The following is a 144,179-nucleotide window of genomic DNA, read 5'->3' as shown; positions in this document are numbered from 1 at the left end:
CAAACATGGTAAAGTTGGAATATCAATTTGATTTGCCTGGGTATATAAAAGAAAAATCCCTACCAAACAGCCCCTTAATGTTATCTAATGATATTATCAATAAAAATTTGGGTTTTTTTCCTGCGGTTGCGGTTGCTGCAAAAAGTAAAATTTTGCATCAGATGCAGAAAAATAAGATTCATTGGTTTTTTTATAATAAAAAGGAGAAAAAAAAGTATCTAATGTTACTTTAGACAATTTTGTCTAATGTTCATTGAAATGGTGTCATTTTGGGTTGAAAAATTAAAAAATTAGAATGATAAAGATTATTATAACCCTTAAATAAATTAAAATTACAAATACACCATGATTTTTGCCCCAAAACGATATTATTTCAGCGAACATTAGACAAAGATTTAAAAAGTAACTTTAGAAAAAATAAACCTAAAAAAAATGTCAGGATCCAATGTCGTATTCTAGTAAATATGTGTCTGCTGCATAAAAACTTCTTTTGCAGCAACATGAGAAGTATAATTGCCTAAAAATTATCTAATGCTATTTCATATTTAGTGACGACATGAAATTTAAAAAAGTAAATAAATAAATCATTTGATAGTTTAATGTTAAGTAATAAGATTGTTTAGTGCGTGTTTGAGAGATTTTTTTTTAGCTTCTCTTCTATAAGTATAAGTTAGGTCAAACAGGTTTCTACAAAAACTCTTATAACAAAAAGAGTTTTTTTGGATAAACCATGAGAGACAATCCTGTTCGGGACTGATCCAGGATTAAGGCTTTAAAGATACCAAAAATAGTACTAGGGAAGATCGAACATATGATCTAGGACAAGCTTTTTTAAGTTGTATGAACTTATTTTTAATTTGAGCTTTTAAGTAACTTTTAAGCAAAAAAAGTTTATATAATCATGAAACAGTTTTTAGCTTTATTTTTAAAGCTCTTTTTTTTAGTTTTAGATTAAAAGTAGCTTTTTAATTAAAAAAAATTGTGTCAAACATACTCTTAATACGTATAATGACAAGCTTATTAACATGACCCTTTTTTATGAAAATGAGGGGCCCAACAAACACAAGACAACAACACAAACAGAAATCAAATACCAATTCTACGGACAAAATTTACAGAAGCCAAATCAGCCAATCTAGAAGACTCAGACCAAGTGGGGGAACATGAAATCGAATAAATGTGTCCTAATGTTGATTGTCCAGTGACAAGTTCACTAGCCAGTCAACGCACTGATTAACTTCCATATAGATGTGTTGAAAACGAACCCTCCAATCCTTCACCAACCATGCTCGTATTCGAGTCACCAGGTGGGACTCATGAGCAACATAACCAACTTTGGTGAGCACCATTATTGCATTACTTGAGTCATTGTCATTGATCACCCTTTTCCATCCATCTGCTTAAGCCATCTCGAATCCCTTAAAGGATTCCCCATAGCTCTGCCACCAGAGTCGAACAGTAGCCAATCTTATATGAGAAACCACCTAACCATTGCCCATCATGATTCCTAATTAATCCACCACGTGCAGGAGGGCCTGTGTTCCCTTATCTTAACCCACTTAAACTTGAGGGGTCCTAGGAAACATGGATCTACAATGTAACTACTCCTAGAGAGTGTTTGATATGAGTATTTGGTATGGAATGATGGGGAAGTGAAGTGGGGAATATTTAATTACCATGTTTAGTATGGATATTCTGAAAAAAATCCCAGCAAATATTTTTCCATGTTACTTCCTTTTTCAACTGCACAGAGGTATATAAATATACCACTGATCCTTTGTTATTTTTTTCTATGATTATGGATTCTGATTATATTATGTTAAGTCAAAAACACCCTCACATGTTCAATAGATTTATCATAGAAGTACGCCATCATCACTTTCGTGTTGCTGATCTTCGTCTGCGACAATAGTATCAATATTCAAAAGTAATTATAAAGAACGTTGGGATACCTACCCCAAAAGCTAGCTCAAAGGGTGGGAGTGCCCAAGACCTTATAAATTCCACATTAGCTGCACATACAACCAATGTGGGACTATATATCTCAACACGCCCCTCACACGAGAGCCCATTGGGCTTGAAGAGTGGACAATGCAACAGGCCCAGTCTACCTGTGCTAAGAAACGCCACAAGAGAAAGTGGGGGGCGGCGAGGCTCTGATACCATGTAAAGAACCTTGTGATACACCACCCCAAAAGTTAGCTCAAAGGGTGGGAGTGCCCAAGACCTTATAAACTCCACATTAGTTACACATACAACCAATGTGGGACTATATATCTCAACAAAAGATATGAGTTATGTTCAAAAGTAAATAAATTCTGAGCTGGTATTTTGGTATTCAAAAGTAATCACTTTCCATATTCAAAAAATTAAAGGGTATTTTGGTATTTTCGATTCATATTTCCATCAATATTTTATCATCAACCAAACATAGTATCAGTAAAATGAACCCAACTTTTCCGACAAAATTTTGACCAACCAAACGTTTTTTCATAACTTATCCGGGATAAAAAAATTCTTACCAAATCCCCAAGCATCTTTTTTTCTCGGTAAAAAAAATATCTTTCATACCAAACGCCCACCGCGGGCAAACTAATGCTTTTGTCAGTAAGCCTCACTAACATGGGATGTTCGCATTAGAATAAGTGAAGCACTATAGGCTCTACCAATAATATTTTGTCCATGCACATGTGTATTATGCCAATTCTAAACTTAAGAACAAGCCATGAAAAATATCGTCAACCAAGGGATCTCCTCCACTTGGATATCATCTTGCGTCATATTCTTTTGAAGCCATAAGCTTATATCATCTCGAAAAATATCCCCCACTATATTCATAGGTAGTAGCTCAACCCACATGCATCTTACATATTCACAATCTTTAAGCACGTGAATATTGATTCATTTGACTCATGGCAGAGCGGACATCTGGGGCTTGTTGATCCCCATTGGTTGGAAAATGATTAGGCACGACTTTCATCATGAAAAGTTTCACCCGTTGCAGCTCCTTCCATCTCTGTAGGATCTCATATTCTCCCATTTGCTGGACGAGGGAGCGGGTTATTGTTGAGATATTCAAGTGTGATGAGTCACACATTGGTTGGTAATGGGCTAAGTGAAGAGTATATAAGTGGAAGGGACCCATGAACCCAATGTCTTAAGGTTTTGGGTTGAGACGTGATGTCAGACCCACTTGATGTACTCGGTGTAGCTTAGCTCATTGGTGGTGGCCCCCGCCACGGGCTTCCCTCTGGACCCGCCTGACATTGATATCAGAGTCGGGTTGTGCTCGAGCTAGCCTGATGATTGGCTAGGAGGCGGGTTGAGTACTTGGGCCAGGAGTACTCGGTTGAGGGGGAGCATATCAAATGTTGGGTTTCACACTTGAGGGGGAGATTGTTGGGATATTCAAGTGTGATGAGTCCTTCATTGGTTGGTAATGAGCTAAGTGAAGAGTATATAAGTGGAAGGGACCCATGAACCCAATGCCTTAAGGTTTTGGGTTGAGATGTCCACTTGGTGTACTTAGAGTAGATTAGCTCATTAGTGGTGGTCCCTCGCCACGGGTGTCAGACCCACTTGGTGTACTTGGAGTAGCTTAGCTCATTGGTGGTGGTCCTTGCCACGAGCTTCCCTCTGGACCCGCCTGACATTGGTATCAGAGCCGGGTTGTGCTCGAGCTAGCCTGATGATTGGCTAGGAGGCGGGTTGAGTACTTGGGCCAGAAGTACTCAGTTGAGGGGGAGCATATCAATGTTGAGTTTCACACTTGAGGGGAAGATTGTTGAGATATTCAAGTGTGATGAGTCCCACATTGGTTGGTAATGGGCTAAGTGAAGAGTATATAAGTGGAAGGGACCCATGAACCCAATGCCTTAAGGTTTTGGGTTGAGACGTGGTGTCAGACCCACTTGATGTACTCGGTGTAGCTTAGCTCATTGGTGGTGGCCCTCCGCCACGGGCTTCCCTCTGGACCTGCCTGACAATTATTCCAGCCAAACACTCGTAAAGTGCCTTCGTGGTAACCCTTGTGTCACCTTGTAGTGTTCATCGTTTCCTATCACTACCATCTTGAGGATCTGGAGGAAGAAAACTCTGTATACTGAGCACCATTAAGGCTAGAAGCCATTGTCTAAGGGATTTTATGTCCCATTGACCCACGCTGTTAACATACTATGTCTTTCTCTTTTGCAAATCCCTTGCATGGGCGACATGTGTGGCATGCTCAAGGAGGTTTCGATCATCATTTTGCCATGTGTCCTGCCAGAATCTAACTAGATTGCCATCCCTTAATTCCCAAGCGCTGTTACCATCAAAGTACTCCCAAGCTCCCATATTTTACAAATATTCACCCATTCGCGATAATCTCCTTTCCTAGTGGTGAACATTTCATGGCCTTTGTTCACATTGCAATATTTACATCGAACTAATTGCACCCATAGCGATTCCTCATATGTGTAAACTCTCCAATCAAGCTTTGGAAGGAACACATTGTTCATTAGAGACAGCCTCTTAATCCCCAACCCTCCCCCTATCACCTTCGACTGAGTAATGGTGTCCCAGTTGATAAGGTGGAGACATTGCTTATATGAATCATCCCCCCAAATAAAATTCCTTTGCAGTCTATCCACTCGATCACATATAGTTAACAGATTTTTCCCACTCTGCATATGGAACGTGGGTATATATAGACGATAAAATTGTTTGGGATAGGGTGATCTTGCCCGCTTGCGTTAGACTTATACCAAATCACTAGCTGCAGAGATGGCATCAGCTACGACCAGAGACGGATCTAGGTATTAGAGAGGGGGGCAAGTGCCCACCCTTAAAATATGATGTAAAAATAAAAAAATATTCTTATCTTAAAATTTAAATTTTTCCAATTTAATTTTGGGTAAGATATTGTAACAATCAATTAGGGTTACTGCCAATCAATTTCACCGTTAGATCAATTATGTTGATCCAACGGTTATATTTATTTTTATCTTTGTATGATTATGATTCTCCATATTTAATACTTTATATTTATTTTCACCTTTGTATGGTTATAATTTTTATTGTATGATTATGATTCTCCATATTTAATACTTTATATTTATTTTCACCTTTGTATGGTTATAATTTTTCATATTTAATACTTTTACATTAAATATGGGGATCATAACCATACAAAGATGAAAATAAATATAATCTTTGATCAACATAATCGATCTAACGATAAAATTGATTAGTAGTAACATTGGTAGTAACCCTAGTTGGTTGTTACGATACCCACCCCTTTAATTTACCTCATTTTATTTTATTTTCCCGTGAGTTTTTTTTCTCCTCCATCTTCATTATCCAAACCTAACAGCAAATAGCTCTATTCCAGACACATCGTTTGCATCTACATACTGATTCATCTCCTCTCAAATCTCAACCTCCGTTATTAGAAGTTTAAACATTTGCTTCTTCCTCTATCATTGATCCAGTTGAGTCGCAATCTGTCCAGATCTAGATCTAAACCAAACCCGGCCGGCAGCTGCTCGCAAGTCGCGTTCAAGACCAAATCCAAATCTACATGTACTTGAACTTATTGAGTGCCCACCCTTCATTAGTTTTCTAGATCTGCCACGCGCTACGACATTCAGTGTGTTCCTCGAGAAGAAGATGGAAGTTTTTTGTATGCTAACCCTTTGCCCTGAAATCTCAACAAATAACAGGAGACATTGCAACATTATCTGGAGCTATGCTTGGCTAGCCCCTGCGAACAATATGAGATCATCGACAATAATTATACGTGAAATCCTTGGACTACCCTTCCTTGCTTGAATCGGTTTCCATAGAACACTATTAACAACGGTGTTGATGATATATGTCAATATTTTCATTACAAAGAGATATGGGATAAGGGATCCCCTAACATACCCCCGTGTTGACTTGAAATCGCTGGTAACATGACCTCTTTCAAATAAGGGTTTTATAATTCTCATTCAACATGAGAATTCAAATTTTCCTACACACCCTTCGATTTCTGTGCTGACATGGGTCCTACATATAATTTTTTCTAACACATGGGTCCCACATGTTTTTTATCTCTACAACATGAGAATTGAATTCTCATTCAACATGAGAAAATCAAACCCCTTCAAATAAACTTAAAACTTCTTAAAAGATAAGTAATGTTATATACAATTTTATTTTTTAATTTAAGTTCTATATAATCATGGAAGGATGCTATGCAACACAAAATGTATCAAAGTTTTCAATAAAGGCCACACAACATGAAAAATATATAAAAAAAAAATTTAAAAGCAATTTCTTACCAAAGAAAAAAATTGAATATATTATCTTCATATTAAATTTATAAAGGAACTTAGGTTACAAAAATATTTATAGATTAGATTGAGAAAAATAAACAAATTACAAAAAAAAAAAATTACAAGCACACACAGTATTTTACTTATAAATTAACTTATTATTATAAAATATATGAATTTATTTTAAAATAATTATAAATATTGTTGTAAAGGCATTGTGCATTGCCCAATCTAAAAGGCTAATTTTATGATAACTTGTATATTTTATTTTATTTTTCATTCTTAATTGAAACTCTCTTCAATTACCTTCTGATTTGTTTTACATCTATCAACGCCAACGGACTATGGACAAAATATTCATGAGATCATACTTCAAATGTTATTGACAAATCTGATATTTATAAATAGGATTAATGTTTCTCATATTGTATGAGATACAATTATTTCTTATATATATATATATATATATATATATATAAAAATGTGTAGGGCCCATATTTTTTTTGTCTTACTCTTTCTCTTCTGCTCATATGGCCTCACATTGATCTCACATATTTTTAAGTATATGTAACATGAGAAACATTAATCTCTTATAAAAACTATAAAAAATAATTGTTTCCGAAGGTATTGTTTTCTTATAACTTACATAATTATCGTTAAATTTCTTAAACATTTTTTTTAATTTGAAATTTTTTATTTAAAAAAACACATACGTGACCTTATTTTTTATGCATTTTAAAAAATTTCTTTAAAATGACTGTCTTTACTTTTTTTTTTTTGGAGTTACCCAATCCTAATTATCTCTTTGAGACGAGTTGGCTCCCTCCGGTATCCCCACGAGCTTCGACTCTTTGAGCCGGCTATGAAACTAATCCGGAGTGCGGGAGAACAGTGATGGCTAAAAGTTCAGCCCCCTCCCCAAGAATGCATTCAGAATGACTGTCTTTACTTGCATTTCATTTGTTTGGCCTTGCATTTCATTTGTTTGGCTAAAGGATTATTTTAATGCGGTTATTTTATTTTGTTTTATGCAATATTTTAATTTTTTTTTCAAGTAATGTACATTCCAACATATGACCAATGTGATTTAAAGAGTCATGTACCTCATTCATGTGGCACTAGTTGTAAAGAATCTTGAGATACATTACCTCAAAAGCTAGCTCAAAGGGTGAGAGTACCTAAGACCTTATAAAGGCCACATTAGTTGTCCACACAATCAATGTGAGACTATATATCTCAACAACTAGTCCCATATATCTCTGATGTGTTGTATATTTGAAAAAAAATTTACTATGATTTAACCGTCACTAATTTCGTAACAGTTCCGCCTAATCTTAGGAAATTAACCATGTTTAAATTATGATTAATTTCAGTTCAAATAATCCGTTCATCTTACCGCATGCCACATGTGACAGTCTCGCTAGTTTCAATGGACGGATGTGGGATTTAGTGTACTACATTGTTAATATATTTGAAGATTACATTATATAAGGTATTAGTTTTGATTTAGTGGTAAAGATTTGGATAGTTTATATTAAATTACGTGTTCAATTCTTATTCGTATAAAATAAAAATTACATAAAAATTCTTAAATAATTGTTTATCTCTTTACTTGTATTCTTGTAATAACCTGAAATGTTCACGTTTATTCCTTTTCCATTCACAATTCATTAAATATGAGCTCAGATTTATTTATTTTTTGTTCAAAGAAAAATATTAAAACATAACGCGTAAATGAAAGAGAATAAACAAACGATGAAGCCATTAACAATTAGAAGTCAAGTTAATAAAAGGTGGTGTAACCTAGTGCGTCTTTTATACGTCCCGCGAAAAGTCTCCTTGACTTTCTAATTAAAAAACGATGGAGTAATGAGTGATATGTCTTTCCATATTTTTTTTTTTAAATATTCATCTCCTCTTCCATTTTTAACTATAAAGAATCATTTTAATTTTATCAAATTGGCCAAAAAAAAAAAAAAACACCCACAAACACATGAGGTACATGCAAAGACCATAGATGATTTTTTGATAGTTACCATTGCAAAGTTTGAATACAAAATTAACATTTCAACAATATTAGTCATTGTACAATGAAATAAAACTATCTGAATAATATTTCTGTAGTTACTGTGAAAAAGTTATCTGTATTTACTCTCAAAATGATATCGTTTTGTTATTGAAAAATTAAATAATTATAATTATAAATACTATAATAATACTAAAATAAATTAAAATTATAAAATATCATGATTTTTGCCTCAAAACAACATCGTATTAGTCTATTTGCAGATACTCTGCAGTAATTGCAAAAAAAACGAACCCTAAAACTATTTACAACAAATGATCATGATCTCATTTTTTACTATTTTGCTAGTAGATTTCAAATGAGATATTTTTCTTTTCTTTTTTTTTTGCCAATAAATGAGATCAATTCAGCGTCATCATCTTTGCAAATTCTTCATAGCTAACTTGACCATCCCCATCCAAATCTGCCTCTCTAATCATTTGTTCAGCCTCATCATCTGTCAGTCTCTCTCCCAAATTCATCATTACATTTCTCAGCTATAAAACAATAAAAAGTAGCTCTTTTTGTTATGATATATCCCAATACAAGAAAAGTGCAAATTTGCAAATTCATATGCATAGCATGTTTACCTCAGCGGCTGATATGTATCCATCTTGATCTCTATCAAATACTTTGAATGCTTCTTTTAGCTCCTCAGCTAGATTTTCCTGTTAAATTTGACATTAACATCATTAGCCTCGTAAAGCTAATTAACCTTTAATAATTGATTCCCTTTTCTTTCAAAGTATAAACTTTGGGGTCTATGCAATGACTAGTTCTGTATATTACCTTCATTTTTCTGCCCATAATATTCAAGAACTCTTCAAAATCTATACTCCCATCCCCATCAATATCAACTTCGCTAATCATATCTTGTATTTCTTCTTTTGTTGGATTCCCATCTAATGATCTTATTATGGTTGCCAGTTCATCCACAGTAATGACACCTAAAACATCACCAACAATTGCAGCATGTCAAAAACATTTGGAAAAGCTCTTTACACATGCATGAAGATGAAATTGAAGAAACTAAGGAACAAAAAAAAAACACACCATCAGAATCCTTATCAATGAAGCAAAACGCTTCCTGGAATTCAGCAATCTGATCTTCTGTCAGTGCATCAGCCATTTGTTGTTCTGCAGATTCAAATGAAGTAGTTGCTTGTTGCCCAATGGAGTGGTTAGAAAGAAAGAATGAGCAATGTGTTACACTGTTATCTCCTTTGAGCCATTTTGCTTATATAGATGTGTCATGTGCCCATTTTTGTTTTAATAGTCAAAGATGATTGATGGAGAAATTCCAATTCAAAAAACAGGAACTTTTCCAGAAGGGCGTCGAGGCTATTAAATGGTGAATTTCAATTGAGACTTTGTGTGTGGTCCCAATTATTCATTGTCAGAGTCAATGTAAACATGACTCATCAACCTTTTTTTCCCGACACATGCTTATGTACGATGTAAATATATATACTAGGTATGGAATTGCGGACACGCTAGCCTTGTTATTATGAAGTTCAAATCAACCCACTATCATGGAAATTTGAGTGAAAAAGTGGTAAAACAGCTGAAAGATACAAAAAGTATATGTTTATATATAAACTGCATTTTGAACCTTTAAGTTCCATGACGAAGCGTGTTGAATGTTGAATGCATTCATTAAGCTTGACTTGGCTTTGTAATTTTAAGAGAGTAATGCCTTAATACAATAACTAGGTTGTCATTTAATACAATTACTTAAATGTAACCGCGTTGTACTGAAAGTGGCGACTATTGAATATTGACTGTCACTATATTATAAACGAATTTAATTATGATACTGTGTAAAAATATGTTTAGGACTAATACACAATCACAATTATAGTTTATTACATGACTTACATTATATAATAAGATTCACATCTTATATAATTGTTAATATAGCTAAATTCAATAAATAGTGTGTTAACACACAACTAGATGATATTATGAAAAAGTTTCACACTAATAATCTAAAGATTTTTACAATATTATTTAATCAATTAAAAATTATACAAACATTTAACAATACTTAATTACGTGTTGCCGGATCCATAAATAGTGTGATTTTTTTTTTTGTTATTAATAGTGTGAATTTTAAGTTAGTTATTGTATGAGTCAAAAAATAAATTAATAACATATGCATAATTGAGTAATAATATAACATTGACAGAGCGTTAAAGTTAATTTCGTTAAAAAGATATCAAAATTTCAACTTTCAAGCTCTTACGTATGTGTGTGCGCCAGATAAGAAATCAATTGACCGATGTAAGTTGAATTGACTTCTATATCATCAAACAAGGTTTTATTAGACTTTTTTTCCCAAATATATATATATATATATATATATATATATATATATATATATATATATATATATATATACCATTGAATTCAAAGTCCTAATAAACTAAAGTTATAAATTTTCATATTAATATAAAGCTATTTTTCATATATTTAAATCGTTACTTAAAAACTCTACACTATCTTAATCCTTAAGATGTATTATTTTAAACTAAAAAACAATTATATATAAATAGTTTTTTTTTACATCGGTCCTAATTATTTCTTTCACGAGTCGATCCCTAATATTCTTACAAGTTTTAATTCTTTGGACTAAACACATTACAAAAATGAAGAGAATTTATTAGGATTTGTAAAAGAGAACTTGTTTGTCATCGTGTTAGAATTGTCAAACAACACAAGGTTATAGAATTGGAAAGGCAAAGGAAACAAAAATCTTCAAGATGCAGGTGTGGTGCGAAAATGCATATTGCCAAAAGAAAATTTGTTTGTGAGCGTAGTTACATATTTATTGGAGCATATTAATTGGACATTTGGGCCTTCAATTCGAGCATGGGCAAAATGAGAAGAATTCATGCTGGAATCTTAGGGCCGTTTGGTACGAAGTACTTTTTTTGGATTCTTGGAAAATTAAATTTTTAAAAATTTTAAATTTTTAAATATTATCAAAAACTGAATGTAAAAATCATATTTTTGAAAATTAAGATTCTCGGGTAAAAAAAAATTTCTCGTGTATCTAAGGTAATTTTTTCCTTTTTAGGTCATTAAATTTCCTATATTTTCCAACTTAAAAATATTGTATTCAATTTATTATTGGACCTATTGTAGCACGTATAACCGTGTAAAATAACCAAAAAAATTGAACTGAATTATGAACTAGACTGCATTGTATTTAAAATAATTAATTTTTTTTTTGGATACTAAAATAACTAATTTTTAAAGAGCCAATTCAAGAACAAAATTGATTTTTATAAACTAATTCAAGAAAAGAACTGATTTTTAAAAATCAATTCAAGAATTCATTAACTGAATTATGTTTTTCCTTTCTCTCTCTATTTTTATTTATTTATATAGTGATTTCTTTTATATTTATTACTTTATTTTTTTTATTTTTTTTTCAAAATAAATTTGACCCAAACTGATTCTGAACCAAATTGTTTTCAAACCACTGAAACGAACCGATTAGGGTAAAAAAAAATTCGATTCTTAAACCAATTCGATTCAATTATTTAAAGAATTCAGTTTAATACCACCTGTACATGACCCTAATAAGCTAATAGAACTGCCATTGCTTCCATTCAGGTGATTCTGAAAAAAACTGGGTGGATAAGTTAAGCAAGAAAATGATGGGCCTGTCCTTTACATTATTGGGCCACAATTAACCTAAGGATGAGCATTGATGGCCCAAATTCGGTTCGACACAAAGCTAAGGAAGAACCTCCTTTGTTGTTGTTAGGGAGACAGAGCTGTAGCCTCCTCCATTCATGGTGAGTTTCTTTCTCTGCTAGCACCGTTAGAACCATTGTGAAATTTGTAACCCTCAAGATCTGTTGTTAGAGTACCTTCCTCTTCTATGTTCTTTTTTGTTTCCTCTTTCGCTATTTCTGTTATAATTCTTCTGCTCTCTGGTTAGATAGTTACTACCTCCCTTCTAGACGCGAAATGCTGTTTCCGTTTAATATTTCGATTTAGGTTTTTGTAGATTGCATTGCGAGGAACTTAAATCTGTTATAACACATTGAATGGACAGTTAGGGTTTAGGGTTTAGTTGCATTGCATCTGCGAAAATTAGGGTTTAGGTATTGGTAAGCAGCTTCGCTAGTTCCGTGCATTATAATGTCATGATTTTAATCGTTATGTAATTACAATGTTCAAGACTGGTCATTTGGACTATAGTTTCTACTTGGTATACAGACTTATAACTTGTTTTGAACATAACACGTGTGGAATATTTTGACAAAATTTCTGTGTTTGATCCACAACAATGTCTCTCTGTTTTAATAGACTGACATGGCCATGGCATGCTCTATGTAACACACCTGGGACGTTGCTGCTGATTCTTGATTGATTTCTGACTCTAATTTACGTCTGGAGCATCTTCTTAGGGAGGTGATGAGTCTGGACAAGAATCCTCGTGTATTTTTTGATGTCTCGATTGATGGGGACCCTGTGGAAAGAATTGTTATTCAGGTAATAAGAAAAGCGGGGATTTTCTAGTTTACGATCTCTTTGTCATCATGTTCTCTGTTTTGAAAGGATATTTGAAGTTTACCTCAGCTTCCTAGGTTGGTATTTATGTACTCTTTTGAAATGCTGCAGCTTTTTGCCAGTATAGTTCCTAAGACAGCTGAGAATTTCCGGGCGCTTTGTACAGGTATGTTTATATTGTTCAAATAATGTGTCCTACTGTCATCTGTTTTTTTAATAGTTTGGTTGTTGCTTGGAGAGCATACACTTCCTATGAATATTGGGTAATGTTAGTCTGTGGAGCTTCTTGTTGACCAAGGACATTTGATCTAGCATTAAGATAGATGCTAGTTTGATTGGGTTTAGGAAGTTATCTGTTTCCTGGGTCAATGCACCTGCCCTGCTTAACTTAAGGGCAAAATTCCTAAATTCACATTTCCGCACAAATGTTAAAAGACATAATCTTGCTCATTTTAAACTTTATCTTCTGAAAACTTGGGGTGAAAGAACCAAAGCATTTTGAAATTATTTATGTGTAATATCTTCATAGAAGTTGATCTTGTTGCTTCTTTGTCATATTGAATATGAAATTTTATACAGTTTGTGTGTATAAGATATTAAAAGTTAACATGCAGTTGACGTGGATATATCAAACTAAAAGTGATAAAAATGTATATTATTTAAAGAGGATGATTATACTTGCAACCTCCTACAATCATTTTGTTATTAAAAACCACTCCCCGTTAAACCCGACCAACGAGTGTGGGGTGGAGGAAATTCTTGTACGCAGCCTTACCCTTGCATAATTGCAAAGAGGCTGTTTTCTGGATTCGAACCCATGACCTTTCAGTTATGAAGGAACAGTTTCCTCCTACAATCATTTTGTTATTGTTAAATCAAAATTAAATCAATTGTTCTCGGTTGATGTCATTTTGTTACCATTGATTTGATTTTGATCTAATGATAATGGCAATGGTGTGATTATTGAAATGTTGCTATGCTTTTGTATTAATTGGTTCTTTCCACTTCCTACTGTGCTTTTACTGTATTTGTGCTGTTTTTTTTTTTTTTTTTGTAGGTGAAAAGGGCATTGGAGAATCTACTGGAAAACCTTTGCATTATAAAGGGACAACTTTTCATCGTATAATTAAAGGTTTTATGGCTCAAGTGAGTAACCCTTCATGGTTATTGTATACATGATTGTCATAAGCTAATTATGTAGGAGAAAACTTGTTACTTTGCGTATGAGTACTATGTCAACGTGTGAGTTAGCCTGTTGCGCAATTGCAATAGTGAATTCTGTTTGTAAAGTTGTGCAGAAGGGAGGGTGCCAACAGAAGTTTTGGAGTTAGCCATTGCCTTTTGCCTTATTTTTGGCAACTGGCAAACAGATTTAGTATTTTATAGTTCTCTTCTTTCAGTATATGGTATTTCACTAATTTTTGTTCTCATTTCCTGACAGGGTGGTGATTTTTCAAAGGGTAATGGTATGTTTTTTGGTTTCTGTTGTTTACCCAATTTGATCCGTAAATTTCCTCTTTGACTTCTATATCCTTTACCAAGACTTGTAAGGAATGGCCTTTGACTGGTTTACAGGCACTGGTGGAGAAAGTATATATGGAGGAAAGTTTGCAGGTAAATTTACCTTTTATGAGCGGAGGATTCTATATATTATACATTTGAAAAAAAAGAAAAGAAATCTTGCTTATACATGGTTGACTACTTTCATGATTAATCATTTGACTATATGTGCAAGTACTCCTTCTTTGCAGATGAAAATTTCAAACTAACACATGAAGGACCCGGTTTTCTTTCTATGGCAAATAGTGGTCCTAACACAAATGGGTCTCAGTTCTTTATTACATTCAAGCGCCAGCCTCATCTTGATGGGTATACAGGCTTTGCATTTTTTTTTTTTTTTTTGTTGTGTTGCTGCATCAGTTGTTGTCTATGCAGCCTTGTTTTTACATTCTCATTTGCTCCAAAAGTTTGGGCTTGTTATGTTGATAATCTTTTCTTTTTTAAGTGGTGAGGTTTGTTCAGTGAAGTCTTCTGCATGATGTTGCAGGAAGCATGTTGTTTTTGGTAAAGTTGTCAAGGGAATGGACACTCTGAAGAAAATTGAGCAGGCGGGAACATCTGATGGGAAACCTACCCAACCAGTTAAAATTATTGATTGTGGTGAAATGTCTGAAACAAAAATTCAGCTCACAGTCGAGAAGGAGAAAGGTACTTGTGATAAGGATAGACATTGACAAATATATTATAAACCTTGTTGCTTCTATATGCTGCTAAGTGCAATTGTTTTTAATGTATAAACTGTATCTCATTTTAGTGAAAAGGAGAAAATCAGGGAAATCCCTAACTTCTGATGATAGTTCTGACAAAAAATCAAGGGTAAAGAGAAAAAAATCTTCCAAAGACACAAGGAAGAAAAGGAGGAGATACTCAACATCTGATAGTGATAGTGGTAGTGATAGTTATTCCTCAGATTCTGAGTCAGATTCAGCTTCAGATTCTGAATCGGATTCTGATTCAAGTTCCTCTAGTTATGGGAAACACAGGAAGAGGAAGAGAAATAAGCGCAAGCATGGGAAGAAGAGGAGAATTGGACGTAAGCAGAGAAGGAAAAGCCAGCACGGTAGAAGCAGAAGATCAAGACCCAAGTCCAGATGGTCTGATTACAACTGGCCTTTAGCATGGCCCCTTTTCCTATAGTGCTTCTGCCTCAGTAAGAATTTGCCTGATATCTTCTTCAATTGAATTACTTTCCCTTTTTCAGGAGCTCAGATGGTTCAAGTGATAAAGAAAGTGAGAGATCTAGTGCTAGGGGCAGTAGTTCTGGTGATGAGAAAGCTGATCACTCTGGTCGTAAAACACATGCTGACAATAATGCACAAACAAATCTAGGTGTGCTATTTGTATAATTCTTTCGAATATATCCTGCATCCTCCCACCTCACCCTTTTCTCTAATACATACTCAGATGTGGAATAGAGGGGAGTACAAGGATATTTATGAATACTGTTATGTTGACATTGCTGTCTAAGCTAATTACTGCTCATGCTACAGACACAGGAAAGCAACCATCTAGCCCTCCCCCACAAAGTCAAACTATTCCAGAACAAGGAATGGATCCCAAGGTTAAAAGAACTGGGGACAAGCAATCACATGAAGAAGGTGAATTGTCTCCAGAAAATGGTGCATTTCTGAATAACGGGCATGATACTCAAGCTGAATTTAGTAAACCTTCTAAGCAACATGCTTATTCAGATGATTCGAATCACAATAGGTTTTGCCTCTTGGCTTTCTTAGCATCTAATTATGATTCATCTTGTGATGTAATTTTTGCTTCAATTTGAATGTCAACTCCATTCTGGCCTTTGGATACATCTCCAGTTCTGCTAAGTTGGTGTGATGTCATATTTGTCAGAGGTGCAAGTCCTGGAAGAAGTCCTGCTAGGAGTCCTACTAGGAAGTCTGTGGAGCTGAACAAAGGACGTCCTTTATTGGCTAGTACTGGCCAAAAAGCATCTGAACCTGCTGCCTCCAAACATAGTCAGGGCTTTTCGAAAAGCCCTTCACCAAATGGCATGCCTAAGCGTATTAAAAAAGGACGCGGCTTTACCGAGCGCTATGCTTTTGTACGCAGATATCGTACTCCTTCTCCAGAGCGGTCTCCCCGAACATATCGTTATGGTGATAGAAATATAAGGAGGAACTTTGATAGGCATGTTTAATTTTCTATACCATTTTGCTAAACTGGATTTTTTGAAAAATTGTTGGATATTGTTCTGACTTGTTATATGTGTACTTGAAGAAATACAAGCTACAGAAGTTATTCTGAGCGCTCGCCACCAAGACGATTTCGGAGCCCACCAAGGGGCAGGAGCCGTCCAAGGTTCTTCCTCCCTATCATTTGTTTGAATCTGTTGTGTAGTTAGACCTTATTATTTATCCCTCCCGTGCATAAATTGAGCATTTTTTTTAATGATATCCAACTGGATATTTGCTTTAATCTGTTCACATGCTGTGGCATGATAAATATTTCACATGTGCAATAAACTTCCTTCTAATTTCAACTGCATTTTTTTTGTGTTTTTAGTTGCCTTTGTACTTGTTTCTCTTGTTATTCTTCAATTTATTACATTCTAGTACAATTGATTTATATTGGGGAAAGATCATTTGACATTGGTGTAAGTTACACTCAATTTTAATCACTAATTTCACTTGCATCTGACGATTTACGTGACTACTACATTAGAGCATTTAACACTGGTGTAAGTTACACTCAATCTCTAATTTCACTTGCATCTGACGATTCCCGTGACTAATAAATTAGAGCCTTTAAATGCAAGTAGATTAACAGTTAAAATTAAGTGTAAGAGTTATTACTTTTACTGTATAAGTTGATAATTTCTCATTTATATATATTGATGCCAAATCTTATGCATACCGCATTGTGTTTGTTTCTAAGTGAATTCCATTGTATGAAAAAAAGGTAAAGGAAAATACATACGAGCTTAATTTTATATGCTTATCTGTTTAGATACCAAAGCAGAAGAAGTCGGAGTAGGAGCATCTCCCGCAGTCCAGTGCGTGGCCGGTATAGAGACCGAGGCCGCAGCCAGAGTCCAGTACGCAGTCTTAGTCCTGAAGACAGGCGGCCTCCGATAAGTGACAGATTAAAATCCCGACTTGGTCCTCGAAGTGATGAACAATCTCCAGACAGAGGGAGGTCAAAGTCCAATTCTAGGAGCAATGGCTCTTCTCGCTCCAGATCCCCTGATGCTACACCACCAAAGCGTTTTGATAAAAGGACTTCCGTATCTCGTAGCAGGTCTAGATCGAGCTCTTCATCCGGACAAAAGGGTTTAGTTTCTTATGGAGATGGTAGTCCTGATTCTATTGCGAGGTAGGTATTATGCTGACTGCATAGCAACTCTCAGGTCTTAGAAGGAGCTGAAATTGCTGTGTGTTCTATGACAAGTCTCAACAGGAGTTATGTTGGGCACTATGTGGCTACGTATTTATTTCCATGTCCTTAGTGGAATTCTGTTGTCAAGCCTGAAGTCAGAACCTGTTGAAGTATTGTGCATTAGCTCATAAACAGGTATTCTATCATGTTAGTTCAAGAAATGTTATTGGTACCAAAACTTGAATGGATGCGTCTTAATTTGGAACCGATAGCTCTTATGGACTTAAATTGGCGTGTTCGTGTTTATTGTTTTTCATAATAAATATTTTTGTTGACTGTAATTTTTTTCTTTGGAATTCATCCTTCCCACCCTAAGTGAAGAAAAGCTAAGATAGTCTCGGTTTCGAAGTTCAAATCATATTTAATGTTAGATTTTTTTACGCATTAATGGAATTATCAAAACTATAAGCGGAATTCGCTCAGTGTCAAATCTAATGATTTATATTAAATTCTTATTCTTAGTTGACCTTCCCTTTACAAAATTTTCTAGCGAGCATAGAATCGCGTTGAATTTCTCGTTTGTAAGTTGTAGAGGTAGCACTTTGTCTCCAACCTGCCTTAAAATGATTCATCAAGTCCTGTTTATTTTTGAAGGTGAGTTGGAAATTTCAACCCGGCCATCTCTAACCCACCTCATCATGCCAACTTTATTAAAGTGAATTTTTTTCTAAAAGTATATTTTTCATAGATATAAAAGATATCCAATGAAAATAAAAGAGATGTATAAAAAGTCATTAATTAGTATTTAGAAAAAATAAAAATAAAATAAAAATGAACTTGACCCCGTTATAGGTTGAATCCTCTTAATCCCCTCTTTAACGTGGCGGGTTCAAATAGGTTGGTTGGATACGGCGGATTAAACTTGTCAGTCCGACTGGTTGGACCTGTTTTGGGTTGGACGATGATATTATTTTCCTTGTTGGTCAATCCTTGGACAGGATCCTTAGAAGTTTTCATTGTCTTCACAGATTAAAAAACTTCATGACATCTTTGTTATTTGTTTTGTGTGCCTCAAGAATCCCTACCCAGATTGTACTCATGTATCCAGTCTTTGGAACCCTCTAGCTTCTAGAGGCAGGAGATTTCATTCTTCGTTTGTGTCAATGCCTAGCAACAACTAAAATTGTGAAGGCTTTCCGTGAGATAAGGACAAATGGAACAATAGTTAAAAGTCTTGTATCTATTCCGTGTTATAGGGAGTTTAGCAATGAAAAGCCATCAAATTAATGGGAAAAGAGATCAAAATTAACAGAAATAATAAGCATTTGAATGAAAATCCTCTCAGGGAAATCTCCAAATCAAATTACCAACTAGCAAATGATAGTTGAAATGACGATTTTTCAGGTGACGGCGAACATTATAATTTTGGAAAATACACTGTTTTTCACAATTCATCTTTTCAGATGTGTGAGTGGTGAGAACTGAACTCACAATAAAAATTAGTACTTCATTGCACGTTCCTGAAGTGCTAACTCATCCTGGTAATAGAATCTTTTACGTGACAACCTGAAGGGAGACACAAAGACATAAGATTTTACAAATTTAGAGAAAAATTTACCTATTTTGTATTAATCCAATTGTTAACGTGATCTATCATATGAAAATTTCGATTGAGAAAATCAATTCATCTTGTGCTTGGCGGTGCTAGCAACGGGTGGTAGCTCAAATTCTGATTAACCCTTTATATACTCATCATGTCTTCTAAATCAGAGCTTTTGTTAGTAGAATTTTGCCCCTTATACGCTTTCAACACGAGTGATATTTTGGACCTCACCCGCTACGCATCTCAATTTTTATTCGAATTTTATTTGAACAGGCAAAAACATTTTATTAATTATTCATGAGGTGTCCAACTTGAGAGGGTACTAAACATAAACAATATGATGCTCAGGGAACCGAAAGGCACCTTTTCTGATTCTTTGTCTATCTTTTTCTCGAGAGGAAAAAAAAAGAAAGATCTCTTATCAATTATTTCTTTTTAAATTTATTATTATTAACATGATTTTGAACTTTACTTACTAATCACATCTTATCAGCGACCGACTCTGAACTCTGGAAGCAAATGTTTCCCATAGTTATAAAGCTTATACTAGTAAATCCAGTGCCCTGAATACTCTTTCTAAACACAGGATTTTGGTTTTTAGAAAAAAAAAAAAATTTTTTTTTTTTTGTTTTTAAAATTAAATTTAAAAAACACGTCTGATTATTTTTGTTTTATATTTTAATTTTTAACTTTTAAAACAAAAAATACAGAAAACATTTATTTGTATAACTATTTTACAAAACAATTTTAAAGAAAAAAAAACCCACAAGTATTTTTCATTTTCTTTTCCTTCGAACAGTCACAGTACAAATGTTTATGGGTTTTATGTTTATCATGTAACATGATATAACATCACTTTTCTACACATACATTAAAGAGGTGGGGTCCATATATTTTTCTTTCTCTTTCATCATTCTACTTTCTCTCTTCATTTTTGTGTGTGTGTTGAAGACAACACTTAAATCATATAACATAACATTAATAAAACCCAATGTTTATATGTCAAGAAAACTACATGAATCGAAATTTAGATAAGTGAGTCCTTTTTACTTCTCAAAGCACATTTGCTATCGACTCGACTTGAAACGGAAACAAAAATACAATGTGCAAACAATCGCGATCTTATTACACAAAAAGTTGATTTTAACATTAGAAATCTTTTGTAATTTATATTAAGGGTTTCTCACTTCTGTGACAATAACAGATGAGAAATTTTCTAGCAAATATATTTATATTAGGATCCGCATATGAATTTTGGCGTGAATCTTGACTTTTTATATGTTCCAAAAAAGTTTATTTGAATCAAGTACCGACACTTCAAAAACTTTCACGTGTCATGTCCGACACTTCTGACACTTCTACGCGCATTGTAAAAATTAAAAAAAATATTCAAAGGTTGCGTTGCGTTCATTTTTAGTTCTAACTATTATATTCGTTGGATTACTATTATCATTTTATTGAATTTAATATAAATATTTATGATATCTTATATTTTTTTGTAAAATTAATGGGTATTATAAGTGGGTTCACTTTTTCTGTAGTTACTGCAGATAATTATCTACAGTAAGCCCAATACGACGTCGTTTTGGGCGGAAATTTAGGTATTTTTGTAATTTTAATTTATTTCAGGATTATAATAGTTTTTATATTTATAATTTTTTAAGATTTCAATACCAAAACGACATCGTTTTGGAGATAAATGCAAATAACTTATCTGCATTAACTGCAGAAACATTTTTCCCATTATAAATTTAACTTTATTTTTTTTGTTAAAGTATTGAATATTAAATATAATATACGCAATATAAATTAAAAATATTATTTAATATCAAAATGTCTCCTAACATATTAAACCATATGAGTGGTTATATTTACCACTCAAATAGTTTGGCTTTTTGACCCTTTTGCCCCTCATTAATTAATTAATAACCAATTTGCCCCTGATCAAGAACTATCCACCAACCTGCCCCCTTTTAGTCGACTACCTTGCTGTTTTAGTCGAGCAAATGGTCAATCTTCAGAAAGTGGACTACCGCAAATTTAGTCGACTAAAAAATCATCTTAATCGACTACATTTTTGGGATACTTAGTCGACTAAGTAACGATATTGAGTCGACTAAATGTCGACTGAAACCCTATATTTTCCATGTTTTCGGTCTCATTTCGATTGTTGTTGTTGTGTAAACCTAAATAGCTCCCTTTGTTCATGTGTAATCCTCTCAATCCGATTGTATTTCATCCCACCATCTCTACAGACCTAATATTGTGAAATCATTGTCATTGCCCAATTCCAAACCCCAAAATCCGAACCCAAACCCCAAATTTCAGAACCCAAGTCCCAATTTCGTGAGGAAGATGAGCACAAGTCCAAACATGTATGTGACAATGATCTACTATGATGGAAAGCATTATGAAGGCCCCAATGGTGTTCAATTTGAAGGAAAAACGAAAATGTTGGAAATCAAACGGGGCACTACATACAATGAGTTAAAGGAGAGAATTCAGCAAAAATTGGGTCTGCAAGGCAGCCAATGCGTTCAACGGATGATTGCCAGGGTAGAGACAACAGTTGGTAAGGATGCTATTTACTACATTGGTAACGATATATGTGATGATGAAGATGTCGAATGTGTCATAGATGCAATTGTTGACCGAAAATTTCAAAATTTTATTGAGATATATGTTGAATTAGATTGTGGTCAATCTTCATCTGCACCCATGCATACAAGAAGTGAACCGTATTTTGGTCATGAAGAAAGAGTAGTCGATTTATCTGCACCTGCACATGTCATAAGTCAGATAACACTGCGGGAAATAGATGAGGATGAACAGGATGCCGATATGGACAACGATGAGGACGGTGAACCTGAGAGTGTTATTCCGCTAGGTGACACGTCAGATACTGACGTAGAAGGTGATTTCGACGCTGACACAAGCTCACCATCCCCGGGTTCGCAGGTTATGAGACCACTTCGTGTTGACCCTGTTAGCAGTGGTAAGATTTGTTTTTTAAAGATTTAATTTAGCAATTATTTTTTTTGTTATGAATGGTATTGACGGTGGCATTATAATGCATCCGTAGGTTCTGAGGTCGAGCCATTTTGGAATGAAAGCTCACATTATACCTTCATTAATTGAGCCCACCCTAATGATGAGACAGAGATATTGTATGGTGACGATGATGATCACGGTGGCTGGCAATCAGGGGATCCTTTATATTTGTATCAGGAGTTTCGTAGCAAATCTGAAATGCAACATGCAGTCAAATTATATTGTATGAAGGCTCACCGTACTGCCGTTGTGGCAAAAAGTGATGACCATAGATTTGTGATGAAGTGTCGACACCATAATGATGGATGTCCCTGGTATGTGAGGGCATTGTTGCCGAAGAATGGAAATACTTGGGTGGTTAGTAAATGGGTTAAAGAACACACCTGCCTAAACCAAGGTCTTACTCGGGATCATAGACAGTTGGATTCTGATGTGATATGTGCAACCATTATCAGTATGTATTATTCGATATATCTAACTTCCTAAGGTATGTTTACGTTAATCAGTTTGTATTCTGACTGTTGGCCGGTGTTTTTTTTTATATAGGTATGTTAGGGTTACAAAACCTACAACAAACGCTTTGATTAGAGTTCACAAATTTGGACAACAAACAAATACAAAAAATTCCTAAACCTAAAACACAATGCAAGTTAAGAAACCTTACCTATCCTTCAGATTTCACGATTTGGACCAAATTTGGGGGCAATCCACACGCCTAAGGGAAGGGTTTGGGGCGTTCTTCAGCTGCTCCTGCGGATTTGGGGTTTGGGCCGCCTCCTTAGTCGATTAGGTCATCCTACTCCCCCTCTGCCGAATGGGGGGTTTTTAAAAAACAAATCCGTCGATATTTAATCGACTAAATATCGTTACTTAGTCGACTAAATATCCCAAAAATGTAGTCGATTAAGATGATTTTTTAGTCGACTAAATTTGCGGTAGTCCACTTTCTGAAGATTAACCCTTTGCTCGACTAAAACAGCAAGGTAGTCGACTAAAAGAGGCAGGTTGGTGGATAGTTCTTGATCAGGGGCAAATTGGTTATTAATTAATTAATGAGGGGCAAAAGGGTCAAAAAGCCCAAATAGTTTACAAACTCTTACAACTATATCTTAACCGTTAATTTTCGTCAATCAACGATTGTCATTTATTGTGAATTAATAAATTTGATTTGCGAAAATCTTAACCGTTGATTGCCGAAAATCAACGGTTAAGATATGATTGTAAGAAGTTGTAAACTATTTGAGTTGTAAATATAACATGCCTCTTAAAACATAATATATTTTAAAATTAATAAATTGAAGTGTCGCGTCGTGTCACATATCCTATGTCAGCCTCAGGTGCCACCTAATATGAAGTAACATAAAAAGTATATAACATTATCTTAAACTGCAAACAATCGCGATCATTTAGCTGTTTGAATTTTTATTTTATTTTCGTTTTTCAACTACCTGTGCCTTTAATTATATACCAATAAGACTATAAGAGTACCCAAAAAAAAATAAAAAATTATATACCAATCCATGTATGTAATTTAAACAAAAGTAAATGTCATAAATACTCTCTCTCTTTACCATAAGGAAGCGCCCCTCTGCTACCGTTTTATTATTGAATGCAATGGCAACTATTTACGAAAGTAAAGGAAAATAAAATAAGAACGTAACCTCCATAAAAAAAAAAAAAAAAACAAAAAGAAGAAGAAGAAAATAAAAAAGGAGGTGACTTTTTGATGTGCACACAATTTGAGTTTTGAGAGGTGCGAAAATTTTCAAAGAAATACGAATAATAGAAAAAGGGCAAGGAAGGTGTAAGGTCATAGGACTGAGAGTGAAGAAAGTTTTATTTGTTGTTTATGTTGAAGATGGAGTTTTTAAGGTTGTAGGGAGTGTGTTATGAATTGGTGTTGTCGTGTCTTACTGCTTCTGTGTTTAGATCTATCATCATCATCTTCAACTTCAAACACAAAGAGGGGATTCGATTTTGGTGCATGAGTCTCCGCTACTATGCTCATGGCGTCTGAAACGGCGTCGTCGGTGGATGAAGAACCCTTTTCTTCTCTACAATCATTGCCAGGTAAGCATCGGGTTGTTGCAGAATTGAAGCGACTCGACCAAGACTCCAAATTTCTTGAGGTTCACCTTCTCCTCTTTCCTTCTATCAAACTTCTTACGCTTTCTCCATTATTAGTTTTATTTTTATAGAATTTGCTCCCTTCAATTTAATTTATGGGAATTTCCCACTCTCATTGTAAATATGTTTAATTTACCTGAGACTTTTGTTTGTTGCGTGAAGTTGGAGCCCCCCCAATTTTGATCTGGTTACTGGGTTGGCTTATGCTTTCCTCAAGTTGAGAAAAAATTTAATTTTTATGCACAATGCTCGTATTATATCCTATTAGACATGGAAGGTTCATTCATTCCAAAATACTTCTAAGTTGAAATATATTTAGAAGTACCATGTCCATTTTAATTATTTCTAAGTTTAATCTGAGCAATTACTTGAAATTTCACCTACCTCTTTCTTCGTTTTCTTGTTAGTTGAGAAAAGAAGAAAAAGAAAAGCAAAAGGAGGAGAAAATTTGAAAAGTGATATGTTATGTGTCTGCCTTCGGATTTCCTGGCAAAATTCCATGTGATTCTCAGCTGTTAAGTTCCCAACAATTTTTTTTTTGTGTGTGATGGATTCTTTTTTTTTTTTGGATAAACCATAGGTATCCTCCACGTAAGGCAATCTTGTTTGAGCAGGGACTAGTTCTCTCAAAGAGAATTTTTTCCATTCATAAGGACTTGAATCTAAGACCTTGCTTAAACAGAAGCAAACATATACCACTTGAGTCAACCCCCTTTGGTTGGATGGATCATTTCATTTGTTATTTAACATAACCATGTCATATGTGAGAATCCTAATAATTCATGGACAAATCAATTGTGAAAGATGAGAGAGAAAAAAAAATGTTGGGATAAAAAGTTACAGATTATCACCATTGATTTCTCCACGGTGATAGACGTGTATACTTGAACATCGGTTATGATACACTGCCTCGCTTTTCTAATTGTGTAAGTCAATGTTAGGTGTTTTTACCACTTGAGTGTTTTACAAATTGAGTGTCTTTCTTACTTCTGTGTTAAGAACCTTGAGGTCACCACCCCAAAAGCTAGCTCAAAGGGTGAGAGTGCCCAAGGCCTTATAAAGGCTATATTAGTTGTCAATCCAATCAATGTGGGACTATATATCTCAACACGCTCCCTCGCGCAAGAGCCTTTTTGTGCTTTTTTATTTATTTAATTCATGTCCTGATTCAAACAATCTCTTTTCTTGAATACTATGCAGGAAGAATTGAAAGAGCTTGAGAAATCAGAAAATATGTCAGCCATATGCACGGAGTTAGTACCAAACATTTTTTTTTCCTTCTCTTCTATGTGAAAGAAAAATAAGAAAATCCTGATAAATTTTTCATAGGAGGATTTTAAATTGACTGATTTCCAACATCTGAGATAGATGAATTCTTGTTGAGTCGTATGAATTTCTCAATCTATGTATCCATTGTTAACTTGGGGGTTGAATGTTACTTTGAAGCATGGTTTTCTTAACATGTGTGACAATATAATTAATTATATGCCTTAAGAAGTTTTTCTTATTAGTTGTCTGCAACAATATGATTATATGGCTTAAACAATTTCGCTTGACAAACTGCAGTTTGCTGCAAAACATGGAAAGTAGGCCCGATCCACTGCTTCCTGTGTAAGTTCTATTACCTACATCTTTGTATTGTATCGTCATTGTACTTGTAACGCATATTCATTAGTTTTCTCTAATAACAGAATACGTGGACCTGTAAACATGTTATGGGATAGATGGTTTGAAGGGCCTCAGGATCCACACGCTTGTGGATGTTGGATACTTTGATTTGAAGCACGCAAACTAAGTTGTCTAGCGTTACAATAGCATGCCACACTTACTGCATAGGAGTGATTCTGGAACGCGGAGAAATGTTGGATGGCATTTTATACCAGTTACAATAATTCTTTAATGGTTCCCTTGTTTATTACATACAAGATGTTGCTTTGAATACAGTGTTTGTAAAATCACATTCATTTACTGCATCCAATTGAGAATATCGTTATTTTGTGCTTATACCAGGGTACATATACATTCAGAAGCTAACTGAGAATGCCTTTGATGATAAGCAAATTTGTCAATATGAACTTTGTAATCCCCTCCTTAAAGCTTTAGTGGGTCATTTATCAAACCTAGTCATTTTTGGATTTTTGTCTTTAAAATTCCTTTTGTCTTGGACAGATACTATCAGTCCTAATCATGATGAAATCTTTTTTTTTTATACTGTGTTACCTTTAAGGGCAATGGGAAGGGAAAATGAAACTGACAAGAGTAAACAAATCATAAGAGGGAGCTAATATTGCAAGCCTTTTTACCTTAAGGAGAATGTCCTTTTCTTAATCTATTGATCTAGGAGACACCCTGTACTCTTTCTTAATGGGACTGAATCCACAAGATTTGAAGGCTTGCAGCTCAACCTATTCTGACATGCACGAATCACCACACTGCTCATTGCAGTGTTCGGGGCCTTGGTTGGAATATTATAGCAATGAAGCCAATGTGTGTACATGTAGCAGCAACAAGCTATGATGGTAGCGTGGCATCATATGATGGAGATGGACTTTCAGGCCAGTAATGGGGCAGGCATGTGTATGATAGTGAGATTAATAAATGCCTCTGATCGAAACAATGGACAGAGATTTTCATTAGAGTAGATAGATTAACAAACTTGGGTTTATTTGTTCCGATTTGTTATAGTTATTTGAAATCTAAATTCTAACACGGTAAGATCAATCTGAAGTGATTTTGATACTAATAAAAGTTAAATGGGATACATGTTTGGGTAAGGTTTTAAGTTTATAAAATAGAAGATCGAGTGACAAATTTAACAATAATTGTCAGGATGCAAACACAGCAAAAGAAAGAACGTGGGTCAAAGTTTTCTAGTCATTCGTCATTGGAACTAAACTATTGCTAGCTTCATCTCGATTCTCTAGTCTTCAGAGTTTGCCTATATATCAGTAAGCAAGGCTGGCAAATGAATAAAGTTGTAGTGGCCGACATGCCCGCCACATACTCAGCATTCTAAAACCCATAAAAATCCAAACCTTTTTCCTCTGTAATCTATACCTACATGGATTAGTTGGAGTCTTTGTTTAGAAAGCACGTATTAATTTAAGCTTAAACGCACCACTAACTGATTATATTATCATATACTTTTTTATTTTATTTTCTATGTTAAATTGTGATAGTAAAATAACATAAAAGGAATATTAATTTAGAGTGATAAAATTGATGTCACAAGATCTCAATGCTTAGAGAAACAAATTCTTATGCAGAGATAAATTGGTGCCACTTGCGAGCACATTTAGCAGTGAAGCTCGGCCCCAAGGTGTGCAAGTGGCACAATTGTAAGAGATGTGGAGATTATGATGCATCCCATATTCTGTACCTCCCACTCACATTCTCTGTCTCGATATTGATGCTTATGGAGCTCCTGCCACTAACCCAATGAGCCTTATTACCGAGACAAGTACTGCTTTGAAATTTGCTCCGGTGAACACTCTGATGATAGGACATTCTCAAATTCACAATGGGAATGACCGAATAAATCTTATGGACATCTCTTTCACCTATATTCAGTGCATTTCATTAATGAAAGTATTATACATCGGAAAAAGATAAAATCTGGTACTCAACCTTGTGATTCTCATTAATTAATAACGTATAAATAGGTTTACAAGGAAACAGAAAATATTAACAAACTAACAGATGGATCCTATAATCTGATACAACACACGCGTAACAAACTCTTAGAAGCGAACAAACTAAACAACCGTGTATTAAGCTAAAACAGAATCTGATATATCTTATCTACAACAAACTAAGATCCTAACAATGAGTGATATTCTCCAACACTCCCCCTCAAGTTGGAGCATGCAAGAATGAAATGCCCAACTTGGGAAGAAAGGCCAGAAAATCCGCTTGACCTAGTGCCTTGGTGAACAGATCTGCAAGCTGAGCTTTGGAGCGAACATGAGCAGTAACAACGTTGTTGGAGAGAATGTGATCACGCACAAAGTGACAATCCAGCTCAATGTGTTTAGTGCGTTCATGAAACACCGGATTAGCAGCGATGTGAAGGGCTGCTTGATTATCGCAAAACAACTCCATTGGGCGTGTATGAAGCACACCAAGGGAAGAAAGAAATCCTTTTAGCCAAACCAACTCAGCTACAGCTGCCGCCATAGCCCGATACTCAGCCTCCGCAGAAGAACGGGACACCGTGACTTGTTTCTTCGTCCTCCAAGAAATTGGTGATGTGCCCAGCATGACAAAAAATCCTGTGGTGGACCTGCGAGTAAGAGGACAAGAAGCCCAATCCGAATCACAATAGGCATGCAGCTGAAGATCACAATCAGACTCTAAAAGAAGTCCTTGTCCTGGGTTGCGTTTAATATACTTGAGAACACGCATGGCTGACTCTAAATGAGCTTGTTTCGGTTGTTGCATAAACTGGGATAAAGTATGAACAGCATAACTCAAATCAGGCCGTGTTATCGTTAAATAGATCAATCTGCCAACAATGCGTCGATATCTCTCTGGATCCACAAGAACTGGACTGTCCACAAGTGCCAAACGGTGATTTTGCTCAATTGGTGAATTAGCAGGCTTACTTCCACTGAGTCCGGATTCATGGAGAATATCAAGGGCATACTTTCTTTGGCACAAGAAAATACCTTCCTTACTACGAGCAACCTCAATGCCCAAAAAATATTTCAAATGACCGAGGTCCTTAATTTTGAAACACTGGTTCAAATATTCCTTCACCTCCGTGCAGGCATGAGAATTATTACCTCCCAAAACTATATCATCAACATAAACTAAAAGAACTAAAAATATATCACCTTTCTTCAAAGTAAAGAGGGTGTAGTCTGCATGCGATTGAATAAAACCATAGGCCTTCAGCGAGGTGCTCAATTTGGAAAACCAATTTCGCGGGGATTGCTTTAAGCCATATAAGGATTTACGGAGTTTACAGACTTTGTTAGTCATACCATTACTGAACCCGGGTGGAAATTTCATGTATACCTCTTCACTAAGATCACCGTTTAAGAAAGCGTTATGGACGTCCAACTGATGCAACTCCCAGTTCCTTGCTGCGGCTACGGCAAGAAATGTCCGGACGCTGACCATCTTTGCCACAGGAGCGAATGTTTCTGTGTAATCTTCACCAGCAACTTGGTGATTGCCTGCTATTACCAAACGAGCCTTGTACCTTTCGATCGTCCCATCGGAATTGTATTTTATCTTGAATACCCATTTACTGGGAAGTGCCTTTCGTTGAGGGGGTAAGTCAGTTATACTCCAGGTGTTATTGTCCTCTAAGGCAGTAATCTCCTTGCGCATAGCATCCACCCAGCGAGGATCATGGACAGCTTCTTTATAACTGCTTGGTTCAACTCCTGTATCAAGGGCTGCAGCAAAAGCTCGATGTGGAGGGGAGAATTTAGAAAAACTAAGAAAGTGAGTCATAGGATACCGGGTACAAGAAGAAGACGCAGCATGGGTGTTGGCCGTGGGTAGTTTATGTGTTGCAGCCTTATTGCACTGGTAATCTTGCAGATAAGCAGGTGCTTTAGTAGCTCGACGCTCTCGGTGCTGTAGAGTGGGAAGAGACTCAGTAGCGGTGTTCCCTCTATCCAGGCACGACTGGGATGATCGATGACACTGGTCTTCAGCAGCAACAGGTTCAACGGTGCTCCCCCTATCCTGGCACGTCGGGGAATGTTCCTCAATATCAGCAAGTGGTGTGTCCGTCACACTTTCTGCTGGGGCAAGGTCATCAAGACATGGCAACTGTGAGGGCAAGCATGGTGCAGTCTGGTTGCTACTGTCGTGGTCAACAGGATGTTGAAAAGGAAATTCTTGCTCATAGAACCTGACATCGCGGCTTACAAAATATTCTTTAGTATCAAGATCAAATAACTTCCAACCCTTTTGCCCCATAGGGTACCCAACAAAAATGCACCTACGGGAACGTGAAGCAAACTTATCACTGGGCTTTGGGCGCATAGTAGCATAACATAAACAACCAAAAATGCGCAAATAATCATAGTTTATTTTAACACCAAACAGTATTTCATGAGGGCTCTTCCCATCCAAAACCCGAGTTGGTGTTCTATTAATTAAGTGAACTGCGGTCAAGACACTGTCTTCCCAAAAATGAACAGGTAACGAAGCTTGAAACAATAAGGCTCTTGAAACATTAAGAATGTGCCGATGTTTTCTTTCGACACGGCCATTTTGCTCAGGTGTATAGATGCAAGATGTCTGGTGTTGTATACCCATATTAACAAAAATTTGTTGCAAGGAATGAGATTTAAATTCTGTCCCATTGTCAGATCGGATTGTCTTAACTATTTTGCCAAAATGTGTTTTTACCATGGAAAGAAATTTAATGATACGGTTACTGGTTTCATTCTTTTCGGCCATCATATAGACCCAAATTGCTCTACTAAAATCATCAACAATAGTCAAAAAATAATGAGAACCAGAAGTAGAAGGTGCTTTATAAGGTCCCCATGTATCACAATGCACAAGATCAAAACACTCGTTACTACGAGAAACGCTTAAAGGAAACATGGATCGAGTGTGCTTCGCACGAAGACAAACATCACATGATTTATTAATGACTCCCTTGCCAGGAAAACGGGAAACACAAGGAATTAAAGAAACTATGTCATAAGAAGGATGACCAAGCCGCTGATGCCACAAGTCAAGGCTATCTGGTGATTGAACAGCAAACGCAGAAACAACTTTAGGCTGAAACACATAAACACCTTGGCGGAGTTCACCCAAACCAATCTCCTTCTTCAGTACCTGGTCCTGCAAAATACATTCTTTCTCAGTAAACATCAGTTTGTAATCACCATGTCGTAACAGTTGCGAGACAGATATGAGATTGCAACACAAATGAGGGACATATAAAACGTGGTGCAATGTGAAGGATTTATTGATCACCACCGTTCCTGTCTTTTCTGCATACGTTATGGATCCATTCGGTAAGCTTACTGCCAAACGTGGGACTGGAGTGACATTGATCAATGCATCTAAGGAACCTGTCATATGCTGGGATGCGCCACTATCAATAAGCCATTGTAAAAAAGTAGCCTTACCAGTTAATTTATCGCTTGGCTGAGGCTGGTCCACAAGTGCAACAAGTTTATTAATGACCTCTGGTGTTAAGGCCGAGTAAGCAGCAATGGCCGAAGGTGCATCAGGTGGCTGAGTGGTGGTTTGAACAGCATGGGCTTGCTCCTGGATAAAACATCCTCCGAACCTACCTCTTCCACGTCCGCGAGTTCCACCACCTCGAGAAGGAGGATAGCCAAACTTTGCCCAACATCTGGAAGAATCATGATTTGTCTTCCCACAATGTATACACGGGTGTCGGTCAGGAGGTTTATCGAGTGTCATCTGCGGCTTCTGGACATCTGGTCGTGCATTAGAAGTCTGTGTCTGTGCTGCATAACCAACAATATTGCTGCGTTCATCCTGACTGCGGGCAATGGTGCGGTGCGTTTCTTCCTGGGTGACGATAGCATACACCTTATTGACACTTAGTAGTGGTGTAGTGTTCAAAATCTGAGAACGTAAGTTCCCAAATACACCGTCATCCAATCCCATCAGGAATTGATACACTCGAACGTTCTCACTATCAGCACTGATATCCTTGGCATAAAGGCAGTTATCTCCACATGCACATGACCTGTATGTTTTGCTGGCTTCAAGCTCATCCCAGATGGCCCGTAGCTTTGTATAGTACTCGCCTACAGTGCTCCCTTGCTGCCGGATGGATGCTAGACTGACACGGAGTTGATAGTGTCGAGGAAAATTCTGCACCGCATATCTCTCCTTTAAGTCATCCCAGAGATCCTTCACTTGATCAAAACATTTAATAAATGGCTGAAGCTTTGGATCAATGGTGTTATGGATCCACCCATTGATCATGGAGTTACACATTTCCCAAGCTCTCCAATCTGCTTCATCGTCCTTTTCTGGTTTCTTAACATCTCCAGTTACAAAACCAAGTTTATTCTTGGCTCTAAGTGCGTTTTTCATGAGCTTGGCCCAATTATCATAATTGGCTTCCCCTTGAAGCAACACCGTTGTGAGCATGACACCTGGACTATCCGACCCTGCTAGGTAGAATGGAGAACCAGGATCCGATGGCTTCAAGCGAGTGGTGCCTCCAGTCATGGCAAGCTTTCACACTTTCTAATTTTGCGGAAAAAGGAAGGCTCTGATACCAAGATAAAATCTGGTACTCAACCTTGTGATTCTCATTAATTAATAACGTATAAATAGGTTTACAAGGAAACAGAAAATATTAACAAACTAACAGATGGATCCTATAATCTGATACAACACACGCGTAACAAACTCTTAGAAGCGAACAAACTAAACAACCGTGTATTAAGCTAAAACAGAATCTGATATATCTTATCTACAACAAACTAAGATCCTAACAATGAGTGATATTCTCCAACAGAAAAGAAAAAAAAAAATTGACAGAGAAAAGAAAATTTTGACTGACATATAATGTTTCTATTGATGAGATGCACTGAATCTTTAGTGCAGCAATATCACTAAAGATTTATTCGTAATGATCCAACAAATGCAACGCACAAAATACATTAAACCAAACCTCAAATAATAGAGAACAAAACCAAGTTTTATTATCACCAAGTATGTTCATCAATTTGTAAGGGTTGTTCCAGCTTAAAATATTCCACAACCTACACGACCTAGGTCAGGTGTGATGGAGGCATGGAGTCATTCCAAGCATGAGAGGTTTGAGAAGAAAACTATAACGTGGCTTAGTATAAGATTTAATAAAATATAAGGACTTATTGGTTATTAGGAGAAATTGGTTTCCTAAATGCCATAATGTCATATATACAAAACTACTATGTACCATTATATACGGGGTGCATTGGTAGACCTTTCTCCCTTTTACATGTGGTGTCCACCCTAATACAGCCACGTAAAATCTCATTCGGTTGAAGAAACTTGGATTGAATCATCGTCCTTAGCATTTATAATAAAAGCAAAAGACATTCTGAACTAAATTCATAATAAAATCCATGGAAAACTTCAATATATGATTATAGCAAGTGGAGGACTTGACCATCACGAGTCTTTGTACCACTATGGAGTGTGCATGAAGCATCAGATCTGGATTTTTTATGTGAAAAAAATAAATATGAAATAATTATATGAGAAATTATAATCATATAAAAGTGAATCAAAAATAATAATAAAAGAAAGTTAGAGAAACAATATTAAAATAAATAATTGTAAAATTATAACCGTTTATTCATTATTGTATGATTGTAATGTTTACGCGTCATCGTATTATCATTTTTGTACACATTCATTTCCTGAAATATGAGCTATGAAACCAAGTTCTTCACAGCTTTTGATGAAGTGCCCCAATAAGTTGGCAGAGAGAGAGAGGGAGGGGTGGAAATGGGAAAGTGGGTTATTATCGATGATAAAATGCACTGCTTTCCGTCACATGAATAGGTACGCGTCCCGAGCAAATTAAAATGGAAATATCCCCTAGCTAGCAATTCTCCTCTGGGCACATATATCTATCATATCATATTGTAGAAAGGACCGTTAAGCCATTTTTTTTTTCTTTCCTACATCACCACTAACACATTCTCCTCCTCTTTGGCTTAATAAATTAATCCATGTTTAGAGTTTATTTTTTATTTTAAATTTATCCACCAATGTTTGGAAGAACGAGCCAAAATTGCATATAACAACCAAAAGCTCCAGCTAGTATTAGAACGTATTATATTTGACTAGTTGGCTTCTGTTGAAGATAAACCTAATTCAGATTCTATTCCATTTTTATTCCGGGCTAAATCTTGCCCAATAACATGTAACCTCAATCATAGAACAGGCTTATCTTTTAATTGTTCTTCTGCTTTTTCTTTATTTCATCAGAGAATGAGGTTTATATATACCCTATTCAATGGTCTAGCCCGCTAGACTAATTAATCTACGCAAGTCTAGTATCCGAATGATTCTTCGACCACGTACGAAACAACTATCATAGCTATTTTTAAAATTTCATAATAATAATTTGATTCAATCAGCAAATTACATAATCATCATGAATGTCCTTATTCCTTAATTTTAATATATCATCATTTTAATTAAAGAAATATAAAATTATTAATATATCCTTCACTTTACAACTTAAATTTTTTTATTGAATTGTTTTATATGTTATTAGAGTCTTTGTGGTCACAAATTTGATCACCATTTGATCCTTCAAATCGAATAGGCTTATATGGGAAAGAATGTATTAGAAAAATATAATGAAAAATCTTATATTTCTAACATTTGAATGATGAAAAATCCTTTTTGAATAATCTTTGAAGGTAATAATAAAATCTTATATAGTGAAAAACATACTACTTTATTCAACTGCGTATCATGTGCGTAGATATATACATCGTTTCTTCTTTCTTGTTTGTTATCAAGATATTTTGGTTCTTTTATTATTTCGCCTTTTCTTGCAAAGGCATGTGAATGTTCGGAGAGACACGGAGACTGTTTGCATTAACTTAAGGATATCCCAAATTCGACACTTGTTTTAATTAGATCATTAGGCCACCTTATACGATACATCTTATATTCTTAAACTGTCACGGATTCAGGAGGGTGACAATTGAATCAAATTCTACGGGTTTATGATTAACCTTCTTCACTAGATGACAAACATGCCAAGTGCTCTGCACATGAATTACTTTTGTGTCCTAAATCTTTTCATGTTGCCGCTTTTGTTTTTTTGACTCAGATGCCAATATATGTAACTTATGAAGTTGAATCAGTCATGTTTTAAAATAAAAGGCAGAATCTTTGGGTGAAGGAATAATATCACTTGCACATTTATTATATTCATATATAATTATTAACAATCAACATACACGTAATTTTATTTCATATCAAAAAATGTCTACCTAAATTCAATTAGAGTCATTTATATATGTCAAATACAAAAACTACATGAATAGCAGTACTTGTATATAAGTAGGTATTGAGAACTATTAATTTCAGTTTTCGGTGTGATTGAGGTGAGAACGGAATTAGTGCCTTGGCTTGATTAAGTAATGCAGCTAAATAGCTAATGAATGGGATATGAAAAGGCAAAAGCATGGAATGCATATTCTCATGTTTCATTTAATATGGTCAGTTTATTTGAGACCATATCATGTTATAAACAAATTAGAAAGAAATTATAGAGCACCTTAAGCTAGATAATTAATTGAAAAATTGAATGTAAAAATATAGAAGTTAGAAAAGAGATCTATTATTTTTTAAAAATATAAAAAAAACTAAGTCATACATACTTAAAATAATATGATCTAATTTAATAAATAATTAGGATAAATGAATACAAAATGATTATGTATATACAGACATATACTATCTCTTATCTCCATTTTCCTTTGATTTGTGGTGCTCAGGTTATTGGATTGAGTACGTAGTCATGTAACCGATATTTAATCTTATAAATAAAAACGGCATGGCATGGGAAGTAATATAAAGCCATGCTTGGGGATTTACATAAGCAGCTGAAGAGTTTATAGAAGTTTCAATATTGGAAACTATGCCCACTTACCGCATTTGTAAAACCACGACATGGGAAATTGAGGACAATGGGCACCGCTCATTTTTCTCTCTTCTAATTTAATTAAAATATTTATTTTCTTTCCCTTCCTTTTTCCTTTTTAATCTTTTTGCCCTTTAAATGTTAAATAATGTGATACGCCGGTTGCAGCTACTTTTGACTAGCATACTTTTAAAATTAATATGTGTGCGAATTAAACTATACATTTATATAAATGTAAAAATGTTTATCCTTTTAAATGACACAATTTATATTCTTTCACTCTCACAAAGAGGTGGGACCACACCTTTATATTTTTCTGTCCACTCTCTCTTCTCCTTTATCTATCTATTTCTCTTACTTAAAATAACACAATTTTACATTCTTTAAAATGATACACACTTGTTATCAAAAAAAAAAAAAAAATGATACACACTTTTCCCTTATATAAATTAGTATTAACTTAGTTTTTTTTTTTGGGTCCTATAATCTGAAAGATAATAAACATAAATAGGTGCGTGGAAGTGATTGTGCAGATCTGCAATGCATGTGATTGAAATGAAATAGGAGAAAAAGGGTTTACTTTGTGTAAGCGACACAAAAAATATTTTTGTGCAAGTAGTTTTTCCCATGGTAATCCTCATCGTGGGATGGCAAGTTGACCCCATTTTTTTTTACTATAGATTAGTATATTATAAACGGCTTCATGAGGCTTCTGTTATTACTATGATTATGTACGAGCTTTGTTACTGAACTAGAGAGTTTTGGCGAGAGCCTAGAAGGAAAAGCATTATGCGCACCTTTTTAAGGAATTAATATCTGCGAGCACTATGGTTGATTCCACTAGCTTGGGGTGGATGGAGGCTTTATGGTGAGGTCTTCAAGACAACAATCAATGATCTTCGCATAGAACATTGTAAATCGTTGGAATATATAGAGATTGTAGAGTCAATACTCAATCGGGTACTATTGATTGGGGGCATTCATGTGATGGTGCATTTGTTATTTATAGCATAGCACACATATCATGGTGGTCCAAACTTTGAATATTTTTCCTTTTTATGATGGGGACATCCAAAGTTTGTATATATGATCGTTAAAAGTTGTATATAACATTGAGCATGTGCAAATCGATTTAGAGTTTGCTTCTCTTAAGCAGTTCAGATAGAACCGATCGATAGACAACAAGCACAATCCCAGGTCCAATTGAGAATTTAGTATCTCGAGCATAGGCATACAAATATTGGTGTATGGAAGTTTCTTTACGCTTCCTATGTTTGCCCTTTCTGAAACAAGAATACCACTTTGCATGGCAAGTAGCTATTTTGATAACAATGTTAATAAAAAAATTCTATTGGAAAAATTGTAGCAGAGCATGTAAAGCGTGCTATAAAGTTGATCTCCAAATTCAGATAGTTATCTTCTCGGATTGCATGCACATATATACCATCTGATTGACCTTGTATTAAATAAAAGTGCTGTCCATTAATGGAGCACAATCAAATGAAATAGAGTTATTTAATTAGATAAATAAACATCTTGACTGAATGAAGGAAACATATATGCATCACATATAGGCATATATATATTACTAGTATATATTATGAGATCTATTATCTCATATTGTATGAGATAATTATTTCTCATATACAATAACAGATAACGCAATATTACAAATGATATATTGGGAAGTAACCCTATAATATATATGGGTACACGAATTTAATTCGGGCTCTGTGATTAAAAGAGAATGAAATAGTTACTACCTATGAAGCATCAACACTTCAAAAACTCTAATGTGTCGTATCCGACATTTCCCTGACACTCTCCGACACTCTAACACGCATTATAGAAATTCAAAAAAATGTTTAAATGTTGCGTTGTGTTAAGTTTTTAGTTCTAACTGTTAGATTCATTGGGTTACGATTACTATTTTATTGAGTTTAATACAAATATTTGGGATATGTTATGTTTCTTTGCAAAATTGATGAATATTATAAGTTTAGTTTCATTTTTTTGTTAAATTATTGAATATTAAATATAATATACACTACATAAATTAAAAATATTATTTAATATCAAAACGTGTCCTAACAAATCAAAATCTAACATTTTTTAAAATTAACGTGTCGAAGTGTCGTATCGTGTCACGTATTCCGTGTGAGTACGAGTACTATATAAGTTCGTACTCAATAGTCAATACTCAATACCCATACACATTGCGTATAACTTACGCAGGGGATAATGGAAGGTTAAGATAGGCCATCATATAAACTACAATGAAGTAAAAGTGCCATCAAGCTTATTCATAATAAATATGTACTTGGTCTGTTTTCAAATATATATTATTTATTTATTTTTTCAAAAAATCTAATTTATTTCATCTTTCGTTTTAAAAATAAAAAAGTCGTGCTTTTTTTTTAATGCAGAACGGTCATTAGAGAACATTAATAAATCACGAATATAATTAAGTTAAATGTAATAAATTTTTTAAAAAAAATAAGAATTATAAATAATATTTTTAATTCCTACAAATTTTAAATAATGTTCAGACCAAGATAAATGAATTCGAATAGTTAATGTTCGATCCAAGATAGAAGGACCGAGTGATTGCTTGAACTCGATCCCTCAAATGTTCGGTGTCTGCGAAATAAGAGGTGGCGATTTAGACAGGTTACAACGCGCATGTTAGTGTTTGCAATAGGTGGAATAATGCACAAATGAGAAGATTAATGTACGAGTCCTATATATAGGCAATCACGGAGAAAGTTTTAAAATGTATGCAATGAAGCGAATGGTTTCTTATATCTATCGTTCATCCCAATGAATCCTTTGAAATATCTTGAAAAAAAAAAAATCATCCGTCCTAACTAAAAAGGGAAGCACATAACAATGTAGTCAAATGTTATTGTACAAAAGAAATCAAGAGAATATTCTCATATAGACGTTTTGTCCTGATATGAATGTGGGGCATCTAAAGGTTACCTGAGTGTAAAAATAACCCGTCTCAAAAATAAGGAAAAATATTTTTCCCGAATTCAATTTTCATATTGTGATCTTTTTATTTATATGTGAATTTTTTTTAATAAATGTGGAAACACCACTAATTGAGTCACAACATGAAAATTTAATTCTCATATAATATGAGAAAATCAAACCCCTATTAATAATATCAGAAAAATATTTCTGCAGTTAATGCAGATAAATTATTTGTATTTACTTCTAAAACGACGTCGTTTTGGGAGTGAAAGATTATAAAATTATAATTATAAAGACTATAATAACCTTGAAATAAATTAAAAATATAAAAGTACCATTATTTCTGTCTCAAAACGACGTCATAAAGAATTTATTACAGATAACTTATCTTGCGATGACTGCAAGAAAAAATAATCCTAATAATATATGACAGTCGATTCGAACTTCTTGCTTCATATTTGGCTTGTTATAACGCAACTACTTCATTCTCAATTCATAAATAGAATAAAAACAAAAAAGAATCTGTTTGATTTTTTTTTCTTTGAGATAAACTGTTTGATTTGTTAAAAATAAAAAGGGTAGTAAGAAACTATATTGTATTATTAAAATAATTTAAATTTTAAATAAAAAATATTTTAAGATAATATATAGTTAAAATTATTACCTAAATCAAATTGAAAATAAGTTTTATCGTGTGTCTATCAATATGGGATAAAATTATTTTCATCGACTCCAAAATTGTATAGTTAGAACTTAGAGGGTTAAGAGAATGTATTTCCAAAAAAAAAAAGAGGGTTAAGAGAATTAATCAAGGGTATTATTAGTAAAATTTATATAACAAGAAATAAAAAAATTAAAATACCTTTTTTTAATTTCCTCAATCTCTCAAATGAAGTAGTTTTAGGATTGATATATGGAGATAATTTTATTTTAAGTTGATGGAGAAACAATAAATCTGAAAATATTTTTTATTATATTTTTGAACTTTATTATACGAAATAAATATATTACATCAAATTTTATATTACTTTATCTAATATTTATAAATCTGTTGTACATTAAATAAAACATAACATAAATATATTATTATATATTTTATGTTATTTATTTAAATATTTATATATATTACAGGATAGATATCATAAAATTTCCATCTTCTTACTTGCTCATCAAATAATTAACAATATAAAATTTTATCCTAGACTTAATCACTTCAACTATTTTATTTTATTTGCATTATTTCTCAAGACGTGTCAACACTCAACACTTAAAAGAAAAGGTGTTAATTTAAGGGGCATGGCACGCGGCGAGGGAGTAGAACTGTAGAACCATTGCTTTCTAATTTATGAATGGTAAACAAGAAAGGTAGAACTGTTTTGCATTTTAAATGACATAATATTATATTATTTTAAGAGAGATATAGACATAAAAAATTTGAATTTTAAATTAAAAAAATCATTCACTTTCTCTTTCTCATAATTTCTATTTTTCTGTGTTTATCTCTCTCCTACAATGTCATAACTTATGTCATTTAAAATGACAAACACCAAACCCAACAACCAATAATAATTGTGAAGAAGGAAAATCGATCTTTTTATGTGTTGTTAATATAATCAGGTCATATAAGAAGATTTTAAATATGAATAATCAAATAATGGTGATAATTGTATAATTTTCTATTTTTATTTATTTTCTCTATCTTCTTTTATCATTATTGATTTTTTTATATAATTAAATTTCTTTTATATAACATGATCATATTAATTAATACTTAAATTATTCATTTCCCTAACAAGGTCTTATTCGATATTACCTTTTTACTAAAAATATCCATATTTTATAATAAAAAAAGGGCGTTAATTTAAAGAGTATGGCACACGGAGCAGAACCATTGCTATCTAATTTATTAATAAGAAACAGTAAATAATAATTGTGATAAAGACAGCAGTGAAATAATTCATCCGTTTTGACTCTGACACACACTTTTCTTAATTTCATTCAATGGCGTGTTCGCAAAGCAGTGAAATAAATCACCCCACAATAGATATGGGTACCGTTGGAGAATGGAGATATACGAATTTAATTCGGGCTCTGTGATAAAAAGAGAATTGAGTAGTTACTGGTTACTGGTTACTGGTTACTACTTAATAGTCAATCTCAATACCCATACGTACATTGCGTATAACTTATGCAGGGGATATTGGAATGTTAAGATAGGCATCACATAAACTACAATCAAGTAAGTAAGGGTATCTTTGAATGAGTTTTTTTTTCTCTTCTTGACAAGCTATTTTTTTTAAGAAAAAAAAAATATTTCTCATTGTACGTTTATTTGGATATCTAATTAAAAAAAAAAAAGTAAAAGTAATTTTTTTTTTCAAAAATTAATATTTTTTTTAAAAATCCAAATAGTTTTAACTTTTATAAAAAATATTTCTAAAATAAATAAAGTATAAAAATTACTTTTTTTAAAAGGCCAGACAAACAAATTCTAAAAATGCCATCAAGCTTAAACATAATAAATATGTTCTTGGTCTCTTTTAAAATAATATTTTTTTAAAAACAAATAACTTATTTCGTCTGTCGTTTTAAAAATAAAAATGTCGTGAATTATTTTTTCTAAATATAGCCCAGTATAATGAAGCAATAATATAATTAAGTTAAACGCAAAAGGAGAGGTTATACTTACCAATTTATGATCTTTACTGTCTGAATTGGATTGATTTTGAAACAAAAATTATTCGATTCAGTTTTTTCTTTTTGATTATTTAATCATCTATTTAATTTTGATTTTTTTAAATCAGATCCAATTCAATCCAATTTTATTAGGTTTGAACTGGATCGATTTTCGGTTTTTTCACAAATCTTAAGATTTTAGTCATATAAATCACTAGTTATATCAAAATAAAGTCATTTAAAGTTACAAATAACTCAAACTAAAATATCATAATAATAAATATTATATTATTTTATCTAATGTTTATAAATCAGTTTACATTAAATATTACATAACATAAAATATATAATAATAAATTTTATGTTATTTATTTAAATATTAGGGCAGAATACATTTATCATCATAAAAATTTATCACATTTACAATCAACCTAATCACTGTTGGTTTTTTTCAATATAATCGTTATAATTTATTAATAATTAATAATTAATTAGTAAGAGCGACCCAATAATTTTTAATAAATTATAACTGTTAGATTGATGAAAATAAATGATAATTAGATTGGTTATAAAGATGATAAATTTTAATGGTGGTGAGTATATCTATTTTCTTAAATATTTATATATATTAAAGGATATATATCAGATATTTTTTAGCTTTTTTCCTTGTGAGTCGAATAATTAACAATATAAAAATCTATCCTAGACTTAATCACTTATACTGTTTAATGGTATTTGCATAATTTCTCAAGACGTGTCAACAGTTAAATAAAAGAGTGTGGATTTTTGGATCATTGCACACGGCGATGGAGTATAAGTATAGAACCATTGCTTTCCAATTTATGAATAAGTAATAGAAAATAATAACTTTGTGGATGACAATTTTTCTAAATTCAGTTTTTTTTTAATTTTTGTTTTGGGAAACATAAATGGATAGAAATAATGTTTGATATAATTAATTTTTTATTTTTATTTTCAAAAATGAATCGGTTCAATTTATGTGCTGAGTGGGAGAAAAAATAATAAAAGAATTTTTGTTTTTTTTTTGTTTTCGGTTATAAAATAAGAAATATTTATCTCTCTCAATCACTCTCTACCACTACCATCATAACCACCACTACCATCTTGTATGACCACCGTCGTTATTGTCACCGCCCAGATGCCATCGCCACTTCCACGCCACCGTTATATCACTATTACTATCTTCACTAACCACTGTCAATAATATCATCGCAATCACTATTGTCACCCTTATTATCACCAAAATCATTACAATCATTGTCGTAACCATTACCGTCACTATCCACTATCAATCTATCATCATTCTGCTACTGCTATTGTTACATGTTATGAAACATTTAAAAAAAAAATTTATTTTAAAGAATAAGAATAGAAAAAAAAATATTTCTTTTCAAAAATAATACCAGAAAATAGAATTTTATTATGCACATCCTAATTGTGATCAAGACAGCAGTGAAGCGACTCGGGACAATGACCATATTATTATTTTTTGGGCAAAATTTTACTTGATTGTCATGCTTGAAATTTTTTTTTGCAAAATGACACGTCATAATTTCGCTGGTCTGACAAGCGGGAATTGACTGAACACGTGTCAGCGTCTGAATGGTCAACCATTCTCGTTGGGCTGCCCAGCTAGAATGACAGAATGCTGACACGTGACAAAAGTACAGATATCCAGAGAATGCATGTACTTTTGCCACGAGTCAGCATTCTGTCATTCTAACTGGGCAGTCCAGCGAGAATGGTTGACCATTCAGACACAAACATGTGTCCAGTCCATTCTCGCTTGTCAGACCAGCGAGATTGTAACATGGCATTTTTGACAAAAATTTTGCCAACACGTAACAATAAAGTAAATTTTCATTAAAGGAGTGAGGCAATATTCATTGTCCCAAGCGACTCATCCGATTTTACCTTTTCCTTAAAAAGTATCCATATTTTTTTTTTAAAAGGCGTTAATTTAAAGAGTGTGGCACACGGAGCAGAACCATTGCTTCTAATTTATTAATAGGAAACGGTAAATAATAAATGTGATGAAGACAGCAGTGAAATAATTCATCTGATTTGACTTTTAATTTACTTCCCCCCTACCCTTTTTTTATTTTTTTACTTCACTCAATGGCGTGTTCCCAAGGTTACCTAGCCTATCCGTCACCTGCTGGAATAAACACCATATGAAGTCATTCATGTATCGTCAATTATTGTTCTTCACTTCTTGTATGTTGTTTCTTTCTTTTTTTACCGATGTGTAACTTGCATTTAAATTAAAGATTAAAGCAATTCATCTCAGCCCCCACAAAAGGTACATTCAATTCAGCATTGTTCATTTCGCTTAATTTTTGCAATAGGGGGAATATGGGGAATACCATCTAGCGTATGTAATTGGGTGACCGGTGACCACTGACTACTTGGAATATATTACGTTGTACCCTATGATTCTATCTAATCCTAATGGAAGCGGTTAGGCTTGTCCTTAATACCAAACACAATCCTTCGTGGCATGGCAGCCCTCTGATTTGCTCATTGGTCTCTTCACTCGAAGATTTTCTCATTCAGTCCCAATACCTGCGAGAGAATTGCACTTATTCCCACGTCTCACAACATATTCCTCCGCTACGTGGCATGCTTTCCTAAGTATAAGTTCGTTAGTGTTAGTGAAGCGGTGAGATTACTGGCTGCTTCACCGCTTTTCTTTCTTGAAATTAAAGAAACAAAAAAAAGTTTATATTGAGAAAGAAGCGGTGGAATACTACACAAGAGTGCGCTGCCGCTTGTGGTTGTGCTGTTCGAGGCCATTTGCCTTGGAACGGGCCTGGATTCTCTCAACTAACACCTCACTGCTCCACTTCCACTTCCTCCGGTTCCCTCTTTTTTTGGGTTAATGATTCAAGTCTGATAAGAAAGAAGAGTAAATACCGTTTTGGTCATCAGAGCAAATTTTATCATACCCGTTTTAGTCTCTAGTAAATAAAAAAGCTCATTTTGGTCTCTCAGAAATTTAAAATGGACTCATTTAGTTGAAATCGTGGTCCCTCACAAATTCAAAAAAGACCCATATTAGTCCCTGAAAGGACTAAAATGGGTCCATTTTGAATTTCTTAAGAACCACGATGAGCTTTTTTATTTGCTAAGGACTAAAGCGGGCATCGTGAAATTTGCTAAGAACCAAAAAAAATGTATTTACTTTAAAAAGAAATATAAACCAACGTTATTGAAAAAAAAGTACTTCAATCATTTCATCATTTTAAAATTAAATACTGAAAAAATCTAACACATGCTCTTGTCTACTTTCTTCTTTCTACTTTCAGTTTCCTATAATCTATAGAATTACTATCATTTGGTTAAACAAACTTTTTTTTGACTCATTTTATATAATTAAATACATATTGTATCACTATACAAAAATTAGGATATTTTGTAGAATAAAATTCAGTAAAACCCACTTTATAATATTAATAACCATTTTTTTATTAAGTTCAGTGGCACGTAGGCAGAGAGCATCACCCACGGTAACTGTGCTGCAGTGCATGTGGTTCAAGTAAAAGTTATAAACGTGCGCTCACCAAGCACATTTTAGATGCAACGAGAATAGGTCTTTTTTTATTAAAAAAATAATTATAACAACAAGGAATTAAGGATAGTATAATTTTTTTTTATATTTGATAAAAAGTACCAAATAATCGATATATTCTCGTAATATCAAAAATATCTTGGCGCTCAGTTCTGTGTGCAAGCCGAAAACCAAAAGTTTGATGTAAAAATTATAATTATTTCCTTTTTTGCCGTTAGCTTTACCCGGTTGGAATTTGGAGAAAAGTGAAGGGGCAAAATGATGATTTCCCAACACAACCGGCGTGGCATTTAAAGACGAGAAAAGCGGGAGTCTAAGTTAAAAAGGACGAGCAGTTTAGTGTTGAGAGGCACAAGAGAGAAGGGGAACGTCAAAAAACTGAAAATGAAGGCTTCACTGTGATAGACAAATCAAGAGAGAGAGAGAGTGTGTGTGTGAAAATGACGAAGGAGAACTTGGAAAAACACATTAAGAAGCAGATGGGATGCATGACAGGTTTCCTTCAAATCTTCGATCGTCACCACCAGATGATCGCCGGAAAACGCATCTACTCGCCCAAAAGGCTCCCTCCTTCTCCGCCTCCGGTAACGAACTAGTAATTCATTTAATTTATGTCCATTTCACTCTTGTGCTCTTTCCTTATTTGACCATTTCGTGTCTTTCTTTTTTAGGAAACTCATTCGTCGCCTGAAACAGACATATGCGATGGATCTCCGGCGGAATCATCATCACCGGAGACAGAGATAGAAAAAACTCAAGCTGTAAAGTTGTCTCCTCTTCTTCCACTTCCAGTTTTGCAATTCAATGAAGGAACGAGGTCTTCCTGGAAGTTCTCCAGAGAATCTCCGAGACTATCGTTGGATAGCAGAGCAGTTGTGGATGCCAAAGGAACCTTCCACCCGAGAGAGGCGGATAAGCAGCAGCAACTGCAGCGGCGATCCACCACCAGTGTCGTTGCAAGGCTCATGGGGCTTGAGGATTCGGATCCTCAGCTACGAAGATCCGCTTCCGAATCCAGGGTTTCCAGAGATCTACCCCAACAGTATCGTTTCTTCGACACCACCAACAACTTCCAGTTAAAGCAACAGCATGTTGATAATAATAATGGCAGAGCCTCAGATCCAAACGCGAAAGCAGAGCCTGCAAGGGGAATAAGACAAAAGAAGAGTTTCTACGATTCCGCTGACTTTTTCCCAGACCCGAAGCACAGTGTTTCTGTGTACGGAGAAACGAAGCTGCGAGGGATCGATGAACCTTCCAAGGATCTCGACACTATGAAGCAAATCCTCGAGGCCTTGCAGCTCAAGGGCCTTTTGCATTCCAATAAATCCGTAACTCAAACCAACCACAGGAACTTCGTCTTCGACGGAACCATATCCGGGAACGATTCTCCCATTGTTGTTATGAAGCCCGCAAGATCTTCCGGTTTGTTTAATCGAACCGGAAATGATTCTCAACCAGGACCTCGAGCTCGCCGCAACAACGAAACCCTTCCTGCTAGACCGGAAACAGATCGAAATGCCAGAGGCAGAAATGTGAACTCGCCCACGCGCAGCCCGAACCGGATGAGGAAAGTGAATGATGGTGTTGAACCCAGAACCGGAGTTTCTCATACTCCGGTTCATTCATCCAAGTTAAACTCGAGAAGCAATGGACCTGGTCAGCAAGTAACAAGTAGATCGCCGAGGATGAGAAAAGCGGTCACTTATCAAAAGGAGGAGAAGTTGATGGTTATGGCAGAGGATGAATCATCCAACGTTTCAGAAAGCAGCTTCAGCATTTCTTCATACACCGATACAGAGGTATGCAAAACTAGACTCCTTTTATTTATTTTTTATATTTCAAGTTCATTACAAAATAAATAAAGTTTTATATATATATATATATTTGGAACATATTAATAATCAAATTACCTTATGTACTATTATACGATATCGATCTTCCTATATTGATAAAGGTAAAAACTTTGGATTCATACTAGATTTGTGAAGAGTTTTACCTTTTATAGCTGTGTAAATCTAACCGCGAGATTTCATTTACAATATAAAACCAAGACCTAAATTTTATAATGAGAATGAGATGAATTTTGTTTGCGTTTCAGAGGTTTAAGATGGAGGAATACAGGGAAGGGAAGAATCTGTTGCAGAGGTGTGATGAGCTGCTGAACAGCATAGCGGAAATGACGGCAGCGGCGGAGCAACAACCGAGTCCAGTATCGGTACTTGACTCGTCGTTTTACAAGGACGAGTCGTCGAACTCACCATCCCCGGTAATGAAACGGTGCATTGATTACAAAGGTCAGTGAACAACACAGTGGTTTTATTATTATACTCGTACAGACATAAGTCATAATCATTGCTTGGGCACTCGCTAGCATTAGGTTGTGGTTTTAGTCAGAGGAATTTAATATTGGTGGTGACGTCTTGATAGGTAAGTTTGGGGTAGGCATGTTTAGGCCTTTTAAGCACCCACTTGTTCTTTCCTTTCCTTCACAACACCATTTACTGTTGCTGGACAGTTGATGCTTTGTCCTCACTCCCCTATTTACTATACTCCTCGGGAGAATTAAGAATTTTCATCTCCTCCAGTGCCAAGTGCCAGTGGTGGTGAAAATCGCATCCCATCCTACGTGGACCAATCATTTGATACTAGGGGCTATGAATTTGGTTGGTTCATTGACTACGTCAAAAGTTTACTTGTACAATCACGTGGGGGTGATGGCCATCATCGGTAATGCGACCTTTATGTTTCGATACTAGTGTCTCTGGACTCCCTAGTCGAGAATAAATTTTTTTGTAATTTTGTGATAGTGGATAAAAATATCTTATTATTTAAAAACAATTAAATAATAATTGATCAGATGATATTATATTTTTTTGTACAAATATCACTGAAGAAATGATAGATACATTAAATCTTCTCATTCAATTAAAGATTTATTCGCAATTTTTTTTTCTTCGAACATACCCTACTTACTTTTGTGAGATCGGTTTTGAGACTAATTTAAAGTGCGAGAGACGAGTGGGATAAAGATTTTAAGTTCTTGTTCATTTTCATGTGGTATGTGAATATTGAGCCAAGATCTTTTTCATTTCACTACTTGCAGAAAAATAATATAAATTATTATTAAAGTTCTCACTTAACACGAGAACTCAGAAATAAACCAATACTTCAATTCACCCGTATTCACTGTTTGTGTTAAATAATCACAATCAACAAAATTAAAAAAAATTTAAAAAAATTAACTGTCCCCTTAGTACGAAATTGAAATAAGCAATATTGTGTGTGGCGAGGGTGGTCGACAGTTGATAGACAGATAGTGACAAAAAGGAATATACGAACAGTGTAGGAATCTTCTTCTTTTTTTCTTGATATTAATGAGTGAGTTGGGTGAAATTGCAGATCAAGCAGCGGAGTCAGAAGATGATGTGTGGAGTGCAGCTTGGTGTTGCAGCGAAGCCATGTCCGAGGATAGCGATTTCGTTTATGTTTCGGAAATACTGCATGCTTCTAATTACTTGCTGGCAGACAGCGACCTTTTTCTGTTACTGGAGAAGCGGCAGTACCTCAAGGGGAACGACACCTCCAGGAGCTCCACTTTCCAAAGACGGTTGATCTTCGACACCATTCACGAGATCCTCGACCGGAACCGGCGTTTTCCGCCGTGGAAGGCGGTTTCCTGGGCGGAGAACACGCAGCTGTTGCGTCGGATCTGGTCGGAGTTTCGGAGGATCCGAGATAGGGAGGAGTCGGAGGACCTGTTCGCGGTGATATGCGGTGTGTTGAGGAAGGACATGGCGGAGGACGCCACCATGAATGAATGGGGAGAATGCCCCGTGGAGATGGGGGATGTAGTGCTGGACATCGAACGCTCCGTATTCAAAGATCTCATCGTCGAAACCATTCGAGATCTCGCGTCGTTTAAGGGACAAAGACAACGTAATAAAATCGCGGCGCTTCGTAGGAAGTTGGTGTTTTGAAACTAGAATTAGGGAGCGAAAGGAAAAAAAAAACAAAACAAAACAAAAAGGAAAAGGAAAGCGAAGTGAACAAATAACACATGAAAATAAGGAGGTTGCTTTGTTCACATTTTTCGCTCGCTCGCTTCTTTAACTTTGTTTGCTAGCAACTTGCAGAGGCATGTTTTACGCTCCTTTCTAAGTAGTACTCTACTCTCTACTCACTACTCTCTAATGTTTTGTTTGGTGGAGTCGGGAGTTTTAAACCTGAAATCCAGGCAAGTTTAACAATGAAGATTTCCATTAGTTTAGGAATATAAAATGTTTGATGATTACAATGTGGGGACTGGTGAGTGGTTAGAAGGATGGAAATGTCAATGAGTAAGATCTCAAGCCTGATATTTCAGCACTAATCATTTTTGTTACCAACTCGCGAGCAAAACTAGTGGGGGCACGAAATAAAAGGCGTGGACGAAGCGTCAGCAATCTTTGAATCAAAGATGAACTAGCAAAGCAAATCAATTGGCAAATTTTAGAACTAGTGTGAAGACCTTTTTGGTGCCCACTTCAAGAAACAGACTAAATGATTTTTTGGTACGCCGTAAGCCGTAAGAAATAATAAAATACATACTGAGTTATTAGACAATGAAATTATTTAGCGGTTTTTATTTTAGACAATGATTGTTTGATTATGACACGATAATATATCTTTCATACGACAAAAAGTCTTAAATAGATTATTTGGAGACAATTTTTTACTTATTTAAACATTGAATTTCTACTTTTGAAGCTTTGTGGTTCTGGTGAACAAACACCTCAACAAAAACATGGGATTACTGAGATATAGTGGCACTCTTTAAAAAGCTAGAATGCTTTTCACTTTTAAAAGCGTTGTTACAATCACGGCAAAAAAACTCCTAATACAATTGAAAATGCATTCCACATGGACAAAGTAGGATGTATTTAATTCGTAAAAATGTTTTTGTTTTTTGTTTTTATTAATAATTATAAAAACTTCACTTTGTTTTGTTTTGTTTCTTATTTTTAAAGATTTGTATAGAAAATGATATTTAGTTTATCATTAATGCCTGGAAAATGATTACAAATTTAGAATAGAGTATGAGGATATTTAATAATCTTTTAAAAAAAAAAGTCACATTTGGTTAATTAGAAATGGTGTAGAATAAATGTTAGTATGTTTGGATGTCATTATTAAAAAGGAATAGACATTCATTTCCATAATTAAACCAAGAATATTCATTCTCATTATTATAATTGATAAGTTTGAAAGAATCATATATAATTACATTTCATTTACTAAACATTTTATTTACTATCATCTTCAACCAGTAATATATTCCCATTATTATTATTAATAAAGAAAATGGGTATCCTCTATTATCATCCGACATCATTAGGGGTGTAAATGAGCTAGGTCGACTTATAGGAACCTACGACCTCACTTATATTAGGTCAATATTGACCTATTATAAATAGTCAAATAGAACAAGCCTATATTTTTTAAAAAACCTATTTATAAAGCAGGTCATAGACTTTTTCATATATATCGAGCCTATAAGCCTATAGGTTGCGTATATTATATTATTTATTTTAAATGAAATAAATAAAATTATTATTTTAGTTATTTTTTTAATAATTGAATATTTAATAGGTTTAAACATGCTAACATGCCTAAGCAAGGCTTTAATTTTTTAAGTATAAGTCAAGTCATAATTGTAATTTAGGCCTACACAAGGTTCACACTAAATTTTTTTTTACACAAACATGACTTATTTAAGTAAAAGTCTAATCTATCCTAACCTATTTTCACCACTAGTAATTGCTCCATATTGCCATATTGCTGTTATCTGCATCACTGTCACCAAAGTCATTGTTGAAGTTATCCCCCACCATCCTCGCCACCTTACCATTCATAACATCATTCCCAGTGCCACCGTTATTATTGCCACAACTACCACCAACAACAATTATTTATTTTATTTTGACAGTTCAATACCGATTAATTGAAGAATAATGTTGTTTCTTTTACGGACATCACGCTTACTAGGAGACACACCAATTAATTCGGTATTAAAACTCCTTTAATGCCTATTTTTCGATTGGGAATTGCCATGACAATTGACAAGCGTGGATAAGGAGGTATTGAGAGCTTGGGTCCTCTATGTCTCAACATACCCTACCCCCCCTGTCTTTGTTAACTGACTCAACTACATGTTCAAATACTCCGGAATGACTTGCTCTGCCACTCCACTCACACATGTTCAGATTAACATATCAACCTGTTGTGATGTTAATGAAAAAAAAAAAAAAACTGACTTTTGAATTAATTCGAATTCCCTTCTTTTATAATGGTTTCTAAATATAGAATTTTTCGTTCCAAATAAAATTAAATCATTTTCTACTTTTAAAGATTTCAAACACACTTTAATAAAATTAAAAGGACAGATTATTTTATCTACTTCTTTTTTTGTCTATTTTTGCCTACCACTCTCCAACATCATTGTATCATAATCAACTGATCTAATGATATTGGAGAGTGATAGGCAAAGGTAAATAAAAAAATAAATATATAAAATAACCTATCTCAAAATTAAATCATTCTTTAGTTGGTTCTAACATCTCAATGTAGATAGATATATACAATGAGAAGAAGTACTAGATGCAGGAACAATAATTCCTACTGTTATCATTCTCCTTTTTCCATCCTCAATTAGAGAAAAGTTTATGCGCTCCAATACCACAGAGTACTCGGTGCTTTTTTTATCAAATATAATAAAAAATAACACTTTTATATTACCCTTACCTTTATATTTATTTCCACTCATATCCCATATTTTTTTTTTCTCCCTCAATTATAGTAGGATAGGTACAACTTCGAAGTTATTCGTTTCTGCATTCGATCATTATATGCTACAGCATGCCCTTCACCAAGAAATGCGCACTATTATTATGAAGCACAGGTTCAGTCTTAGTGGGGATGTGATTTGGATGGGACTTGGTAGCAGCCTTTTTCTTCTTCCAGGTGAGGGAGCCTCCACCTTATTACCCTTTTCCTTTATTTCCTCCGTAGTGGGCCTCTTGGCCCATATCTCTCGCCATGCATTGACCTTTTTGCCACTGGGTAGGCCCATCCAAGTCCAACGATTCAGGTTCTCTGTCTATTGTCCTTCCTTTCATTCCTCAACTACATGTTCATGTGGTAGGTTTCTTAGTTAGAGATATGTTATCTATCTTCAGAAAAGAAAGAAACTAAATTTTCAAACTAGAGGAAAATGGGGTTCGTTCGTTATAGATAAATGCATGTGTATATGAGACGCGGACGAGTAAAATGGCAGAGGCACATGCCCTTGCTCAAGTACACTCATTAAATATGTCCCTTTCTTGTCTACATTGGTTGCAATGGCCATTTGCTACTGTTGTCTACACAGGCCTTTGTCTCCTTCTTTGGGGTCCTTAGCCGTATGATATATGAACTTGTCAATATGTGCTCATTATTGAGCAAAGCTTGGGAAGTGGTTCCTTTGCTTTGCAGTTTGCATTTGTATAACTCGTTTGTCAAGGTAACATTTGGTGTATTTTTTTTTGCGAATTGTGAAAATGAATGGCCAAAAATGTAAGAAAGAACATTGCACAAAAATTAATATGGTACAATAATTGAAGAAAGTAGCACGGGCTTTTCTTAGGGTGATAGAGTAAGTACAAATCTCATTTGGTTTAGATTAATGTTGGAGGATGATGAAGTGATTACACATGAAAAGAAGTAAAAGGTGAAGAGAATTTCAAGAAATTTTATTTATGATAGAATGCTTAAAATGTTCTAAATAAACATACTTAAAGGGGGGTCAATCTTAATTCAAAGCCGCAATGAAAAATGACAAATAGAGAAAAATAAGATGAAAACTGGTTATTGGGCTACTGGCTTGCCACGGACAATGCTGGGCCAAGTTACATCTTCATAACCCTATGGGGAAAAGGAATGTATGAAATCATCCATAGAACAATCGATGGCCTATATTTTGGTATTGTGGGCTTTGATTGAACCAAAGTGTGTTGGGCTCAAAAAGACACTGGGCTTTTGTAATATTACAGCTTCAAAATTAGAAGACGTTTCCTTCATCCTCCTTCACCTTTGGAGGTTAGAGGAAAGTTTTTCATTGAGTATAAATAAGAATCTTGATCAGAAACATTTTTATTTAGGCTAATTATATGATCTTCCTCTACATAAATGATTTAATGTAGTTTAATCCATGGGTCTTCATTGGAATAATATGGGGATGTACGTCAAAGACACAAAGACACTCTGAGACTCAAATCAGATTTTGTATAAGCAGGTTTTTCATGTAGAAGAAAATGTGTAAAGAAGAGACGACCAGCTTTGGGAGATGTCCCTCCAAGTTGCTTGCAAGTGGTGAGGCAGCAAGCTTTCCAATTGGTTCTTACGTAGTTGGCTGAGATAAGATTTGCGGAGGTATCTTGATAGTGAAGTTTGCATAGAGTCTCTGTTAACTGAAATCTTTTTCTTCATGATGAAGTCAACATGGGTCTTATATTATTATTCCAGATCAAATCTCTTCATAAAGAAGTGAAAGAGCATCCAAATGCACTAAATGATACAAATATATAAAATATAATTTTAAATGGACATTTTTTAATAGGCAAAAACAATTATGTGCATAACAATTAAGTTTTCTTGTCCGTTATGTGGGTCTAAGATGGAATTTTCGTGATTAACGTGAGAAAAGGATACGGGTCAAATTGTTCAATTTATACTTATAGGGGAAAAAAAAGCTCATAGAAGCATAAATTGAAAGGTAGAAAAAACAAAAACCAAAAAAGAGAAAATCTTTGAGATAAGTTTTATATTGGATTGAGTTCTAAAGTCTTTTCTTACTTTAAAAAAATTAATTGGTAACTCAGAGATCTAAGGAGGAATAGAATTTTTTATTTTTTATTTTATGGGGGAAGGATATCTATTTGATGGATTTTATATTTCTCGTGTTTTAGGAGATAAAATTATCTCTTACATACACATACAAATTTGTGAGGTTCATATGAAGAGAAAAGAGAAAAAAAAAAAATATATGTCTCACACACTTTATGTATATATAAAAAATAAAATTATCTCTTAGAATATTTGATTAGCTTGTTTACATTAGGCAACAGGAAAGTAATCATTTCTCGTTTACTCCTCCTCGTCAAAACATTAATGATAAAATAACACGACACAAATTTCTCACTACTTCTCACACGTGATATTTTCTTCCAGCAACTTCAATTGGTAATATAAGAATTTTTCTTTATAAAAATTCTATTTTAGTTCCCCACTAATGTGACCATTCTCATTTTTATTCCTCACTCCTCAATTTTTATAATACACTCTTCACTTCAAACATTCATACTAAAACACAATTCATACCGTTCATCATATGGTTACGTGTTCTATTTTGATTACCATTTTAACTATTTTTCTTTAATTATGACTATCATTAATCCACTATTATCCCAAAAACTCAATAAAAAAACGTTTTCTAATGTATCTTTTGCTTTTACTGATTGCATGGATTATTCCACGGTCGCTAAATTACATTGTAACCAACAAAACAAATTGTCGGCAATATACTATTATTGTATTATTCGATGGTTTTCTTGCATTATAAGCAGGCACACCCACTCCTAAGCTCCATCCACATGTCTAATTTTCCATAATGGACGGGTCAATATATTATAGATGCCAATTACATCAATCTGATGCAAGGCATTGGTATTCACTATTCAGGCGAGGTGTGTAAATTACTATTATTATAGTTAAATGTGACATTCGTCTAATAATTTAAATTTTTGTGTTGAATTAATTCTTTATATAATATGGAAGACATTAGTTCTTTATATGATATGGGAGACTCTGTTAGTGTTACGAGCATAAAAGAATCTACATCAAACCGTTTAAGTTTTTGTGTTGAAATGATTTTTTTCCATGATTAGCACGGTATTACTAGTAATTTATGTTTTACAGCATATTTTTATGTGGCCAATGATCAAAGTTCCTCTCGTTTAACTAAAGGGTCTAGTGGATACATGGAGTTTCTCTATCCAAGAGTCCAAGTCTTGATGAAAATGTTTCAGGGGGAAAGAGTGTCCTTTGCTTAGCTAGAATTCTCTATTGAAACTTTCATCCTGTGCTATAAATAATATGACATGATAGGGAAAGGGCTGAAAACATTGGAAATACTTGCCTTCTATCATATAAAACATTTGGCCTGTTGGCCACTTCTGCTTTTACATATTTGAAAGCCTAAGAGAAAAAACTTTCAAACTACTAAAATGATGGAAATCCACTTGCAAATGATTGGTTCGAAGTGCGTTGGAGCACTTCATTGTTTTGTTAATGAGAGAAACTATGGCTGATGTGTTTGAGCTTTGGCAGGATACACAATGTGGGAGACACTCTTGTTCCATCCTTGCTGACCTGAAAGCCTACAACAAATCCTAAGTCAAACCACTTCTCCTCAAAAAAAGGAAACTAATTGGTTTTGCAATCTGAAATAAAGGACAATGATGATGTCATTCCCAATCCAATCCTTACTACATAGTAAAGAACTTTTCCAAAGTATCACTCTCCTCCAGTTTGAATAAGTTGCTGAATCCCATAGGTAATTCCCAGCCTCAAAAAAATTGAAAATAAGCAGTTTGTCAAATTTGTTTGACTTTTCAATTCAGAATTCAATCTTCTTTTTGGAGAAGGGGAGGGAGAGTTATTCATTTAGGTTGTTTTCACTAATAAATATTGATTTCAAATCAAAATTTGGCTAGTGTATGACAATATTCATTTAGGTTGTTGTCACTAATCAATATTGATTCAACAAAGTATATTCCTGTCACCATTAGTGGTTAGTATAGAATGATGTTCTAAAATCACTTCTTCCATCCATACCCTCTGCATTAACTGAGGCAGTTCGTTCCTTGCTTTGCCTTGCCTGCATGATAGATGAACATACAATGTTAGTTATATTCTACTTTCTGGAATATGTTATAGTCTTTTACTTATGCAGTTATGCCACTTTTGAAGTATCATAAATCAATCTGACACTTGGAAGACCTAATTAAAATCTGATAGTTGTTGAAAAGATCTGGAGGTGTAATGATCTGGAGGATTTTTTTCTTCATTTTGTAGTTTGCTAGTTGTTGAAAAGATAAAATTGGCATGTAAATAAATGTAAGCAACCTTGCAATAAAGTAATTACATAGTTTATAGCATGGTTGCTTCAAAGCTGGATCATCATTTGATGCTGGAGGATCCTGCCCAAATATCATCTCACAACTCATGTCATCAAAATCTGTAATCCAAAAGATAAATAAAATAATCAGATTGGATATATCAATTATTGGGAGATATTGATATTCTATTTAATCATATTCATAGGAAGGTCCTCTACATTTCAGCAAGTAAACAACATTCAGAAATGGCTCATGTAATGCTTTAGGTCAACATAACCTAATTTAATGGTTGTTTCATGAAAATCAAGATGTCATTCAAGGAAATGACACTATCTATTAACCTATGGTTATTATTTAGGTGTAATTTCTTTACCAAAAGCTTGCAATGCATATTTCATATATCTGTACTCTGGTTTTCTCAAGCCTCAACACAGCTTGGATGGGTCTATTTGCAATTTTGCACCTGAGTGGTATATGCATATGGGGTCCTCCATTCACATGATGAGGCTTACCACCACAATCTAGTGGATGCTTGTAGAGGTCCATGATACTCTTTCAAGTACAAAAATTCTTTCTTTTGTTCATATTTTTTGGTGGGCTTACTAAAAAAAGATAATCTTAGATAGACTTTTTAGCACCATCGACCTTTTCCATTTAAGTTTAGTTTTTTGGAGTAAAACAAATGACATTTTGCCATTATAATATCAAATAGAAGTTCATGTCATATTAATTAAACAAGTACTCTCAAATTGGGTTTCCATTATAATATCAAATAGAAGTTCTGCAGCAACAAACTGGTTGAAATAAATTGGTGCCTGAAAAAGTAGGAACATGGAAATGTGCTCATGCAAATAGTTGCTGAGGATACTTACTGGGGACCATGTTGAGTGGCATACCCAGAGAGTCCTTTATAAATGATTGAGATGGCATTTTGCAGAGATTAATACACATCCCTGCACAATTTGTCTCCTCTAAAAATCTGAACATAATGTTATCATAACAAATTCAAAAGAAGGAAAGAGAGATGTTAGGTTACTTGGGTGAAATGATTATATAATAATCATGATTATGGCATTGACAATAAACTTGATGGTAATCATGATAAACATGATGGGATAGAGAATGGAATGTGGGAGAAGCATAATCATAGTATCAGATTGTGCGTGGCCAGAATGTGTCTTAGGTGGGTGAATTGGGGTCCATTTTCTGTTAAAGATGTAAAGCATAAATGAAATAAATAAAAAAAATTAAACTGACCTGCATTTTCTGATGTAGACTACATTTTTTTCTCTTCTCCCGTTGACCTCCGATTCTCTTACCTTTTCATGGTGAAGTTAATGAGGTTAATCCTTTTGAATTCATTTTTAAAATCATAGGTTGGAAAGTAAAATGATGCCACCATACATGGGTTAATTAGATTATTTATTTGTAAAGCGCAACTTTATGTACTTTTTAACAATTTTTAAATAAATCTTTATAACTTAAAAAATAATACACAATACTTAGTAGTTAATATCCATTTTGAATTGTCTTAACAAGGATTCAACATGATGATTTTGATCAACAATTCTGCTAATGAAATTGAAATGGGGCACGATGTAAGGATGACATTGTACGCTAATTGTAGAGACTAGTTAGTGTGTGGGGAGGGGGGGGATGACTGACAATGTTCCAAACTAATCCTATTTACAACTAATCTACTAACATGCAAGTATCTTTCTCATCACTTTTCTGTTATATGGGGTCAGAAATCTTTTGCATTTTTATAAATTTTGTGTCTCTCATGATCATTAGTGTAGGGACAAGACCGGCGTTGAAGTTTGCTAATATAATTTCTGACTTGCAAGTTACAGTAACCATTTTCAGTTTTCTAATCATTTTCAATAATGATTTGTTTTTGTCAACATGAGACTTAAGTGGACTCCATTTAGTCACTAGACTCATCAGTTATCACCAACAAGCATATCGTAAATTTTAGTCTTATAACTAGTGGAAGGCATAGTTTATCCGATTTACTTTGAGCTTCCCTTGTGAGGGTCTATGAATGTTGTTTCTTTTAGTTTACAACGAAAAATACCATCCAAGTAATTTAGCAAATCATGAACAATACAAACTATTCAACTACAGAATACAGTCTCAGTTGTATACCTCGGAGGGCCCAACTAACCAAGCAAAGAACAAAGTGGTGAAAGCAGCAAAAATTTCCCTTGTGAATTTAGATGGTGGTAGCAGTGTCCTTATCTGCCATTTGTCATACATAACAACATATTCATTGATGAAAATTACAATGCTAAAGCATTAAAAGTAAAACTAAAGCCAAAAAAACAGAAAGTTGAACAAGGCATACAAACCTTATTCCCAGGAAATAACACAGACCTAATTAAATAAAATAAAATAAAATAAAAAGCAATTCTTACATTAACTTTAAGAATTTTCTTTCCATTCATCATGGGACTAAACAGTAACTCAGGAAAATAGCTTATTGAGTTGTTTAAACTTTAATAGAGTGGAAATGGAGTGAGTGATCCTAAAAGTCCTTAAATTTCTGATTTCTTTAATGGAAGAAGGAAAACAATATGTTAGGTTTTTTCTATAATTCTATAATGCCAAATAAATGGAAGAGGGAAGTAGTGGTCAAAACAGACACAAGACACGAGATAAAGCAAAAGAAGAAGATCAAATCAAAATACTAATGAGTAATGAACTCACCAATGAAAGTATTGGCTTTGGGAAGGCTCTATCAAGAGCTTGAATGACAACCTCTGGCTGGTGAATAGGATTGAATTTCTGTTTTGCCATAGTAGCTGCCTCAACCAGGCTTTCATATCCACTCTTTTTGTTACTAAGTCCTGCAAAGGTTTCAAAATATAGAACTTCTCCTTGACATGAATTATACAACAAAGGGACAAAAGGGTAGGAACCTGTAGTTGCTTGAACGCTTTTAGATAGATAGTTTATGGCTAAGCGGTCAAACCAGTTATCTTTGTAGGCATTAGCTTTTCTTGTTTCTTCTCTAATGTCATTTGAAAACCCTCTGAGCACTGCAACCACAGAAGGATGTTCTGGTCTATGTTTGATAAGCTTCCACTGAGCTGAAGTTGGTGTTGAAATCCTGTTCTGTGAGAAAAAATTTGATTCCATTTGTGAGTTTTATGTGAGAGACAAATAGGGAATGGTTGTTGTTTTAAAAGCAAGTGGGGAAGAGATAAGAGAGGCATATATAAGAACAAAAGAGTGTATGAATAGCATATTCACACAAAGTTCATGCTCCAGATTCTAGTCTTAGGTGGTTGGTTTGGATATTAGATGCCTTCTTTTGTTGGCTTACTAGAGGAATCATTTCCTATATTAGAACAAGCCAGCACTACGAATTAGTGATAGTACATAATACTACTCATTATACATTTCATAAATGTGATTATATCTAATGTTTTTTAATTCTGACATAATGAGATACTCCAATGTATAAATCTTTAATTGTCGGAAAATATATTGCATGTATCGATATGAAAAGAAAATATTCGATAGCCATGATTTCATGGATTTTTTATTTTTTTATTTTTATATTCTACGGATACATCATAACTTTTGGAAATAATAGAATAGAAAAAATAAAAAATGTAGATTGATCTTTCCTTTTTAATTTAAATGTCTAATATTTATGATGTTTGTATTCATTCGACGTAAGAATTATGTATAATCAATACCTCTTTTTTTTTTTTTTTTGGTAACATAATCAATACCTCTTTATTTGTCACAAAGTATGACTTTATTTCAAAAATCAAAATTCATATAATGATGAGGTGAGTTACAACTAATTGGCTCCAGAAAAAAAAAAAAAAAAAAACAGTTAATTGATACCGAGATACAAAAGGTTCGCTAATTTAAAGCATTAATTAAAATTATTGCTATCATCTTATCCTAAATCACAAAAATGTCGTATCCAAAAAATAAAAAATCACAAGAATGTCATGGTTTGTCTGGTTCAAATCAAACGGCTGGTCCAAGCTTCTTCGTCACAAAAATTGATGCGGAATTTTCAATGATAACGTTCCAACGCAAAAAATGTATATATATTATTAAATATTTCGAAAAAGTGTTTATCATTTTAAATGAAATAACTTTGTGTCATTTTTAATAAAATTATGTTATTTTGATGTGTTTTTGCATTCTCTCTCTTCCACTTTTTTTTTTCTAATTTTATAAAAAAATTATCAAAAACACACCAAAATGACGTAGTTTCATTAAAAATGATACAAAATTATGTCATTTAAAATAATAAATATTTAACCCTGTTTGTTTTATAGCTTATAGTGTTAAGTTAAATAAATCTAAATATTTTTAGTGTTATATATATATATATATATATATATGTATATATATATATATATTTAAATACATAATTAAAAGAGTGTTACAATTCAACTATTTTATTATTAAACCTAGGATTCTTAATATTGTTATATGCTCTATCATTATATAATTATAGTTCTAGGCACATTGATATCGTTTGGAATTTTATCATGATCAAATATTTATTTTAACGATTTTTTAAACAATTGTACCTATATACTCAATATATGTAAGCTCTACTTTTTAAATACTAACGATATTCATAAAATATACATGTATATACAAAATGTCAATTTGACCCCAATCAAAATTTAAAATCTTAAATCCCTCTATTTATCAGTTGAAGCACAACAGATTTACAATTGAGATTTGAGTGATTTTTAGAATTTTTTTCATCTTAACTTTTTTATTATTATTCAAATGTGAGTGAAATCCCATTAGTTAGAAATGGAATAAGTGAAAATTAAATAAGGGATCGAGCCTCGGGTCATCCGATATTATTGATAAATTATTAATGTAATGTGATAGAGCATTTAAGGCCAATGATGAAAATCTTGTCATTATTTAGAGATTATTTTTCTATTAAAATTGATGTGACATATTTGCTATATTAATGATAGAAGATTATATTCCTTATTAGAATTGATATGATATAATTATTTAATTAATGGAAAGAGTTAATTAATATTGTATTGATTTCCTTCTTAATTATAAATGAGAGCGTGGTTAAAAAAGACATGCATGCTTGAAAGAGTATGAACAAACATCTTGTGTGTGAGAATTAAAAATCCGGTGAATATAATAGTCATTGGAGAATTCAATTAGATGGGAAACATTGAAAGGATATATAAGATTCACTCCGATTTTGGTATGAATATGTGCGTTGTACACTTGTACTCACATAAATTATGCGCTAATTTGTCATTATGCAATATTTTCAACAGAAAGATAACCAAGTGATTTTTTTGAGTGGAAATAAATTTTATATCATTAAGTTTTAATAACCGAAATAGATTTATTTCCAACATTTTTTTACTTTGGATTAATTAATATAGGAGATTGTTATTACTTCAAAATTAATAGAAAAAAGTTTAAGAATTTGTTTTAGATTATATAAATCTCTTTAAAAAAATTTCCAATAGCTTTAAAAGTACCCCAAAATGCAAAATAAAATTTAAAGTTATGCACACCAGGGGCCGAAACATGGGAAATTTTTACAATACTATAGATGCACCCATTTTTCTATACATCCCTCCAATCAAAATCAAACACCAAATATCAATACTGACATGTAATAAAGAAAAGTGAGGTCTTAAATACATGTGTTAAATTTTGAATAAAAGTAGTATGTATTACTGATGTATTAAAAATGAGCTCCGGAACATAGCATGGCAAGAAGAACATGGGAAATTTTTGAGCATTTGGCACGATTCCGTGCCAAGAACATAATTAAGTTTTGATATTGCCTAGTCCAATGTCAGTGATAGCTAAATATAGCATTTGTATTGTAAAGGTTAAAAAAGAAAAACAAGCCAATATCAGTGACATAAATGGCTGTAAAAACAACAAAGTCACATATTGTAGCTAAAACAAAGCATTGTTAAGGATCCAACAGCATTACAATTCTAAGAGTAGGACAGACGAGTTGAAACAAATCAAGAGATCACATAAGAATATGACCCTATACATACTAACATCTGAATACCAAAGAAAAGATAAAGAAAGCCTACACTACTGCCACTGTGATCAAGACATGATAAAAAAAAAGAGAGAGCAAAAGGGGTCATTCATTCTTTGGAAGTTTTGTTGATCAAGGACTTGTGAATGTGAGGGATGACACCACCACCTGCAATGGTCCCTTTGATCAAGGTGTCCAACTCTTCATCCCCCCTAATAGCGAGTTGCAAATGCCTTGGTGTGATCCTTTTCACCTTGAGATCTTTGCTTGCATTTCCAGCCAATTCCAGAACCTCTGCAGTTAGATACTCCATAATGGACGCCAAGTAAACAGCAGCAGTTGCCCCAACACGCCCATTAGCTTGAATCCTTTGTTTCAACTGCCTGTGAATCCGACCCACAGGAAACTACAACCAAACACATGCAAAACATTAAAAAACATGCAACTAAGGATTCCAACAATCCTAAAAACATAAAATCAAATTTATATCATACAAATCTGAACAATTACTAACAATGACAGAGTTAGAAAATTTGTGAGAGGAGATAGAAGAAACAAAATTCACCCCATCTCGGACAATGTAACACACGATAATAGATCAATACGTAATCAGATTTTAAAAAAATCCTAAAATTTTCTTCAGAAATAATAAATAGAAAAAACTCAAAAACTGAAGGGTGTAAACTTATGCTCCGTTATCTTTCTCTTAAATTTGAATGGGTCTAAAATAAAGATTTATATAAATTTGAGAGGGTAATTGCCCCTATGGTCCTCCCTGGTTCCACCACTTATTACTAATAGAGAATCCAAAACAAAACCAAAACAAAAAAATCTTGCTTTATAGTTAAGATTGGAATTTGGTATAAGGAACCAATGTTTTTCCTCTCAAATGAAGAAGGGACAACACAAATTACATCCAACAATTAACAAACATATATATGGTTAGATCTGGTTCCGCTAATCAGGTATTAATTTGAACACTATCCTAATCAAAGAACAATAACCAACACGAAAGAGAGGACAGGGAAGAAGGGTTACCTGGATCCCAGCACGGGATGAACGAGACACAGGCCTTTTCTTATTATCCTTGTCTTTGTCCTTGTTCGCTTTCGTGGTTTTTCCAGCCACAAGCCCCTTCCCTCCTTTTCCCGCCATTGCTTACCTACAGGAACAGAACACAATTGAATTGACGAAGCAGAAGTAATGATTAAAACCAAAAAAACATGTTGGTTGGAAAGATAGAACAAACTCGGCGACATAAAGGAGAGAGGAAGAGTTACCCAAAAAGCAAAAGTGAAAGAATCAGAAGAAGCGGAGCGAAGGAGAAGGATGAAATAGTAGATGTGGATGAGGATGTAATTATATGTGGAATCCCTTTTGAAATTCTATTTCTTAAAAACAATGGGCGCGCGTGGGAATTTGCATTTCAAATGTTTTCAATTTCTGATTTGGGCCTTCCCCAAACACCACCGTCGTCCTATTCAGTAACTCAAAGTAGGCCCATCAACGGAAATGGCCCCAAATGCAGGATATGTTGTTTTATGAATATTATAAAGGAGGTAAATGAATCGGGTAAAATTAAACTTTAGCTTAAATACGTCAGATTTCTATAAAATATTTCAAGCCTAACTTGGTTTATTAGCTAGATACAAGCTAAATTCCGTGCTTGATCTTTTTTCCTTTTTTTTTGGTAAGTTGTTTGATCTTGTTTTTAAAAAATACAAAATACAATAGTCTATCAACCCTTCAAAAATAGTATATCGCATTCTATATATCATAGGTTATGATTACTTTGTACAATAGCTGAAATCACAATCATACACTTTGTACAATAGCTGAAATTATAATTCAAAATATTGGTAATTTAATTACGTTACAGAAAATAAAAAACAATCAATTGAATTGAATTGTATTGATTTTTTAATATAAAATTAAATTTTAATTTAATTTAAAGTAAAATAAAATTTTATAAATGTACGCACACATATACATGCAGATGTGCTCACGCGTAGACACACACATAAATATATATATATATATATATAATAGTTTAAAATAATTTTTTACAGTATCTATATTTATTTAAATTATTTATCATGTTTAAAAATCAAATTTCATTTTCACTCTTACATTAAATATATATTACATAATTGACACTTAATTTATATTGACATTTAAAAGACAAATTTATATTTAAGAATGTTTTGTGAAATTATTTTAATTCGCATTTATTATATTTTATAGAATTAATTTAAATTTACATTTATTATATTTTAAGGAAAATAAATTTATATATTTAAAAAATTTAATCATTTATATTTGTATTCTTTATTAAAAATATAAATCAAACCTCGGCTTAAAGGTCAGACCTTTTAAAATAGGCATGTGGTTTAATTTTTAAAGAGACCTTTTAATAAGCCCCAAGTTGTATTATTAAAAGGGCTAAACTTCACCAATAGTAGTAAGTGGGTCAAATACCGTGTTTCAACCTAAAATCTTAAAGCATAGGATTTATAGGTCATTTCACTTATATATACTTCACTTAGCTCATTATCAACTAATGTGGGACCCCACCACACTTGAATATCCCAACAATCTCACATTCAAGTGTGAAACCAATGTTATTAAACTCGGACCGGTCATCAACCCGGTCGGGGTATCGAGTCAGTGAATCACTGGTTCAACCGCATGAACCGGATATGTATATAAATTTATATTTTATACTCAATTATATAATAAATATTTTAAATGGTGCAAGTGAACCAGAACCAATTGTAGCCTAGTGTCAAATACTATGATTTATATCTTCACAACAAAGGTAAATGGTGCATATTAACCGACAAACAAATGTAGTTCAATGATAAATAATTAGTTATCTCTTTCTAACTAATTATTACATATTGGGTACAATAACTCTTTTCCTGATTCCTTGTTACTGGTAGAGGTAACAATATGGGTTGAACCCGACGGGTCAACCAGCCAAAACGGAGCGGGTTGGGTTACATATTTCAACCCACCAACCCGCGCCGTTGGGTTGTGAGTCAAAACGGGTTGGCAGCGGATCGGGGCTGGTTGGCCCGCCGGGTCTGATTTTATTTTTATTTTTTACTATTAAGTAGTGTTTTATTTGTTCTTAAGCTTTTGTGATATTCAATTTTTTGTTATCTTAGTACTCTCTAAAAAAAATATAGAAGAAAAACTTTATTTATGACAAAGGTAATTTATGTATGGAGATAAAAATAAGTTTGTAAAGAATATCCGACTAAATATTAGCATACATTTAGACTTAAGATTGAAAAAGAATAAGGAGAACGTGATATGACAAAGGTAACGATTGGATAATCTATCAATGCACAAGGTTTATAGACAAAACCTCATTAATAGGAATTACAAGAGGAAAAGTCACATTAATAACAAGTACTTTTTAATAATTCATTTTTTATTTTTTTGTATTTTTGTTTTCTTAGATCGTTATTAAAAAAAACTTTTAATGTTATATTTTTTAAAAAAAAAAATTAAAGATATGATTATTGGATTGTTAGGAGAATACAAAATAGTAAGAAAAAATTATTTGAATTAAGTTTTTTTTAAAGATTAACGACAAATCTTTATTGAATTTATTAAATAAAAATACAAAATTTTCTATTTTGAAAACATAAAAAAGTATTGCTAGATTTTTAAGTAATTAAAATTTTATTAATTAATTCAATTAAAAATTAAATTTTTTTGTAAAATCTAATGAAGAAAATATTAAATGCAATGTGTCAATACAAATTTTGGTTTCACCCCCTAACTAAATTTTATCATATTTTTATCATTTTGATAATCTATCAGACTATCACCGTCCCAACTATTGAATTTGAGAACACGGCTTTCCCTTACATATTCCAGTAACGCACGCTATTTGTGTACATCTTCTCATATATATCTCAATAGTTTTCATGTTGATTCCACCAATATTTTTGTATACATTCATTAGAATTTTACCATTATTCCACATGTAAGAATTTGAGGAAATATTTGATTTATACTAAGCATATTTTTACTTACAAAGCACATGCATGACTATTATGTTGATTACCATATGAAGAGGACCATTGCCCTCAAAAAATGATTAAAAGTAAAGTACAAAATATATTGATGAATCATGTTAGACAAACAACCTTAAACTTTGAACAACACTAATCAGAGTTACTTAGTATAATACCCTATGACCCCTCCAATAACTAGTTATCTTGAGGTACCTGGCTAGTAGTCTAGCTCATAATTAACTTTGAGTTATTGAGTAACACAATACCTCTATCTATATGGTCAACCAACCCACCCACATAATATAATAAATAGGTAATGGTTGGATAGGCTATTAGTTCACATAATTATAATTGAAACCCTATCAATAGTAATCAGTAATCACGAGAAGAAAAAGTCACATTAATAGCAATTATATTTTAATAATATTTTTTATTAAAAATATTTGCATATTTTTTATTCTTGGGACGCCGTTAAAGAACTTTTAATATGCTATATTTAAAAAAAGAAATAAAGACATGTTTGTTGGATTATTAAAACTAGAAGAATACAAAATAGTAAGACATTTTTTAAAAAAAAAAATTGGGACAAATGTTTGTCCTTTTAAAAGATTTGAAATTATGTCATTTTAAATGAGAGAAAAATATAAATTTTTATTTTTTATTTAAAATTTAAATTAAAAAAATCCACTTTCTTCACCATGATTTTCATTGTTTTTGTCTTTCTCTCACTTAAAATGATATAACTCTATGTTCTTTAAAAAGACAAATATCAAACCCAAATTTTTTTATTAAAGATTAATGATAAATTTTATAGAATTTATTAAATAACAAGAACAATATTTGCTACATTGATAACACAAAAATATATTATTAGATTCTTTAGAAAATTAAAATTTTATTAATTTGATCATTAAAAATTAAAGTTTCACGTTGATTCCACCAATGCTTTTGTATACATACATTATAATTTCATCACTATTTCAAATGTAAGAAATGTGAGGAAATATATATGATTTGTATTAAGCATACTTTTACTCACAGGGTATATGAATGATTAATTGCGTTGATGACCATACGAAGAGGACCACTGCCCTTAAAAAATGATTACAAGAAAAGTAAAAAAATATAGATACGAAGAGGACCACTGCCCTTAAACTTTGAACATGGCTAATATGAGTAACTTAGTACAATACCCCCACAACCCCGACGCGTATAATAGCTAGTTCTCGTGAGATACCTAGCTAGTAGCCTAGCTCATTGCTTTGAGTTATTGAGTAACATAACCACCTCCCTAAGTGGTCAACCAACTCACCCACGTAATATAAATAGGTGACGATTGGATAACATTTTAATACACATCGGTTAAAATCAAAACCCTATTAACAAGAAGGAAAAAATTATGAGAGTAAATACCAATTCTGGTCCTCAGCAAATTTTACGATGTTCGCTTTAGTTCCTAGCAAATAAAAAAGGCTCATCGTGGTCCCTAAGAAATTCAAAATGGACCCATTTAGTTGAAATTATGGTCCCTCATAAATTCAAAAAAGATCCATATTAGTCTCTAAAAGGTCTAAAATGGGTCCATTTTGAATTTTGTAGGGACCACGATGGGCTTTTTTATTTGCTAGGGACTAAAGCGGACATCGTGAAATTTGCTAAGGACCAAAAAGAGTATTTACTCAAATTAATATTTATGTTACATTGAGATTATTTTTTTCTTCTTCACATCTTTCCATGATTGTACAGATTATTTTTTAATTTTTTTTAAGTGGTGGATCTCATCACTATATATCTATAACATAAGATTTTTTTTCTTATATTACACGAGAATAGGTAAGCCTTAATAAGAATCACGGGAAGAAAAAGTCACATTAATAGTAATAATATTTTCATTAGAAATATTTGCATAATGTTTATTCTTAGGATGCCATGAGAGTGTTTGGTAGATGGTTTTATTTGAGATTCATGAAAATGTGAAGGTGGCAATCGTATTAGCCTATGTTTGATATGCTCTTTGTGAAATTTTTTTCAAAAATTTGATTTTTTTGGGATTTTTATTTGTGTGCCAAATGTGATTGAAAATACCATCTAAGAATTGGATTCTCAAGTGATAGGAAAGAATTTCAACTATTTTTGGACCAAAATGCCCCTCCTCTCTCTCTTCTGTCTGCTTGCTTCGTTAGTTGGTCTTTCTTCTCAGGCGACCTGATAGAGTGGTTGCGGGAGAATTTTTTACATAGCACAACTTGCCCTTTTTCTCTTGCCAAATGATTCTTTAACCAATTAATCTCATCTCCTATCATAGCTTTATTGCAGTACTTACGTATTATAACAGTTTTAGATGAATTTTGAGATGATATATCTTGGGACAATGGTGTTGAATCAAGTTCAGTGGATGACATCTCGGTGAAAATAAATATGCATAAACATAAATCAAGTATATAAATACATCAACAAACAATAAATCAAGTACATGAAGACTTAAACAATCACCAATTGGTATCAAAGTAGACTCAAATTCAATAGCAAGCTTGTCACTAATTGGTATCAAGTTATCAACGCAGACTCAGATTCAATAGCAAGTTATCACCAATCGGTACTGATTGAAAGCATGGATTTCTTATGATAGCAAAAGTAATGTTTTCTCAGATTCATTAACTTTCAGACTTGGATTCATTAACATGGTGCAAGAAAATATAACTTGCAGACTCATATTCATTACGAGATTAAACATATATATCATATTTAGTAAATTAAAAGAGACTGAAAGAGGGACAATTTGAACGATCACGAGTCCCAACCAACAATAGATTCAACCTCTAACTGGGACAACCAACAACCGATTCAACCTCTAGCAGTGACGGCGACAGTCGCTCCAGCAATGGCAACAACCATGCGAACGGTTCTGGGACTGGCTTATGGGGCACAATGAGAGTGATAGTTGAAGTTAAGAGCTTAGGATTTTAGGGTCTTCTTTTTTGACATAAACAAAATGATTTTTTTTTTTATAAAACAACTTGACTTGTCGGGTTTCATATGATCCATCGAGTCACTAAGATTTGGCCGAGTCAACCGATCGAAAACGATTTAAGAGTATAGCGGATCCAAGAGCACTGAATTATTAAAACCTTAGTCGACCCGACTTAAAATCCTAGATGAAACAAAAAAAATTACATTATAAGATGAAGGGTTTGTTTTTTTTTAAAGTTATTTTATCTAATGTTCATCAAAACGATATCGTTTTGGGCGGAAATTATGGTGTTTTTATAATTTTAATTTATTTCAGGGTTATAATAGTTTTTATCATTCTAATTTTTTAATTTTTCAACCCCAAAATGACGTCGTTTTGACGAACATTAGACAAAGTTGTCAAAGTAACATTAGATACTTTTTTCCTAAAATGAAACATAAACTCTTGTTATTTTCTTCTATTTTTAATTAATTTAATCTAGGGCTTTATTAGTCTTATGTCACCTTAGATAATATCTTTCTCCTACTTATTTAAAAAAATAATGAGCCTTATTTATTTTTAATGGAACCCATTACATGTTTATTTGTATGGCCGGATACATCTTCTCTCACATAAAACTAATAAATCTCTTTAATATACTGAATAAATATACCTAGAGTAACGTCAGGAAAATTCCTTCGACCGCTCCCCTCGCTGTTTTCCAACATTTTAAAAGTTCACCCTCTCGCTACCATCACATTTTCCGTGAAACTGCACAAAGCTTCATCAACACGAAATTGACATTGAACCAAACCGAAGATTACTGACATAGGGGCAATTTAGTCATTCCGTAAACCCCAACCACCGTTCAGAAGAGGGATGCCTCATATGACAAAACTACCCTTGAGCTTATTAACCCTCCTGGACATCATTTTTGTCCTTATGAAACTGTTGCTTTTGCACGAGACCAGGGGTATTATTTGTCACGTCAGAGTCACGCGCCACGGCACTGTCTCACCCAAAAAGAGCAAGTCCCAACCCATGCCACCATCGTGAATGACTTCGTCGTTCGCAAATTAGGAGGACATTCTCGGTATTCAGTACCCTCATAGCATGACGTCACCGCGCACTCTAAACCGCCACGTAGGACTTACTCGTGGCATTTTCTCTCTTCTCTCTTCGTTGCCTTTATATATAGTCCAACGCCTTCTCATTTTGTTCCTTATCCTCTCTCCGCCCGCCGCTGCGCTTGTAAACAAACAAGCAAGCAAGCAAGCAACCTTCTCCTTTCAATCTCCCCTCGTCGCCGGCGCCAGAATCGTCGGAAAATTCAACCGCGTGCCGGAGTTTATGGATGCTCCTGCCGTCGCTGTTGATCTTGATTTCCTAGGGAACAACCTGACTTTATGGAACTCTAATCGTATCTGGTAGAAACCCTAAGCAAAAGCGACGTTACTTAGAAGAGTTTTCAAGTTATTCCATGCTTAGTCTCGCAAACCTGACTCAAATTATCTCTATAAAATAAACAGAGAAAATAAAACAAAAGAAGACTCGTTCTCTCTCCGGTTTCAGCGTCTACAGTTTTGCCAAAATTGCATTTATTATTTTATTATTTTTTCGTCTTTTATCTTTCTCATTTTGCTTAATTTTTTTGTTCCAACTTTGAAGTCAACTACTGCAAAGTTTTCCGTCATTTGAATTTTGAAATTGAGAAAACCGGTTCTGCTTCCGCAGAATTTCAGAGATTTAATTAGCTTAATTTTCAACATTGTTCTATGTTCTGAAAACTCGAGTTTCGGAAATGAACGAGACCTAGAGTTGAGAGACTTTGCGATTCAGTTCTGGAGCGATCATCATCATCGCGGTGATGCCTTTCACGATGAAGATTCAACCAATCGATTCTCACGTCGCTGCAGAGGGGACTAGGCATGAGCCGGTCAAGCCAGTTCTCAAGTCGCGCTTAAATTTAAAGCGGCTTTTCGAGCGCCAGTTCTCCGGCGTTCTCAGGAATTCAGCGGCGGACAAGATCGCCGGGGAGGAGCAGCATTTCGGCAAGGACGGCTCGAACAAAGGCTCCATTGATCTCGAACCGAGCTCGGTGTGTCTAGCGAAAATGGTGCAGAATTTCATGGAAGAGAATCACGAGAAGCACTCAGTTTCCGTCAGGAGTGGACGTAACCGCTGCAACTTCTTCAACGGGAACTGCGACGATAGTTCAGACGCCGAATCACACGCGCTTGGTGGTTTCGGCGAGTCCACCTATTCTTCCTCCGGTGAAGCTTCCGAAATCCTTAAGGTAATTACACTGCGTTTTGAGCGTGTAGTTTTTTTTTTTTTTTTCGCCACAAGATAATAAAAGTTTTCTTACGATTTTGGACAGGGTTTGGTGGCATGTGCGAGTGTTTGTGAAAGGAATTTGCTAGCGGACACAACTAAGATCGTTGATAATAACAAAACGATGTGCAAGCGCAAAGAAGATTGCAGAAAGATCGTTACCGAGGGTTTGTTGGCTCTCGGATACGATGCTTCACTCTGCAAATCTCGCTGGGAAAAAACCCCTTTCTCTCCAGCTGGTACTTTCTCTCTCTCTATAAATATAAAATTATTATATATTTATTTCTTTATTGATAAGTTTTATTTTTATTATTTTTAGGAGACTATGAATACATTGATGTGATAATCGGAAAGGAGAGGGTGATAGTGGACGTTGACTTCAGATCAGAATTCGAGATTGCTCGATCGACCAAGACGTACAAGGCGATCCTCCAAACCCTTCCGTGCGTATTCGTTGGCAAGTGTGATCGGCTGCAGAGTATCGTGGCCATCGCATCGGAGGCAGCGAAGCTGAGTCTGGAGAAGAAGGGCATGCACGTTCCGCCGTGGAGAAAAGTCGAATTCGTTAGAGCAAAATGGCTCTCCCCTTACACGCGAACCACATCGCGTGGTGGTGCTGACGACGAGTTTGAACCGATCCGTGACGAGTTGGGTGAGTCAAAATGGAAGCCACCGGAGCTCAAGCCCAAAATCTCACAGTCTGGGGTTAAGGTCGTTACTGGTTTGGCAGCTGAATTGCTTGAAAACCCATGAAATTTTGAACTCTTTTTTTCTTTTTTTCCGGCTTTTTATTTGATGTAAAATTTTTAATTCTCTAGAAAGAATGAGGATTCAAAGCTTGTAAAACTGTAACAGTCATCCTATCCCCTTCTACTTTTTATTGCAAGGGATGGGTTTTACTAATATGAATAAAATAAAGTTAGAAATATATTGTTGCTTATTCGCAATAATATTGTAGTAAGATGATTCTATTCGTATTTGTTATTTATAGGTTGTTTGCTTGACTTGAATTATCTATTACTTCTGTGTTTGGACAATTTGTTTAATTCAGTGCATCGGGGGAGGGGGGGGATTCGGGGAAGATAGATAATTTGTAAATTACTCTATGCGTGAAGCTCGATTCTTATTCTTTTCTTCAATAGGAAGAAATAGACGTTGATAACTCGTATAGATAGATAGATGCCTTCAAACACACTAAAAAAATTAAGAGTATTTCGTAACGCAATCTTAGATCATCCAACTATATAAGCAAAAACATATTTATTTACAAAAATACTTGTGTTGTTGTGTCACAGGTTGCTTCTATTTTATTTTTTATTGTTTTGGAAGATACACAGGTTGCTTCTATTCTGTTCTCGCACTATTTATCATCACCATCATACTCCGCAAACATCGTGAACAGCGATGGCGTCAACCTTATGCATTTTCTTCCCGGGAATAATGCTGGTGTGGTTGCTTGGTTGCACAGAAAATGTTGTCGATCTCTGGAAACTAGTGTTTGCATCCTTGAATTCTGTACTGCACCTTTTTACTTTTCTTTACCCGTTTCTTCAGTTTTAAACAGAACTCTTTGCTGATGCAAACCTTATTTTGTCGTTTTCCCCGCATCGTACTAAATCCTGCTGATCCACATAGTGCCTTGGAAATTGCACCCTCCTTTCCATTTATTTTATGAGTTAATGGCTTCTGAACATTTTTTTCTTCTATACAAATAATAAATATGTGGGTACGTGGGTTTCACTTAAATTTTTTTTTTCTCTTTTCAATTAGCTAAAAATTTTAGAAGAAGAAATTGTTCTAATATAACATGAGTAATTTTTAAGTTTTATTTTAAGATTTTATTAATCTCATGTTAAAAGAGATAAGTTATCTCATATTATAGAGATAAGTTTGTGGACTTCATCACTTGATCGAAAAAGTATGTAAGAAAGAAAACTTATCTCATGTAATATGAGAATAATTTTTTACTTTATTTTAACGCATCAATTTATTGACTTTTTTACCCGTAGAGTATAATTGCTTTTCAAAATTATTTTTTAGAATAGTGTAACTTTAAGGTGAACAACTTGGTTGAATTAGTTTTTTTTTTTTTACACAAAGCTATGGTTACGAATTGTGAATTATAGTATAATTGTTTAACACTAATATTTTTTAAGTCAAATTCTTCATATTTAATTGATTGAAAGTATTTTATTTAATTTTTTATTAATTACAATATAATTGTTTAACTTTGGTTGAATTATAATTTTTTAATATAGAATTTGCGAATAAAATTGATGGCTTATGTTTTATTTTGTTTTAAAATTTGAGCATCAGGGATACGACTAACTTTTTTTTTAAGAAAATAATTTAATGGAACCCAAGCACACTTCCATAAATGTGAATGTGCTGTTTTTTCCTTCTATTTTTTGGGATATTGAATCAATTCACAAAGTAAAAAGAGGATGCAGTGTGAGGAAGAAGTTAACTTACCCTATAATTTAGTTCTTGTTTAAATACTGTTTTTAAAAATAATTTTTTGGTTTCCAGAAAAAAAAAAAAACACGTTTGATAATGCCAATTTTATAAAATTGAAATTGAAATATTAATTTTTTATTTTTGTGTTTAGAATCAAATTTAGAGAACATGTTTATTTTGTGTTTTGACTTTAATTTTCAAAACAAAAAAACAAAAAATATTTTTTTTACATAATATTATACAAAACAGTTTTAAGAAGAAGAAAAAAATCAGAACACATTCAAATACAACGAATGTGTGAAAGTCATCGGCGCTGTCTCTTTTTTGAATTCAATGCAACCGTTATCAATTTTCTTATCGTTCTCAAGAGTTGTAAGATGGAGATGGATACTCTCATATTTTGCTTAATATGATAATATCACGTGATATATTTTTAACCATATAAAAATGAATTAACAGTGATGATTTTGAGCCTGTTTGGATCCTCTTATTTTTAAGCTAAAAGTTACTTATAAGCTAAAGTTAAAAAAAAAAAAAAGTTAATAAAAGAAGCTAAAAGCTGTTTGATAATTGCATAAAAAATTTAGCTTAAAAATTACTTAAAAACACATGTTTCAAGAAAATTATTTCTCTCTCTATCTTTATAACTCTTCATTTAAAAAAAAAAAGCACACAATTCAAGAAAAATAGATAAGATCTTAAAAAAAGCTCCTCCTTGGAGCTTTTAGATTTCAGCTTTTTTCTTCATTATAAAAAAAGAGTTTTTCATTATAAGAGCTTTTTTCAAAACCTGTTTGGCCTAGCTTATGCTTATAAGTAGCTTCTAGCTTAAAAAAGAGAGGATTCAAGGCACTTTATAATTACTTATTCTAATATATATTTTTATCATCATTGATCTATATTTTTATGATTCTGATTCCCCGTATGATATGGTCACATGACATGGTCATGTTAATTAAAACATGAGAATATCCATTCATATTGCAAAAGGCTTTAATATTTCTATAGTGAATGGAGATAAGTTATCTATGTTCACTCTCAAAATGACGTCGTTTTGCGTTGAAAGATTAAAATATTATAATAAGAAAGATAACTATAACTTTGAAATAAATTATAATTATAAAAATATCTCGATTTCCGCCTCAAAATGACATCGTTTTAAACTTAAAATAAATAACTTATTTACATTGACCGCCGACATTGTAGAATAGAAACTAATACAAATACACAATATCTCAGATTTTCGCATGTGGGTGAATGTCAAAGCTGTTGTACTTTTTTGAAATTGAACAATTGATCTATTGGCGAGAGATGCTCATGCAACACAATGGTGAAACAGATGACTGGGAAGGAATGGATTGGAATTTGGAAGAAAATGTTGATCAAAGTGCACCTGCGGAGGAAGAGGATGTGAATTATGGTGGGATTAAAATGTGGACAGAGGAAGATGGTAGAACTCATTTTGGTTGTACTAGAAAAGCAAGAACAAGAATGCTGAAGGTTTGGGAAAAAGCTCTCATTGTAAAACTACTTGGAAGGAATACAGGAGTGGCTTTCATGAAAAAGAAGATTGAAATACTATGGGCTAGAGCTGGAAAGATTAACGTTACAGATGTAGGTAATGGATTCTATGTGGTGCAATTTAGCAACAAAGATGATCTTCTTTTTGCTCTAAATGGTGGTCCTTGGATTATTTTAGGCCATTATTTATCACTCCGACGTTGGGAGCCAGCTTTTAGACCAAATGCTGCAAGTGTGATGAAGATTGCAGCTTGGGTGCGATTACCGGGTATCCCACTGGAGTATTATGATGAAGCCTTTTTCCGCCGTATTGGTAACTGGCTAGGTAAAATGTTGAAGATCGATAAGACAACTAATGAGCATGTAAGAGGACAGTTTGCTCGAATTTGCGTGGAACTGGATCTTGCTCAGCCTTTGAAGGGTGAATATGTGTTGGACGGAGCAACTAAACAGATAGAATATGAAGGTTTAGGCCTTATTTGTTTCCATTGTGGGCGCTATGGACATAGTAAAGATTGTTGTCCTGAGATACCAGTTGAAGGAAAGGATAATCAGCAAAATCAAGACGGGAAAAAAGATGAGGCTGAGTTTCAGAAAAATGGATTAGGTCCTTGGATGGTGGTGCAACGTCAACGTCGATCAAAAATTCAAACTCCAATGGCGGACAACAGGAAGCAGGAACCGGTTCGAAGGGAATCAAGGCGTAATCAAGGGAGTAATCAAGGGAGTAATCAAGGGAATCAATAATCAAGGGAATAATCAAGGGAGTAATCAAGGGAATAATCAATGGAGTAATCAAGGGAGTAATCAACCGCAATCAAATCAGCCGGTTATGATTGATAATCAATCAAATTCCCGTTACGCTGCTTTAATGGGCTCTAATGAAGATGATATTACTCATGATATCCCAGCGACTAATCCGGATGCTGTTATAAATGACGTCAATATGGTGGGCCCTCCTGTTAATATTGATATTAGTACATCTCAAGGGTCCAAACACAGAAACCCTAGAAGCCGTCCTAATGTTGAATTACAGGAACACCCCAACCGATTTACGTTAAGTGGGATTACGACAGGTCATGAAAAAGAAAATCAAATAAATGGGAAGATAGTTGACAGAGGTACCTCAAACAATAATACAACGAACTTGAGGAGGCAAGTTGCGATTCATAATAGTAAGGACATTGGAGGTAAAAGCGGTGGAGATTCCATGGTGGCTAGGAGTACTGTTGCTGATTATAACAAAGATTGTTATCAAATGGAGGTGGATAAGGATGGTCAAAATATCAACGGCTTAGATCATGGCTTGTCCCAACCAAAAGCGCCTGATCCAAGTAGAGATAAAGGAAAGCATATCCCAATAAACCATAAGCTCAATATTGAGGTGGAGATGATTTCAGAATCTGAAACTCAGTGCAATGACAATGGGATGGCAGTGGACCCACAATCCTGCCAAATTACCATTGATTAATGTCTTTAGTTACATGGAATTGCCGCGGGGCGGCTAAAAAGTGCTTCAAATCAACGTTTCAAATGATGGTTCGAAGGCATAAGATTGAGGTGGCAGCTATTCTTGAACCTCGAGTAAGTGGTTCAAAAGCAAAACAGATAATAAAAAAGCTGGGTTTTAATAATTCAATAGTGGAGGATGCTCATGGATTTACGGGAGGTCTTTGGTTACTATGGAATAATGATAGGTGTCAGGTTCAAGCATTAAAACAGACCCATCAATTTATTCATGTTCGTGTTACATTGGCAGATCATCAAGCTTTTCTTTATACTGTTATCTATGCAAGTCCTAGAGAAGAAATTCGGAAGAGACTTTGGGATGATTTACTTCAGTTATCAGAAGATATCTCGGTTCCTTGGTTAATTGCAGGTGATTTTAATGAAATTGCCTTTCCAAGTGAGAAACGTGGTGGTGCTCCAGTTGATACTAGCAGATGTAATAAATTTGCTTCTCTTCTAACTGATATAAAGATGATTGATCTTGAAGGAATAGGTTCTAAATTTACATGGCGAGGACCAAGATTTCTTCATTTAGATAGAGTCTTTAAACGTTTAGATCGAGCTTGTAGCAATGCTGAATGGAGGTTGATGTTTCATGAAGGCCAGGTTCGAGTGCTTCCTCGTATTAACAGTGACCATAATCCTATCCTTATTACCTTAGAGCCAAGCAAAGTTGATGGGGTGGAACGCCCTTTCCGTTTTCATTCTTTTTGGTTGGATCATCAATTTTTTAACAATTTCATCAAGGAAAACTGGCGTCAGGATCAAAGAACAGTTGATAGTCTTCGTGATTTCACTCCTCTTATTAAGCAGTGGAATAAAGATGTGTTTGGTAATATCCATCATAAGAAGAACAGGTTGATTGGTAGGCTTGAAGGTATCCAGAGGGCAATTTCTGAGCAGAATAAAAGCCATTTGGAAAAGATTGAAGGCAAGATAAGGGGTGAACTTGAACAAGTTTTAGAACAGGAGGAACTTTTGTGGTTTGAAAAGTCTCGTGCTACTTGGATAGCTCAAGGAGATAGGAATACAAAGTACTATCATACGAAAACAATTGTTAGACGTAGAAGGAGCAAGATCTTGGAGTTGAAAGATGATGCTGGAAACTTGATTAGAGAAGATCACAACATTGCACGGGTAATAAATGCTTACTTCTCTAAACTATTTTCTGAAGAAAACCATGATCGTCCTTGGGTCCAGACTCTTTGGCCAAAGGTGGACGATGAGACTGCTGTTAACTTAGGTGCTCCAATTTCAAAAGATGAAGTCAGACGAGCTTTCTTTTCTATGAAAGATTCGAAAGCTCCAGGGGAGGATGGCTATACCGCGGCATTCTACAAAAAGAACTGGGAATTTATTGGTGAACAGATTTGGAGAGATATCAAGTATTATGCAGAAAACCCTTCCAGCATTGAGGAAGTCAACGGTACTCTGATCACTTTGATCCCCAAAGTTCCTAAGCCAATGTATGTTTCTCAATTCAGGCCTATTTCTTTGTGTAATGTCATTTATAAGGGTATGAGCAAGATCATTGTGGATAGGCTTAAGCTTACAATGGAGAATTTAGTTTCTCCTTACCAAGCTAGCTTCGTGCCAAATCGTCAGCTTCAGGATAATATTATAGTAGCAAAGGAGCTGGTTCATTCTATGGGGAGAGTAAAAGGAAAGAAAGGTACAATGGCAATCAAACTGGACCTTGAAAAAGCTTATGATAAACTCAGTTGGAGTTTTATCTATAAAGTGCTTATTGAAGTTCAGTTTCCTGATTGGATGATTGGTGTTATAATGGCTTCTATAACTTCTAATCGTTCGAGGGTCTTGATAAATGGTGTGGCTTCGGATTGCATAGTTCCTCAGAGAGGAATTCGTCAAGGGGATCCAATATCTCCTTATATTTTTGTGTTGTGTGTTGAGAAGCTTTCCCACTTGATCGCTGAAAAAGTGACTATGGGTTCGTGGAAGCCTATTAGAGTCTGCAGAAGAGGGCCGAGTGTATCCCACCTTTTATTTGCAGATGATATCATTCTCTTTGCGGAAGCAGATACGGGGCAAAGTGTTAGTGCAAATAAATCTTTGATTTATTTTTCCCCGAATACTGATACTCAAGTTGCTACAAGGATTGTCAACAGAATGGGCTTTAAGCGCACTTCTAGTATTGGCAGATATTTAGGCTCTATTGTTAAACAAGGGAGATATATTAAAGCAGACTATGGAGCTATCAAGGATAGGATACGTTCAAAACTGGATGGTTGGAAAAGCCATTGCCTTTCTTTTGCTGGTCGAGTTACTTTGGTGAAATCGGTCATTGCTGCAATCCCTTCTTTCCATATGCAGAATGGTCTTTTACCAGTAACGTTTTGTGATGAAATTGAGCAGATACAAAGGGCTTTCATTTGGGGAGATCAGGATAGCAGAAGGCGGGCTCATTTAGTAGCTTGGGATCAAATGTATAAACCCAAAGATAGAGGTGGTTTGGGAATAATTAACCTTCGACTCCAAAATGAAGCTTATATTCATAAACTGGCGTGGAAGGTGTTAACTAAGAAAGATGATTTATGGGTTAAGATTTTAGTAGCCAAGTATGGTAGAGGTCAAGACTTAAGGAGAGGTATAAAGGCAAAATCATATGACTCTAAACTTTGGCGTGATCTTGCTAAATGTTGGAGTAATTTCCTTGCTGGTCTTAGATGGGAAATAGCAGATGGTTCTGAAGTAAAGCTTTGGACTGATAACTGGTTGGGATGGGAGGAAAATTTGCAACAGTTGTCGAGCAATCAGGTGCCGTGGGAGGAGAGTCAGAAATCAATTGCAGATTACATGGTGGATGATGGTTTCCGTCTTGAAGTTGTTCATCAATTTCTGGAGTCAGATTTGGCTGATGCAGTAACAAATCATCTCAGGCTTATTCCAAGGAATGGGGAGGATAGATTAGTTTGGATCAATAATCATCACTCAACTTCTTTGGTTAAGGTCGCTTACTGTAATCTTATGAACTTCCCAGCAGATGTTCACACTAGCTTATGGAAAAAAGTTTGGTCGTGGAATGGACCAGAACGAGTGAAAGTGTTTATGTGGATGACTTTGCTTGCTAAACTTTCAGTGCGCAGCAGAACCAGTAAGTGGAGCGGAGGTTCAAATGTCTGTCCCAATTGTCCAAATCATGAGGAAACTATTATTCATGTTCTTCGTGATTGTAGACATGCTAGGAAAATTTGGCAATCTTGGTTTACAGGTTCGATACCCAATTCCTTTATGAATTCGAATTTGCAGGATTGGTTGACTTTAAATATCGATAACATGTGGTCCTTCAATAAAGTGAAGGACTGGAGGGATATTTTCTTTACTACTTGTTGGTTTTTGTGGAAGTGGAGAAATTTAGAGATCCATGAAGATCATTTCTGTCATGATGAGCAATCACAGGCTTCAATTTGGATGTTTGTCCAACAGATTCTGCAAGCCCGAATTTATCAGCGCCGTGGTGATTCCAACGATAGCGTTTGGACAGCCCCCAAGCAAGGGTGGGTTAAGTTGAATTGTGATGGAGCTTCTTCTAGTGGCATGAAAAAAGCTAGTTGTGGTGGTATATTAAGAGATCACAATGGATCCTTTTTGGGAAGCTTCTATTGTAATTTAGGTTCCTGCAATTCTCTTGATGCAGAATTATGGGGATTACTGAAAGGTTTGGAACTGCTTTGGGGAACAGGATTAAAAAGAATAGAGCTAGAATGTGATTCTAGCCAAGCCATCCAGATGTTAAAGGAGCAGCATGAAGATCCTAGGGACTCTCAAGTCACTAGCAGATTGAGATTATGGTTAAAAGCAGATTGGACTATTCATCTTGTTCATACCAAGAGAGAAAACAACAAATGTGCTCATTGGTTAGCTAAAGCTGGGCAGACTAATAATCTCCATTTCAAGATTTTTAAAGATCCTCCTCCTCAGTTGATGGAACTTATAGTTGCTGATGCTAGAAATATGTCTAGCTTGTTAGTTTCTGATTTGTAATTTCTTTCTGTTTCTGGGGCTTAGCCCCTCTTTATTTACAAAAAAAAAAAAGTGATATAAAGTAAACCATGAGATATTATGACTGTGAGAGATAAAAACTAATAGGGTTAACGAATTAAATTTTTAAGATAATTGACCCTTATATAAATTGAGGTGGTATAGGCTTTGAAAAAGTAATTATCTTGCAAAAAGAACTTATTTGTAAATTATGCCAGAATATTTACTACAAATGGGTGAATTCTCGTATTCAAAGATTAACTGTGTTAAAATGAACTTCCCCGATTCTTCACTTCCTACCTCCTAGCAATATTTGGAAGTGTATGGACGAATGCACACCATGCTGCATTATTTTAATAAAATCTTTAATTTTTGCATTATTCTAATAAAAACTTTTCCTTTTACATCAAAAGGATTAAAAGGCTAAGGTTTCACCAAATGGTGGTAGCTCAGTTGGCGCATGGGAGCTAAGGAGGTGGGGAGCATGTGTTCGAATCTCTCCAGTACCACCTTTGGAAGGGGTTTCAAGTATTAATCCTGGACCCGAATCGGATTAGTTGCAAAGCAATGAACCGATCAGAATATTTCAAAAAAAAAAAAAGCGAAGGTTTCAGGATGACTTGAAATTGTCGCTTGATCATACTTTTACTAATATTGCATGGATTTGATTACTGGATAAACTATTTACCAGCGTTGGTGAAGCCATGCAATGTGTTGAAGTAGCAAACAATTAATAGAATTCATTGGTTATGGATTATTTTCTATGGCACTGTCATGGCATTTGTCATTTAACATGACACAATAAACTTTCTTACACACAATATTTTGTGGGGTCCACATTTTTTGAAGAAAAAAAAAATTATAGCACGCAAGACGAATCCCTATAACATTACACAATCACTTTTCTAACAACATAACTCTTATAAAACCCATATATATATATATATATATATATATATATATATATATATATATATATGAGCTTATCATTTCTCAAGCTGCTTGAGATAATTTTATGTCCGGCAACTAAATCATAACCATTCAAAGATGGATCAATGATGATAAAAGAAGAGAGAGAAAAAGAGAATCATAACCATTCAAAGGTGAATCAAATAATATAAGAAAATAAATAAATAAAACGACATAATTTTAGAATGGCCGGAGATAAATTTATCTCAAGTTGTCGGAGAAATATTTTTCCATATATATATATATATATATATATATGCGTAAACAAAGATGGACCGTGCATTAAAAAAAGAGAGCTCGTATCTAAATTTCGTGTTAGTAGCAGGCTTATATTTTATCGATTACGCTAACTGTTGACGTGCACTCAACCACACTGTCAAATACGTGTTTTTGTGCATAAATTTTCTAATTTTAACATGCAGTTTTTTTTTATATTCATAGTGCTCAATACTGTACTTATATTTCTTTAAAAGAAATCAAGAAAGTGAATTTTAACGTTTTTAAAATAATTTTATTTTCCGTATAAAAAAGAGAGCATGGTTATAGTTACAACCTTTTTTTTTACAACCTCTTACAACCATATCTTATCAGTGTTGATTTTCGTCAGTCAACGGTTATCATTTTAGTAAATTAAACTCATTAATTAATTATTAATTCACAATAAATGATAACCGTTGATTGACAGAAATCAACGGTGATAAGATATAATTGTAAAAGATTGTAAAAATAAAATAAAATTGTAAGTATAACCTTTCTAAAAAAAATGAGGTTAATTTTGATTTATCATCAATATAGTCTAAATTATATAGAGCCTCTTTGTTTTGTGCCAAAATAATCTTTGCGGCATAAAAAATGGGAACGCGCGATAACTGAAGATGTTTAGTTATTTTTTTGAATTATTTATTTTTAAAGTTAAATTATTTTCGAGAAACAATATTTATTTATTTATTTATTTTATATCTCTACTGATTGTACAAATTTTAAATATGAAATTAATAATTTTTTAAAAATATACTTATATTTAAACTTTAAAAAGTGATTTCATTTTAGCATTCAAATAAAATAATTATTCTAAATTCAATAAAATATTAATTTAAATACAAAATAAATTTTTTAATATCAATTATTTAAAATTGTTTTATCAAAATATAAACTAATTGTGATTTGAAATTACATAAAGAACTTTGATATTTTTTAATATAAGAGATAAAATCGATAGGAAATGATTGTCTTATTAATTAATATAAAAATAATAAAATTTATATCTAATTTTAATCATTAATTTTATTTGTATTTAATGATTCATATAATTAATATATTAGAACAATTTAATATAATTGAGATCAAGGATGGAAGGAGATTAAATTTAGTTCCTGCCTAGGAGGTCTTTTTTTTTTACCTTTTCTTTTCCTTAGAAGTAGAAGTTAAGTCAAATAGATTTTTACAAAAGTTCTTATAATAAAAAAGTTTTTTTATAATAAAGAAAAACCAAAAACTCGTAGGAGAAACTTTTTTTAAGTTGTATCAATTTTTTTTGAAATATTCTTTTTTTTTAAACTAATATTTTAACCCTGCGATGCACAGGGGGTTATGGTGGAATAATTTTTATTACATGCTGATATTAATATTATACCCTAAAGATTGTAAAATACATAAAAATAAAATTTGACGAAAATATGTGTAACATCCAAAAATATATATATATATAATACTAAATAAAATAAAATATAAATAAATAAATACAATCTTTTAAATTCCAAGTAAATGAACAAATGTGACTATCATATTATATGTAACATTATATATCAGATTTATAACTCTGAATGTCAAGGGAATTTTAGTAAATATTAACGTAAAATTAGGGGTGTGCAAAATAACTAAAAAACTAAACCGAACCGAATCGCCCTTAAAATAATCAGTTTTTAAAAATCAGTTCAAGAACCGAATCGGTTTTTAGAACCAGTTTAAGAACCGAATCGAACCGTTTCCGAACAGAACCGAACCATTTTCAAACCGAACCAAATTGATTTTTATGACTTTATTTTTTAAATTTCAAATTTTTTTCTTTTCAAAATAGGGTCGACCAGAATCGGTTCCGAACCAAACCGTTTCCAACCGAATGTCAAACATACCTTGTATAGAAGGCGTATGAATCAATGATTGTGAATGTCCTCCTTGTATAGTAAGTCTTGTGCAAGAACCTTCATTTTGACTTGCAAGTTTACATCCTGTAAAAAAATAATTTAAATGGCAATTTTTAAGTACGAAGATTGTCATAAAAAAACATTGAGTAGATAACTTGTATGATATATATATATATAATTTTTTTATTTAAATTCAACTAATCGTAAAAATTCTATAGTTTAGGATGAAATTTACCTTCAACAGTATATGTTCGATTAAATGATATTTGTGCTCTCCATCGTTTGGTTACTTGATTTGAAAAATCTTACTAATTAGAGGCAGAGTGAATTTGTTGTAAGCCTACAAATATTTTTGGAAAATAAAACAAATTCCTATGCATTTTTGTTAAAAATGCAAACAATTCTGAGATATACAATAAGACAATATAGTTCATAAGTAAATAATAAATGAAAAGTATCATTATAAATGTAATTTCTAATAAACTATGAAAATGATAAAGTATTATGAACTTACATCCTAATGAAATGAAGGCATATAATTTCAGTCAAAGATTTGAAGATAAAATTATAAAGTCACCTACCATTTGAGACTTATAGCAATGCAACTCTTTTGTTTGGGTTAAACGTTGTTACTGAATCAATCAATGGTGTAGACACATGTATTATTTATACATAAATGAGAATTTGTGAGTTTAATTAAACATAAAAATTTAATAATAGGAATAAATTTGTTTTATAAGTAGATCTTGTATAGCAGGTGTAAGATTGAATATTTGTAACCGTCTTCCTCGTTTTCTCTGTTGAGTTGAAGCACCCTTACATTAACTTCGAAGTTGATTTTCTTGTAACCCTACAAATATTGTTACAAAATTAAAATAAAATAGTATATATTTGTTTTCCCCAGTAAACGTATATATTTGTTTTTAATTGCTAATAAGTTTGATGTATAAAAACAGATAAAATATGTTTAAAAATATTCCATGTTACTAAAAATTGGTTACAAATTATAAAATTTGGAAACGAAAAATTAATATTTTAACTATATAATTCTTTCAAAGTCTTACTTGATACAAACAATTATAAAAATAGTAAACATTTTTAATTTATTATTATAGTTGAAATTGGTATTGGATATTAGACATATGTGAAACAATTGTTTAGAGAGAAATAATTTTTCATGAGTACAGAAGTATATTAATTTTTCATTGTAGAGTATAAAATTTAAATGAAATAGTTTCGTTGAAGGAAAGAACAAATAATGCAAATTGTTGAGTGGAATATTGTTTGTAATTGACCATAATTACTTGAATAGTGCGGGTTTCTCGATTGTTGTTTCTACACAGCTGAAGTTTTCTTTCAAATCTTGCTTGTTTTGAGCTAGAAGCCGAAGATGTCATTTTAATTTTGGAGGAAGTTGCAATTTGGATGACAAAAAGGAAGACGAAAGGGATATTATGTGGAAGATATATTGAAGAGTTAAAATAAGCAGATGAGACAAAGAATGATGGAAAAATAATTCTTCAACATCTAAGATCCTTCAAGAGAGGTTGCTAAAACTTAAGAGAAGGGCCAATGGAGAGTGGCAGCAAGGGTTTGTTAGGGGGCACAATAGTGAGTAATTTTCGTCTAAGGTTTTGGATGGAGCAAAATAAGAAAAATGTCTAATTTAAATAAAAAAGGAAACTAAATATGATGGCTAATCAACTCCCTTGACTAATCAACTCCCCTTGATTAGTGCCCCATCACTTCTCAATCATATTGGTTAATTCATTTTTGTATCCAATTGATTGGTTTTCCTAATTTTAACCAATCAATCTAATTAATTAGTTTTCTTATTTTGAGCCAATCAATTTAATTAATTAGTTTCCTTAATTTTCTCCATTATCATCAAATATAATTTCATGACTATATTTAAATTCAAATTATTTTTATTAATTTAACATTTAAATTAATTAGGTTGCACCATGGATTAAGTCCTACTTGACCCATGATGCATAAAATTTATTTATTTTTTAAAAACTTGCTTAAGATATAAAATTTACATTTTTTAAAAGAATCCAAATCATTGTATGAATTACACGTGTCAAAACTTTCCATGGAATGACTCTGAATTATAATATAATAAGTATAACCTCTCCCATAATATAGATGAATAAGTAACTTTTAAGCTAAATTTTTTATATAATCATCATAGAATTGATTGCTTTATTTTTAAAGCTTTTTATTTTTAGTTTTAGCTTGAAAATAACTTTTAACTTAAAAAAAGAGAGGTGCCAAATAATATTTTTATATAGACGTAAATTAATTATTTCCTAATTTAATAAAATAATTTTGACTAAACAAAAGTTTTTAATTTGAGAATGAATACATTAAGGGGGGTGTATTGGATTGAGATTTCAAAGAATTTTAATGGATTATTTTTTGATAAAAAATTCCATTGAAATTTAATTAGGAGTTTAAAGGATTGAAAAAAATTCACGTGATATTCGATTGAGATTTTATAAGATTATTTTTCAATCCGGATTTTAGACAAAGGAAAAACAATCTTCTGGTATTCAAAAATTTGTCAATTTTAATAAATTTTATATTGGTGTGGATTTCATGAGACTTTTTAGTGATAAATATAAATAGGATGTCTCCCTCATAATCTCACCCTTATCCATAGGATTTTTAGAGATTTATCTATTGTAGTGTCTTCTTCTTCCTTTGGCGAGTTGACCCGCTCGAAACCTGGTTTCGTCATAGGAGCTTCGTCAAAGATAAAAAATAGCATACTTTTGAGCGACTTTCATTACAAAACAATCTAGAAATAACAAACCAACAAGATTCTAATATAATCCATCTCAAAAATAATAGATTTTGTAGAGTTTTTTGAAGTTTAAAAAATGATTTTTCAAGCAATGAGTCACGATTTTTTTGACACAAAAAGATATGATTTTTGTATTAAAAATAACATAAAACAATGGGAAAACAAGATGGGAACTAAAATCCTCAAATCGATTTTCATTTTACATCAATGAAGCAGGATCAATTTAAAGAAAGATTGAAACTTTCATAATATAAACCCTATATTTCGTAACAATACATTCATGAACGAAATTCCTTGGCTATAGGAAACGATTTCAGATAATTTTTGTGTCAATAGATAACTAAAAACTTTTTTTTCAAAAGCTCCAAAGCAATTTATAATAACCCTTACTAGTAATTGTGGATTTAATATCGAAGAATAATTAGAAGTAAAAGAAATAAAGTCACCTTTGGTGAAAAAGGAGTTAAAATGACAGTTAAGGAGTAAAAATTCGGGTAAATAAAGTTACCCGAAAGTAAAAAGTAAAATTATAAATATTACCATAAAAATATTCTGGACTAGTGTGCAAAGTTTGGTATGGAATAGAGGTGTGTAGATAAATAAACCTTTACTCAATTGAATTTAACACTGCCTATATAAGTGAAACTTCAACAAAAAAAAAGGATACAACCCCGTCTTCTTCTTCTTCTCGGACAGAACCGTGGCCTTGGTGTGCTTCCAGGGCTAGGAATTCATTTATTCTACAAGCTATTTCCACACAATGTGCATTTCATAAAAATTGTAGTGCAACCTCTTGTGATAAAAACCCAAGCCTCCTTTCTCTTTGGGATGCATTGAATCAAGAGATCTCCCCTCCTTTCCATTTTCGTGTACTGTTCATTGCTGAAGAAAAAAAAATGATGTTTTGCTATGATTTAAGCTTGAAGATTAACATTTGGTTGGTGTAGGACTTATCCAAGGTAAGAAACTCCATTTATAATTGTTGAATCCTTGAATTTAAGATTTAGGTTTTCATGAAAATATTGTTGGAATTTTGTATGTTGAAGAGTATGAATGGTAGTATGTTTTGATGATGAAATATCTATATTGATGTTTGTGGGTTGATTAAATCAACTAGAAGTAAAGAAAGCATAGAAAAATTGCATGACTTTCCTAACCTATTGTCGGCCATGAAGAGAAAAGCACGCTTGAAATGTGTTCAATGTTGTTTCAATGATGCTTATGAATCCTTACATATGTTGGTGTTGAATGGATTAATTAGTTAAACTTGGAAGAACCCTTTTGTACCATTTTCAGCCATGTAGAAAAAAAAGGTATGTTGAAAGGTTGTTAGCGTTGCTTTGATAATGGGTAGTGTATATTGATTGATGTAATGTACCATGGATGCAAGTATAAACGATGGAAAACATAAAATCCCATAGACTCCCTATAGGTGCATTTTCGGCCCTTTGAAGCAAAAAAAATCATTTGAGAATGTGTTTGATCATGGTTTAGGGATAGTATTTTGCCACATTTTATTTTAATAAAATGTGTTGTATTTCAATGTATTAATTGATGAGTTAAGAAGTGAAATGGCTTGAGAAATTGTGAAAAATATCGTGATTCCCTAAGGGTATGTCAGCGGCCTTTTGAAGTAAAATTGCATGACTTATATAGAAAATTCTCAAGTGGATACTTTATTAAATTAAAGAACACTAACGATTATAAATTGGTATAGACTTGTGTAATGGCATAGGATTGACAAAAACGTAAAGAAATAAAAATAAGCGATAAAATGTATACCTTATGTAAGGATCATGGCATAGTATCATTTTATTGATTTTGTTGTGCATTCTTCTCTAGGTGTGCCTAGGGATAGAAAAGGAGTGGAATCTTGTTAAAGCGATGTAAGTAACTTGTGCAACAAGTAAGCGTATTGGTAAAGCTTCAAGAGGTAAGCTATATGTTTAAGGAGTCTTTTCCTGTTTGAGTGCTCCACCATGGTTAGTGAACTATGGTTGGACTGTATGACTGTTGTTTAGATGCTTTGTATAGATGCATTCATATAGAGTTATTTGATAACATGATATGACTTGTTCTGATATGATTTATGTATTGATGGTATGGTACACTGATGTCTTCATGGGGTTTCCCTGAGATTGACAATGTACACCTCTGACATGTTCTGGTCCCGCTTGGGGTCCTCCCTTGGGAATGACGGCACACGCCTCTGATATGATATGGATATATGCTTTGTTCTATTGGGAACACGTGCGTTTATTTCCGCTTGGGGTCCTCCATTGGGAATGACGGCGCACGCCTCTGATATGATATGATATGAAATATGTTTTGTTTTGTTATGATATCTGTTATGATTGCATTTGTATACTCTGTATCTGACTTTTGTGCAGGAGTGAGCCAGGGGTATGGAGAATTCTCTATAAACCTGGAGCTTATTGAGATTTGTAATCTCACCCCTCTTTGGGGACATATTTTTAGGTGCCCAGGTTCCCGGTGAGTCCTCACTAGGCAGGGACGTGACCCGTGGCGGAGACGTTGGGACGGATCAACCTTTTGAATAGTTGTAGGCTACTAACCTTTTGGAGTGCATTTATGTCATTTTGTATTTCCGCATTTGATGGATCATGATATTGATCCTTTATTTTGTATATGACATGTATATGTTTTGTACATGTCTGTCAGTTTGATGTATGTACATTTGGGTATTCAGACACGTTATATGATGATGTATTATTCAGTTTATGATTTCGTGTTGGATTGCATGTTGATTAGGTATAGTGGCATAGAGCCATATTATGCATGCGCCCATGGATGAGTATCTGATTATATTTGCATGACTGATACTTCTGGATTGATGTGTTGTATAAACTGTTTACCAGGAAATGCTTCTGAGTGGGATTGAAAAATCCCCAATTGTCCGATTTATAGAGGAAACTCTGCCCGATTTTCGTTTACGCCGAGTAAGAGTTAAAGTAGAAAAAGAAAAAGTTAGCTCGCATTTTTGTAAGTTAAGTCTTTCGCTGTTTCTGTTTATATCATATGCATGTTAATTGAACCGGCTCGAGACGGAGATGTTACACAATTTAAGATTTCAATATATCGATTGAAATAATTTGTGAATTTTTTTAAACTTTTATGTAATAAAACCCAGAATTTCAGATTCAAAATTTTCTTAGAATACTCAATGAAAACATGCATATAATAATGATTAGAAAATTCTCATCACGTAGAATAAAAATCCCAAGATTTCCAATATCAATTGCAAAAAATTTCAAATGAAATTTTATCATGAACTTTAGGTTCTATATGCAAATTTAGAATTATTCTAATAAAAAAAAAACTGGATCCTATAATAATATATGGATAGTTCTGAACTTGCCCCATGGCAGATTGGAAAATAACACTGTTCGCGTGGCATTTAAGTAAAAAAGTTGGTGAACAGTGGCACAATGGTCACTGTTCCGAAGAGATGTTACCTAGTAATTTTGAATGTTTGTTAAAAATTGTATTATGTTTTACTAATTGAGAAATTTATATTAGGTTTTAATTATTTTTATTATTATCATTGCATTTCTTTGTTATTTTTTTATCGACTCTTATAATTTTGAATATTTATTAAAAATTCATATGATTTTTTAAAATCTTATAAATCTATATTGTCCTTTTAAATCCTATAAATTCTATTAAAATCCTTTAAAATAAGATCTTATGACATTTTGATTGTAAAAAATCTTTTTAAAAAGTCTTTAAAGTCCCTCCAATTCTAAATAATCTTTTAAAATCTATAAAAATTTGTATATCAAAAAATATATTTTAAAATCCTAATTCAAAGCCCAGCACAGTTGACAGATAGCTGGATTCCTTAAGCATGCTGACAGGGTTTGATTCCTGGCCGTGCATATGGAAAAAGTTTTGTTGGAAGATTTATGCACTTAATGTGATCTCCCACCTAAAAAAGATTAGTTTTTGGCTGTCGGCCGTACCTTGGGAAACAAAAAAAAAATAAATTTAATCAAAATTCATGGCGTGTGTAATAATAGCATATAAATAGCAAAAGCGTGACCAAATGACTCACCGCTGTTTTTTCTAACATTAGCGAGACAAGCTTGGCTTCGAGCACGGACTAGGGATCAAAAAATGACCCATCTCGAAGACTTTACTTTAGATCACAAACCCATGTTTCTTCAAGTTTCAACGCCCTCAGGAATCAACCCCATGACATGATTTACAATTCTCATTGCTTCTTCACGTTCCTTCGGAATTTGAGTTCTTTGTTCAACCACATTTGGCATCTCTGCTCATGGACACTCCTCTATGTCTTATTCTTCTCTTTTGCTCCCTTTTTGCAACTGGGTCCTCCTCCATTCAGAATTTTCACCAACCGTAAGTTATTATCTTCTTTTGTTTCTTCTCGGTTTTTGGCATATCGAAGTTTGTAATGTATCTAGTTCCTGAGATCTGGTAACCGTTAACTTTTACAAGCTCACAAGCTTTCATTTTTTATTTTTTTTTGGTTTCGTGCTCACAAAAAACGAAAACTTTTTCACATTTTCGATCATCCCAATACATTTCATTTCCTGCTTTCGTCATTGGGGGATTTGAGATTCGCTTTTCCATTTGTATATCTTGAGATGGTTTGTAAACATTCAATTTTTCAAGATGTGAAGGGATGTATTTTGTATGTTGATGAAAAGTTTCCAACCAAATTATGAGCCCAGGAAGTACTTGAATGGAGGGGTTTGAAGGGAAAAGGAAATGGGAGGTGGGTTAATTTTTCATTTCTGAATTAAGAGTGTTATAAAATGTTTATAAAATTGAGTAAGGGATAATTGAAAGGTTAGATGATAATCTCTCATTTTATTCCTTTCATTTTGAAAAATTATCTATTAAGGAGGATGTTAAATTAAATGAAAAGTTAACCCTCCCTTCTCTTTCCATCTAAACGTAACATAAATGTTAATGTAGGCTAGAAGTTTTCTTACGGGTTGGAAATTGTTCCCCTTTTCTTTTAATGCTTATATATGTACTTCGGTAACTACAGTTAGACCCAGTTTGGACCTGATGGATTGGTTGTCAATGTATCAATAGTGTGGAATACATAAGTTTTTGTGTGTTTTTAGTATTCAAGAAGGGTGTCAGAAAGTGAATACTTTCTCTCTGGCCATGTAGATCCAGTGTGGAATTGTCTTTACATGTGGTGGCCAAAAGAACATGTAGTGTGTATTTTTCATTTATATGGTTGAGCTTATGAGCTTATGTGCTTGGGTTAAAGGTGCTATTGATGTTGATGTTGATGGTTGAGCTTATGTAGCCAATTCAATATTTTGGGACTGAAACTCTTTTGTTCTTATTATTATTGATTAGTGACCAACTCTTTTTGTTGCTTTTGTTATACTCATTGTTCTTGTTCTGGTCACCTCCTTTTGGGTATTGTATGACTGAGTTTCTTCTGTTTGTTACAAAGTACATTTTACCTTGTAGTTTCAAGCTGTTGTAAGCTACCCTTATTCTTGTCCAATTTTTGTGTTTTAAGATTTCCAATTGTGGAACCTGATCCTGGTCATACAAAACTTCGTCTTTCAAGAGAAGGCTTGGAGGCTATTGAGAGAATAACAAACCCCATTGCATCTGTAGCAGTAAGTTTGACTGAAACTTTAGAGCATTCATAGTTTGTGTTTGTGGATTTTACTTGATATTTGATGTGGATTCTCATAACCCTTCATGATGTTTAATGGACTGGTTTCATGATGTAGGGAGTGTTTGGTAGGCGTGTTAGAAGGGGATCGAACATAACATGAACTTTGTTTTATGTTCAGTGCACTTTTAGAATAAAACAGAACTGGATATGGGTTTAAAAAGTGGTACATTTTGATTCCACTAAGAAGGAAGGAACCAAAGAGAACAGAACAGTAACCGTTACATTATATTTCATCCTGTTTTGTACACATGTCAAACACTATTATAATGATTAGCTAATATTATGTTCATTAACATCGTCCACATTGGCAAGTCATCTTTCCCTGAGTTTGTTGTTGATTGATATACGAGCACCTGCTCTTCTTTGTTCTTAAACACAATAGAGTTGGCTGTTGACTCATATTGAAACATGAATTTAATTTAAAAGGCATTTGCCCTGTTGCATGAGTTCCAAGGTTTGAGAACATGTTTTATATTAATTGGCCTTTTCTAAATATTACCATATAAAGTGTTGTGAAAGTCAAAACATGAAAGTCTTAATATTTCACAAATGCAAAGTATTGTTTTCTTCCCCTAAAGGTGAGACAGAAGAACTTCATAAGAGTGAGGAATTCAAATTTATGGATGGTTAGTTCCAAAAACTACCAAAGTTGATGATCCTCATCTTTTCCCATCGCGTTGCAACTTGCAATTAGATATTTGCTTTCTCAAGTGGTATCACTTAGCATATTTTCTTTTCAAGAATTTATGGATAGTTAAAATGTTGGAGATAAGGGTTTCTCTATTAGATCAGGAATGGAGTCTTATCATGTGAATTGATTTATCATTTATCTTATGCTTTGGAATGGATATTTTTTACTACTATTGGTCAACCCTCTTGCATATGTAGTGTTGCATATTAATTTGATAACCTGGATCAGTTGTTCACAATGCAGAAAGCTTGTACAGCATTGAATAAATGCTATTAGTTCCATGTTTACCCATTTATGGGTTCTACTTTTGTCACTTTAGGGCTGTGTTTATCATGTGATTGTTATGGCTGTTTTTATCAGGTGATTGGACCCTACCGCTCTGGAAAATCTTTTTTGCTTAATCAACTTCTCTCTCTTTCTTGTAATGAAGGTGCATCTTTTACAACTACTAGAATTTTACCCTCAAACCTACATTTTTAGGGAAAATATGCAGTCATAATTTGATAGCTTTTAGGGATTTAATGTAAATTAATATGTTTGTTTTGTTAGGGTTTGGTGTTGGGCACATGCGTGACACCAAGACAAAAGGTGGATGGAGATTGACATTCTTCTCATGGTTATGCTTAATTGGAGTTAGATATCATCTTTTTCAATCTATATTTATTCTCGTTTGGTTCATGTCATACAGGAATATGGATTTGGGGAACCCCTATAGAGTTGGATATTGATGGAGTAAGAACATCTGTCTTTTACCTTGATACAGAAGGATTCGAAAGCATCGGGAAGTCAAATGTATATGATGATCGGTAATTGCTGACTGATCATGCATACTGTGGTTATGATAGTTGTGTACTATTTTTCAGTTGACCTCTTCTTCTGTTTGCCTTTTGCAGGATATTTTCTCTGGCAACTGTCATGAGTTCTGTGCTTATCTATAATCTGCCTGAGACAGTTAGTTATCATAACCCCCTCAGAAATTTGTGCTCTTGTTTATGTTGTTGTAATGTTAGATGGACAGATGAAAGAAGTACTTTGTTTTGAGAATTAACAATATAGAAAAAAAATTCATGTTTCAGTGTTGAGTATAACATGGATCCTAGTTCTTATTGGTATACATTAGGTGACAAAAGCACATAGCTAGGGCAAGTGCAAATTTGCTAGTGTCTAATTATGAAAAGTTTAGTGCAAGTGCATCTTATTTTGTTTATTTATTTCATTTTATAATGATATATTGTAGTATAGAGCAGTTAAATATGGTTTATAATAAAAATCAGCAACTTAATAATATAATCTTTAATCAACAATGATTGAAAAGGAAAAAATCTTAATGGAGAAATATGAACATAATCATATTAATATGAATACTTTATTAGAGTGAAACTAAAGTTAAAATTAAGGAAATGGAAATAAATGCTATGTTATTTTTTAACTTTATTTTTTAATTAATTTTTTTAGCATACAAATTGAAAAACTAGATAAAGTCTCGTCCTTGGTTAGCAGACACAGACACAACACATGAATGGACTCTACTGCATACTGCATATAGAGTAGCATGCTATTGGCCTTGCATTGGCTAGGCCCTCAGATTATGTCTGAGAGCTGCAACAAACAATTTGAGACATGTCAAGTTATGAATCCGGAATTTTTAGTGCACAGAGTAGTATTGGATCAGGATCTGCCCTCAAATCATAAAAACTTGCACTAGTATGCAAAATGGAGGGCCCAGCTCTTGAATCTTGTGACACAGTGTATACATAATACATATTGGTCTAGGTGATAAATTTTCCTCTTTTGGTTGGGTTAATTCTGAAAGACTAACTTTTGGCATTAAAAAATATGGGATGGTTATGTTGCTGTTAGTACATTTAGAATTAGATATGGTTTTGAAGGAGGGATACAGTGTATTGGAAAATGGATTTGGGGATCTATGGAGTTAATGCATGCTCAATCAACAAATAATTTATCAAAAGAAAAATAGATGACCGGAAAAATTAATGCGCTGATAAGAATAATTTGATAACTAATCTAAAATCATAAATAGTCCTTTCCTTTACAATATTCAGTATTATTAGTGCTGTAGGCCTTCGGTGGTTTTGTGATCAGCTACGGAGAGAGGAAAACCCTACCTTGTGTTGTATTTTCAATTACAACACTAGATTTGAAACAAATGTTAGATTACCTTTTAGCTTTGGACCACTACGCACACAGTACTTTCCTTTTTAAGAAACTTGACTGCATTTGCATGTTTGCTGGTATCAACTTCAATTACTAGGTCGAGGCTGAATAATCTTGAAGCCCGCAGTCAGCAAATCTCTCATTTTGAGTTTTTTTGAGGCCATTCTAAAATGTTATCATCTTTGTGTATTCAGATACGTGAAGCTGACATCTCTCGACTCTCTTTTGCGGTTGAGCTTGCTGAAGAATTTTATGGGAGGTTTGCATCTTGATGAACTTTTTGTTTTTTGATATCATATAGATTATCATTTTCTCTTTTGTTATCCTTTTTAATATTGCTTTATAATCATTTTTTTGGGTAAATTGCAGTTACTAACTTGTTTGTTTGATTTGCAAATTCAATACATTATAATTCGCAACTTTCATGTATTGGAATAGAGTGAAGGTAGTCCAAAGGCCTTAGCACTACCCTCAGTTATCTAATCAATTTTTTCCATGACCTTTTTCATTTTTAATTTGATTTTTTGTTTGAATTGGTGGATTTTATAGGGCCAAGATGTTGCATTTGAACCTGCTAAGCTCTTGTGGCTTATCCAACGTGATTTTCTGCGTAAGTTAAATACTTGCCTTGATTGTGTTCATATATCAGCAACCTGTCTGCTCCCTTTTCTCGAGTCTCCTACATACAAATTCCAATAAAATTATTTTGGTCACTGATGAATTCTAGCAGCTGATCTCTCTGCTGTCCTTGTCATCATGTGCACTCCATTGGATACTTATATTTTCCTTAATTTCCTACAGAAGGGAAATCGGTGCAAGAAATGGTGAATGAAGCTCTTCAGCAGGTCCCCAATACTGATAGTTAGTACCGTTGCTTGCAGCTATGACTGAAATTCACTTAAAGTATGATTTTCCATATTTTCTAAAGCAAGTTTTCTGATGGTAGGCTATTTGTTTATTATTTATGTGCAGGGGACAAAAATATTGATATGGTATTTTCTCTTCTGAATTCAGTTTTCAATTATCAGTACCAATATTACTAGTCTGGAATTGAATGTTAATACTGAAAGTTTGCGTCATCAGGTCAATCAGATCCGGGACTCATTGGCTATAATGGGGGACAACAGTACTGCCTTTAGCTTACCCCAAGTATGTGTCTTCTAACTATTTTTCACATATCTCTTTCATTCCTTACCATTTCAACCCTTACATGGAATTCTTTAACGATTTTATCCCTGAATTCCATTATGTGGAGTTTTGGGTGTTTGTAAGTCCAGTTGTTTTGCATTTGAAATGATATAAAAACGGAACCTATCTATTGATTTCTACATATAAGATGGCGGATTTTAACTTCTTTATCGTCAGAGTCATATATGGCAAAGAAAGAGAGCAATGTTTCTCTAATTTATCTGACGTTTCCATATTGCCTTGGTGGTATTCTTCATTCTTTTATGCAAATTGAACTTCATGATATTGCCATACTGGATGGATCATTTCCATCATGACAGAAGTCTTGTCTTCTGATGAATGACAAAATATTGGCCTTTTCAGTTCCATTGCCAAATTTTGCAATTGGTAGAACTTAGAAATCCTTGCCCGATTAGTGCCTGCACCTGGCTTGTATTAATTATGATTACTAATCCATTATAAATTACAACTCTCTGCATTTTTAAACAGAAGTTAGTATTAGGTTATAGGTACAAAACCAATTTTCTTCTCCATTTCTTATCTACTGCTTGGTTCTGAAATGTCATATAGAAATACCATCGACTGGTAAAGGGATTTATGTTATTTATATGTCTGGTCATTTGAATGCCATCTTGCTTAAGTTCGTGTCTTTGGTGAGAAAGACCTTTAACTTTTTTTATTGTAAAGAATGTGATCTTAGTCTTGGAAATAATTGTTCTGATGCTTGCATTCAAGTGTTATTACAATTAATAGCCACCAATATGTTTATTTGCATCTTCAATCCACCTTTTTGTTGCTTATGTATGCATTCATATATTTATATTTCAAGATAGAGATTTTTTTTATTAATATGTAATCTTTTATAAAATGTCCCATGAGCCTAGCTCACTTGGTTGGGACATTTAATTGACAGTTCTTGATAGGGGGTTCAACAACCCTAGATGTAACATCCCTTTCCCATTCCCCTCCCCCTCTCCGCCCCCTAGTGGGGATCCTTTAGGCACCACTCTAGTGGTGGAGCCTCCCTTTGAGGCTCTAGTGCCAAAAAATTGTAATATTTGGTTTTTATTAAACAACTGCATTGGATGGCTAACTAATCATTGAAACTGGACTGTAAACAGCCACATCTCCAGCGTACAAAACTTTGTGACATGAAGGATGGGGAACTTGATCCATTATATGTTAAGAAAAGGGATAAACTAAAAGAGCTTGTTGCTAGCATGATCCGTCCAAAGATTGTGCAGGGCAAAACTCTAAATGGGAAGGAGTTTGTTTCCTTCTTAGAACAGGTACTTGGTTTTGCATGTTCTCTTTATAGGAAAGAATAAAAGTAATCATAGTTTAATATGAACTAAAGCTTCTAACTTGTTTTTCGTGTCAGTGGCATCTGTTCTTTCTTTAAATAATACTCTATGAAGGACCACTATGGAGGATTCTGTATGTCCCATATCTCAAAATATTGTAGTATAGAATCAGGATCAGCAAATCAATCAAGGATTTTGCCAATGTATTAAATGTCATGATGCCCTCATTCTCCTTAATATGAGCTATTGACTCATGTATTGCCCTGTTTTCGGTATATCTTATTGAAATTTATTGAGAGATTAAAAAATGTGCAAAAATATTCAAAATGTTCATGGGGAAGTTCTATTTTTGCGTTTAAGTTTTTGTGGAGGCAGAATGCAACGATGAAAACAAATAGGGCCAAAAATTTTATTTTATGCTCTTCGAAGTTATTATGGGTGGAAGCTAGAAGAATTGAAGAAATGATACAACTTCACCTCGTAGTAATATTTTGACCTTGAAGTTTAGTAAGGTGCACATTATTTTACTACTTTTCAGAACTGGTAATTTTTTAAGCAACACTCATATTTTTAAAGATTACTAATAATAAATTATATGTTCTTTTACTAATAAGGGACATGTGGTATTAGTATAAATTTTTGATTGGGACTCCACCAAAATTACTTAGAATGAGGAAAATTGATGTCTTGGTTACTATGTAGATACATCTCTTAAATTTTCAACTTTTAGTTGTTTAACTTGCACCTATAAGTTGTTCTATATCTCTGTTTGGATACAGTTACTACAAGAGTAAATCCTCTACTTGCTACTCCAAAGATTGGGGTATTACCACATTAATCATCCAAAGATTTTGTCCCCAAATTAGTCACTGAAAGTTGAAAAACGTTACCATATTCGTTCTTATGGAGGACTAATCACCAATTTGGTGACTACTTTGTATGTTTGAGGGATTAATTTGGTGACAAAAATCTTTGGAGGACTAATGTGGTATCTTTGAAGGACCAAGTAGAGGGTTTACCCCTTACTTTAGTAATTCATAAAATTTGAGATTTTTTTTTAGAAAAAAAATCTCAAATTATGTATACACTTCTGCTCTTTTCTTTATCAACCTTAGTCCTTTGTCATCTCAAATATAATCAGATTGAGGACTTAACTGCACAACTAAAATAAGATAATGTCTTTAAAATTGTGTGAATTCATTCTGTTTATCTTCATTAAACTGCTTTGATTTTGATTTTTCAAATTTAGATACTTGAAGCCTTGAACAAAGGAGAGATTCCATCAACAGGCTCTCTTGTGGAGATTTTCAACAAGGACATTCTTGAAAGATGTCTTCAGTTATACAGTGAAAGGATGGAAACATTGGGTCTGCCTCTTTCAGAGGAATCTCTGCAACAGTCCCATCAAAGGTTTAGAGGTGAAGCCATGCAAGCCTTTGATCAACAACATTTTGGCCGTCACCATGCTAAGAAATCAATCATGCAATTGGATGAAGAAATACATAAGGTATTGTCTGAATATTCATAGTATATTGGAAGATTGCAAAATAAAATTGGCTTAGTTGGGAGTATAATTAGCAGGTAAAATGATAGTAGAAAAAGTTAGTAGAATGATTTTCTCTTATCAAATATGTCTTTGTGGTTTTAGTTTAAGACTATTCTGGTTCTTTGCAAAAATAAATGAAGGTTTATAAATAGCAAAATCCTGTGGTTGTTAGTCTCTTGCTGTAGGGGACACACAGTGAGTGTGTCAGAAAGAGTAAGAAGCATGAGTTGCGAAAGATTTATGTACCTACAAAGCTTCAATGGTAAATATACTTTTACTACAATGAACGTTAAAAAGCAGCCTTTGATTTGATGATATACGGTTCTTTGCGGTCTGCTCTATTTTGGTCTTTGAGTTTGAATATGATGATTTCAAGCTTATATATACTATGGAAAATTGATATTTACTAATGAAAATTATGCAGGTACATAAGAATGTCATTTTACAAAATGAATATAAATCTTCAAAGCTATGTGAGTCATTGTACACCAGATGTGAGGATCTGATGGATCAGCTTCAAGTTCTCAGGCTTCCTTCCATGGCAAAATTTAATGCAGGTCTCCAGAAATGCAATCGTAGCTTTGAGCATGAGTGTGTTGGACCTTCAAAAACAAACTATGAGCAACGCATGATGAAGGTCTGGCATAATTACATAGTTTTGTCTTTTTTTACTCTATTGCTTGTGGGGCATAGCCTTTGTTATTTCTTTTTCATAGTTGTATTTCACTTGAACATTGGAATTCCTGAACCTTAGTTCAGTACATAGAAATGATTTTTGTTTCCTATTGTATCTGTCTATCTCTCTAGCTCTATTCTTAATGGAAAATGTGACCGTATATAAACTGAATTGACCTTTTAATTGTTACATAGTGGATTCATTTGTCATGAAAAGTGGAATCGATCCAATTCTTTATTTAGCAAATAAGTTATTATTGTTAATAATTTTTCCTCATTTGCTAGTGTTTGATATGCTTAATATACCTTGTTGTAACAAATGAATATGCAGATGTTGGTGAAGTCTAGGTCTCTATTTATAAAGGAGTACAACCACAGGCTTTTCAATTGGTTGGTGGCCTTCTCCCTGGTCATGGTAGTGATTGGCCGCTTTATTATAAAGTTCTTTTTGCTTGAAATTGGAGCATGGCTACTTTTTATATTTCTGGAGACCTACACAAGGATGTTTTGGTCAGCAGAGTCACTTTACTATAACCCAGTTTGGCATTTTATAGTTGCAACTTGGGAAACTCTTGTTTACAGCCCAATCCTGGATCTTGACAGGTAATTTGACCATTTTTCTTTCATACTTCCAACCAAATTCAAGTATCTGATGTAAGTTAAAACCTTTTCTTTAGTTGCTCTTAATATCCATTTTGATATAAGCTAGATAAGTGTAATTGTGTGGTTTTATGACTCTTTGCGGTTGGGGATGCATTTCTGCCCTTTGCTTCATCTAATACACATAACTTATTGAAAGCATTAATTGCATAAATAAAAACCTGCTAATGTTCTTCATTTTCCTTTCTTTCTATCAAGATTCAAATCTGCAGTTCATTTTTTGTTTTCAATTTAGATTTATATTTTTTCTGTTTGTTCTTTCTCATTCAAAATTTCTGAATATGACCTGTTGCTTTATTTTCTCTAAACAATGCCAACAAGTCAACCGAATCCAACTGAACCGGTTGACTTATGGGCACTGGTTCAGAACCAATTCGGATATACAAACTAGTTCTGAACTGGTTTCGAATCGGTTTTCTTAACTAGTTTTTTTGGTTCAACTGGTTCGGTTCTCAAAACTGGTTCAGAAAAATGCAATTCGGTTCGATTATTTTGCACAGCCCTACAAGTCACTAACTTATTCATTATGAGAATAGTGAGATTTTATGGAATATTGAGATATTGATATATGGTTATTTTGTTGATTGAAACAGATGGGCTATTCCCCTTGGTATAATGCTGTCATTTTTCATACTTTATTGGCGGTGTTATGGGAAAAGGAAACATGGATCCCGGTGGCTCTTACCTTTATACAGCAGCAATAAAAATGGTCCAAATAGGCCAAGAACAGACTAAAACCCATGATAACTGCAGTTGCAGACATGCTTTAAGAATTTGGTATGCTGCTCTCATAAATTCATTCCTTTTTGGCGACCTTTTTCTTTTTTGTACATGGAGCCCGCCTGCCCCCTTCTTCTTGAAAAATTCTTTTGCACAGAAGAGTCTATAAAAGGTTATCAGAGGGTAATTGACCTCTTTGGCAGCTTCTGTAACTTTAGCATATTCAAAAATGTTCTGTGCTTCCACAACATGTTGATTTTACAAATGATTATTACTTGGCAGTTATTTATGTTAGATCTTAGATTAAATTGGATTTAGATACATATGTTGTGTCCACCATCTCATGTATTGACTGGTAAACAGGTAAATTCAAACAAGAAAGAAAATAGAGGTTAATTCTTTATTCTTTTGTTTTCAGTTGTTGAGTTAGAATTGCAAGTGGAACTATAATGTTTGATACGCGTTGTATAGAGCTTGAAAAATGAAGAGGATGAAATTTTTTTCCTTTTTTTTGAACTATAGACTTAAGTTAATGGTTAATAAACGTTAGAGTTTTGTATTGTCCTTTTTAAGCTGCTTTTCATCTAATACTTAAATTATTTTAAAAATTACACAAGATGTCATTTTTTAATATAATTTTGAAAAAAAATTAGTAAAGTGTTTTTATTATATCAAATTTTGAGTTTATTTTCATTTTAACAAACTCGACTATTTTTTTATTATTATTGTTGATGTTTCAGTTTTTTATTCTAAAGTTATAAACAAATAAAATAAAAGTATATATATATATATATATATTTTGGGTACAATAAAGGGGCAAGGCCCCAAAGGAAAAATAAAATCAAAGAAAAGACAAAACAGAACAGATAGACTAATCCGGGGCAGCAAGTCAGATCTGGCAGGAGGACCCAATAGTATTAGAGGAGATCAACTTCTGAAGATTCTAGTCAGGAAAAGCTAGAATCGATGTTCCCAAGGAACAAGATAGAGCTACCTTTGCAATCCAATTCGTACAACTATTACTACTTCTCAAGACATGAGTAAATTTGACATTCCAAGATCTATCAACAAGAGCTCGAATCCTAACCACTAAATGCAGTTCTCGAGCATCATTACCTGTTAAGGTAAGCAATCTAATAGTTTGAGATGAGTCACCCTCAACTATTAGATTTTTTAGTCCAGAATTCCAAGTAAACACTAAGCCATTATGGATAGCCTAGAGCTCAGCAAGGAGAGGGGAGCAGCATCCCAAGAAAGTCTTGAAACCACCTAGCCATTTACCTTGACAGTCACGAATAAGGCCACCACAAGCAGTTTTTCCACATGTCACTGCCCCATCAAATCATTACAAAAGCTTGACAGTAAATAATTTAATATTCAAAATAATATTCTCAAATCATTACACTCTATGAATTATCTTAAAAACTGGATATGATAATATTATCTTATTAAATTTTTGACTTGATGCACATCACACTCATAATATAATGTAAATAAACCGTGATCAGATTTTTTATTTTTACTTTTATTTAACTTATTTATTTAATCTATTCTTATCGTATGTTGTTCACTAAGAGTACGTTTGGATTCACTTTTAAAAAGAGTTACTTTTATGCCTTACTTATTTTAAAAGTGTTTTTTATAAAAGCTAAGACTATTTAGATTTTTTTTTAAATATTTTTTTTTTGAAAAAAAAAATTAGTTTTTGACTTTTGATTTTTTGAGAAGTTAAAATTTTTAACTTCTGAAAAAAGTAAGTTTTTGTCTTTTTTTATGACTTCTGCTTTTTTTAGAAGTAGCATCTAAATGCACTTTAAACTAAAAGTGTTTTTTTTGAGAAAAAAAAGTAACTTCTGACTGAAAAAAAGCTCATTCAAACGGGTCCTATGAGGTCTTTTTTTATTGAAAATAACTTTTTCTCTCTACTTCAAAGAATCAAAATCAATCCAAGGCTAAAAAAATAGAAGAATCTAATGAAAAGTTCAATATGGCCACTTAAACTAATCAAATACAGTAAAAAAAAACAGATTATGTTGTGTTATTTTGAAATAGTGTCTATCATTGTTCCCCAAAAAAAAAATATTGTTGTTACAAAAAAAAAAATATTGTGTCTATCTGTATGTTGATAGATATCAAATAAATTTGTACCCAAAAAAAAAAAAAAAATCAAATAAATGGGATCATGAAAACAGAGATACACACAGGATTATGAGATACCTTTTCATGTGAAAGTATATGTGTAATTTCGCTTGAGGAAAGATTTCAAGTTAATGTGTATGCAAACTTTTTTTTATTTTAAAAAGTTAGTTTTATCATTATATAAAGGGGTTTGCATTTGTCATTTAACATGGCACAACAAACTTTCCTACCCACAACATTTTGTGGGACCCACACTTTTTGAAAAAAAAAAAGAAAAAAGAAATTATGGCACGCAAAACAAATCCCTATAACATTACACAATTACTTTTCCTATAACATAACTCTTATAAAACCCTTAGGTGGTGTTTGGCTGGGCTCTTTCTCAAATTTAGCTAGGAAAGTGAGAGAAGGAATCCTATTTAGCTATGTTTGGTTGAATAGAATGTGGGGAGAAAGCAGCCATCCAAGATAGATAGACTTTTCAATTTAAAGGGAAAAGCCATGTATCGGTACTATTTGAATAGCGTTTTGAGATACGATTTTTTGTAAAACCAGGCTAAGTCACTGTTTGAAAACATTTTTTGTGTTCCAATATACCCTTTCAATGAATATCGATCTCACCGAGAAGGTTGGCTAAAATCACACCCAGGAGAGATGGAAAGAACCCATTTTTGAGTGAGGGGAGAGATGAGGATGAAACTTGTGGACCCATTTGCCCTGGTTGTGGAGTCTTTATGCAAGATGAAGACCCAAACCTTCTTGGGTATTACCAACAAAGGAAGGTGAAAGCGGAAGAGTTTTCTGGTGAGGATGATATTGACGATGATGATGAAGTGGGGTTTTGGGATAGTAGTGAAAATAAGCTTGAAGAAGACACTGATTAAAAGATGAGTTTGATTGGGATTCTGATGAGTGGGAAGCTAAGTTTCTTGAGGAAGAGGATGATAAGTTGGAATTGGATGGATTTGCACCTGCAGGGGTTGGCTATGGTAATGTCACTGAGGAGGTTCTGGAGAGGGCAAAAAAGAAGAAGGTGTCAAAAGCTGAGAAGAAGAGGATGGCTAGAGAGGCTGAGAAGGTGAAAGAAGGGGTTACTGTTTGTGCTAGGTGTCACTCCTTGAGAAATTATGGACATACGTTTTTGTAATTTGCCAGCTGTGGGGTTTTTTTAGAATTTAAAATCAGGGTTATTTTAGTAATTTAAGATGGTTTACCTATCTATATCTCACCTCCAACCAAACATACATTTTCTAAAATTTACCTAATTTTCCTAGTAAAGTTTTTTTCCCACCAAACAACTTTTTTTAACATTTTCCTATCTATCTCACATTATCTAACTTTCTTACCATTTCTCTATCAATCATATTTCTCTAGTATTTCAAAAATTTTTCTTCAACCAAACGCCACCTTAGGGGCTGTTTGGTTGAAGGATTCTGTTGAAAATGATAGATAATGAGAAGTGGAAATATAAGAAACCATCGTTTGGTTCAAGGTGGTTCCTGACTTAGCTACCTAAATCTGAATGCTACCAAACGTATTTGCATAGCTATTGCAACCGATATTGCCGGCGAAAGTTGCTCTTGTCGCAGGTACACCTGAAAACCTCCAAATTTGCTCACACTGCATACTAACGAAAAGACTCTCGTACACTCTGTTTCTGTTTTTGTGTTTATGTGCTCATTCTCTGTGTGCCTCTCACTCACAACAATTCACATAGAAAGCCATTTCTGTGAAAAGCGATGCGAGGCGGAGCCTCCGTCTGCTCCGGTGACCGGTTTCTGTGTCTTCTTCCACAACTCACCAACTCAACTCGGTCACGACCCGTTTTTGTTCACCTCCAATCGAACGCGAAGCTTTTCCTGAAACCACATGGTTCCAAATTGAGTCTCACTCCTAGAGCTGCTGATTCTTCCACCACAACCACCACCAACAACAACAACAGTAACACACTCGTTCTTGACTATGGTTTCTCTCTTTCTAAGGTCTCTCTACTGGTATAACGTAGCAAGGCTAATTCAACTTTTTTTTAAAATAAGGGTATTTTCGTCATAGCACATTTTTTTCCATCTATATTTTATCAAAAGCCAAATATAGACTTTATAAAAATTACTTAATTTTTTCGGTAAAATGTTTTTGGGATAGGATATTGTGACAACCAAATAATGTTACTACCAATGTTACTACCACATCTTAACCGTTGATTTCCGCCAATCAACGGTTATCGTTTTTCAAATCAAACTCATTAATTAATTATTAATTCGCAATAAATAATAACCGTTGATTGATGGAAATCAACGATTAAGATGTGGTAGTAACATTGGTAGTAACATTATTTGGTTGTCACAATATCCTATCCCAATTTTTTTATACAAAACTTCTTTTATATATTGCTAGGGGTGTTCATCAACCGATCCAAACCGATTCAAACGGCGGTGACCGAACCGAAAAACCGATAACCGAATAAACCGAAAATCGAAAAATCGAAAAACCGATTAAAAACCGCAAATTTTAATTGGATTGGATCGGATTTTGGATGGGTTGATGAAAACCGATTCAATCCAAACCGATCCAATATATTAATTTCTCTCTACCTACTTGGGTCTTTTCCTAATCATAGCCCAAAAATTTCTAAACCAAAGACCCATTAACCAATCAACTAAACCCAAAAAAAAATTTAATCACATCACATCAACAAAATTTTATCTTTGAAGAGCTTCGTATCTCATTGCAAAAAAAAAAAAAAACTATGTTATAATTTATTAATACTTTTGTATTTCAAAAAAAATAAATTTTCAAAGCCAATATATACAAAAGTTGTATTTGCACAATAATTATGAAATAAATATTAGGATTTTTAAAAAACCGAAAACCAATCCAATCCAAACCAAAAAAAATTGAATTGGATCGGATCGGATTTGAAAAAAAATTAAAACCGAATGGATGATTATATAATCAAACCGAAAGAATTGGATCGGATGAGTTTTGCTTCCAAAACCGATCCAATCCAGACCGCGAACACCCCTATATATTGCTATCAAACTCATTTTCTCACCATTTTTCCACTAATCTCATTTCTTTATTATTCATGAAAATTTTCCCTCAACGAAACCTAACGCCCACTTATATAAATATTTCCGGTTCCATAATTCCGGTGAATAAGATTGCTTCCGATAAAAAAACAAAAAAGACAAAGGACGAGTTAGGAGTAGCGCTGCACATTTGATCACTTTAAGGAACAAGTCGAATAATTGGTAACAAAACCCTAACTGTAATTAAATGGAGACGCACGGCGGAGGAACCCTCCGTTACCGCAGCTCTCAGTCCCCTTCACCTTCCCACTCCGCTTCCGCCTACGCCACCTCTTCCATCCACAAGCGCAAGCGCGCGTCTGATGACCACGCGCCTCCCTTTCCCCCTTCTTCCTTCTCCGCCGACACGCGCGACGGCGCCCTCACCTCCAATTACGACCTCGAGAGCATCTCCGCCCGCGGCGCCGACTACGACAACGATTCCTCCATGCGCACCTTCACCGCTGCAAGGCTCAGCAACCCTCCCTCCGCTCCACGCAACACCAAGCTCAAGACCGATAATTCCAACGTTAAGATCGAGAATTCCGATGGCGCCAAAGACGCCGCACCCGCCGGGACTGGTGCCGTCGGCGCCGCCGCCACCGGCGGCTCCGTCCCCGGCATCGTGGTTAAGGAGGACGCAACTAAGATATTTACTGATAATTTACAAACTAGTGGTGCTTACAGCGCTAGGGAAGAGAGTCTCTGGAGAGAGGTAACAACCCCTTTAGCCTCATTCATGAATTTCATAAAAAAAAATGGGATAGGATATTGTCACAACCAAATAATGTTACTACCACATCTTAACCGTTGATTTCTGCTAATCAACGGTTATCAATGAGTTTGATTTAAAAAATAATATCCGTTGATCGACGGAAATCAACGGTTAAGATGTGGTAGTAACATTGCTAGTATAGTAATATTGGTAGTAACATTATTTGGTTGTGAAGATATCCATTCTAAAAAAAATATGAATAATTATTTGTAAATTATGTTTGAAAATTGTTTTAAAACTCACAATGTAACATAGTAGTTTTCACATTTGGCTTTTCCCTTTTTGTTGTCTGTTGGTTTAAATTTTAATAAATAAATAATTACGAACTATTTTGAGGTGATTGGTGTTCATGGTTCATGGTTGTGACGACTATGCGGTCATCTGAAAATTTTTCAGGAGGAAGCAGGAAGGCTCAAATTCGTATGCTATTCGAATGATGGCATTGATGAACATATGATTTGGTATATATTCCTCTCTTGTCTTTGACATTTACGTGGCCCTGCCTGCACTACTCATCTCCTTGTTAGCATTTCCGCAAATAAAGTATTAAATATTTATACTTCATTTAAGCAGGGGGATCCAAAAATTTAATTAGTGAGTGAGGGGGTTAATTATAAAAGTTAGAGTAAAAATATCTTTTTGTATTTTAAAGATGTAATTGATATTAAATTTGTCCACCTTTTATAGGAGATATCAAATTGGTTCCCAAATGGCAACTAATATAATTATTCTAGTCCATTGAAAGATCAATTTAGTGGAACTTGAAAGACCACTTTGATGGTCTTCATATATGAAGCACCGATACTCCTTAATTTTTTTCCAACGTAATCATAAACGTATTGTATCATATCGACATCCCGTATCGAGAACGTATTGGAAACGATTCGAAAACACCGTGTCGGAATCGGTGCTTCATAGGTCTTCATTGACATTGAGGGGCCATTTGGGTGCTAATAAATAGAGGACCGATGTGATGCCAATATATATTTTGAATATCAAAGTAATTGTTTAAAAGTTATGATATTAAAATAAAAGTTTGGTAGTTTAAAAAATAAATTTAATCTATCAACGTTGAGCATAATGCACTTAATCTGTGTGTGTCTCTTTCAACAAAAAAAATGTGTTTTTTATTTGTTTGTTGAGCTAGTAGACCAAATAATCTAATAAGATACATTCGGATTAACCTAATGACTACTTAAAATTTTCAAAATATAGTAGGAGGCCAATTACAAATTGGTGCAAGAGTAGATACATTTAACATGAAAAACTATTATGCATACCCACAGGAACTGGCTGGATGAAATTCAGTTGGCAATTTTTTTGTGTTCAAAAAATCAGTATTTTTTTTTTTTGTAAATAAAAACTCAGTATTTTTATAATTAGCAAAATGATCGTCAGTGATAACGAGTTCCATTGTTGACTTTGTTGTTCCTCAGGTTGATAGGATTGAAGAATATATTTGGTAAGCAACTTCCAAATATGCCCAAGGAGTACATTGTCCGACTTCTTATGGATAGGTAATGCCAACAATATTTTAAGTACCCAGCGTAATTTCATACTCATATGATGCTGAAATAAATCTGTGTATGTTTTGGATCTGGTGAGAATTAATTCTCCATCCAAAAGCAAAAATAACTCCAAGGTTATGTAGGAGAATTATTTTGGATTGCCCAACAGAATCCCAAACAAGCATGTCTTACATATTTTTTTCATTAAATATAGATTTGATTAACTCGTTTCTAGTTTGGAATGTAAAGTTTTTACATTTGGATATAGTAACAACCGGAAAACTTATTTGATAATGATTCCCCGACCCCTCCCCCCTTTTTTCTTTCTCCATTGCAACTAAGATCCTGAAATCTAGATGTAGAAATATGAGCAGACACGTTTCAAGTTAACTATGAAGTGTGGGGTGGGGTGGCCCCTTGCTTTTATGGTTTCCCAAATCATTTTACTGCCATATATTACCTGTTCTTTCCTCCTTTGTGACCAACCAAATATGAAACAGAGAATTAGAATGAAGGGCATTAGACTATCATCTCTTGTTCTTTTATTTAAGATTAAAGTTTGATATTACATTAGGAGGTATCTGTTGTTTGATATATTGAGATTTTTTTTATACAAATTCTAGTCTGCCAGCATGGTCAGTTCATAGTGATTTGTGAACTAGTTAATTCATTAAATAAGAGTTTGAAACTGTAATATAGATTTCTTTATTCTAAACAAGCTCTTTTAAATAAGTTTTTCCCTGTTATCCTTGAGTTTTATCTTACTGTCTTTATAATTTTAAATTCTCTTGATGTTAAATTTGCAGGAGTCATAAGTCTGTAATGGTCATAAGGCGTAATCATGTTGTTGGAGGCATTACATATCGCCCATATGCAAGGTAATAATTTGTCTCCATATCTACTTTTTCTTCAGATCCTAGCAGTCTCTGATTATGTTTTGTCTCTGAAATTTTCTATTTTTGCTTCATTACTTTGATATTTTTCCTGTATTAATATCTGAAAACTTAAGGTTTACATAGTTATTACTTGTTATCAAAGATTAGCTTATAAAATGGTGAACTGTTGTCTCTCTGTTTTTATTATTGTTATATTGTCCTATGCAAATTTGCACTTTGGTTGCAGTGATGAAAATGCTCCTCAAGGTCCATTTAAGTGAATAATCTGGGATTAAGTTGGACGGATATTTTTGTAGAAAAGACCTAAGTTTTAAATAGATATTGTATTTCCTTGTTTTGCCCCATTATTTTTGTTTTTTGCCCACTTAGTGATATCATTACCTTCCCTCCCTCAAAAGGAAAAAAAAAACTAAACTTGCAAGGCTAATCCATGGTTTTATTTACTAATACTGATGTGCTCTATGATTTATAGCCAGAAGTTTGGTGAGATAGCCTTTTGTGCAATTACAGCTGATGAGCAAGTAAAAGGTTATGGTACCAGATTGATGAATCACTTAAAACAGTATGCACGTGATAAAGATGGGTTGACACATTTTCTCACATATGCTGACAATCATGCTGTTGGCTATTTTATCAAACAGGTCTGGTTATTGATATTTAAGATCCTTATTATCTGGGCATTTATTTCTTCTTTCGTGTGATAAACCTAAGGTCAGTAGTGACAAAGATATGTTGCTTTCTGAAAACAAGTTTTTGGATTTTTCTTTTTGGGAAATAATTATCTCATGTTGCATGAGATAATTATCTCATGCAAGTAGTGGGGTCTACTATTTTTTTTCTTTTTTAAAAAAAAATAGTGGATCCCACTATCTTGTATCTGTTGCATGAGATAATTATCTCATGTAACATAAGATAAATAGATCCCTTTCTTTTTTACCAAAATGTATTCAAATTTTCGAACTTATTACAAAAATAATACATTTTTTAAACAATTTCCCTGAATAACATGGATTGCCCAAGTTCCATGGCAGGAAAAAACCGTATTTCTAACGTGTAGGTGCAATATGGATTGTGCCACCCTTGCATTGGCTCATCCTTCTTGGATTGTGCCAGTAGGGAAGGTGCAGCCATGTGATTTATCATCAACAATATCTTTATCTGAAATTAGTTAGGGTTGGTGGCCAATGAACCCAAATGAAAAGTAAGAAAAGATTGAAAAGAAAGAATAAAAATAAAAAATAAAAAAATAGAAAAAAAATTAAAAATACAATAAAAATAAAGTGAACATAAAAATAAATAAATGAGAAAAATACATAAGAGAAAATGCCTAATTTGGGTTAAAAAACTCATTTTCTGTCTGACAAGGAAGGTTTTCTACGTGGTCCTTGTTGGCTTGGTTGGTTAAAGATGAAAGAAGAACATCTGAATTTTACCAACTAGCATTACATAGTATGAAGGCCAACGTATATTTTTTGGTAGGCACACTCCCAAATCTAGATAATAGTTGTTAAGTCATCTGCTGAGAACCTATGTTTTTGCTGATAGGAGGAGGCTGTCAATTTTAGTTTTCCTTCGGAAAAACTTTTACAAAGATTTGTCTATTTCCTGTTTAAGTTTGTCAGGAATCTGATTGGCATAGAATAGTCCCAATGTACAGTAGCAGTGATATAGGAATCTTTTCTGTTGTGTTGTTTTGGGGGGGGGGGGGGGTGGTGTTTCTGGAAAAATGCCAAAATGCCATTCTGTTGAATGGACTGGATACTGTTTTAGATATTGCAATGATGTTTGAGTGTTTTACAGGGATTTACAGAAGAGATTCACTTGGAGAAAGATCGATGGCAAGGGTACGGTACTTATACTCAATCTCCTTGTCTTAAATCTATTAGCAGCACTTCTCACTAGGTCCTTCATTTTATTCTTTTTTAGATGTAGTGTCTATTAAGAAAGATGAAAATTTTTATAATTTGATTTTGTTTAATTTATATTTGATTGTTAGGAGTGTAGAGCTGCAAAATACCAATTACAGGGATTTTTATTTAGATTCTGATTTTTTATCCCATAGAATAATAATTTCATCATTCACTATTTATTTACGTAGTTGTATTTTTGTTATTTTGTTTATTGTCAATTAGAATTCATTACAATTAATTGTCATTTCAGTTATATAAAGGATTATGACGGGGGGATTCTCATGGAATGCAAGATTGATCCAAAGCTCCCTTACACTGAATTGTCACCTATGATCCGTCGTCAAAGGCAGGTAAGATGATTTCTACTTGTTAATATTTTAGTTTAGTTTTACTTTACATTATTTGAGATTATCTTAGATTATGATAAGATACACTAATGAACTTTCTTATTATAGTTTTAATATTTTTCTTTCAGTTAAAATAATAACCTGTTTCACTTAAATTGGGTTTTTCTTTTCAAAAACAGACCTTATTTTTTTCCCATTTGTTATAAGCTTGTCCTCTCAACCACATATGCATGCTCACTGCAAAAGGTGTGCAAGGGGGTTGTCAAAAACTTTGCATCTGGAACCATGATAAAATGGGGCCTGACAAGGTGTCCACTCATTCACTCCCATAAGACAGATGAAATCATTATCATTAGTATCGCACAATATGATTCTATACAGAACAAAAACGATACGGATCAAATGTGAATCGGAGTAGATCATGAAACGCTCCTTGAATTGCGGAATCGCATGATTACGTTTTGTATTGCGAATCATATCAATAGTGATAACATTAGTCTTGATGATTGATGAGTAAACAACTGGTTTTAAATTTGGTTACTTATGTATTTTGCTATTTAAATTTAAGTGATTTTTCATTATGTGTTTGAATCTTATGATTCGATACGATTCACGACAATTTAGTCACTCTAGAACTAGGAGTTCATTTGTCACCCTTGAAAGGCAATAATGTAACCTGGAGTGCAATCATGATTTTGTAGTAAACGATTTCTGTGAAGAAGCCATGAATGGCGAAGGAAGAAGAAGAGAGGAGAAAGAGAGAGATAAAGAAGATCAGAAAATATCTCTATATGTAAAATGAATTGATGTTACACCGATGTAAAGTCATGTACTCTTTATCTAGAGTAGTTGAAGTATGACTCAACAATCAAACTAACTAAACCTAACTATACAACAGAATTTGGTTAAAATCTAACCATAGATCTGAACTAACTAGGGGTAGATACTGTACTACAGTCAGGAACATAGTATCACGCTAAGTCGCAGTAAAAATACAGCAGTAACAATAAGCTAATAATCATAAAACCTAAAAAGTATGTGAATCTCTAATACTCCTATCCCAAGGTTCTTTGTTTGAAATGCACTGAATAAATACTGTTTTAACTGACGAATTCTGTCTTGATCACTTCCGGTGAGAATGATGTCATCAACATAGACTAACAAATAGATGCACTTATCAGGAGATGTGATCCTATAAAATACAAAATGGTCAACTTTACTGCGGATTAAGCCAAACGCTTGAACTGCAGAACTGAAGCGACTGAACCATGCGCGAGGAGACTGCTTGAGACCATATAAGGATTTTCGAAGACGACACACCTTCCTAGACTCCCCCTGAGCAACAAAACCAGGTGGTTGCTCCATGTAGACTTCTTGTAAATCACCATGAAGAAAGGCATTTTTGATGTCAAGTTGAAGGAGTGGCCAATGACGAACAGCAGCAAGAGAAAGAAATAGGCGAACTGACGCCATCTTAGCGACCGGAGAGAATGTATCGCTATAATCAAGGCCGAAGATTTGAGTAAAACCCTTTGCAACTAGGCGTGCCTTGAGTCGATCAACATGGCCATCAGGTCCAACTTTCACAGTAAACACCCAGCGACAACCTATTATAGACTTCTCTGGAGGAGCAGAAACAAGGTCCCAAGTGCCATTGGAATGAAGTGCAGTCATCTCATCAAGCATCGCTTGGCGCCACCCTGGATGGGAAAGTGCTTCACCTGTGGTTTTAGGAATAGAAACAGAAGAAAGACTAGAAACAAAGGTGAAATGAGGTGAAGAAAGACGGTCATAGCTCAAAAAGGTATAAAGAGGATAAGGATTATGAGTAGTAGGTGTACCTTTTCTTTGAGCAATGGGAAGAGCCTCTGGTGAAGGATCCGGAGAGGAAGAATCAACAGCAGTGGGCGATGAGTCAGCAAGAGTCGAGTCGACAGGAGGCACAGTTTTGCGACGCTGATAGATGAGAAGTGGACGGTCCGCAGGTATAGAAGCAATAGGTTGCTCATAGGGAATAGAAGCACTGCAGCTGGCAAAGATAAGTCAAGAAAAGGGACAGGAAGAACATGATCAACCTGTGACAACAGAGATGGGATAGAATTAAAGGGTTGTTGATCAAGAAAAGTGACATCAGCGAAAACTAAGTAACGCTTAAGATCGGGAGAATAACAACGATAACCCTTTTGAAGACGAGAATAACCAAGAAAAGTACATTTAAAGGCTTTAGATGTTAACTTGTCCTTACCAGGGGTGAGATCATGAACAAAACAGGTACAACCAAAGACATGTGGGGATAGAGGATAGAAAGGAACATCTGGAAGCAATAAGTTATAAGGAATGTCATTATTAAGCACAGATGAAGGCATACGGTTGATGAGAAAACAAGAGGCAAGGACTGCATCGGCCCAAAAGTGAAGAGGAACATGCATGTGAATAAGAAGAGTCTGTGCAGTCTCAATGAGATGTCTATTTTTACGTTCAGCTACTCCATTTTGTTGTGGAGTGTAAGGACAAGTAGTTTGGTGTAAAGTACCCTGTTTGGCTAAGAAATTAGAAAAGTCCACATAAACATATTCCTTAGCATTATCACTACGTAAAATATGAATAGAGGCACCAAATTGAGTATGAATTTCAGAAGAAATTTTTTGATAAATAGAAAACAACTAAGAACGGTTTTTCATTAAATAAATCGAAGTGCAACGGGGGAAATCATCAATAAAGGTAACGAAATACCGAAAACCTAAAACAGACAAGGTACGACTTGGACCCCAGATATCTGAATGAACAAGAGAGAAAGGGGTATCAGCTCGTTTATTGACTCGACTAGCAAAAGAGGAGCGTGTATGCTTCCCTTGTTGACATGACACACAATCTAAAGACCGAAGACCGGATAAAAGAGGAACCATCTTCTGCAACCAATGTGGGACTATATATCTCAACAACTCCCCCGCAAACTAAGGGGATTTGGGCGATAAAGCAGAGTCCAAGACTTGAAGTTTGTGATGTAATTCAGAAATCTGACTGGGGAGAGAGCTTTTGTAAGTGTGTCAACCACCTGGTCCAAAGGAGGGACATGAGAAACAATAATGTCTTTGGCAATAACATGTTACACGGACAAAATGGAGATCAAGCTCCATATGCTTCGTGCGAACATGTAAAACAGGGTTGTGAGACAAAGCAATTGCACTCAAATTGTCACAAAAGACTTGCAGAGTGGAAACATGAAGCTGTAATTCACGACGAAGGGACTTAATCCATAAAAGTTCTGATCAGGTAAGGGCCACACTACGGTATTCAGCTTCAGCAGTGGATTTGACAACCAATGAAGATGCAAGCTACAAAAGTAGACCTCCTATCATCTGGATCACTTCCCAGTTCGCATCACTGAAGGCAGTCAGGGAGAAAGGCTGCTAGGAGCTAGCAAATTGCAACATTAGGCCAAAAGAGCTGATGCCTTTGAGATAGTGTCGGATTCTCTTCACTGTCTTCCAATGGTCATCCAATGGCTGACCCATGAACTGGCAGACCTTATTTACAGCATATCTGAAATCAGGCCTGATGATGGTTGCATATTGCAATTTGCAAAATACCAACGATGGATGTGTATAGATGCGGGTTTATGAAGGTTTTGGTTCCATTGAAGTTTCTTTAACAGATCTAGGGTTTAATAGAGCTTACTACTGTTGCTAGACTTTGATGCGAAAGATATTATGGTGGTGATATGGTTCAGGCCATCAGAACGAGGGCTCTGATGCCTTAAATGTTTCTGTGAAGAAGCCTTGAATGGTGAAGGAAGAAGAGAGAGAGAGAGAGAGAAGATCAGAAAATATCTTTGTATGTAAAATGAATTGATGTTACACTGATGTAAAGCCACATACACTTTATGTAGAGTAGTGGAAGTATGACTCAGCAATTAAACTAAACTTAACTATACAACAGAATTTGGTTACAACCTAACCATAGGTCTGAACTAACTAGGGGTAGATAACCTACTACAGTCAAGAACATATTATTACACTAAGTCAATGTAAAAATACAGCAGCAACAATAAACTAGTAATGGTAAAAACTAAACAGTAAGTGAATCTCTAACATGTAGAATTGGAATTTCATTATTTAGTTTAGTTTAGTTTATAATTGCTAAATTTTAATTTCTTTTGTAAATGCTCTTTGTAATTCTCTGTTAGTCAATATAGAGGGTTTTTCTCCCCCAAAAACAAGTGGCAGGCAGAACTTTACATCTCATATCTAAATTTTGGAGAGAAAATCAGGTGAAAACCATCATGTGGAAATTTGTCGACATGTTAGGCTGGACTTTTTGTGAAAATTAAGACATGATGATAACTAGGTTTTACCTTGTCCCGACTAGGCTAATGCTAAAGCTCAACACAGCCAATCAATAAAAACAAAAAAGGGAACAGATTTTTGGATTGTATTTTCAGTCATTTATATATATTTGCATGCATTATTTTATTTCTGTCTGATGTGTTGCTTCTGACCGCCTTATTTATTTTTAATTTTCATAATTTTTAACATATTTTAATTATTGTTGGTTATAATGGTAGGCAATTGATGAAAAGATCAGAGAGCTGTCAAACTGTCACATTGTTTATACTGGAATTGATTTTCAGAAGGTATAAGGCATTCTTCATTTTGTATGTTTCGATCATTCATGTATAGCATTTGAAGTTTTTCCTATATTAAGTGAGTTTTGTTGAATTAGGATTGTATTATCTGCTCAATGCAGATTGCATTTGGCATATTTGCACTGCACTTATACCATGTGCAATGCATGTATCCCAACTTCCTTGACAATGTGTAGGGCTTGGGCGTAGGGGAGAGGATCATCTATTATTTTAGCCAAAGTTGCATTTTGCTTCTTTTTCATGTATCAGTAAGATTAGAGAGCGTATGGAATATTAACTTTTTCCCCTCCTGATCAACACAATATGCAGAAAGAAGCTGGTATTCCCAAAAAAATTATTGAGGACATCCCTGGTTTGAGTAAGTACTTAATTTCCGATCTCAGTTTAACAACTTACCAATATATTTTAGTTTTTACTATCTGTTTTAGGTTTGTTAACTTTTCCTTGTATGATGAGATGTCCACCTCCCATTCAAGACCTTGTGCATGGCATCTAACCTTTTTGCTGCTTAATGCTGAGGGCATCTCACTATTTAACTTTTTATTGGTCTCATATGTTGGTCATAGTTCCAGTGTTGTTAATTGTTATTGTAATACCTCATATTTTCTTTTAATAAAATAATATTAATAATAATATAATAATAATTTTTTTATGGATAATAATGATATTTAGTACTTTTGTAATTAATAATATTGGTATTTAATATTTTTAATAAATGAGTTAATAATAGTTAAAATAATAAAAGGTAAGATAATAATAATAGTAATATTATTTGATTTATGTGATAATATATATAAATATATATATATATTAGATGATAAATCATGATTAATTGATTTATTAATTGATTGATGATTTATGTATTAATGTTTGATTAGTAATGTTTGATTGATAAATTGTTTAGATATGATGAGTCAACAAACATAAATTGTTTAGATATAATGAGTCAATCATGAGTCAGCAAATAAGTTAGTTATATTCTAAGAAATTAAGAATAAAAAGAAAATAATGTATAAAGCCGTAATCTGAGCCAGATACATCACTAAAGAAAAAAGAAATAAATGCACGAAACCCATATCTGAGCCCAAAACTTCAACTATAAATAGAGGTCTAGCCTAACCAAACCAATTCACTCTTCAACATTTCTCCTCTACTATTCTCTCTTCTTAGTTCAAAAATTTAGTTTAATTTATTTTATATTCTTCTGGTTACCAACCGGTTCTTTGCCCCAAATTACTCTTTTCTTCTAGAAGTTAGCGAAAACGGAGACCAGGTAATCCTAATCTCTAGGTGGTTGTAGATTTGTTGTGTATGAAATTTTATTGGGCGTTTCCTAATCTTTAGGTAGTTATATGTTTGATATATGTAATCCTAATCCCTAGAGAGTCATAGATTATATTGATATGAATTTTGGTATATGTAATCCTATTCGTAGGTTATTTCTTTTATATAAAACTTGGATGTAATCTTAATCCCTAGATGTTCTTAGTATTTTTGTATGAATATTTTTTACATATATAGGTATTTGTTTTTTTTTAAATTTAAATTACTACATATGATAATTAGAATATTTTTGGAAAATTTCTATTATTTCAGAAATTATGATTATGTGCAATATATGATATAAACTTTTATTTTAGAAATTATGATTATGTGCAATATATGATATAAAATGTTATTATTTTAGAAATTATAATTATGTGCAATGTATGGCATAAGATTTAATTCATGTGCAATATATGCATCTTATTGAATAATTATGAAAATTATGGAATTATACTACTCTTTAAGAAAAACTTTCCAAATATGTGTTTTAATGATTGAATTTGAATATTTATATTATTAATAACTATGATAATTGATGTGATGGGATTATTTGAATGACGATGATTGGATTTTGATTTTTCTATGATGAATGTTGAAGATTTGAATATTATATCCTTGAATAAATTAGAAAGTTATGATGAGGATCTGATTTGGATTTTACTGTGATGAATGTTGAAGATTTGAATTATCATATCCTTGAATAAATTGGAAAGTTATGATGATGATCGAATTTGGATTTTACTATGATGAATGTTGAAGATTTGAATTGTTACATAAATTCAAAATTATGATACTTTGGAAAATTATAATGCCTTGAGTAACTCATTTAGAGATGATAATACTTAAAGAATAAATAATTATGATTGAATCTTTCCTGATTGTTTTGTGTTTGTAATAAATTAACGGTGGGAAGATAACTTTGGGATGGTACCTCCCAAGGTGATGAACACAACTTTTGGGCTTTATGCCTCCGATGTGAAAAAGATTGTATCCGTTCTTCCCAAAGTGGTGTCTGGCAGGGTTCCGCGGGATACTAGTAGCAACTTTGGGAAGAGGTGTGCACACTAGGAAGATGTGAATTGATTATGGCCAATGTGATTTGTTTGTGACTGGCAGGGTTTCCCGGGTCTCAGGGTAGACTGACAGGGTTTCCCGGGTCACAGGGTAGACTGGCAAGGTTTCCCGGGTCTACCATGGTTCTCTTCCCACTAAATATAATGAACTTAAACATTAATGAATTTTGTTATTTGATTTGATTATGAAGAATGTCATTGAGTTGTAAATATTATCATATTATGATTAATGTTGTGCTAAATATGTTATTTGATAATTACCAAATACATTAAATGAACTTAATAAAGATAAATATTATATAATGGAATTTTGATTATTATCTTGATATTTGATTTGATTAATGTGGAATTGATTTGAACACTATTTGATATTTGATTTAATTTGTTATTAATTACATTAATTGTATTTTGATTGGGATTACTAGCTTTGCTGACTTTTGTGTTTGTTTAACTGCAATGATCCTTCACGGGGGAGTAGAATTTCAGTGAAGCATGTTGCAAAGGATGGGGCTAGCTGTGGGCAGTGAGGATCACGACTCGGATATTTCTAGCTAGTTCCTAAGTTTAGAAATTTTATGAGATTTAAATAAATGCATAAGACATATTTCCTTTATTTAAACTTTAGTCTTTGGTTTTATTTTAATGTAATAAATTTAGCCTTGCACCTGTCCATTGTACAGGTGCGCGACGATAACATTCCCCAAATTAGATTTAGATGAGCTTCTGCAATATTTCTATTATTATAATTGTAAAAAAAAATGAATTTTGACAATTTATTTATTATATAATTGTTTTATATAAAAAATATTCATACAAAAATACTAAGAACATCTTATTACAAAAAAATAAAATAAAAAAATACTAAGAACATCTAGGGATTAAGATTACATCCAAGTTTTATATAAAAGAAATAACCAACGAATAGGATTACATATACTAAAATTCATATCAATATAATCTATGACTCTCTAGGGATTAAGATTACATATATCAAATATATAACTACCTAAAGATTAGGACACGCCCAATAAAATTTCATACACAACAAATCTACAACCACCTAGAGATTAGGATTACCTGGTCTCCGTTTTCGCTAACTTCTAGAAGAAAAGAGTAATTTGGGGCAGAGAACCGGTTGGTAATCAGAAGAATATAAAATAAATTAAACTAAATTTTTGAACTTAGAAGAGAGAATAGTAGAGGAGAAATGTTGAGTGAATTGGTTTGGTTAGGCTAGACCTCTATTTATAGTTGAAGTTTTGGGTTCAGATATGGGTTTCGTGCATTTATTTCTTTTTTCTTTATTGATGTATCTGGCTCAGATTTTGGCTTTATACATTATTTTCTTTTTATTCTTAATTTCTTAGAATATAACTAACTTATTTGCTAACTCAAGGCTGACTCATGATTGACTCATCATATCTAAACAATTTATGTTTGTTGACTCATCATATCTAAACAATTTATTAATCAAACATTACTAATCAAACATTAATACATAAATCATCAATCAATTAATAAATCAATTAATCATGATTTATCATCTAATATATATATATATATATTTATATATATTATCACAAAAATCAAATAATATTACTATTATTATTATGTTACCTCTTATTATTTTAACTATTATTAACTCATTAATTAAAAATATTAAATACCAATATTATTAATTACAAAAATACTAAATATCATTATTATCCATAAAAAAAAATATTATTATATTACTATTAATATTATTTTATTAAAAGAAAATATGGGGTATTACAGTTATAGTCATGGTAGTTAAAATTGGGATTTAAATCTTAAAATTCCGATTTTAACGATTTATTTTTTCTAAAACGATTTAGATTTCACTTAAAATCCTTTCCAATATAAAATCCCGATTTAGACATTTACTTAAGTTCGATTTTAAGATTAAATCCCGATTTTAACTATTGGAATGATGTTAAGCAAGTTAGAAAAATTGTTGAATATAACATTGCTGATGTTTCATCCGAAGATGAATAGATTGTAGAAAATGAAGAAACTTTATCTCATGATGAAAGTTTAGATGAAGACAATTTTGAATGATGTAGTTGAAGATCACGTGGAACAGAATGTCTTCGATGATAATAACTTGAATGATTTATTAGCTTAGACCCTTAGAGTGTGACAATTGTATACAAATGTATAAATTAAGGACGGTGGCAGGTAGTCTATTTTTCTTAATTTTTTTTTTTTACATAAGCATATGTATATAAAAATTTAATTTTAGAGTGCAGGTAAAATCTACGATTTTTATTACGATTTTACGATTTACGATTTTTTATTCCCTTTTCGATTTTAAGTAAAATCCTGATTTTGACTACCTTGTTTATAGTAATTGTTTTTGCATTTCTAGATCTGTTCTCCTGTGATTTATGATATAAGAAACTAATGCTATGTTTAGAAGTTCTTGAGCAAAGGGAAGGGAGGGAGGGAGAGTTACTTTTTCTTGTTTTGATCTTAAGTAAAGGAGGGGAACTCTCTTTGTTTTGGGGAGTTGAAATTAGAGGAAGGTTATTTCCTGTTATTTAATTTAAAATAAACCATGCCTCCATGCTAGCCCACAAATTCGAGGGGTAGTAAGGATGGGGAGAACGCATCCCCTTCCGCTCCATCTTCCTCCTTAAAAGTCTTCCAAACAAGGATTAGGTCACTGTTCCTCTCCCTGCTCCCTCCTTCCCTCCCATCCAAACATAGCATAATAGATTTGTTTATCAACTGGGATGTTGTCCAAAAGTTGACCCATAATGTCCTTATGAATGAGGTGATTTATTTTTTGCATATTTTGTCTTGTAATTTTGTGAATTTCCTGGTTAATGTTTATATGAATGGTTGAATGCAATAACAGGAGAGGCTGGATGGACTCCTGATCAGTGGGGTCATTCACGATTCAGAACTGTAAGTGGTTCCACTGACAGTTTGACCGCATTTATGCGTTCCCTTCTAAAGGCAAGTTTCTGATATGTTCTTCACTGATTTCATTCATTTAACTTTCAGTATCATAATTGAAAACACTGCAAATTCCACAAGAGCAATACTACATCCTTATTCATAGCAAATTAATTCTTGAAACCGGATTTATCTTTTAAGCAGTCAATGCACGATCATGCTGATGCTTGGCCGTTCAAGGAACCAGTTGATGCACGGGATGATTATTATGACATCATCAAAGATCCAATGGGTAAGAAGTATCCGTATATTTCATGTTAAATTTACCTGTTTCTATAAGCACGGTAACAGCTTTAGTTTAATGTTGCTTTTTTAATGGCAAAACTATTTCTGCCGTTGCTGCCGAAATAGTTGTTTGCCACAGACATAAATCTTTTTTTTTTTTTTATCAGAATACAATGTCGGATCCTGCTAAATTTTATTTAAAAAAAAAACTAGCGGGTCCTTTTTTTTCTCTGAGGCAGAGAATCCTTTTCTGCCGCTGCATCAGCAAAAAAAGGACCCTTTATTAATTTGCATTCTTTCTTATGATTTCCTCCCCTGCTATTTATTTTTGACGTCTCATTTTTGAGCTTCTTGTATCTTTTGCACTTGCTTCTTATATAGTATGGTCACAATCCTAGTTTCGCACACACATTCATTTTTGTTACTGATAGCTTAAGTTCACGTACCAACCTAGAAGTTTAATACATAACACCCATTAAAATTAATGTGAGCGCAGATTTGAAGACAATGACTAAGAGGGTGGAGTCAGAGCAATATTATGTCACATTTGAGATGTTTCTTGCGGATGTCAGAAGAATGTTTGCGAATGCACGCACTTATAATTCTCCAGAAACCATTTATTACAAATGTTCTACAAGGCATGCTGCCTCAACCTCCCATTTACTCTTTTCCTTTCCTTGCCCTTTATATCATCTGTGATGTTTCTTACATCCATGGATTTTTATGCAGGCTTGAAGCTCACTTTCAATTGGTTGGTGGCCTTCTCCCTGGTCATGGTAGTGATTGGCCGCTTTATTATAAAGTTCTTTTTGCTTGAAATTGGAGCATGGCTACTTTTTATATTTCTGGAGACCTACACAAGGATGTTTTGGTCAGCAGAGTCACTTTACTATAACCCAGTTTGGCATTTTATAGTTGCAACTTGGCAAACTCTTGTTTACAGCCTGTTGAGATATATAGTCCCACATTGGTTGTATAAGCAACTAATGTGGAGTTTATAAGGCTTTGGGTACTCTCACCCTTTGAGCTAGCTTTTGGGATAGTGTATCCCAAGGTTTTTTACATGGTATCAGAGCCTCGATGTACCGGGTTCGATCCTCACCGCCCCCCACTTTCTTTCTAGTGGAATTTCTTTCTTCGCATAGGTAGGTGGGCCTGTGCATCGTCCACCCTTTAAGTCCAGTGGGCTCTCGTGTGAGGGAGCGTGTTGAGATATATAAAATCATTAATGTAGCCTCACCCAATAGCTTAAGCTTTTGGGTTGAATTGGCCAAGGTTCTTTACACAGCCCAATCCTGGATCTTGACAGGTAATTTGACCATTTTTCTTTCATACTTCCAACCAAATTCAAGTATCTGATATAAGTTAAAACCTTTTCTTTAGTTGCTCTTAATATCCATTTTGATATAAGCTAGATAAGTGTAATTGTGTGGTTTTATGACTTTTTGCGGCTGGGGATGCATTTCTGCCCTTTGCTTCATCTAATACACATAATAACTTATTGAAAGCATTAATTGCATAATTAGAAACTTGCTAATGTTCTTCATTTTCCTTTCTTTCTATCAAGATTCAGACCTGCAGTTCATTTTTTGTTTTCAATTTAGATTTATATTTTTTCTGTTTGTTCCTTCTCATTCAAAATTTCTGAATATGACCTGTTGCTTTATTTTCTCTAAACAATGCCAACAAGTCAACCGAATCCAACTGAACCGGTTGACTTGTGGGCATTGGTTCAGAACCAATTCGGATATACAAACTAGTTTCGAATCAGTTTTCTTAACTAGTTTTTTTGGTTCAACTGGTTCGCTTCTCAAAACTGGTTCAGAAAAATATAATTTGGTTGGATTATTTTGCACAGCCGTACAAGTCACTAACTTATTCATTATGAGAATAGTGAGATTTTGTGGAATATTGAGATATTGATATATGGTTATTTTGTTGATTGAAACAGATGGGCTATTCCCCTTGGTATAATGCTGTCATTTTTCATACTTTATTGGCGGTGTTATGGGAAAAGGAAACATGGATCCCGGTGGCTATTACCTTTATACAGCAGCAATAAAAATGGTCCAAATAGGCCAAGAACTGACTAAAACCTATGATAACTGAAGTTGCAGACATGCTTTAAGAATTTGGTATGCTGCTCTCATAAATTCATTCCTTTTTGGCGACCTTTTTCTTTTTTTTTGTACATGGAGCCCGCCTGCCCCCTTCTTCTTGAAAAGTTCTTTTGCACAGAAGAGTCTAAAAAAAGGTTATCAGAGGGTGATTGACCTCTTTGGCAGCTTCTGTAACTTTAGCATATTCAAAAATGTTCTTTGCTTCCACAACATGTTGATTTTACAAATGATTATTACTTGGCAGTTATTTATGTTAGATCTTAGATTAAATTGGATTTAGATGCATATGTTGTGTCCACCATCTCATGTATTGACTGGTAAACAGGTAAATTCAAACAAGAAAGAAAATAGAGGTTAATTCTTTATTCTTTTGTTTTCAGTTGTTGAGTTAGAATTGCAAGTGGAACTATAATGTTTGATACGCGTTGTATAGAGCTTGAAAAATGAAGAGGATGAAATTTTTTTCCTTTTTTTTGAACTATAGACTTAAGTTAATGGTTAATAAACGTTAGAGTTTTGTATTGTCCTTTTTAAGCTGCTTTTCATCTAATACTTAAATTATTTTAAAAATTACACAAGATGTCATTTTTTAATATAATTTTGAAAAAAAATTAGTAAAGTGTTTTTATTATATCAAATTTTGAGTTTATTTTCATTTTAACAAACTCGACTATTTTTTTATTATTATTGTTGATGTTTCAGTTTTTTATTCTAAAGTTATAAACAAATAAAATAAAAGTATATATATATATATTTTTTGGGTACAATAAAGGGGCAAGGCCCCAAAGGAAAAATAAAATCAAAGAAAAGACAAAACAGAACAGATAGACTAATCCGGGGCAGCAAGTCAGATCTGGCAGGAGGACCCAATAGTATTAGAGGAGATCAACTTCTGAAGATTCTAGTCAGGAAAAGCTACAATCGATGTTCCCAAGGAACAAGATAGAGCTACCTTTGCAATCCAATTCGTACAACTATTACTACTTCTCAAGACATGAGTAAATTTGACATTCCAAGATCTATCAACAAGAGCTCGAATCCTAACCACTAAATGCAGTTCTCGAGCATCATTACCTGTTAAGGTAAACAATCTAATAGTTTGAGATGAGTCACCCTCAACTATTAGATTTTTTAGTCCAGAATTCCAAGTAAACACTAAGCCATTATGGATAGCCTAGAGCTCAGCAAGGAGAGGGGAGCAGCATCCCAAGAAAGTCTTGAAACCACCTAGCCATTTACCTTGACAGTCACGAATAAGGCCACCACAAGCAGTTTTTCCACATGTCACTGCCCCATCAACATTCAATTTATACCAGTTAGTTGAAGGACGAACCCAGAATGAAGTACTAGGGGATGAGACAATTGAGGACTCATTAATCTTTGGCTTATCAATAGATTGGTTGATATCATGATGAAACTTTAGCACTTGAGCCGAAGAATTTTCTGGTCTCTTGAAGTCAGGCTCATGAATTTCCTTGTTGCGCCAACACCAAAGAAACCAGCAGCCAATGAAGAAAATGCTTCTTAAGTCATAGGTCCCTCCACCTAGATGATTAAGATTCAACTTCATCCAATTCAAATGGTCCTATTCAGTGAAGAAATCATGAGGAGTATTGAGCTAATTCAAATTATTCCAAAGACCAGTAGCAACTGGACAATCCCTGAAGACATGCAGGGGAGATTCTAATTTGTCTTTACAAGTAGCACATATGTCCGAGCCAGATCCCCAAAGAGCTGTTCTGTTCCTGGTGAGCATTCTACCATGAGACATCTTCCAAATTTGAAGTTTTAGTTTTTCTGGGCCCTTCTAGCTCCATATCATGTTCCAAGGAAAATCTGCACGTCCAGAAAAATTAGATAATCTAATGAAAGCTTGTTTAACAAGAGAAATCGAAGGGTTATAATTTCTCCTCATCAGTTTTTCAGCTCCAGCATAGCTAACAGGGGGGAATGGCTGAAATAAGCTTGATGACATCAAAATTAAAAAAAAAAATTAGCAAGGAGATTGGTGTTCCAAAATCCTGTGATACTTTCAACAACTACAGCTACACAATCAGGTAGCAGAAGAGGATGAGGTTGTTGTTTAACTACATCAATCATCCTGGGAACCTCTCCAATCCAGTTATCAAACCATAAATTAATTTTGAGACCATCCCCAACCTGCCAGACAAGTCCTTTCAACATATCAGGCTAGACTTTACATAGATTCCTCCACAAAGCTGAGTCATATGATTTACACAAAGGAGGACTAGCCAGATCCTTATGTCTACTATATTTAGCAATAAGTATTTGAGTCCAAAGCTGTTCAGGAGAATTGAGAATGGACCAAGCCATTTTATGCATAAATGCTTCATTTTGTTTCCTGAGCTTCATTAAGCCTAGTCCACCCAGATACTTAGGGGTACAAATTTGATCCCAAGAGATGACATGAGCTTTCCTTTTTGAATTGGAATCTCCCTAAATGAACTTTTTTTGAAGCTTTTCTATATCATCACAAATTCCCAGAAGAATGATACCACTTTGCATCTGGAATATAGGGATAGAAGAGATAACAGATTTTGCAAGGATAACCCTTCCAGCCATAGATAGGTTATGACAAGCCCAACCATTTAATCTGTTGTGTACTCTATCTAATATGTCACCATATAGGCTTCTGTTGACCATACTATGCTTCATCATTGCACCCAGGTATCTCCCAAGGTTAGTGGTAGGGGTAAAGCCACTAATATTGATAATTTTTGCAGCCATGTCATTAGTAATATTTATAGAGAAAAAGATGTTTGATTTTCCATTATTCACCCTTTGACCCGAAGAGGCACCAAACTGGTTTAAGCAATCCATAACCACTGAGATTTGGTCTTCAGAGGCTTCAGCAAATAGCATTAGATCATCAGCAAAGAGGAGGTGGGAGATTTTAGGACCATTTTTCCCAACAGCCATAGGGATCCACTTCTTGTTCATTACAACATCTGCAATAATATGGGAAAGTTTTTCCATACATAAGACAAAGATGTAGAGAGAGATGAGATCACCTTGTCTTAGACCTCTAGAGGGAGAGATTGAACCAGCTTTACCACCATTCCATAAAATGTCAAGATGAGAAGAAGTAATACACTCCATAATAATGTCAGTCAAGGCTGGAGGTAATTTAACTTCTTTAAGAACCAATCTGATAAAACCCCAAGATATTCTGTCATATGCTTTTTCCAGGTCTATTTTAATGGCAAAGAAACCCCTCTTGCCTCTCATACGTCTCATGGAGTGAATCACCTCTTGGGCAATGATGATGTTGTCTTGTATATGTCTGTTTAAACAAAACTCACTTGATGAGGAGAGATGATCTTTTGCATGATTGGTTTGAGTTTGTTGACAATAATTTTACTGATGCCCTTATACAAAACAGAGCATAAAGCAATAGGTCTAAGCTGATTAACTTTTTCTGGCCTGGGAATCTTAGGAATAAGAACCAACAGAGTATTATTGATTAACCTAATATATTTCGGGTTATTCCAGAAGTGGAGGATTGCTTCAATTGTTTGGGAACCAACAATTTCCCAATTCTTTTGGAAGAATAATGCAGGAAATCCATCAGGTCCAGGGGCTTTTAAGGAACCCATTTTGTGGAAGGCTTCATAGATGTCTCTATGAGTCACTGCTGCATATAGAGAGTCCACTTCATACTCATCCAGATGCAGCCAAGAGTTGGAAGTGGTGTGCCAAATTCTGGAGGGAGAATCTTCAGTAAATAAATTACTATAAAAGGACATAACCAGATTAATGATACTTTGATCATCTTTTAACAGGTTACCAACATCATCCTTAATTTCCATAATCTTGTTCTTCGCTCTTTTGGCTATAGTAGTAGTATGATAGAATTTGGTATTCCCGTCTCCATCTGCTATCCACTTACATTTAGCTTTTTGGAATCAAAGGATTTCTTCCTCCTCAAGGACAGCATTAATCTCATTTTGCAAAACTTGATCTAAATTCAGAAGGAGATCATCTGGTAAGCCCCACTTATTAATCTGCAGGTCATGAAGCTTTAATGAGAGCTTCCTTCTTAGTATGAATGTTTCCAAACACTTTCTTTTTAATAAAAGTATATTTCACTTCAACGGTTTTGTTCATTTTATACCATTTCAAAAGCCTTAAACTTATATGAATAAAATATACAAAAGCTTGACAGTAATTAATTTAATATTCAAAATAATATTCTCAAATCATTACACTTTATGAATTATTTTAAAAATTGGATATGATAATATTATCTTATTAAATTGTTAATTTGATGCACATCACACACATAATATAATATAAATAAATCGTGATCAGATTTTTTATGTTTACTTTTATTTAACTTCTTTATTTAATCTATTCTTATCATATCTTGTTCACTAAGAGGTCTTTGTTATTGAAAATAACTTTTTCTCTCTACTTCAAAATCAATCCACGACTAAAAAATAGAAGAATCTAATGAAAAGTCCAATAAGCCCACTTAAACTAATCAAACACAGTAAAAAAAACAGATTATGTTGTGTTATTTTGAAATATTGTGTCTATCATTGTACCCAAAAAAAATTGTGTCTATCTGTATGTTGATAGATATCAAATAAATTCCCTCACAAAAAAAAAGATATCAAATAAATGGGATCATGAAAATAGAGATACACACAGGATTATAAGATACCTTTTCACGTGAAAGTATATGTTTAATTTCGCTTGAGGAAAGATTTGAAGTTACTGTGAATGCAAATTTTTTTATTTTAAAAAGTTAGTTTTATCATTATATAAATATGGGTAAAAGATTTCTCCAGTCAATGAAGATAAAGTTATTTTCGGTGAACTCAAAACGACATCGTTTTGGGGCGATAATCAAGGTGTTTTTGTAATTCTAATATGTTGCCAGTTTATGTTAGTCTTTGTCATTATAAATTTTTAATCTCATAACCCCAAAAAGAATGTCGTTTTTGTTGGGTTTGCTCTTTTACTAAAGCCCAAATGGGCTATTAGTATGAGAAGAGCCCAAGAAGCCTAGAGCCCAATGAGCTAGGGTTTCTTGGAACCCATATAAATAGTACCACTTAAGTTATCAGCCTCCGAGGTTTTTGAGAGAGAAAAGAGGCAAGCTCAAATCTGATGTGTGCCCACACACTTCCCCTTCCTCCTCGATAGATAGCTTGGAAGGTTTATCTCAACAGTTCGTGAGTTCGTGCTGTGACACAAAGGGCTCAAGCGTGAGGAACAACATCATCTCGCATCTGCGTCATTGAAGAGGTAAATGATAAAACCATGATGATCCATATACATCCAAATCACAATGGTCTCATACGCTTCCGCAAATGCAATTGCTCCTAGGGTTGGCAAAACGGGTCAACCCGGCTCGACCCGGCCCATCCCGCATTCAACCCGTAAAAAACGGGTCGGTTTAGGGTTGGCCCGAAAAATTAAACGAGCCAGAAAACCCAACCCAGCCCGACCCGAGCCGGGTTAAAGTTGACTCGCGGGTTGGCTCGATAATCAGCTCGCGGGTTGGCTCGAAAAAAAGCTTGCGGATTGCGTTTGTCACTTTCCTGTATGACCCTGCAATGTTCTACAGCAAACCAGATCCGTGGGTCCAAAGGTCATAGCGTACCCAGCAACTGAAAAATTCCCATAAAAAAATGAGTTCAGATAAATATAAAACGAACTATTACCACAAAGTTACAAGTTCTACATTGAAATCGAATATATTCCAAGAGAAATGAAAACTTTTACCATATATATCAAGCAAAGAAAGACGTTTCTACTTTTGCTATCCAAGGACGACGATGTGAGCGAGCTTTGGAGTTTTCATGTTATATATATATATATATATATATATATATATATACATTTTTTAATACAGTCATTTTTTTTTAATAATAAAAAAATACCCAACCCGCGAGCTGGCCCGTTTGACCCGCGGGCTGGCTCGTTTGGGTCTGGGTTGTATCGGGTCGGGTTGAGTCGGGTTGGCAGCTCGTTTAGGCCAACCCAACCCGACTCATTTAGGACGGGTTGCGAGTCAACCCGGGTTGGCTCGTTTTTGTCATCCCTAATTGCTCCTACAATTGGTATCAGAGCCGGATTGTGTTTTTGGATATGGATCTAGTTTTATTTTACGTTTATCATGTAATTTGTTTTGCATCGTAAAATATGGCACCTAGGATTCTATATTTGTTATTCAAATATTTGCATGAGTATTCTTTTCATTAAAAATCTATTCTTTATATGGTTTTGACTTTAATCCATGGTAGAAATTTCCTTGTATTTTCTTGGGTTGTAACAAGGAGGCTAATCCCACATGATTAGGTTTCCTCCTTGATTTTTTATTTTAATTTTGTATTTTTTTTCAATTTGTATTCCAAAATTGTAATAAAGAAGATCAAGAAGATGAGCAAAGAAGCGCGTTTGCACTGTTTTGACACGTTCGTGATCCTCCGCTGGCCGATTTCAGAAACCAACCATATCAGATGAAAGAGGATAGAAATACGAGAAAAACGGTGGTCGGAGCACCGCCAGTTTCTGCCAGACGCGCCGTCGGAAGTGGCTGCGCGTGGGCCTCACTCGCCGGGACAAATCCGGCGCGTGGAGTGTCCAATTGGACTGGTTCCAGCGGCGGTGGATTCGTCTCTTCAAGGCGGTCCTTCCCCTGGAGTTTCGTACTGATATGAGTTCGGGTGACCGCGCAGTGGACGTGACAGCTATGGATTCTGAATGTTGACTTAGGGTTTCTCGCTTAAAGTTGGTATTTTGGGCTTTTGGGCCCATGGTTACCATAAAGAGGCTTGAAACAGAACCTATGGACTATAAGGAAAGGAGCAAATCAGCTGCCTAGTTTCCTATTTGATTACTCTGTAATTTTTTTTTTTTAGGCAACCATGGATTAAAGTTTTTATTGTGATTAATTGCCTTAATTGTTTGAATAGATGAATTATATAATTGATAACATGATTTATTGCGATAACATGTCATATAGAATAAGTGGTGCCATATTGTTGCATAACTTGTATGATTACATGAGCATAGTAGCTATTATGTTTTCTGCGACTAGTATGAAAGTTATTATGGGATTATTTTGATTTTAAATTATCCTAAACAATTAATTAATAATTACTATGATTTTTGTTAAAAATCTAGATTAATAATTGAATTAATTAATTTTGGATAATTAACATCTAGATAAATAATCGTTATGGAAATTATTTTGATTTCAAATTATCCTTATGAATGATAATTATTATGATTGCTAAAATCTAGATTAATAATTAAATCAGTTATTTGGATGATTTAAATCTAGAAAAATAATTAAGCAAATTTTCTAAGAGAATAATTTATTTTGCGAGTATTTTGTGGGTCTTCTAAAATGGTCATGTGTAAAACACACGCTGCATACCACAATCATGTATCATGATTGTGTGAAGCACACGCTACCTGTAACACCCCGTATATATCCGGTAATGTTATCATACTATCGTATTAAGCTGCGCTTAATTAAAAATGCGGAATATCTTTTTCTTTCCAATTATGATGTCATTATCATTACCAACTTGCTTATTAATCAATTAATAAAACATCGCATGTATGTAATTGCAATAAAACAGCTAACTGAAATACCTCATAACATAGATAATATAAGTGTGTCTCTAGAAATCACGGGACTACCACAAGTAGGCCGGACCAACTAGCAGGTTATACAACTCCAATCTAAAAGTACTATCAGAAAGTGTCATGGACAATCCACATGCTCACTCAAATAAGGCAACAAGCCCAACATCAGTCTCAACAAAAACATAATCATAAATAGCGGAAAACATAAAATGCATCCAAATCCAGTTATGTCAGCAATACAACATAAATATCATAATCAGCTAAGCTCTGGCCTCCTGCCGCCAGAGGCATCAGTCCCCATACTACCTGAACCTGAAATAAGCATTCTCCAAACGTGGGGTGAGATCTCTAAACAAGAAATCTCAATAAGGCAAGGGGTCCTCAAGGATCTTCCACCCCAAGCTCACTTACATGTGCAATATAAGTTCAAATCATCATCAGTTCTAAAATAGTGCAATGCAGCAGATAATCATGTCATGTGTGTCAATTCTATTCTACTGGCTAGAGAAATGCAGGATTTACATACGCTAAATACCCACACTAGTGCAAGACGCTACTTGCATTTACCCCGGATCACCATATCGTATGACGCTACATACTCAGGCTTACCGTCAAGATGAAACAACACATGCATATTAAAAGTCATTACACATAAAGCTCAACAACATTTCAAATATTCAAAGCATGTAACACAGCATGCATACAACCATACCCCCATGGGACATGGTGGAACCACAACATGGCTAAACCGAGGACACGAAAGCTTACCTTGTAAGCTAGCTATCCAAACCAAGAGTCCACACAACTCAAGGCCCACAAACAGCACAATCACAATCTGCCCATAACATAATTACTCATCAATAAACAGAGCACCATCACGCTAAAGCAATGGCGTATGGCATCTTACCTTACAACAAAAATGACCGGTGCTTCCAAGGAGACACGCTCGGTCGAAGAAGTCTTTCACCGAAAGATCCTCAAAATGCTACTTCAGCTCCGCCAACTCTGGTGGCGACATCCGGTATGGAGCTAATAACAAGGCCCCTACACCAGGCAACAATTCGATGGAGAACGCTATCTCCCGTTGTGGCAGATACTCAAGAATCTCCTCAGGAAGCACCTCGAGGAATTCCTCCACCACAGGAATGCCAGTGAGATCCTCCTGTGTCCCGCTCACCAAACCTCCCAACATGACATAATCAATGTCCCTGCTCACAAGGCCCTCCTAGCCCGTAGCAATAAAAGGCGAGGAACTGGTTGTGGAATCACACAGAGACACCACCACTCGCTAGGCACAACAAACAATCAATCAATCAACTATTGGACAATCCATCCACGCCAAGGATGATTTCCAAAATAGCCATCGGCAACCCTATCAGATCTACCGAGAAGTCACGGCCCTCCCACTGAAACACGACATCTCAATGTACAGTGGTAGCATCACACTTTTCTCCGGTGGCGGTAGTCACCCGCAACGGTGGAGAAAGCACAAACATGGGCAACTCAAGCCCCAAAGCAATCGGGGTTGCAACAAACGAATGCATAGACCCGGAATCAAACAATACATCAATAGATGAATCACCAACAGACACAGTACCTCTGACAAGGTTCGGAGCGCGGTCCGACTGCTGCCTATCCAAGGTGTAAACACGCCCAACAGAAGGTGGCACTGCAGGTGCCGAAGTAGGTGCCAAAGGAACCGTCTGCAAAGGAACTGCCTGAACAGCTGCAGCGCTAGCCATCGACGACGAACAGTCTCTAGAAAAGTGGCCCTCCTTGCCACACTGAAAGCATACCAACTGCCCCGAAGCACAACGTCCCACATGCTCTTTTCCACACCCCGAACATCTAGGAGTGGAAGTAGGCCTTGCAAAGCTTCCCTGCTGCGGAGAAGTCCTCTTGAACTGACCAAGCGCGTGCCAAGTCGCAAACTGTTTTCCCTTGTCTTTCTCAGCAAACCTCCTGTCCTTCCAAGAAGTGGAACCACTCGTTCCTTTGGTCTCATCAACCTTGGCCCTCTTGGCCTTGCTCGTAATGCAGACATCCTCAATGTCCTTACACTGCTGAACCAGTGTACCAAAATCCCTCGAAGCAGCTCCAGCAATGTGCCCTGCAACCACCTCACTTAGTCCTCTGCGGAACTTAGCAGCCAAAAACATCGAAGTAGACACCGCCATCCGAAAGTGTGCGAACTTCACAAGTTCATTACACTTGGCCAGGTACTCGTCAACAGACATCGAGCCCTGAACCAATCTATCAAGTTCCCCTTGTTTCCTCTCCTGCACATTATAGGGGAAGTATCTGCCTAGAAAGCAGTCCTTGAAGAATGGCCATGTCATAACATGACCTTGCATCTCAAAAGCACGGGAGGTGTTTGTCCACCACTTATGGGCATCGCCCTCCAGCATGTAAGTAGAGAACATCAGCTTCTGCGGATCAGTACACTACATGACCCGAAAGATCTCTTCCAGCGATTGCAGCCATCTTGCTGCGGCAATAGGGTCCACAGACCCATCAAAAGAAGGCGGCTTATGCTTTCTGAAAGCGTTTAGCCGACGGTCGATCACGTCACGGTCCTCAGCAGGCTCTAGATAGGGTTCCATCACTCCAGTGACATGAGTAGCACTACCAATGTGACTCAGGGTCTCATCCTGAACACTAGGAGGAGGCGGCAGCGGCGATAGAGGTGGAGGTGGTGGCGGAGGATACTGGCCAACAGCAGGACCAGCCCTCATCTCCTCCAACATAACCCGCATCAAGGTCATGTTCGCCAACCGATTTGCCTCAAGAGCATCCTCCGTGGCCTTCTAGCTCGCTTCTCTAGCAGCGTCCATCATTGCCACGTTGGCCAATCTAGTGGCCTCCTGCATCTCAGCCAATGCAGTCAGGATTGGGTCGGATTGACCCTCAACAGTCTCTCGTGTTCTCTTGGGTATTACCATGACTCTTGCACAAGTTACACACATTATGAGTTGATTAGGCACGCAGTGTGATCACATTTGCATCATCATAATAAAACCCAACGGAGCAAACACACAAGACAGACACAACCAAACATCTTAAGTTATTGCAATACATACAGGCTTTTCCCTCAAACCATTGCTCTGATACCATAAATGTAACACCCCATATATATCCGGTAATGTTATCATACTATCGTATTAAGATGCGCTTAATTAAAAATGCGGAATATCTTTTTCTTTCCAATTATGATGTCATTATCATTACCAACTTGCTTATTAATCAATTAATAAAACATCGCCTGTATGTAATTGCAATAAAACAGCTAACTGAAATACCTCATAACATAGATAATATAAGTGTGTCTCTAGAAATCACGGGACTACCACAAGTAGGCCGGACCAACTAGCAGGTTATACAACTCCAATCTAAAAGTACTATCATAAAGTGTCATGGACAATCCCCATGCTCACTCAAATAAGGCAACAAGCCCAACATCAGTCTCAACAAAAACATAATCATAAATAGCGGAAAACATAAACAGCATCCAAATCCAGTCATGTCAGCAATACAGCATAAATATCATAATCAGCTAAGCTCTGGCCTCCTGCCGCCAGAGGCATCAGCCCCCATACTACCTGAACCTGAAATAAGCATTCCCCAAACGTGGGGTGAGATCTCTAAACAAGAAATCTCAGTAAGGCAAGGGGTTCTCAAGGATCTTCCACCCCAAGCTCACTTACATGTGCAATATAAGTTCAAATCATCATCAGTTCTAAAATAGTGTAATGCAGGAGATAATCATGTCATGTGTGTCATTTCTATTCTACTGGCTAGAGAAATGCAGGATTTACATACGCTAAATACCCACACTAGTGCAAGACGCTACTTGCATTTACCCCGGATCACCATATCGTATGACGCTACATACTCAGGCTTACCGTCAAGATGAAACAACACATGCATATTAAAAGCCATTACACATAAAGCTCAACAGTATTTCAAATATTCAAAGCATGTAACACAGCATGCATACAACCATACCCCCGTGGGACATGGTGGAACCACAACATGGCTAAACCGAGGACACGAAAACTTACCTTGTAAGCTAGCTATCCAAACCAAGAGTCCACACAGCTCAAGGCCCACAAATAGCACAATCACAATCTGCCCATACCATAATTACTCATCAATAATCATAGCTCAGATTACATTAAGTGATTAAGTCTTTCCTACTCATTTTAACTCATTACATGTTGTTTCTGCAGGAAGTATTCAAATACTTCACGAGTAGTATTCGAATACTCCAGCTCTCCAGAAAGTATTCGATTACTTTCATTAAAGTATTCGAATACTACCAAGTATCCGAATACTTTCCCCCCAGTATCCGAATATCCAAGTATCTGAATACTAAACCTTTCTGTATTCGAATACTCTCTAGTATTCGAATACTTTTTCAAAGGTATCCGAATACTTTTCTTCCCAGAAAAGTATTCCAATACTCCTGCCATGAGTATTCGACTACCAGATAGAAACTACCATAGCAAATCTTTACCAAATACTCTAAGACTTTACTATGTTAAACTAGACAACTCAATCTTTCCAACGACATATCTTATGCCTCAATCAGAGTTGTATAACTCCGATTATGAATTTTGCAAATTTCCTACAACAAGCTGAATTTCCAGCAATAGGGTCTCGACTTAAAACATACACTGAGAGAATTCCACTCATCCAATGGATCTGAAAATTTATAGGATTGTAGCCCTATGTGTTAGCTTCATATAGGTCCAAACCTCACTCAATTTAGAGCTCTGTAGCTCAAGATATCACAATTTTACTAAACTAGGTCGCTGCTGTCTCGCGAAGTGTTCGATTACTGCATTTCCCAGAAAAGTATTCGAATACTGACCGAAAAGTATTCGAATACTTCTTCGACAGAATGCACAAAACTGAGTTTTAAAGGTAAAATCGACCTCCAATGATCCAAACTCGATCTGGAGTCCAAGAACTCCTTAAACAAATGTTTATTAACATGTTATGAACCCAGAAACACATTCCTTTTATCAAATGGTTCAAATTACGATTTTTAATTGCTTAAACAAGCTTAAAACATCAAAATACACAAGGGTGATCATGGTATACCTTCCAAGCTCCAAAAATCCGAAAATGAGGCACTCAAGGGGTCCTCTACACAGCACAAAGGTTCTGACTTCACAAGGCTACGAAAATACACTTCAAGCTTGACCCTTTATGCCAAAAGGTGGCTTTTTGAAGCTCAAGAAGCCAAGAACAAGGTCACATAACCCCAAACCCAAGAAGACAGCCTCAAAGTCAGCAACTTCACCTCACCACAAAGGCCACAAACTCAGAATGACACACTCCACACCCTCCCAAGGCCAACACTCACAAGCTACAAGTGTTCAAGGTGTAAAGTCTCTTATAAAAATGGTGTCTTGAAGGATTTTTGTGAAGAAAACTGAATGGAACAGTGAAAAGGGAGAGAAGGCAGCAGCCACACACACAACCCACGCATAGAATGACTGAGTATCAGCCTAGGGTTGTGTGCAAGTGACTATATAAAGTCCACTTAACACTAACCACATAGTATTAACATAAATAGATACGCTTAGCATTTTAATCCCAAACTTAGGATTCTTAACCTACTCAATTTTACAAGAATTATCATATTTTTCTTATATTTTTCGGAGCACCTTTCCGGTACGCGCTTTTCATAGCCAGTATCAGTTTCTGGCACCATTTCTCATTATTTTAACTTGAAACTCGTTTTACAAGACCTACATACTATTCTAGTAATATTCACGCACTTATTATAATTTTCCGGGATACTTTTTCGGTACGCATTTATACCGACTAGCAGAACCGGTATCTGCACTTTTCGTCAGAAAAGCGACTTTCAGCATTATTACTCACTTACTATAATTATTAGAGCATCATAATAATTATTAGGGTCAATTATGAAATTACCTCATAATTATCTAATTAATTTCCTTAATCAGCGGTGCAGGTTCTTACACTACCTATCATGATCGGATTTTAGGACCTTAATGATTTCAAAATTCAGATAAGCTAAGTGATGCACGTTCATCGGCTCTTGCTTACATAGTTTTTGAAATCAAACAAAGGATACTCTCAATAAAATAATTCTTGGAAATTAGAAAAATTGCTTATGTTGAATGGAAGGAGATTTAAATTAAGAAATTAATTTAACCTTCAAGCGCATTATAGGACCATTAATAAAATAATCATGTGAAATCCCATCGAATAAGCATGATTGTATTTTATTAGATTGGACCTAAATAATTATGGGAGGAGATTTAAATTAAGAAATTAATTTAACCTCCAGGTGCATTGTGGGCCTATCAATAAAATAATCATGTGAGGCCTCAACGGATAAGCATGATTGGATTTTATTTGGCTTTAATAATTTCAAAATTTTAATAAAGTATTGTACAACACAACGTTAACAATACTAAGTTATTAAAGATAATTTTGAAATTAAACAATAAATTCAATAGAGCTTATAAAAATTCTCAAATAAAAATATTGAATGGGTGAAGGTTTTAAATTAAGTATTTAATTTTAAAACCCGCGGGCTCCATTTGTGGGTCCATTAATAAAATGGTCATGTGAAGCCCCGTCGGATAAGCATGATCAGATTTTATTTGATTAGACCTTAATAATTTCAAAATTTTAGTTAGACATTGTACGGCCCGTCGTCGACAATATTTAGAAACTAAAGACAAGTTTGAAATTAAACAATGGTTAATTACATTCAAATTTGGTAAAGTTATTAACCCTCCCGTCGAGGCTCTGATAATGGCACCGAAGACCCAAATAACAATTTTAGTTTTTACAAGTATCTTTCCCGGTGTAAGCCTTGTAAAGATAAACTAAAGGATTGTTAACAATAAACAAGAGTAGTTATGAGAATATACTTGTACTTCATTTGTTTATTGCATTATTTGTTCGTAATTGTGTGCTTTATATGTTTTTTCAGAAAATGACTTCCTTCAATCCTTTAGCCATGATTTTGAGTCAAAAATCTCTAGATGGTACAAACTATGAAGAATGAAAAAGGAACCTTGATATTGTTCTTAAACATGAAAAGCTGAAATTTGTCCTTACCGTACCAAAGCCATGGCAACCTGTACAGAGTGCATCTAAAGAAACTAAGATGCATTTCTCAGATTGGGAGAGGGCAGATATGGTAGTTCGCTGCTATATTATTGTCAGTCTTTCCAAATACTTGCAGAAGCAAGTGTACATGATTAAGAGTGGAGTAGAAATGCTTCAGACTCTTAATGACATGTTTTCTGCGTCTAGCAGCTCTGCTAGACAGAATGCAGTTGGTGCAGGTTTTGCTAAAAGTCTTGTTAAATCCAAAGGGAAACCCAAGGGTGGTAACAAGAACAAAATGACTTGGTTATCAGTTGTCAACTCAGTTGCAATGAAGAAGCCGAAAGGCAAGTGCTTCAAGTGCAGACTGAAAGGACACTGTATGAAAGATTGCCCAGAGGTAATGAAAAGAAAAAGGTAAGGGTAATTTAAAAGGCTAAAATAGTGGATGAATCTATGATTCAGGAACCACTAACTATGTTTGTTGCTCTATGCAGTGGTTCAAGCATAGAGGGCCTATTACCATTGGACAAAGATATTTTAAGCTTGAAGATGGAGAGCTTGTGTCTGCATTAGCAGTAGAACAAGTTATTTTATCTTTTGATAATTTATGACTTTAGTTTTTGATGACTGTTTATTTATTCCGGATTTAAAGATGAATTTTATTTTTGTTAGTTGTTTTGTGGAAACATGATTTAACAGTACAATTTAATTCCTCAGTTTCATTAAGAAGTTCATCTTCTTTTATTCCGGTATATTAAGTTGTCTTTGTTACTTAAGTTATATATCTCATTTAATTTATTATGTTGAATGGAAAGGATGATGAATAAGAACTTTCACCAAAGAAATAAAAGTTTCAAATGAAACATAACTTTGGCCTTTGTGATTGAGTCACATTACCTCAAGTAGGAAACATATTTAAGTTAAAAGAGGGACTGAAAGTTCAAGAATCTTTTAACTAAAAGCTACATGTTAGTCCTATTTGGAAGGTAAAATGGCCAAGCAATCCTACAAGGGGCCAAAAATATTTGCGCAACTATTCAACTGGAACTGGTACATACTAATGTATGTGGACCAATTAGTGTTCAGACCAGAAGAGGTGATGAGTACTTCATTATATGATTGTTTATTCTGGATTTGGACAGATGAACCAAGTGCGCCATAAGTCTAAAGCTTTTGGAAATTTCCAAGAGGTTTAAGTCTGAGGCAGAAAAGCATGTAGGTGTTCAAATCAAAACACTTTGGTCTGACTAAAGTGTTGACTATCTGTCTAGTAAGTTCAGGTCTTACCTGATTTAAGAGGGGATAATTTTCGTAACTGTCAACTTTAAGAACGCGTTAGTTGAATGAAGTTGCAGTATGCAAAAATCAAACATTTCTAGACTTGGTGAAGATCATGTTCAGTTATTCATCTTTGCCAATATTGTTCAAGGGAGATGCCTAAGAGGAGGAAATGTACCTTCTTAACTTGGTTCCGTCAAAGTTTGTTGTAAAGACACCTAAAAAATTATGGAAAGGGTGCAAGCCCAGATCAAACCATATTCAGATTTAGGGTGCTACGACACACGTCCTACAACAACAGTCAAATAAGATGGAATCTTGTATGCAAGAGTGCAAATCTTTTGGCTACCCTAAAAGAATTAGGGATGATTTCTTATTTAGTCTTAAGGACAAGATAATCTAAGTGAGCACTCACATGATTTTCTTAAAGGAGGACTAGATGAGAAATTATAAGCTCTTAAGTAAGGTTATTCTTAATAAAATTTATCTCAGATCAAGAATTTCCATAATCTCTATGAGCTTCATCTACTGTTCCCTTGATTGTTCAAGAGGGGATAGATATATCTCTAGGTGAACAAACAAGAGAACCGTAATTAGAAATTCAACATGACAATATATAAGTGAAACTAGTAGAAATATTAGTATGACATGTGGAGGAACAATATCAAGAATAAGCGGATCCTCAAGAAATTGAAGATCCACCATTTGTAGTGGGAGAGAACCTTGTTAACTCTCAAGTTGTCTCTTGTTGAGTGACATTGATCCTACTAGTTACGATAATGCACTAGAAGATGTTGTTGATCAAGTGTTGCTCAAGCTATGAACAATAAGATGAAATACTTGTATTCCAACTCCGTTCGGTCATAGTAAAGACACCAAAAGGGGTAAAACCCACAAGGTGCATGTGAACATAAAAGGCAAAGAAATGATGGACAAGAAGGTGAAAACTTTCAAAGCTAGCTTGGAGGCAATTTTTGCCAGACGTCATGCTTGAGTCTATCCAGATTCTCTTAGTTGCTATAAGTCTCAATTATGAGATTTCATTTTGGGAGTTGGATGTCAGGATATCTACATACAACAACGAGAAGGGTTTATAGCAAATTGGTAGGAACACACGATATGCAAGTTGTGAAAGTCTATTTCATAGACTTGAGCAAGCATCCAGGTCTTGGAACATCAATTTTGATCAGGTTATCAAAATTTTGATTTTGAGAGAACCTTGATGAATTATGTGTATTTGTATGTAAAGGATTCAACGGAAGACACTAGTTTTTCTGGTACTTTATGTAGATGATATGCTCCTTATTGAAAACAATGTGGAGGTAATATCAAGCATAAAGAGTTGGCTAAGTTAGTGTTTTGGTATGGAAGTACTGGAGAAGCCAATTATATTCTTGGTTTAAAACTCTTATTAGACCGGAAGAATAAGTTGTTGGCATCACCTCAGGCTACTTACATTGACAAATCTCTTGCCAAAATTCAACATGAGAATTCTAAGAGAAGAATTATAAATTCTCAAATGTGGAATTCATTTTCCTAAGAAGTAACCAAAGACTCCTGAGAAGGAAGAATGCATGAGCAGGATATCTTATGTTTTGGCAGAGGTAGTCTCATGCATATCATGTCAGACGTTAAACCAGACATTTGTCACACAGTGGGAGTAGTGAGATGGTACCATTCTGGATCTAGAAGAACACTAAGATTATTGTTAAAGCATGTACCCAAGTATCTTTAGAGAACGAGAGATAATATGCTGGTATATTCTAGTGGGAGTCTTGAAAAGCTAAGTTTTCACAAATTTAGTTATTTCAAGAGGATATTGACTTAAGAAAATCAACATCGAGCTATGAGTTTTACTCAGCTAGGATAGGAATAGAGGTGGATCTTGTAGATCCAGTTACTAAGAGTTTGTCTGAACTTGTGTTCAAGAGGCATGTTACTTCTTTGGGTCTTAGAAGGATCCCAGACTTGCATTAAGCGAGTGGAAGTTATTGGTTTCGTTGTGCTCTTGGAGTAAGACGATGAAACAATGAAATCATTGTCTGAATATCATAAACAAGGTTTTATTTATTTATTTTGCGCACTATTTACAAACATCAAGGTCCGGATCAAATTGTGGAGTATATGATCATATGGATACGTTCATGGAGGACATGATCATAGGTTCTCACAATTGATGAATAGATTCACAGCCGTTAAATAAAGTTGGGCACTTTATTTAGGCTGCAATATTTTATGAAATTGTTTTGTCCGAATCATTGTAAAATATTGGTGTGAATTAATATTCACATTGAAAGGATCAAGAAGACATTTGATTAAGGTTGTTTTTCTGTCATAAGGTATCAAATCTCTAGTTAACTACAGTTATGTGATTGCTCTTAATCCTGAGTTTATTATAAATAGGTAATCAAATAGTTTTCATTCTTTGATTTACCAACGGGTGAGGTTCGATCTATTGACGGCCAATAACTCGGTATTTTGGGAGTGAGATTATTTGATTATCGGTATTTGTGAGATAAACAACTTGGAATTTGTAGGATATGTCCCCTTGATATGTTTCGGTACTTGAATATAAAAGACACTGACTAGTGCATGTAATCCATTAGAGAAACTATCATATTTAAGGGAATAAATAATTGATTGAGTTACAGAAAACTTGTCAATCAATTATAGACATTCTACGAAGGGGCGATGCATATTCATGTTATAAGTGTTGTTAATCTTGAAGTTCAAGTTCGGGCTTTTAGTGGAGTAGCACCGAATTAGATAATCATTCGTTGATTATCAAGAGCCTTGATTAATAACAGATGGTAGATCCTCAAGCTAGCTTGAGACAAGGGATAAGTGTTTTTTCAGATAGATGATGACTTATGGGTTACATGGTATTGAGTTTCTCGACTTAAGTTTGTTTTCAAAAGAGCAAGTGAGAGATTGTTGGGTTTGCTCTTTTACTAAAGCCCAAATGAGCTATTAGTATGAGAAGAGCCCAAGAAGCCTAGAGCTCAAGAACTAGGGTTTCTTGGAACCCATATAAATAGTACCACTTAAGTCTCTGAGGTTTTTGAGAGAGAAAAGAGGCAAGCTCAAATCTGATTTGTGCCCACACACTT

General features: G+C 34.1%; 9 protein-coding genes across 14 annotated transcripts; 6 read left to right on the top strand and 3 right to left on the bottom strand.

Annotated features, from left to right (window-relative positions):
• Positions 1–8,650: 8,650 nt before the first annotated feature.
• Positions 8,651–9,547, bottom strand: LOC133311955 (calmodulin-like protein 11). 2 transcript variants are annotated; one of them, XM_061513087.1, is made up of 4 exons: positions 9,418–9,547; positions 9,154–9,311; positions 8,955–9,032; positions 8,651–8,861 (listed from the first exon to the last, which is right to left on the bottom strand). In XM_061513087.1, the coding sequence occupies exons 1-4, from the start codon at positions 9,491–9,493 to the stop codon at positions 8,727–8,729; spliced, it is 447 nt and encodes a 148-aa protein (XP_061369071.1). In that variant the 5' UTR covers positions 9,494–9,547; the 3' UTR covers positions 8,651–8,726. The 2 variants fall into 2 exon arrangements, with proteins under 2 accessions (XP_061369071.1, XP_061369070.1); XM_061513086.1 differs by having other exon boundaries at positions 9,367–9,493.
• Positions 9,548–12,138: 2,591 nt separating this feature from the next.
• On the top strand, positions 12,139–18,144 carry LOC133311968 (peptidyl-prolyl cis-trans isomerase CYP63-like). Of its 3 annotated transcripts, XM_061513104.1 has the most exons (14): positions 12,139–12,170; positions 12,688–12,873; positions 13,003–13,057; positions 13,949–14,037; positions 14,333–14,357; positions 14,467–14,505; positions 14,643–14,760; positions 14,939–15,099; positions 15,206–15,545; positions 15,653–15,780; positions 15,942–16,161; positions 16,303–16,599; positions 16,690–16,770; positions 17,419–18,144. In XM_061513104.1, the coding sequence occupies exons 2-14, from the start codon at positions 12,796–12,798 to the stop codon at positions 17,786–17,788; spliced, it is 2,001 nt and encodes a 666-aa protein (XP_061369088.1). In that variant the 5' UTR covers positions 12,139–12,170; positions 12,688–12,795; the 3' UTR covers positions 17,789–18,144. The 3 variants fall into 3 exon arrangements, with proteins under 3 accessions (XP_061369088.1, XP_061369089.1, XP_061369087.1); XM_061513103.1 differs by lacking the exon at positions 12,139–12,170 and having other exon boundaries at positions 12,616–12,873; XM_061513105.1 differs by lacking the exons at positions 12,139–12,170; positions 15,206–15,545; positions 16,303–16,599; positions 16,690–16,770; positions 17,419–18,144 and having other exon boundaries at positions 12,612–12,873; positions 15,942–16,079.
• A 5,999-nt stretch (positions 18,145–24,143) lies between these two features.
• Positions 24,144–26,657, top strand: LOC133311970 (guanine nucleotide-binding protein subunit gamma 2-like). Its single transcript, XM_061513109.1, has 4 exons — positions 24,144–24,570; positions 25,769–25,821; positions 26,135–26,179; positions 26,260–26,657. The coding sequence occupies exons 1-4, from the start codon at positions 24,442–24,444 to the stop codon at positions 26,342–26,344; spliced, it is 312 nt and encodes a 103-aa protein (XP_061369093.1). The 5' UTR covers positions 24,144–24,441; the 3' UTR covers positions 26,345–26,657.
• A 19,136-nt stretch (positions 26,658–45,793) lies between these two features.
• Positions 45,794–49,623, top strand: LOC133311973 (protein LONGIFOLIA 1). The gene is made up of 4 exons (XM_061513112.1): positions 45,794–46,019; positions 46,107–47,237; positions 47,537–47,732; positions 48,838–49,623. The coding sequence occupies exons 1-4, from the start codon at positions 45,876–45,878 to the stop codon at positions 49,413–49,415; spliced, it is 2,049 nt and encodes a 682-aa protein (XP_061369096.1). The 5' UTR covers positions 45,794–45,875; the 3' UTR covers positions 49,416–49,623.
• Positions 49,624–55,634: 6,011 nt separating this feature from the next.
• On the bottom strand, positions 55,635–59,917 carry LOC133311969 (beta-carotene isomerase D27, chloroplastic-like). Of its 2 annotated transcripts, none has more exons than XM_061513106.1 (8): positions 59,552–59,917; positions 59,340–59,479; positions 58,779–58,871; positions 57,888–57,949; positions 57,503–57,609; positions 56,638–56,749; positions 56,347–56,389; positions 55,635–55,889 (listed from the first exon to the last, which is right to left on the bottom strand). In XM_061513106.1, exons 1-8 carry the CDS (start codon positions 59,769–59,771, stop codon positions 55,692–55,694), a joined length of 975 nt encoding a protein of 324 aa, XP_061369090.1. In that variant the 5' UTR covers positions 59,772–59,917; the 3' UTR covers positions 55,635–55,691. The 2 variants fall into 2 exon arrangements, with proteins under 2 accessions (XP_061369090.1, XP_061369092.1); XM_061513108.1 differs by having other exon boundaries at positions 55,753–55,889; positions 56,657–56,749; positions 59,552–59,914.
• Positions 59,918–62,761: 2,844 nt separating this feature from the next.
• On the bottom strand, positions 62,762–63,816 carry LOC133311952 (histone H2A variant 1-like). The gene is made up of 2 exons (XM_061513081.1): positions 63,700–63,816; positions 62,762–63,067 (listed from the first exon to the last, which is right to left on the bottom strand). Exons 1-2 carry the CDS (start codon positions 63,814–63,816, stop codon positions 62,771–62,773), a joined length of 414 nt encoding a protein of 137 aa, XP_061369065.1. The 3' UTR covers positions 62,762–62,770.
• Positions 63,817–71,509: 7,693 nt separating this feature from the next.
• LOC133311977 (uncharacterized) lies at positions 71,510–72,818 on the top strand. Its single transcript, XM_061513118.1, has 3 exons — positions 71,510–71,938; positions 72,023–72,215; positions 72,296–72,818. The coding sequence occupies exons 1-3, from the start codon at positions 71,510–71,512 to the stop codon at positions 72,727–72,729; spliced, it is 1,056 nt and encodes a 351-aa protein (XP_061369102.1). The 3' UTR covers positions 72,730–72,818.
• Positions 72,819–91,495: 18,677 nt separating this feature from the next.
• LOC133311966 (uncharacterized) lies at positions 91,496–102,431 on the top strand. Its single transcript, XM_061513102.1, has 17 exons — positions 91,496–91,770; positions 92,921–93,023; positions 94,137–94,206; positions 94,326–94,364; positions 94,465–94,582; positions 94,670–94,727; positions 96,146–96,210; positions 96,390–96,396; positions 96,501–96,561; positions 96,753–96,812; positions 96,924–96,943; positions 97,035–97,100; positions 98,261–98,428; positions 99,693–99,950; positions 100,414–100,626; positions 100,996–101,267; positions 101,918–102,431. The coding sequence occupies exons 1-17, from the start codon at positions 91,688–91,690 to the stop codon at positions 102,057–102,059; spliced, it is 1,803 nt and encodes a 600-aa protein (XP_061369086.1). The 5' UTR covers positions 91,496–91,687; the 3' UTR covers positions 102,060–102,431.
• Positions 102,432–107,277: 4,846 nt separating this feature from the next.
• LOC133311953 (histone acetyltransferase GCN5-like) lies at positions 107,278–125,402 on the top strand. 2 transcript variants are annotated; one of them, XM_061513083.1, is made up of 14 exons: positions 107,278–107,966; positions 108,423–108,487; positions 109,463–109,543; positions 110,341–110,412; positions 110,903–111,071; positions 112,231–112,274; positions 112,591–112,690; positions 117,252–117,320; positions 117,642–117,690; positions 122,613–122,713; positions 122,858–122,945; positions 123,435–123,576; positions 123,668–123,689; positions 124,890–125,402. In XM_061513083.1, the coding sequence occupies exons 1-14, from the start codon at positions 107,460–107,462 to the stop codon at positions 124,998–125,000; spliced, it is 1,620 nt and encodes a 539-aa protein (XP_061369067.1). In that variant the 5' UTR covers positions 107,278–107,459; the 3' UTR covers positions 125,001–125,402. The 2 variants fall into 2 exon arrangements, with proteins under 2 accessions (XP_061369067.1, XP_061369068.1); XM_061513084.1 differs by lacking the exons at positions 122,858–122,945; positions 123,435–123,576; positions 123,668–123,689; positions 124,890–125,402 and adding an exon at positions 122,762–122,807 and having other exon boundaries at positions 122,613–122,662.
• Positions 125,403–144,179: the final 18,777 nt, after the last annotated feature.

The sequence above is a fragment of the Gastrolobium bilobum genome, unplaced genomic scaffold, assembly GCF_033153095.1.
Source record: "Gastrolobium bilobum isolate Gb01-03AN ecotype WA unplaced genomic scaffold, APGP_CSIRO_Gbil_v1 utg3226, whole genome shotgun sequence".
In the NCBI taxonomy this organism is placed as follows: Eukaryota; Viridiplantae; Streptophyta; class Magnoliopsida; order Fabales; family Fabaceae; genus Gastrolobium; species Gastrolobium bilobum.
This window is presented reverse-complemented; position numbering and strand designations above follow the sequence as displayed.

Coding starts and splice junctions, on each gene's coding strand:
- LOC133311955 (XM_061513086.1), bottom strand. CDS start 9,493: ATGGCTGATGCACTGACAGAAGATCAGATTGCTGAATTCCAGGAAGCG. Junction 9,312..9,366: donor AATTTCATCTTCATGCATGT/GTAAAGAGCTTT, acceptor GTGATGTTTTAG/GTGTCATTACTGTGGATGAA. Junction 9,033..9,153: donor TTATGGGCAGAAAAATGAAG/GTAATATACAGA, acceptor CAAATTTAACAG/GAAAATCTAGCTGAGGAGCT.
- LOC133311968 (XM_061513104.1), top strand. CDS start 12,796: ATGAGTCTGGACAAGAATCCTCGTGTATTTTTTGATGTCTCGATTGAT. Junction 15,100..15,205: donor CACAGTCGAGAAGGAGAAAG/GTACTTGTGATA, acceptor ATCTCATTTTAG/TGAAAAGGAGAAAATCAGGG. Junction 15,546..15,652: donor TCAAGACCCAAGTCCAGATG/GTCTGATTACAA, acceptor TCCCTTTTTCAG/GAGCTCAGATGGTTCAAGTG.
- LOC133311970 (XM_061513109.1), top strand. CDS start 24,442: ATGCTCATGGCGTCTGAAACGGCGTCGTCGGTGGATGAAGAACCCTTT. Junction 24,571..25,768: donor AAGACTCCAAATTTCTTGAG/GTTCACCTTCTC, acceptor AATACTATGCAG/GAAGAATTGAAAGAGCTTGA. Junction 26,180..26,259: donor CCCGATCCACTGCTTCCTGT/GTAAGTTCTATT, acceptor CTCTAATAACAG/AATACGTGGACCTGTAAACA.
- LOC133311973 (XM_061513112.1), top strand. CDS start 45,876: ATGACGAAGGAGAACTTGGAAAAACACATTAAGAAGCAGATGGGATGC. Junction 46,020..46,106: donor TCCCTCCTTCTCCGCCTCCG/GTAACGAACTAG, acceptor TTTCTTTTTTAG/GAAACTCATTCGTCGCCTGA. Junction 47,238..47,536: donor CTTCATACACCGATACAGAG/GTATGCAAAACT, acceptor TTTGCGTTTCAG/AGGTTTAAGATGGAGGAATA.
- LOC133311969 (XM_061513106.1), bottom strand. CDS start 59,771: ATGGAATCAAATTTTTTCTCACAGAACAGGATTTCAACACCAACTTCA. Junction 56,750..57,502: donor GCCACTCAACATGGTCCCCA/GTAAGTATCCTC, acceptor TTTGGATTACAG/ATTTTGATGACATGAGTTGT. Junction 56,390..56,637: donor TGTAATTACTTTATTGCAAG/GTTGCTTACATT, acceptor TCTATCATGCAG/GCAAGGCAAAGCAAGGAACG.
- LOC133311952 (XM_061513081.1), bottom strand. CDS start 63,816: ATGGCGGGAAAAGGAGGGAAGGGGCTTGTGGCTGGAAAAACCACGAAA. Junction 63,068..63,699: donor CATCCCGTGCTGGGATCCAG/GTAACCCTTCTT, acceptor GTTTGGTTGTAG/TTTCCTGTGGGTCGGATTCA.
- LOC133311977 (XM_061513118.1), top strand. CDS start 71,510: ATGCCTTTCACGATGAAGATTCAACCAATCGATTCTCACGTCGCTGCA. Junction 71,939..72,022: donor AAGCTTCCGAAATCCTTAAG/GTAATTACACTG, acceptor GATTTTGGACAG/GGTTTGGTGGCATGTGCGAG. Junction 72,216..72,295: donor AACCCCTTTCTCTCCAGCTG/GTACTTTCTCTC, acceptor TATTATTTTTAG/GAGACTATGAATACATTGAT.
- LOC133311966 (XM_061513102.1), top strand. CDS start 91,688: ATGGACACTCCTCTATGTCTTATTCTTCTCTTTTGCTCCCTTTTTGCA. Junction 93,024..94,136: donor ACCCCATTGCATCTGTAGCA/GTAAGTTTGACT, acceptor TGTTTTTATCAG/GTGATTGGACCCTACCGCTC. Junction 98,429..99,692: donor TTGTTTCCTTCTTAGAACAG/GTACTTGGTTTT, acceptor TTTCAAATTTAG/ATACTTGAAGCCTTGAACAA.
- LOC133311953 (XM_061513083.1), top strand. CDS start 107,460: ATGGAGACGCACGGCGGAGGAACCCTCCGTTACCGCAGCTCTCAGTCC. Junction 109,544..110,340: donor GTCCGACTTCTTATGGATAG/GTAATGCCAACA, acceptor TTAAATTTGCAG/GAGTCATAAGTCTGTAATGG. Junction 123,577..123,667: donor TATTACAAATGTTCTACAAG/GCATGCTGCCTC, acceptor ATTTTTATGCAG/GCTTGAAGCTCACTTTCAAT.